The 121,896-nt window shown below is 38.3% G+C and overlaps 1 protein-coding gene and 1 non-coding gene across 3 annotated transcripts; both read right to left on the bottom strand.

Annotated features, from left to right (window-relative positions):
- Window positions 1–7,877: 7,877 nt before the first annotated feature.
- On the bottom strand, window positions 7,878–115,988 carry LNPEP (leucyl and cystinyl aminopeptidase). 2 transcript variants are annotated; one of them, XM_047731278.1, is made up of 18 exons: window positions 115,863–115,988; window positions 77,763–78,603; window positions 72,953–73,091; window positions 71,506–71,637; window positions 52,309–52,429; window positions 51,463–51,617; window positions 49,142–49,255; window positions 47,606–47,740; window positions 43,892–44,023; window positions 35,333–35,493; window positions 35,019–35,107; window positions 28,472–28,655; window positions 27,198–27,354; window positions 20,508–20,692; window positions 18,877–19,038; window positions 16,515–16,655; window positions 15,740–15,821; window positions 7,878–14,600 (listed from the first exon to the last, which is right to left on the bottom strand). In XM_047731278.1, exons 1-18 carry the CDS (start codon window positions 115,879–115,881, stop codon window positions 14,469–14,471), a joined length of 3,081 nt encoding a protein of 1,026 aa, XP_047587234.1. In that variant the 5' UTR covers window positions 115,882–115,988; the 3' UTR covers window positions 7,878–14,468. The 2 variants fall into 2 exon arrangements, with proteins under 2 accessions (XP_047587234.1, XP_047587235.1); XM_047731279.1 differs by lacking the exon at window positions 115,863–115,988 and adding an exon at window positions 114,993–115,112.
- LOC125101462 (small nucleolar RNA SNORA13) lies at window positions 89,714–89,847 on the bottom strand. Its single transcript, XR_007127860.1, has one exon. It is a non-coding gene; the product is annotated as a small nucleolar RNA SNORA13 (small nucleolar RNA).
- Window positions 115,989–121,896: the final 5,908 nt, after the last annotated feature.

Raw genomic sequence — 121,896 nt, 5'->3', positions numbered from 1 at the left:
GGAATAAATCCCACTTGGTCGTGGTGAATAATCCTTTTAACGTACTGTTGAATCCTATTGGCTAGTATTTTGGCGAGAATTTTTGCATCTGTGTTCATCAAGGATATTGGTCTGTAGTTCTCTTTTTTGTTGGGATCCTTGTCTGGTTTTGGGATCAAGGTGATGCTGGCCTCATAAAATGAGTTTGGAAGTTTTCCTTCTGTTGCTATTTTTTGGAACAGTTTCAGGAGAATAGGAATTAGTTCTTCTTTAAATGTTTGGTAGAATTCCCCCGGGAAGCCGTCTGGCCCTGGGCTTTTGTTTGTTTGGAGATTTTTGATGACTGTTTCAATCTCCTTACTGGTTATGGGTCTGTTCAGGCTTTCTATTTCTTCCTGGTTCAGTTGTGGTAGTTTATATGTCTCTAGGAATGCATCCATTTCTTCCAGATTGTCAAATTTGTTGCCGTAGAGTTGCTCATAGTATGTTCTTATAATTGTCTGTATTTCTTTGGTGTTCGTTGTGATCTCTCCTCTTTCATTCATGATTTTATTTATTTGGGTCCTCTCTCTTTTCTTTTTGATAAGTCTGGCCAGGGGTTTATCAATCTTATTAATTCTTTCAAAGAACCAGCTCCTAGTTTCGTTGATTTGTTCTATTGTTTTTTTGGTTTCTATTTCATTGATTTCTGCTCTGATCTTTATGATTTCTCTTCTCCTGCTGGGTTTAGGGTTTCTTTCTTGTTCTTTCTCCAGCTCCTTTAGGTGTAGGGTTAGGTTGTGTACCTGAGACCTTTCTTGTTTCTTGAGAAAGGCTTGTATCGCTATATATTTTCCTCTCAGGACTGCCTTTGTTGTGTCCCACAGATTCTGAACTGTTGTGTTTTCATTATCATTTGTTTCCATAAATTTTTTCAATTCTTCTTTGATTTCCTGGTTGACCCATTCATTCTTTAGAAGGATGCTGTTTAGTCTCCATGTATTTGGGTTCTTTCCAAATTTCCTCTTGTTATTGAGTTCTAGCTTTAGAGCATTGTGGTCTGAAAATATGCAGGGAATGATCCCAATCTTTTGATACCGGTTGAGACTTGATTTAGGACCAAGAATGTGATCTATTCTGGAGAACGTTCCATGTGCACTAGAGAAGAATGTGTATTCTGTTGCTTTGGGATGAAATGTTCTGAATATATCTGTGATGTCCATCTGGTCCAGTGTGTCATTTAAGGCCTTGATTTCCTTGTTGATCTTTTGCTTGGATGATCTGTCCATTTCAGTGAGGGGAGTGTTAAAATCCCCTACTATGATTGTATTCTTGTCGATGTGTTTCTTTGATTTTGTTATTAATTGGTTTATATAGTTGGCTGCTCCCACGTTAGGGGCATAGATATTTAAAATTGTTAGATCTTCTTGTTGGACAGTTCCTTTGAGTATAATATAGTGTCCTTCCTCATCTCTTATTATAATCTTTGGCTTAAAATCTAATTGATCTGATATAAGGATTGCCACTCCTGCTTTCTTCTGATGTCCATTAGCATGGTAAATTCTTTTCCACCCCCTCACTTTAAACCTGGAGGTGTCTTCGGGTGTAAGATGAGTTTCTTGTAGGCAACATATAGATGGTTTTTGTTTTTTTATCCATTCTGATACCCTGTGTCTTTTGATTGGGGCATTTAGCCCATTAACATTCAGGGTAAGTATTGAGAGATATGAATTTAGTGCCATTGTATTGCCTGTAAGGTGACTGTTATTGTATATTGTCTCTGTTTCTTTCTGATCTACTACTTTGAGGGTCTCTCTTTGCTTAGAGGACCCCTTTCAATATTTCCTGTAGAGCTGGTTTGGTATTTGCAAATTCTTTCAGTTTTTGTTTGTCCTGGAAGCTTTTAATCTCTCCGTCTATTTTCAATGATAGCCTAGCTGGATATAGTATTCTTGGCTGCATGTTTTTCTCATTTAGTACTCTGAATATATCATGCCAGCTCTTTCTGGCCTGCCAGGTCTCTGTGGATAAGTCTGCTGCCAATCTAATATTTTTACCATTGTACGTTACAGACTTCTTTTCCCGGGCTGCTTTCAGGATCTTTTCTTTGTCACTAAGACTTGTCAATTTTACTATTAGGTGACGGGGTGTAGACCTATTCTTATTGATTTTGAGGGGGGTTCTCTGAACCTCCTGGATTTTGATGCTTGTTCCCTTTGCCATATTGGGGAAATTCTCTCCAATAATTCTCTCCAATATACCTTCTGCTCCCCTCTCTATTTCCTCTTCTTCTGGAATCCCAATTATTCTAATGTTGTTTCGTCTTATGGTGTCACTTATCTCTCGAATTCTCCCCTCGTGGTCCAGTAGCTGTTTGTCCCTCTTTTGCTCAGCTTCTTTATTCTCTGTCATTTGGTCTTCTATATCGCTAATTCTTTCTTCTGCCTCATTTATCCTAGCAGTGAGAGCCTCCATTTTTGATTGCACCTCATTAATAGCTTTTTTGATTTCAACTTGGTTAGATTTTAGTTCTTTTATTTCTCCAGAAAGGGCTTTTATATCTCCCGAGAGGGTTGCTTTAATATCTTCCATGCCTTTTTCAAGCCCGGCTAGAACCTTGAGAATCATCATTCTGAACTCTATATCTGACATATTACCAATGTCTGTATTGATTAGGTCCCTAGCCTTTGGTATTGCCTCTTGTTCTTTTTTTTGTTGTGAATTTTTCCGCCTTGTCATTTTGTCCAGATAAGAGTTTATGAAGGAGCAAGTAAAATACTAAAAGGGTGGCAACAACCCCAGGAAAATATGCTTTAGCCAAATCAGAAGAGATCCTGAATTGTGAGGGGGGAGAAAGGGGATAAAAAGGGGTTCAGAAAGAAAGAAAAAAAAACTATTAAAAAAAAGAAAGCCGATAAAGAAAAAAATATAAAAAGAGGAAAAAAAATATATATATTAGATAAACTATTTAAAAAACGTTAAAAAAAAGAAAATGGTAAAAGTTAAAAAAAATTTAGCAGAAGAAGAGAAAAAGAAAAAAAAATTGAAAAAGAAAAAAAAAATTAAATTAACTGCAAGGCTAAAAAATCATGGGGAGAAAGCCATGAGTTCCGTGCTTTGCTTTCTTCTCCTCTGGAATTCCGCCGTTCTCCTTGGTAGGTGAACTTGGTCCTGGCTGGGTTTCCTGTAGATCTTCTGGGGGAGGGGCCCGTTGTAGTGATTCTCAAGCGTCTTTGCCCCAGGCGGAGTTGCACCGCCCTTACCCGGGGCCGCGCTGAGTCATCCGCTCGGGTTCGCTTTCGGGAGCTTTTGTTCCCTGAGCGCTTTCCGTAGAGTCCGGAGGACAGGAATAAAGATGGCGGCCTCCCGGTCTCCGGCCCGGAGGAGCCGAGAGCCCGGGGCCCCACTCCTCAGTGCGCCCTCAGAGAACAGCGCCAAATGACTCCCTTCACCCTGGCCTCCGGCCGCGCTCCGAGCTGACCGAGCCCGCGACCGGTTCCAGGCAACCCTGAGCTGAGAGTCACTCCTCGGCTCTGTCTCTGCAGCCGGCTTCCCCGTTCTAATACCGGTAAGCTCTGCGACATTGAGACACCCCCGATCCTTCTGCGACCCTGCGGGACCTGAGGCCGCGCTTACTCCGCCTGGGCTTCACCCCAGTTAAGCCTCTGGAGCGATGTCCCTCAGCGGAACAGACTTTTAAAAGTCCTGATTTTGCTCCGTTGCTCCGCCGCTCGCCGGGAGCCGGCCCCTCCCCCCGCGGTCTATCTTCCCATCGCTTTGGATTCACTTCTCCGCCAGTCCTACCTTGCAGAAAGTGGTTGATTTTCTGTTTCTGGAATTGCTGTTCTTCTTCTCTTCAATCTCCCATTGGATTTGTAGGTGTTTGCAATCTTTAGATAAGCTATTTAGCTGATCTCCCGCTACCCGAAGTAGTCTCAGCCTGCTACTTCTCCGCCATCTTGACTCCTAACCAGTAGCTTTTGATCAAAACCTCCCCAACTCCTAAGAACATTTCTCTAGCATATTATGATCATTAGTTGAAGTATAGTTGACAACACAATGCTACAGTAGTTTCAGATGTACAACATGACTCAACAGCTCTTCGTTAAGCTCCCCACAAGGACAGCTGCCATCCGCCTCCATACAACACTGTTACAATACCACTTACCATAATCCCTACACTGTGCCCTTCATCCCAATGACATACTCATTTCATAACTGGAAGCCTGTACCTCCCATGCCCTTTCGCCCGTTTCGCCCATCCCCGTACCCCTCACCACTCTGGCAATCATCAGTTTGTTCTCTGTATTCATGGGTTTCTTTCTGCTTTGTTTTTAGATTCCACATATGAGCAAAATCATATGGTATTTGGCAGTCTCATTTCGCTTAGCATATTAACCTCCAACTCATCATGTTGTCGCAAATGGCAAGATCTTATTCTTTTTTATGTCTGAATAATGTTCCATTATATATATATTTCATATATATATATATATATATATATGAAATCCATTCATCTACCGATGGGATACTTAGGTTCCTTCCATGTCTTGGCTATTGTAAATAATGCTCCAATAAACATAGGGGTGCATATAGCTTTTCAAATTAATGGGGTTATTTTTTTTCCTTTGGATAAATGACCAGTAGAAAAATTACTGGATCATATGGTAATTCTGTCTAATTTTGTGAGGATCCTCCATACCATTTTCCAAAGTGGCTGCATCAGTTTACATTCCCACCAACAGTGCTTGAGGGTTCCTTTTTCTCCATATCCTTGTTGACACTTGAAATCTCCTGTCTTCTTGACATTAGCCATCCTGACAGATGCAAGGTGACTTATCATCATGGTTTTCATTCGCATTTCTCTGACGATGAGCGCTGCTGATCATCTTTTCATGTGTCTGCTGGCCATCCATATTGTCTTCTTTTGAAAAATGTCTATTCAGGTCTTCTGCCCATAATAATCAGATTATTTGGTTTTCTAGTGTTGAGTGGTATAAGTCATTTATATATTTTGGATAGTTACCTCTTAACAGATCACTTGCAAATATCTTCCTCATTCAGTAGGTTGCCTTCACTTTGTTGATTCTCCAACATATATCATAAGAGATTCTTAAAAGGTATAGCTTCAAGATAGTTTTGTGCCCCAAGAAATAAGGTTTTGGGTAAGGGGATGATGAGACACTGTATTTGCCCTAAAATGCCCAACTTTAAGCCTTAACAATTACCTGTAAGATAATATTGTTTCTAGTTACCCCATCTGGAAGCCTAAGAAATTTTTAATTGTCCCTCAAGACCACTCATGGTGCGTTAGAATAAACTCTTAGTCGACCTTGACCAGGAATGTTTAATGAATGAATGAATGAATGAATAAATAAAATATATAGTTTTAACTTAAAAAAAAAAAAAAAAAAAAAAAAACACCTCACCATCTCCCTTGAAAGCTGTGTACCCCCGCTCCAATTATATGTGAATCACAGCAAGGGTGGGGGGATTCCTTGGTAACATTCAGTGTCCTTTCACTTTCAAATTCAGATCGTGAGTGATCTTTGGTTTCACTGGCATAAGTCATTACACGTCTCATACGGAGTAACGTACTTAACTATTACTGTATCAACTGGTACTGAGCATTCATAAGAAGCAGTTCAGTCTAAAAAGTAAATCATTGCCCTAGATAGAGCTCCTGTAACTGTTACTGAGCCCCCTGCTCCAAGCATCCACTGAAAGTTTTAATCCCCACTGCATCACAGGAAAAATTTGGCAATGTCTAGAGGCATTTTCATTGTCACACTGGAGTTGCCATTAACTTGTATATGCTATTTACATTAGAGGCTGAGGATGTTACGAGTCATCAGAGAAAGCACAGGACAGGCCCAAATATCAATAGTGTGAGTTTGAGAAACCTTGAGTTACAGTCAGTAGAGATACTGGGGTCCTAGTGGGGTAGAAACCAAATCATGCAACACAATGAGTATGGTCACTATCCTGGTGGAGCATGTAATCTGAGAAGATGCACCATTTTACATACCTAATTTTTTTTTTCATCCAAATAGGCCACACAACATTTATATTTAAATACTTTTATTTTCATTTCACAAAAAAAAAAAAAAAAAAAAAAAAAAAAAGCAACAGTGTTTGCAATTACACATGCCTTTCAGTCAGTGCTGGTCATATGCAAAACAAGTTATCAGAAATATAAAGAAAAATAAGCCTTTTCCCTTTACAAGTGACGCAACACAATTTGCATATATATTATACATACTGTTTTCAAAATTTTCCACAAAAGACAGATTATGATACAAATTTAGAATTCCACCCACAAGCTCAGATTCAAAGAACTGGAGATCCATTTAGGTGTTTAAATACAAAAATGTAATACTTTTACAAGTTTCCAAGTAATTACTTTTCAAAGTGTTTGAAAGAGACTACTCTTCATAGCAACATGGAACACTTGGCTTTAATCAAGACGGCTATAAGACTAAGTTTTGTCTCACTGTGAGTTTGCTGATTAATGCAAATGCTCCAATTATGCTATAATTCTATATATATATATATCTGTATGCACGCACACACACACACACACACATACACACACAAGTGTATTATGTACTGATGGTTTATACAGTGCAAATTCTGGAGCATTTCATTCAGCTAAGCCATGACCTTTACTTCTTTGAAGTATTTCAAATTAAGAACTGTTCAGAAATATCACTAATGACTACCATGACTAATTCCAAAAAGGTGCCCCTTTCTCACTTATTTATGATCAAAGTTACATGTGTCATGAACAAACTCTTATTTTTTTCTACAGCAGCAGGTATAAATAACAGCAAAGTATAGGCTAATTTTTGAACACTAGAACCTGAGAGTTTGATATGGTAAATGGTATCTTTTTGCAAATGTTCTAGGAGTCCTATCAACATTTCTAAAAATATATATATAATAAAATAATATGGCAAATCTTCAGCATTATATTCATTATAAACTGCAGAACAAACAAAGATTGCTCAGAAACTTGAAGAAAAAAAGCAAGGAAGGAAGGAAGAGAGGCAGAGAGGGAGTGAGGGACTTGACACATGCATTTTCTTTGATGCAGACAAACCTGGAGTCCTAACATTTACCATGTGGTGGGTGAAGAGTCAGTGCGACTCAAGAATGCTGAAAGTGAACACGCCAAGTCTGGATGTATGAAACGCATGCAAAACGTACAGCTGATGAGGCAACACGGGCTTATATTTTTAAGCGTACATGAGGGTAACATCTAATACTGCAGGCGCTGAAGGCAAAATGAAAAAACAAAACAGGAATGGTCCAGCTAACGGAGAACTGAGGAGAGAGAAGCAGCCACACAGAAGAGCTCTGGGTAGTAAAGGGCCAACTTGCCCTACCATAGATGGGCGCTGAGGGAGGGCCTGTCCCCCAATTAGTTCTGGAATTATTTATTTTGGGACGCATGCGGTTATTCACCAGAACTGTGGCAATAACTCAAAACATTCATTCCAAAGATCAAAATAAGTTCTATCGGTTACATAAGAACATGCTATCGATGGAACTACAGGAGACTTCTGTAGATAAGTCAGAATTCCAGGCCCCCAAAAGAAGCTACTCTCAAGGGACTTCACATAAGTTCTAGGCAGCACTGTTATTACTGAAGATTAATCAGCAAAGACCTTTAAACCTACTTTGTACTTAGTATTGTCTTCTTGGCTTTCTGAACTCTCCAAAGTACAGGTCCCTTCTCACCATTTCCTTCAGTTTGAATCAGCACAAGAAATGCTGAATCTGATTAGCTATCCTAAGTCAACCACAGCCAAGTGTCTTCTCCCAACTTATATGCTCTATACCTGTTGCCATGAGTTACACCACCCCATGCCTTTCAAGTCAGAGGTCAGGGATTCGGTGGGACTTGATTTTTTTTCTTAGATCCATGCACAACCCGGAAAGGGACTATATATTAATGAAAAATAATGAAAAAAAAAGATTAGATATGTGCTTATATACACTTACATTTTTAAAGGTATATATCCTAGAGAATAAAACAAAATAACCACAAAACAACAACTATAATTGGCACTGCTAAATGAAGAAATATGTGGGAAAGGAAGAAGCGATCTATCAATTTATGAAACTGAATTTTCATTAGGTCCCAATAGAGATAGCAATGCAAAGAACTAAATACAAAATGAAACAAAAAAAACCACCACTCATATTAAGAATATTCCCCTGCCAAAAATATAACCCCTCCCAAAAAACCAAGTAAATAAACAACACACAACTATTCTACTCACTATTGCCAACACAGGCAATAAGGGAAAGGGGAGAAGGGGAGATTTGTCATACACTGATCCTCAATTTTCATCTTGTACCTAGACATCACGCTAAGACTAGGTACAAAATCAGTAATAGGAAAACATTTATATACAGTTTTTAAAAGTTCATATATCCTGTCCTTTTCCCCTCCCCATAACCCACGCAAATCATTCTCTCCCTTAAAAAAATCACCCCAAATTATAAAACTATTGCCCATGCAGGCAGTGAGGGAAGGGACGCAGAGGAGATTTATCATACGTATGGACCTCCGTGTTTCATTATGTAACTACAAGTCCCACAAAGGACTGAGTACTAAGTGAATTAACACACAAAACGTAGCAAACATTTATATACATTAAAAAAATTTTTACACGCACACACGAGCGCGCGTGCGTGCGTGCACACACGCACACACACACTCTCTCTCTCTCTCACTCAGACTACACCCACCCCCCACCCCTCCAAAAAAAGAAACGAAACATCTATTCTTCTACCACTGCCGGCCAGGCAATGAGGGAAGGGGAGTAGGGGAGATTTTTCATAGAATCAATCTCAACTTTCAGTAAGTACCTAAATCGTCATGCAAAGGACTAGATTCAAAATGAAGTAAACACCAAAAAGAAGCAGAAACATTTATATACATTTAAAAAACCACCTATCTTACCTAATAAGCCCATTCCCCATTAAGAACTTCAAACACAAAAAACAAACACCAAGTCCTCCAGTATCCTCCTACAGTCGTGCACAGGCTGTAAGGGAAGAGAGAACAGGTTTATCACGCCTCTGGATCTGGGCCTCTGCACTACGCTGCGTATCTACAAATCCAAACCAAAAAAAAAAAATCAGTTCAAAGTAAAAGACCAAAACAACCACCACCACCACCACAGCAGACATATATATACATCTTTTAAAATGTAAACCCAGAAATGCCCCCACCACCCTGCCAAAAAAAACCCTCTAAACAACTATGCCGCTAGTCATTGCCCGGATAGGCAATAAGGGAAGGGGAAAAAAGGAGATTTTTTTCATAGAATGAACCTTAATTTTCATCATGTACCTAAATATCCATGGAAAGAGCTAGGTACAAGATGTAGTAACAGAAAAAAGGAACAAAAATATTTATATACATTTTAAAAAGTACATATTCCCGCCCTCTCTGAGGAGGGAGGGGTAGAGTAAAAAAACTAATCTAGAACTACTCTGAAACTATTGCCCACAGAGGCAATAATGGGAGGGGACAAGAGGACACCGTCACACATTCAGACCTCCACATCTCATTAGGTACCCCCACGTCCAAGGAAGGGACGGGGTACAAAATGGAATAACACAATGTAGTAACGAACACTGTACATACAGTTTTCAAAAGTCTATATCCCGCTCTTAGTCCCTTCCCACCCCCAAGATCTCAAAAAACCCAAACTACTCGAAAATTATTGCCTACATAGATAAAAAGGGAAAGGAAGAAGAGGAGATTGCTACACATCTAGAACTCCATGGTTCTTTAGGAACCTATGTGTCCAAGTGAAAGACTGGGTACACAGAGAAGCACTATATAATAAGGAAGTAAACACACACACACACACATTTAAAGTATTTACCCCCAAACCCACAAAAGAACCCCTGAAACTAATTAACTACTCTACCAGCTATTGCCCACTTGGGCAATAAGGGAAGGGGACAAGAGGAGATTGTTATACATCCGGACCTCCGTGGTTCATTGGGTGACTTCCAGTTGGGATACCCAATGAAATAATACAACTTGGTAGTAAAAACAGGTATATACAGCATGTACACATCCCTCCCCCACCCCCACCCCCCGCCAAACCCCACTCCAACAACTACTCTACCAGCTATTGCCCACTCAGGCAATAAGGGAAGGGGACAAGAGGAGAATGTCATACATCCGGACCTCCACGTCTCATTGCGTACTTTGACGTCCTCTCAGGAGGAGGCAGTACGAAATGAATAAGTAATGTCAAGTAGTAGGAAGTCTATTTACATATAAGTACATACCCTGCTTTCTCCCACCCCGCAAAACAAAACAAAACATCAGCTACCACCCAAGAAGGCAATAAGGAAAAGGGCAAACAGGAAATCTGTCATACTCTGAACCTCAATTTCACTAAATATGTATCACACATCCAAAAGAACATACATAAAATGAAACATAAAGAAAGGGGCATAACACAGATAGACATCTGGAAGGATGATACACAACCCCCACCCCACAAGACTAGATCCAAACAAGAGCAGCTATAACTAATCTGTAGTTACTGTCCATGCAAGCAACAAGGGAAGCGATACCTGGGCATCCATCAGACTTCTGGACTGCCACAGTTCATTAGGAAAATGAATCACGAGAAAGACGAACAAAGTGCAAAATGAAATAACACCCACAAAACAGCAGCAAAAACATTCTGCATGGATTTTAAAAAGAACATACTCTACTCTCCCCCCCACCCCCCCAGTATCACCATCAACTTCCAAAAAAGAAACATCAAGTAACTACTGGGCAGCTGTTGCTCACACAGGCAATATAGGAAGGGCAGAAGAGATTCTCACAGGACAGTATCTCACTCTTTATCAGAAGACAGTACACAGAATGAAGGAAAATAAAAGTAGATCAAAACCACATATGTACATTCAAAAAGTATATACCCCTTTCCCCGCCAAAAGCCACTCAAAGACATCAATCCACTGCTCTATGGGCTATTGCACATGCAGAGAAGGGAAAGGGAGGAGAGGAGATTTATCCCACGTGTGAACAGCCACTTCTCATTTAGGACCTACTGCCAGTGCAGAGAATGAAGCACAAAAGAAAAGAATGCAAAAATTAGCAAAAATACACACATTCTTTTTTTAAAGTACAAATGGACGTGTCAGAGTCGGGAGAGAAGAAGCTCTTTAGAAAGAGAATTCATTGCAGTAAAAACCACATGACAAAGGCAAAGGGGAGAAAAAGAGCTCTATCAGACCTATGGAATTCAGATCTCATTTTGCAAACTCCACCCAGGAAACGCTGTCCTCGGTGAGATACGTGTCCTGAACTCCTACGCCTTCTCTGCAGTCCCATGAAATGAAAGGGGGTGACATTAATACTCAGCAATCCGACCACACATTATGGGCCCAGGTGCTTTAGTTTGCATTGGCTTTTACAATACAACTCAGTAACAGGCTACCAGTAATCTGACAAATTCAACACTTAACTTTCATTTCTTACTTTCCAGTATTCAGAAAGGACTCTGTTCGGTCCCCAGGGAGACTGACGCTGCCCCAGAGCCTCTATATACCCAGAACTCCTCTGACAGCTCTTTTGTTCCTACAGAGGCTCAAGTAAAATAAAATGAAAACATGAATGGCAAAGAGAATTAAGCGGAACCTGGGTTGGAAAGAAAGTTCAGGAACACTCAAACAGTGTTCAACACAGTTTCACTTACAGGGATTTATAGAAAACGATGAGATGGGGGCCGGACGCTGGGGATGGGAGCTGACACTACCTGCAGTTTAATGTATCCAATCTCTTGTTGATAAAGAACTTGGATGCCTTAGATTTCTACTTCATCTCCAAAGCACAAGTTTTTCTTCTACAATTCCAAATTCCCAACTTTACCTTTCTTAATCATCCAGCATAATGGGCGTCTTCTACTACGTTCAAGCAGCTCATCCATCTGCAATGAACATGAACACCTGACCGTGTCACACTAGGCCTGGCGAGCCACAGGCGCACAGACGGGAGTTCTCAGAGACACCATGGCTAAGCCAAAGTGTGGGGGCATAAAACTTCAAAAGCTACAGTTATGCCTGTTATGCCACATGTTCTACCTATTTCATAGCCTTATATTCCTAAGGGTTGTTTTTGGAAGTGCCATAGAGATGGGTTAGCTTGACATTAAAAATTATGGAATTCTGTGGGAAACAGTGAGGTGAGGGCTACTCTAGGGGAGGCCTACAAATAGAACTATAGCCAGCAGGGATCCCGCATTATGGCAATGAACAGACTGAGTACAAAGAAAGCAATGGATTACAAGGCAGCTCTTCTTTTAGCCCATGTTTTGATAAAGATTTACTTAAACATTACCCTCTGCCCACACACACACATACACACACACTCAGGAAAAATGATATAATTCAAGATAAGATTTGCCATATGCAGAGTTAACACACATTACAGGAGCAATGTAAAGATGGGCAGGTATAACTGAAAAATCTTAACTGATGTTGAGAAGTAGCAAAATTTAAACTCTGTATCAAAGTGGAATTCAGTAATATAACATCGTAAAAAACCAGCAACCAAAAAACCCCTCAAAAGTTTAGTATTTTCCCCACTCTAAAAATATAAAAACACACTAACTTCCAATATCAACTAAACTGTTATTCGTCTGCTGAGCACAAGAGGAATAAAGACCTACGATCACCCCAGTTTCCATAAGACATCTTTAGAGGATTCTGCAATTCTCCGGATATAATATTTTGTACTCTGAACCAGAGGTAAATGTTTAGAAAAGACTAACTTGGGGGAAAACACACTAGGATTAAAGAAAGCTACCTTTTAGCTTGCCAGCATTTTAAATTTTGGTATATAAAAATATTTTCATAAAATAAAATATAATTTTATACACAATCCCACATATTTTCACTGTATACCTGCTAACTTAAAAAAAGGTGACCTTTCCCATTGATTCTCTGGAGTGTTTTAAGTGCTCACAAATGGGTATCTACCCTTTTTATGCACACAGAAGATGTTTTCAAACAAAATACTAAGTACTCAAAAATTATTAGGAAGAAAGCTTTTCCCCTAAGAATCAAAGAAACTCAACAATCTAGGTATTAAGTCTGCATAGCTCAAAAAATTCAAGTACAGTATTTCTCCTTTACAAGGAGTGAAAATGCCATACGATTTCGGAAATCTTCCCTTTCTTTCTTTCCTTGGCCGTTCCTTTTAATCAGTTAGTTTGGCCATGATAGAAACAAAATAAAACAAAACAAATACAACCCACTGATTTTTCAACTAAAGAAAAGTACTGTTTTGATAGTAGAAAAAATTCAAAGCCCACCATATTAAATCTGAATCAAGTTACTCCTATCCCATATTCTCTTTTTTCCTTTAAGGTACTATGGTGAACTTCAAATAAAAATGTTCAATTTCTCAAAGGCCCTATTTTAAAATATGCTTCTAATATATGCTACCATATAACATGAAAATCTACACAGGAGTATGACTGACAGAGCAAGTGTCTATGATCAGGTAACATCAAAGGCAACCTAAACTAATTTTATTTTTAGTAACAGTGATAAAGTCATGATAAAAGACAACAGTACTAACAAAATGCTTGCCACACATGTAGACATATTCTTCTATAACACAAGCTATATCTATGGCAGGGAGTGATAAAGGTGTACAGATTCGGAGAATATTGGAATTCATAAATAAAATAATTATAATTAAAGCTAGCTCAGTTTGAAACATTTTCCTAAAAGATGAAAAAATAAGTACTAGATATCTGGAAAATTTAATCTCTATCCTTGTTACTTAGCTTTTCAGAACAACAAAAATTTAAAAATTCTGTAGCACCTGGCTGTTCTGCAGAAAAAAAAAAAAAATAGAAGCTATAGATCTTATTTAAACTTTGTTTCAGAAAATAAAAGATTAATCAAAACCTCAAACCAAAGTAGATCTGCACACCTGAGATCAGTTTTCTAACAGTTGTAGGATTCGCAGACTGCGTTACCATAGTTTTTGAAGCTATGTTCTGTACCACACTCAAGGAGCATCTATCATCTATCACTAGGCAGCAACAAGGCTGGCAAAGCAGCGCCCGCAGAGGCCGGCTCCCACGGTAGATCTTCCTTTGTTTCGCTGGGTCGGTACTTTCCGGATACTGAGAAACAGAACAGAACCAAAACAGACGCCCCCCCCCCCCCCACTTGTGTATCTTCAAAGTAGAAAAATTACTCACTGTTTTTGTAGATGTTGGCATATAGGTGAATATAATTTTGTAATAAATAACTACGTACTGCCCAAAGACAACTCGAAAAAGACAGATGAAAAACACAGACAGGCCCTGAGCGAACTAGAACTCCTAAAGACTGCAAACGACTTGGAAGCAATTCTGACTTCACCTTGGCTTTTTGCAAAAGCAGCAGAGCCCCCGTTAACAAGCTCTCTGAACGGGCAACAAAATGGGGCACAGTTGTGCATGCTACAACCACCATGTCAGAGTTTTGAGGTTCTTCTCCATCCAACGGATATTCAACTGGATGACTTCCAGAGCCTCCTGGACACAGCGAAGCCGAAAGGTTGCCTCTGACTGATTTTCAAAGAACGCCTGGACCTGTAAAAGTTGCATGCAGAAGTATTTCAAAAGAACAGGAAATCATAGGTAACTCTGAATATCCTTTTCTGATAAGTTTAACTGAGTCATGACTACGCTGAGTTCTTGAAAGAAGTACAGAAAAGGACTTTATTTTTTATTTTATTTTAATTTTTAAAAGATTTTATTTATTTATTTGAGAGAGAGAGAGAGAGAGAGAAAGCAAGAGAGAGTACGAGCAAAGGGTGGGAGCAGGGAGAGGGAGAAGGAGACACCCCGCTGAGCAGGGAGTCCAATGCGGGACTCAATCCCAGGACCTCGGGACCATGACCTGAGTGGAAGGCAGACGCGTAACCAACTGAGCCACCCAGGTGTCTCCAAGAAGTACTTTAATATTTGAAGTATTTACATCAATTCCTGATCACGTATGGTGAAATCTGAGGTAATTTTAAAAATGAATTGCCCTTAGTTCCACAAGCATGAATTTTTCCAGTTTAGAATGGGAAAAAAGAAAAAAAGCCAAGTAACAGTAAATGAAGTAGTCTAAAATTAGAATTAGTGCCCAGTTCTATCTTTGGAATGGAATTCTTTAATATCATTTTATTACCACTTAAAAAGAGACTTGGCATATGCTGGTCTTAATTCAAAAAATGATCTGTATCAAGCAGATGCAGGAATACTGTTGAGAATGGAATCAGAAATCTTCCTCATCAACAAGGGGAGATGGAGAGGAGAAGGGAGTTGAGGGAAATTGGAAGGGGAGGTGAACCATGAGAGACTATGGACTCTGAAAAACGCTCTGAGAATTTTGAAGGGGTCGGGGGGGGGAGGTTGGGGGCACCAGGTGGTGGGTATTGTAGAGGGCACGGATTGCATGGAGCACTGGGTGTGGTGCAAAAATAATGAATACTGTTATGCTGAAAAAAAAAAAAAAAAAAAAAAAAAAAAAAAGGAAATCTTCCTCATCAGAATTTGTCCTCGTTGCTGAGCCCCCACCCCCAACTTTAAGAAGTAATCCCAGGGCAGAATTGCTGGCACTGACCAAGGCCAACAGAGAGAAGGGGCAGAAACTGGCATGACAAGGCACCATCTGACTTAGACTGAGCAGCCTAAGGGGAAAGGGTGACCCAATCTCCCTGCTAACATTTTATACAACCAACCTCAGACAAATGTGCCTTTGTTGAAAACAGGTGCGTCGACCCAGCAACAATACTTTGTATGGTATAGGACCCCAGATGAAACCTGAAGAAACACAAATACAAGAGCCAAAAGAGCAAAAACATGAGGCAGCTGCTAGGAAGCAAAGTTCCTAAGTGCAAAAGAATTATTTGACCATACATTATACAGGCCAAAGGCGGACTGGGAGTCCTGCTCCTGCTCCTGGGTAACGAAGCTCAGTAAATTGGAAGTAACCCTACACACATTCCCACTATCAGTGGCAAGGAAAGGTGGGCAGAAAAAGGCAGGAGTTATGGATACCCAGATAAATTATTAATTCATTTAATTGATTCAAAAATCACACCTTACCCCAGAAATGCCATTACTACTTTGAAAGAAAAAAAAAAATCCTCTGCATGCTGTCTGGGTGGCTGTTGAGTTCTTATTCAATCCCTTGGCAATGAAGAGGTATTTTTCAACACACAAAACTAAACAGCTCTTCTGAAATAGTCAATGGCCACATGAAGCGAAGTGACCTAAGTGTCAAGCATGGCTGGGCTTAATCAGTACCTGAATGGAGCACCACTGTCAAATGACTCACATTATGGGATTACATTTACAAGGGTGAAAATTTCTGGGTGTTTCAGTTAAACTGTCACTGAAGCATTTTTCCTCTCACAGCAGATCTTAAATCCTATGAATCAGTACAACATTGGGAAGAGTTTCAAATGAAGAACCGGAGGATATGAAAAATTAGTAGTTATCTGAGAAACTTACTTCTGGACAAGCTTGCTCCAGTTCTCTTTGACAAAATCCCATGCCAGCAAGTGTCCAGGGAAGTGTCGGCCAACTGTTCTAATGATGAAAGACAGCTTTTGTGTTCGGATGGTATCGCCACTGAGGCTATTTTTCATTAACCTGAAGAGCAAAGCAGATGTAGTTTCCAAAATAAGTATTCGTCATGAAGTGATCACTGAACTTAAAATCAGTGCCAGTCTCCTAATTAAGATTCTGAAGCAATTCAAAGGATGTAAGTTTTGGGTTGGTCTAAGATTGATCCACACACTGAAAACTTGTCATTTTTTTACATGAAGGCAGAACTCACCAATAAGATAAGGACTTAAATATACTGTCACACAATAATAAAATAGTTCTTAATGTAGTAAGGACATTTAGGAAATAAATTCAAGTAGAACTTATTATAACTCTGAAGACAGGATTTTGTTGTTGTTAAAAACCTTATTTGATATGAGTAGATAGGTACATTGGTACTCTTAAAAAACTGGGCTGTTTGATGTAAAAAAGCAAGAACATTTTAGAATATGCTTTTAATATTAATAGTTAACATTTATCGATACTTTATATGTACTAGATTATGTTCTAAATTCTTGACACAACAAGGCTTCAAATAGGGAATCATTACCTATCTCCACTTTACAGTTTAAGAAACTGAGGTTATTTAAATTGACACCAGGACACAGCTGATAAATACTAAAGCCTGATACTTAAATAAATGCAATTCTCATCTATCATGCTAGAATATCTGTTCCTAGCAGGAAAACACATAACCCCAAAAGAATGCAGAACAATTTTTTTTAAAGATTTTATTTATTTGACAGAGAGAGATCACAAGTAAGCAGAGAGGCAGGCAGAGAGAGAGAGAGGAGGAAGCAGGCCCCCTGCTGAGCAGAAAGCCTGAGCAGGACCCTGAGATCACGACCTGAGCTGAAGGCAGAGACTTTAACCCACTTAGCCACCCAGGCACCCCAAAACAGTTTTTAATGGGAGGAAACCCAAATGCCCACCAAGATGTGATGGATTAAATAACATGTGATAGAGCCATATTGTGGAATGGTGTGTAGCCATAAAAACAAATGAAATAAGCTTTATGAATGAACAAGGCAAATCTCAAAGACTGATCACTCACTACAAAGAATGTTACAGATCACCCGGTACAGTATAAACTATGCTCAGTATAAAAATACACACACCGGGACAGACGCTGTTAACAGAGAGAAGAGAGTAAGGATGGAAGTGAGGGGTCATATGAGAGGTACTTTCACATTTTATTCCGTTTCCTTAGGTACTGTTTAAATATTTATACTGGGAAATTCATCAGTGTACTACTAGTTCAAGACAAAATTATTACTGATTTAAAAACAAAAACTTTTTTTTATTTGCTTGGGTCAGAGGACGGCTACTACTTTAAAGAAAATGACTATAGTGCGTCCTCTGGAAAGTGGGTCTGGACAGGTGCTAAGAACACCTCTGGAACACTAGAAGGATTTACCTGAGCAAAAAGCAATGAGAGCCACATGCCTCTCCTTTCCTTCCCACTGCTGACTTTCAAGATACCTTCATATTTCTCCTGGTTACCTACAGCTCCTCCACCTGACACTGACTCTTCTTCCTGCCAGGAAACCTCACCTCTTTACTGCCCCTCTTACCCCATGTGAAACTACCACCTCTAGCCCTTCATCTGCTGGATACTAAAAAGGAGGAAAGGTCTGGGGCACCTGGGTGGCTCTACTGGTTAAGCGTCTGCCTTCGGCTCAGGTCATGATCCCAGAGTCCTGGGATTGAGTCCTGCATTAGGCTCCCTGCTTAGCGGGGAGTCTGCTGCTCCCACTGCTTATGTACGTTCTCTGTCAATTAAATAAATAAAATCTCTAAGAAAAAAAAAAGGAAAGGTCTGACAAATTCACATGAATGTATAACCCATGGTTTTTACATGTTTTACTGAAGTGTCTGCATTTTTAAAATGATAGCTTGGATAGAGCAATGCCTTGACCAAAAAAAAAAAAAAAAAAAAAAGGAAAGAAAAGAAAAAGCACTAACTAAAGATAACATTTCAAGCAGATCAAAAAGTTCTTAAGCACAAAGGAGAAGGGGACTGTGATTTTTGGCATCTCCCAATCTCTTTTAGGCAAAGCCCCTCCTGCCCATCTGTAGAGGTCCAGTCCCTGAGACGAAGCCCAACACATGTGGGCTCCTCCACACACTGTCCAAAGTCAAGGCTAGTCCACAAGTAAAGGCAGAAATAGGGAGATCCCAGAGAAAAGGAGCTCCCCAAATCCAGGAGCACCATGCTTTTATGCTTTTGGTTTTTATATATCATATTGCTTGGGTGGTTTCATACCAGTAAAGTTTCCGTACATCCTCTGAGCCGGCAAGAGCTTCAAGTATTTTATTCTTTTCTGCTTCGGAGTCTATAGAGACATACTTGCTTAACAGGAATGACCAGCCTTTCTCCGTTTTTGCTCCAACCTTGAACACAGTACTCATGACGTCAGTAGGTAGGCTGTAAGAAAGGTACAAATATGAGAAAAACAAGGAAAAGAAATCCTGGATACAAAGGCAAGGAATTGACTAGTAGTGGCTGTGGAGTCATAGCACATAACAGAAGAATCTTTACAACTCATTGTCAAGAAAATATTTAACTCACTGGGCAACTACTTCCCTGGTGGTGTGACCATAAAGACTATCAATTCAACTTAATGCAGTAATTATTCACTGAGCACCCACAAAGAACCAGGCAGACACCTGGCTGGAAGCTGGGAAAGAGAGGAAGGAGACCCCGTCTCTCCCTCTGGGAATTCAGAGGCTATCACAATGTACAGAATAAATCAATGCATTACCATGTATTGTGGTGAGTTCCATGGTGGAAATACAGTGGTGAGAAGAGGGGAAGAAGCAGTTTTCTGGCCTTATTAAGATCTCAGAGCTGGAAAGGATGTCAGTAGGTTATCCCAATCCTCCACCCCAACTCCCATCTGATGCTTGAATCTATTTTCATAATGCCCGCTAAGGAACACAGAGAGAACCAGTCATCATCAAAAACATGTCTACTAACTGCTAACTACACTTGCTATGGTATAGCGCTAAATTACAAGAGACTTGTTTGACAGCTCACACCCACACCTATGGCTGCTATAAAAAAGCAGAAAACAGCAAGTACTTGGTGAGGATGTGACAAAACTGGAACCCCTGTGCCCTACTGGTGGGATTATAAAATGGTGCAACCACTATGTAAAACAACATGGCGGTAGCCCCCCCTCCCAAATTAAAAATAGATCTACCATATGATAGAGCAATATCACTTCTAAGTACACATCTGAAAGAGTCAGAAGCAGTCTTGAAGAGGTATTTGTATACCTACGTTCACAGCAGCATTATCTGCAAAAGCCAAAAGGTGGAAGCAACTCAAATGTCTATCAATGGGTGAATCAAGAAACAAAATTTGGTGTGTATATACCATTTATACCGTATACACACAATGAATATATTCAGCCTTAAAAAGGAACAATATTCTAACACATGCTACAACACAGATGAACCTTGAGGACAAGTGAAACAAGTCAGTCAGAAAAAGACAAATACTGTACATTTCACTCACATAGGGTACTTAGAGCAGAAAATAGAACCGTGGCTGCCAGAGGCTGGGGACTGGAGAAAATGGAGAGTTGTCTGGGTAAGGAGTTCAAGTTTTGCAAGATAAAAAGTTTCTGGAGATTCATTGCTCAACAGTGTGAATATACTTACACTACTGAACCATACACTTAAAACATGTTAAGATAATAAATTTTATGCTTCATGTATTTTACTACGGTTTAAAAAAACAGTCTTATTTGACAATACAAGTATACAGAATTCACCTATGCTAACAGTCTTATAACATTTTTGAGCCAGGATGAAAAGATCCGGGTTTCAGTACATGATACCAAGGTAAGGAAGAGGAAGAGAGATCATTTGAGTAGAAGGACATGTCACCTTTGAGTTCCGTTGGATGCCACCCAATCGTCAAACAGCTTCATTGCCACAGTGCTGTAGTTCTCGAGGCTGTGGGCGCACGCGAACTCGAGCAAGACTGACCGAAGCTCCCGGGCAGACGGGGGGCCTTCGTCAGTCCAAGTCTGCTGTTCGATTTGGCTTCGAAGTAATTTAAATACCCTGGCCTACAGAGACAAATTGTTAACAATCATTAGGACAATCAGAAAAATCAAGATGGCTAGATCTTTCTTCCCCAATGTTCACTCAGGGAGGTAAAAGAGGGCCTAGGTATTACTTCATAAATATCAACTGACATACAAAGCCCACGTGCAACTGGACAAAACCATTCAATAACAAAGACTATACATCAGCTTCTAGAGCCAGGGGGAGAGGGTCTCTTAATTACATAACACAGAAAGAACAGATGACTTCACTGCAGTCGAAAGCCTGTCTTCTGTGTGTACTCAGTGAGAAGATATTTTCCTGCCAGCAAGTATCACTTATAGCCACTGCCAGAAGCGAGCTGGAACTTTCTAACCTCATGACTTTAGACTCCATAAACCCATAAAACAATGAGAAAAATATACTTCTTTACCAACAGGCAGATGTTTAAATGTCTCTAAATGCAATATTAAAGGAATACTTAAAATATCAGTTAGCTTGATGATGTAACAAATTAATCTAATTGAATTAGCAAGAAAAGGAGGCATGCAGGCAAGAGTTGTTTATAGTTATCTCCCCACCCTCAACTTTTTATGTAAAGTATTTTCCTGTAGTAAAACAACAAGAGTAACACAGTGAATACCCATATGCTAGATTCATTGGTTTGTAACACTCATACGCCCCCAGAAAATCAGCTCAAATTCTTCATCTTTTTCTTGCAGAGTACCACGGTCAATACCTAAAATGAGTCCTAGTTGGAGCTTTTTAAACTGCTGACGCCATTTTCTCAGCAGACCTTCTCTAAGGAAGTCTCCCGTGGAGCTACGAGAAAGAAAAAACGGAATCTGGGCAAGGAGAAGGACTCCAAGTTTGTGATAACGTGTCAACTCGCTTTTGTTTGCTTCAAAAGCAATGAAATAGAGAACAGACACCTTGTGGAATGTGTGAATAACAAAGCCTGCGAGTCATTGAGAAGACATGAAGTGGAAAAATACTTGCCACGCTGATGGATAATCCAAGAGACATGAAAGCAAGGCAGGAGGTCCTACTGATACACACGGCTGCACGGAGCATGCCTCCTGCCACTGGCCTGACGTTCTCAATGGCATGACGGCAAAACATCCCAAATGAATAAAGAATAAAAGAAAATTCAGAGCTACTCAGAACTGTCGAGCAGAAACAAGCGAAGAATGAGAAGAAAAAAGTTACATGCTTGAGATACTACTAAAAAAAATTCAGCGGAGAAAAATGTCAGTGAGAGTTTACTAAAACATATAGAAATGAGTAGGGGAAAAAAATGGCACGTTAAAATACTGGAAGCAAGGGACGCCCAACACTTGAAGAAGCTCAGGCTAATTCCCGAGCAGTTATTCCACTGGAGTGACTCGGTGCAATCTTACTAGTTATTTCTGGTACCAAAGAGTTAAGATGAAATCCCCAAAGAGTTGATTTTATATATGTTTCAAACGATAACATAATAGAGCAAAAGATTTTATTATAAAAATAATTCTGTTTTTAGAAAATTCCTCTTTTATCATTTTTATAAGTAATCCAGGTTATATTTTTAATATTAATAAATCATAGAGCACGTGCTTCTTTGTTGAAGCCAGTGGTTCAAAGAAAGAACCTGTTTTTCCATGATTCTAAATTATGTTTTGTAAAATTTAAACCCATTAAACCATAGAATCCAATCCTCTGATTTTATAAAATGAAAATGGCAAGTGGGGAGAGAAAATAAACGGATGGGTTATACAAGCTAAAAACATTGGGTATGCAATAAAATGCAAGAACAGTTACACAAAATGATTTTTAAAATAAAACAGACAGGAAAGATGGTGGCATTTATATTATGTACTACATTTTGATTTACTGCTTTAATTTTACACTGATATGACCACGGAGTTCTTTCTTGGGTCAACTCAGCTTCTTAAAAGTGATGTGTCAGCTTTTATTGCAAAAGGTTTATCCCACCAATCCCTCATATGTAAAAGAATGACAGACGTGTAAGTGATGAAACAGGAATATGGCTGGGATCAGACAATAACATCAGATGTGAACCATTTGACACAATTCAAAAGTGCCTGCAGACCCTATCCACCCTAACACCACAGCATACATCACAAAATGTGATAGAGATGTATGTATTGTGTAGGTATGTGCAGCCTAGATAACAAAATGACCAACATATGTTCAAAATGCTCTGGTGACAACAACACAGAAAACTAGACACCAGTCTTAATCACAAATACTATTTGAAGATTGGATCCAAGGACTCAGAAATGTCTACCATTCCTATCTCTAACTACAGTATCAGATTTTATATTTGAGCGCTTTGATGGTAGCAGAATGCCCTCTGAATTTAAGAGACAATTTCTCACTCTTGGTTACCTGACTTTTAACTAATGATCAAGTGTACAAAATCTCCAGCAGTTATGGGCCCATAGGCTCACAAACACACATTAAGCTGCCCTTTTCCTCTAAGCATCCATCCCCTGGGCCCCGCCCTGACGTATGTTCTTCATAAACACATGCCTGCCCAGCACACTGGAAATCATCATCTGGGATGAGGACTCAGAGTTACTCGAGCGTCACGGAAAGAAAATACTCAAAAGATCTAACTCCTTAGATTGAATTTAGCATCTGTGTTCACAGCATAGAGACAGCCTGAGGTAAGTATCAAGAGCTTTCTGACACTAGGCCCCCAACAGAGTTACTGGAGAGAGGCAGGGGGAAGAATGGCTTCTGTCACCATGAAATTTAACTAGCTGGGCAGCTTCAAGCTAACATTTTTTTTTTTTTTTAAAGAATAATTCTTTATACATTTTTAAAAAAGATTTTATTTATTTATTTGACAGAAAGAGATCACAAGTAGGCAGAGAGGCAGGCAGAGAGACAGCGTCAGGCTGTCTGCTCAGCAGGGAGCCTGCTTCCCCGGCCCTCTCTGCCTACTTGTGATCTCTTTCTGTCAAATAAATAAATAAAATCTTTTTTAAAAATGTATAAAGAATTATTCTTTAAAAAAAAAAAAAAGTTAGCTGAATGTTCTTGAAGCTGCCCAGCTAGTTAAATTTCATGGTGACAGAAGCCTGAACCCTGGGATTATGACCTGAGCTGAAGGCAGAGGCATTAACCTACTGAGCCACACAGGCGCCCCCATTCTGCTAACTTCTTAAAGTATATTCACTACCAACATGATCCTTCAATAGTAAAAAAAAAAAAAAAAATGAGTGATACATACTCAAGTTATTTATTGTATCCCCCCAACATTCATGTCTGCTTAGAATCTGTGAGTGTAAAGTTATTTGGGAATAGGTATTTGCAGATGTAATTGATTTAAGATAAAGTCATACTGAATTGGATGGGCCCAAATCTACTGACTGGTGCCTATATAAAAAACAGGGAAATTTGGACACAGAAACAAAGAGAGAAAGTCAGGTCAAGACAGAGGCAGAAATTGTAGTGATGCATCTACAAGCTAAGGAATGCTAAGTACCGCTGGCAACTGCTCAAAGCTGGCAGAGATGCATGAATACAGTCTCCCTCAGAAGGAATCCATCTGCCCTGCCAACACCTTAATTTTGGCCTTCTAGCTTCCAGAACTGTGAGGGAACATGTTTCTGTTGTTTTAAGACAACAAGTTTGTACTAGTTTATTACGGCAGCTAAAGGAAACTAAATTACTACCGCAAGTGGTGTTGATTTGATATGGCACTAATAACCCCCAAAGTAATCATAAAAATTCAATAATAAAAAAATCTATGTATACAATGAAGCACACTGGTGACGGATCAACTGGATGGCCATATCAAAAAAAGAATCTTTGTGTCTAACTCATACCATACACAAAAATCAATTCCAGATGGGTCATCGTTCTAAATGCGTAAGGTAAAATCATAAAGTTTTCAGAAGGGAACAAGGGAGAAAATCTGTGGGTTGGCAGATTTCATACACAAAAATTAAGAATTTACGCTAATCAAAAAACATCATAAAGAGACTGAAAAAGTAAGCCTGAGGGGGAGAAGATACTTGGAAATATACATGAGCAACAAAGGACTCCTATCTTGAATATATAAAGAGCTCTACAAATCAATTAGAAAAAGGCAGAAAATCCAATAGAAGAAACATTAATCACCTGGGCACTTAACCAAAGTGTACCTCTAATGGTCAATAAACAAATCCAAAGGAATTCATCTTCACTAGTCATTAGGGAAATACAAATAATTTTTTTAAAAGATTTTACTTATTTATCTGAGAGAGAGAAAGAGCACGAGAGTGGGGTGAGGGACAGGAGGAGAAGCAGGGTCCCCACTGAGCAGGGAGCCAATGCGGGACTTGATCCTCGAACTCTGGGATCATGACCTGAGCAGAAGGCAGATGCTTAACCAACTGACTCACCCAGGCACCGCACCCGGGAAATACAAATTAAAGCCAAAATTGCAATACCACTATGCATCCAACTGAATGGCTAAAAGGAAAAAGATCTCTATTAATACAAAGTGTTGACAAGGATACAGAGCCAGAATAGTACTTAAATTCTCATACCCTCCTGATGGAGCACAAACTGATACAACATTGGACAACGATTTGATGGTACAGTATTAACTATAAATATGTTATGACTCAGCAATTCCACTTCCAGACACATACCCCATGGAAATACATACATATATTCAACAAAGCTATATATATAAGAATATTCGTAGCAATGCTATTCGTAATAGCTCCAAATTGCAAACAACTCAAACATTCACCTACGGTAGCTGAAGTGGCTACCACAAAGCCAATCTCTTCCATATACTAACAGTACAAAGTCAGTGTTGGATTCTAAATTTGCCCTAAAGAGACCAATAAGTTATTTGCATACTCCTCGAAGTGCACACAGAGACTATAAATTTTATTAACATTTTAAATATAAAAGAAATCTCAAATATTAAGTTGACAACTTTATTTTCAAGGGCACTAAGTGTAAGTCTGTCATCTTAAACCTTAAACACACGGTCTACAAATTTTTCAAATGGTTTTAATTTATAACCTCCATCTAAAAAAAATGATAGCAGCAAACAAAGTCTTGATTTTTCCAACCAAAAGGTATCCTTTGAAAGATGACATTGCTAGAAAACAAATTAAGTTAAAATACAGCAACATAACACAAAACAACTGGGCTTCAGAGTGGAACTAATCTGAGTTTGAAGCTCAGCTTTTTAATTTACTAGTAAGTGATGGGAGAGAGGTTATTGATTCTACCTATCTATCCAAGGAAGGTAGAGATATCTGTCTGGCATTGTGTGATGATTAAATGAGGTAATCTACATTAAACACTTAAGCGTGGTGTATAGAACATAACAAGCACTGAAATGAACCAGTTTCTGGTATGTTTCACTCATTCGTTTGCTCAGTATTTACTATGGGTTGAGTCACATTTTGAAGATATTGGTTTTTATTAAGGATGGTAAGTAAGAGCCTCATGATACAGAAGAAAGTTGAAAATCTTAACAATGAGAAAAGCCCTCAGAAATCATCTGACTTAAGCATCACACTTAAGGGAAGGGATAGGCATGGCTCTTTTGGGGTCAGATCAGAGACCTGGGGGGAAGGGTGCTTCTCAAGCTCCATATGGCCCACCAGCTGGCCTTGCCTCCTCACACTGAGAATAGTGTGTGATGGGAGAACTCATCACAGAAGATGTGCAGTAGCCTAGCAAGAGGCAGAAAGGGGGTTGTTTAAAAAAAAAAACAAAAACAAAAAGATGTACTCCAACCTCTTGGCTTCCCCAGTGAAGACACCAAAACCCTAAAAGACATTCTAATTTCTGGTTCAATACTTCCTTTTTCTGAAAGCTGACTTTTGCCTAGTCCCTGGAAAATCTGACTGGTCTCTAAAGCAAAACCTGTGGTCAGAATGTGATGATTCAGAGTCAGATGAAACAAAGAATTAATCTCTTCCTCCCAAGCTTTTACTCTGTCAACAGTTTAATACTGAGAGATCAGTATTAAATCTAATTTAATACTAATTAGGCAACTGGTTTTAAAAAAGGGAAAGCAGTCCCCAATACCGAGACTCCTTTAGTACTTTGCAGAGAAATATATCCACCAGTATCATCCTCCGTAAGAGAGGTATCAGTAAGAACTCCTAAAACAGGATATTCTCAATACAAACATCACCGTCATTTCATAATGACCAATTAGGAAATCAGTGGAGAACACCCAAAAGGACCTACTTCAAGCATTTATTATGTAAAAATAGACTGGGATTTGAATAGAGGTTTTCTTTTCATGTGACCTCATTTTGACAGCCGTGTCAGAATTCTTTATTTTGATATTCAAACAAGACCATGTTATGCAAGCCTTTTATCAACACTTCCTGCTCAGCAATGTCATTATGATTCAAAGTAAAGATTTCATAACTAGGAAAATGAAGAAAAGGGAACGTGGCTGGTTGCTTTTTCAGTCAATTACTCTGCTGAACAGAACTGTGAATCACAACATTAAAGGCAAGCAACAAAGACATACTGGCTATAAGGGAAACTTACCACTACTCTTGAGGCCAGATCCATGTATCCTAGCTTTTCAAGGAGGTTATAGATGAGGCCGGTCTGGAACAGGGCTTCAGTGATGGGTGCAGTATAGTTCTCGTTTCCAAGGTAATCAATCAAATCAAAGGCCCTCTGAATAGATACCTTGCCTAAGCTAAAAGGTTATGGAACAGAAAAGTCAATATGCTGAGGGAGATGAACTCTATAGACATGCAGAGAAATGTTATGAACAGATGGTGAGTCTTGAAGAACTAAAATTTTAAGCTTAGAGTGTATTCTGTAAAGTCAGACTAAATATTATCCTTGATTAAGTTCATGTGTATGACCCAAGGTTAAAGATAGATTTCATGAGAAAGATAAACAAGAGCTCAAGTTTATTCCCCAAGTCACCTGTAAATTGCTACAGACTCATGGAAAGTATTATAACGTCCCGTTTCATGGGAAACGATGAAGAGTACTACCTTTATTTATTTATTTATTACTTATATTTACCAGGTGAGGACAAGTAGCATAAAGAGGATTTGAATCAAAAAGAAAATATTTTGTTATTTGTATGGGAATTTGTCAAACTTGTTACAGGTCCACTGTGAATTTATGGTGAGCATATTTTAAGAATTAACCATTTAGGAGAAGTCAAAACAATGATGGCTCAGATGATGTAAGGTCACTTCATACAAAATGAACCAAAATAAGAAGGTCAACAAAGGTCAGAAAGAACACTTTTGAATATTCCCTGTGTCTCTAGACCCAATAACAACCCAAGTTGGTACTCTCACTTTTCAGAGGATAGCTACACACATCACTGCCATACATGGTTTTGGGATTCCGTAATGCACAGAGTAGTTAGGAGGCAAGCTGTACACAAGTAAGAAGGCCCCACTTCTCAGACACATCGCTTAAACCAGTGGGTAGGCACTAAGCTTCACGCCTAAACTAAATGCTGCTTGAAAAGAATTCTCTCATGAAATAAAGCCTGGATGCCTACTTTACTCAGCAAACAGGTGTCCTACTTGTTGGTATGGGCAAGTCTTAAGATATTATTTAAATCTTGTTATTTAACTGTTCACGGTGTTTGTAGTGGATGTTTCTATATAGATTATAACACCCCAGAAGGCAAGGATTAGAACTTACATCTTCCCAATCATCCAAAACGAGTATACCTAACAGACAATACATGCGCTAGTTCTCTTGAATTGTTTTTCTAAAGTGTTTTTTTCTGCAGAACACTTGTTTAAAAACCAACCAGCCAACACAAACCAAGCTCATGTTACCCTGCAAGCTCAAAGATGTTGTTGATGAGGTTGGCTCGGTCTTTGTCACTCAGGACGTAAGGATTTGTTTTCAGCTGTTTGATTAGTGCTTCCCAGTCGTCATCCTCATAGTGTACTACATAATAGCCGTTCATGTTCGTATTGACTTTGACCCACTGCACTTCTTCTGTAAGATTGATGACACCTAATACAGACCAAAAAATGAGAGAAAGAGAGGAGAGATAATAGGAGAAGAAAAAGTACTGAATGGGCATTTTGTTTGTTTCAAAGTTAATATAGTATATTGTTACATTTAATTATTCTACTAAGGAACTAAATGTCTGCCTCCTAGTGCAGTTATTTTAAAGTCAGCAAAGATCACCACTCATTTGTTTCAAAAATTTTTTTACTTTTTTTTTTAACTTAAGATCAATTAGCCAACATATAGTATGTCATTAGTGTTTGATGTAGTGTTCAACGATTCATTAATTGCATATAACACCCAGTGCTCACCACATCATGTGCCTTCCTTAATGGATAAAGAAGATGTGGTTCATATATATAACGGATTATTACTCAGCCATCAGAAAGGATGAATACCTACCATTTACCACGCATTCATTTAACAATTTTTTATTTAATGGTGAACAAGAGAGAAATGCCCCTTCTTCCCCAGATCTTACAGCCCAATGTAGTCAGGCAAACAGAGTATCATATAAATGTTATCGACGGAAAAAGAAAATTTGGCATTCTATGGAAGAACATAGAAGAAATGCTCCACCACCAAGTGGAGGTTAGGAGAGGTTTCTGGGAAGAAATGACATCCAAGTTGAGAGTTCAAGATATACAGGTGTTTTAAGAAGGTGATGAGAGTGTGTAGGGTGAGGAAGCAGGGAAGATAGTGACAAAATATGTAAAAAGTGTTCCATCTCAGTCTTTGTCTTTAATTACATTGGAGGAAGAATAAATGAAGCTATTTAGAAAAGTCACATAATTCAAAGCTAGCAAAAATAGACATTAGGGGAGGATGAAGATCTCATTAGGCACAAATAAGTCAGTTATAATAACAGGAAAGTGATATGCATTTTTGGGTCCCTACTATTAAATATAGGAATGCTAAAAGAATTGTTGGAAATTTATATAAAATGATTTCAATTAATAAGGAGTCATAAAATATATGACTACCAAAATATATTACTACAAAATCTGACTACAAAATATATGTAGGAATTTTTCAAATCCTTTAAATTGCGAATTGAGAAATGTCCTTTATGTAAGTTGGCAACAAAGACTTGGATTTAATTTAATAGTTAAGCGTATGCTTCTGAGCATCTCCAGATTTACTTTTTACTAGAATCTAGTTCCATGAGCTTACTATTTTGTTTACTGCTAATCCCTCAGTGCCCAGAACAATGTTCCTAGCAGATACTAAAAAAAATAAAAATCCTTGGTGAATTAATAAATGAATGAACAAAATAACCATGTCACAGTAAAGGTTTTCAAACCAAATCTAAATATGGTTTATAGATACTTACGAACTAAGTTTTCTTTTTTTTTTTTCTTTTTTTATTTATTTGACAGAGATCACAAGTAGGCAGAGAGGCAGGCAGAGAGAGAGGAGGAAGCAGGCTCCCCGCCGAGCAGAGAGCCCGATGCAGGGCTCGATCCCAGGACCCTGCGACCATGACCCAAGCCGAAGGCAGAGGCCTTAACCCACTGAGCCACCCAGGCACCCCACGAAGTAAGTTTTCTTTCCAACTTTAAGGAGTACTAATTTTTAAAAATTATCAAAGAAGAACAGAGACAAGGAAAATAATCTAAACTCAGACAATGATAGCTTTGTGGGGTGTATTCTGTGCCAAGACTTTTCCCATACACATTTTAATTAATGTAATATTTCACACAGTGGATAGATATGCATTAATATTTGTATTGCTTTTTTACCTATCAGTTTCTACCTCAGCCATTTTTCCACTGTCTTCATATGCAGTATGAAGCTTATCCACTGTATTCAATTACCTTCATAAATTCCATTTGAAAAGCTACCATAGTTTAACCCATCTTCTATTTGGAAATACTTACACTGTTTTAAAATTTTCACTACCATAATAACTCTGTATGACGGCTTTTGCACATTTAAACACATTTAATTTTGGTACCTAAAATCTCAGGGTCTATCAACTTCAAAAGCATGAGTTATTAAAATTTATCAGATTCTCTTAATACCTGAGTTACTCCAATTCTACTGAAACTACAAAGGATGTTTAATATAGAAAAGACTTACATTCTGATCATGTCCTAACATGACATACCAAATAATCAGTTTTTTCCATTAAAAAATCCTATATTAATTTCTGTTCTACGGCTGATAGAGCAGAAGATGGGAAAAATAAACTACATTAATAGGATTTATTCCTTTTCGTAGAGCAGAATGCAGTTCTAAGGAATAATAGGGAGATATTTAAAAAAACAATGACTGATGAAATTAACTTTATCAGTAACTACGGAAAAAATATCGACCTTCTCCAGGTCACCCAACACAATTTCCTGCAGAGCTTTTATCAAGAAAGAACCTTGGGAATCAAGACTAAAGAGCTCCAAATCTCCCTTTGCCAAAAAAAGAGGCAAGAAATGATAAGTATGGCAATTCTTCCACTGGATGGATACAGGAAAATACTGAAATACAGTGTATTTTGACTGATAAGCAATTCGCCGTGTTGTAAACTTGGCCAAGTCCAGACAGTAGAAAGGAGGAAGGCAGCTGGGAGTGTACTCGAAATTATTACTGTCATCTCGATGACAGAATACAAAGCAGTGTAGCCAAGAGCAGAGAGAGGAGAGTTATCATTTAAAGAATCAACATATTAGTCTCCCTCAGGTCTTCTGAATGATCCAGAATGAAGGACCTTAAAACCACAGGTATCAAAAAATAATAGCTTTGCACACAAGGGAGGTAACTACATCCTACAGCTCAAATGTGGATGAGGCTACCCTCATATGTTTTTAATTTATCGTAATCATTAACAGATTAAGAGTTCAATTTTCACAGTCCATTGAGTATTAAAAAAGACTCACTCCAATCTTATATGGCAGAAGCCCAGATGAAGCAATTTAGTAGTGATTTTAAAAACCATTTGTCAATGAGCTACGAAAATCAACTACTGTTTTATACAGAAACGCTAAAACACCGAAACAAAAAACAAGTTCTTACACAAAGTTGAGAAGTTGCCTGTGCAGCTTGCTCCAGAAGGCTAGCACGATATGCGCAGTTAAACTACATCCCCTCTTGTTCAAAAGCATTCCTTTCCCCAGTACCCTTTATTCTCCTTTATTTTATTGGGGGGGGGGGCAAGAGCAAAGGATGGCACATAATAAATACCTTAATTATATGCCCTTCCTTATTCTTTTCTTCCAAATGCCCTTTATTCAAAGACAACGCCAGGTCTTTTAGTTTGAGATACATACTTCTGGCACAGTGGTATCATCAATGTTTCAAATTAGATTTAATATAAAGATTTCCTACAGTTAAAGAGCTTAGGTCTGAGTAAGATGTAGATGAGAGAGGGAGTGGGGAGGGAAAAGAGGAGAGAAGGGAGAGGGAGACACTCATTATTTTAGTGAAATTTCCTCAAAATGTAGCTTGACAAAATGGCCCCTTTCACACCTTCTTAAGCCCAACTATTAATCACTCAAAATTCACGTATGTGGGAAAAAGTGACAAAGATATTGATCAAACATAACTCCTATAGTTGACTGAACAAACGGACTAACCCAGCAGCCCTGGCATTAGAACACATGGAAATATACTAGAGACTTAACAAATCACACACCGTACTAAAGTCATATGGCAAAAAGTAAGCCTCTGTAGCCCCCGTCTCTGCTACACTTCTTTTGAGAATAGAAAAAAATTAAAATGCAAATAAAATAAGAGGGCTTCTCACCAGAGCATTAGGAACCAAGACCCAACCACCCTCAGGTTCAATAATTTTTAGTGAGGACAGAACATTTTCAGTGTGGACTCTCAAAACCTGAACTGCCAGGAATTGAAACAGCGGGGGCAGCAGTGGCAGCAATGGCGGCAGCAGCAGCAAGGGGAAGGACATTTGAGAAGAGGAAGTAACAGACACTGCTTTCATCATCTGTTGGCTCCGTTCCAGCTCCAGATTAAACCAATTATATTATGGCACATTTTGCATATTCCCCATTATTAAGAATACTTGCAGAGGAAGGAAAATAGAAGTTATCATTTCATCAGGCTTTGAATGCTCTTTTCCTAAAACTTTTCACAGTGAGACCTGAAATTGAGTCACCTCGTTACATACTAAAGTTTATTCATTTAAAAAATGTGTGCGGGCTGGGTGCTAAGGTTGCAAAAGTGATTCACCTAGCCAGGAACTCTACCTTAAATAGGGAACACATCTAATGTGGGGACAGACCTAAGGGAAACAGTATTTACAGTATATCAAAAGAAGAAAAGTAGAGCATATTATTAGAGCACACAAGCAGACATCTAACCTGTCTTGAGGTTAGGGAAGGCTGCCTGGAGCAAGCAGTGAGCACGCTGAGATCTGAAGAATGAATAGAGTAAATCAAGGGAGTGGAAAGGTAAGAGTGTTCTTCCGGGAGAGCAAACAGCACGTGCAAGGGCAGGAGAGCACAACTGAGGTATGAAACAGTTTCTGTAGAGCAGAAGCACAGAGTGCCAGGGAAGGGCGGAGGGAGAAAAGGCTACGGCAGGAAAACAGGAGCTAGACTTTGGGATACGAGACTCAAAGACAGTTTTCAAAGCTCACATTCAGACTGAGCTTTAAAAGTTAAGGGTCTTTTATAAAAGCAGGTTTCTCATTGCCCAATTTTTTCTAATACCACCAAAAATTTACATACTATTGGGAGGTCTGGAAAATTTCCTTATTGGTCCAAAAAGGGAGATGGGATTAAGTGTTCTTTCTTTAGTCAGGGACCGTCCTTCCAAGGCCACTTAAAAGTAACGAGTTTTGTTTTCATCAAAGGCAGCCCTTCCTTGAACCCCTGGTTATGTTATATTAATCAAAGATATAATACTATCAAGTGTTCTTAATGTTTTAAATGAGATTGTTTTAACACTCCACTCTAGTTAAATGGCAATGCAACTGGCATGCTCACATATTTCACCTGGCATTATAAATTATTACATCACAGAAAGGCAACTTAGAAATGTGTATTAAATCACAAAAGATAACAGTCTTCATTTCTGAGAAGCATTCCTATGAAGAAGTTCATATAATGGCAAAACATTTAAGATCACAAATTTTTACCAAGACCTTTTTTTTAAAATAGAGACAAATGGTGAATCAAGTGTCCAACAGTAAGGAAAAATCAAATCAATATTGTATGTGTTTTTTAAAAAGGCAAGATAAAAATCACTTGTTCACAATGGTATCAACTAAGTAAAAAAACATTTAAAAATTATTAGAAAGAAATAATCACGAGAATAGTTGTGAGGGGGTGATCTGTTCTCCATTTTCTAGATTTTATATAATGTGGATATACTATGTTTAAAGATTTATTTTTCAATAATAACATGAATAACAACAGGTAACTTGTATATACCACGTAACACAGGCCAGACATCACTGTAGGTGCTTCACATAAATGAACTCAATCTAGAACACTATAAAATAGGGTCATGATGTCCACTCCGTAGCTGAGGGAATGAGGCGCAGAGAATCACAGAGCAACATGCAGGCATACAAGTGAACCAGACACTCTGGTTCCAAAGTCCATTCCATTAGCCACTAGACTCTACTCCCCTCTCAAAAATATAGGTGTGAAAACCAGATACAAATTCAAACAGGAAATGTTCCCTTTTCATAAATCTAGAGTATCACTAATGGTTCCTGCAGGACCCAAGACCTTCATGTTCTTTCAGGATGTAAATTAAGAGGGTGCATGGTGTGGCATTTACAGTGGTATTTAACAAATGGTCAGAAACTACATTTCAATTTTGTTTTTTATAGACTCCTACAGGTCAAACAACATATACAATCTTTACATTTTCTTATCCCCCTCTTCGGAATCATAATTTCTTACCCCATTTTCTTATTAACAAAAAATGTATACTATGTTCATAGGACATTTTGTAATGATTATTTGCTCTAAATCTAGATCATGAATCAACCTTTATAATGCATGAGTATCACCTGAAATGCAGTTGCCCAAACTCACCGCTAAAACGTAGAGAGCAGAGTATATTTTAAGAGACTGCTCTGCTTCTACTACTTTATACTTGGTAACATAAAATATTTATCTAGGATATAAAAAAAGACAGCATTTGCTGTTTTCTCCCAAGACTGCTAGCACATTCAAGGAAATTTTCTATACTTTACTTCCCATGAACAAGAAAGACTAACTTCATACATGATATAGGGACCAAACTCACTTTAGTCCTATCTTGTGTAGGTGATTCGTAAAACTAGCTCCAACAGTGTGCACTTTGGAAACCATAATCTCCTTCCTGCTGCTAGGTCAGAGTTTTAAAAAACATGCTGTTACATATTTCTTATCAGAAAAGAATTAATTAGAGTCAAACCTGACTTTTTGTCCAGTAAATATACCAATGGGTATTTTGAGAAATTTCTTCCCTCGGTGACATAGGATAGTGGAATATGCCAGAGATAGCTGTAAAAAAAAAAAAATTTGGAAGATTATTACTCTCTCCAGTATTTCAGTCAGTTACACATAATTTGTTGGGTCTTTTTTTTTTTTTTTCCTTTTGGTAGGAAGAAATTTTCAAGCTATTCCCAGAAAAAGATAATCTTGTTAGGTTTCAGAGAAACCTGTGACTGCAAATACTCTAATCCAAGGGTGTAAGAGAGAGAGCTGGAGGAGAAAGCTGGAATGTACCTTGCATCTGAAGGTTGAATTTCAGGCTTTGTATTTAAAAAGTATCTTTCTTGTTGCACATGAAGCTCCCTTCCTTTTCTCTGAACAGTCACTAAAGGAAATCCTTTTTGCAGGGTCCAGGTTTTCATCATTTTTTTTACATCTAGTGTTTTGTTTGTGATCTACCAAAAAAAAAAAAAAAAGAATAAATTATTTTTGCTTAAAAGTGAACAGCTTAGTTTCTACCTTTCCCTCTCTGCCTACCATATTCTATGAAGACTACACATTCTGTTAATAGAAAACCAGAAGCACAAATACAGAGTTAAATTTACACTTCTGATCTAAGTGAATGAGCAGCTGCCAAAAGGAAAGTCACCTGGAACAGAACTAAGTGGTAACTAGAGAAAGTGAGAGAAACCCTGTGTTGAAAAAGAAGTACAGGGCGCCTGGGTGGCTCAGTGGGTTAAGCCTCTGCTTTCAGCTCAGGTCATGATCCCAGAATCCTGGGATCGAGCCCCGCATCGGGCTCTCTGCTCAGCAGGAGGCCTGCTTCTCTTCCTCTCTCTCTGCCTGCTTGTGATCTTTGTCAAATAAATAAATAAAATCTTAAAAAAAAAAAAAGAAAGAAAGAAAAAGAAGTACACCCAGTGTTTGTCCAAATCTCTACGTCAGGACAAGCACTCTTTCAGCTCACAATACCACCCTTTAGAAGGTATGAATCATGACAAATACTCTAAGTAAGAAGCACAGCTACTTTCTCCTGTGAGTCAGCCTGCATCCAGACCCTCTGCTTTCCGTACATGTGAGCATCCACCTTGGAAAGAACTAATACCGTGAGGAGCATCAGAAAGCAGCGACAGAGTAAGATGTCAATGGGCCCAGTGCTCTCTCCCAGAAACTGCATCAGTGTATCTACGAAATCTAGAATCCAGCGTCGGAGATTCACAGACCCTCTAAAGTCCACTATCTCTATGACACTGGGATCATTGATTAAGAAGAAATTCTGGAACTATCTCTTTAAAGCAGGTGAGTTGGAGGAGGAGTCAAGATGGCGGAGAGGTAGCAGGCTGAGACTACTTCGGGTAGCGGGAGATCAGCTAAATAGCTTATCTAAAGATTGCAAACACCTATAAATCCAACGGGAGATCGAAGAGAAGAAGAACAGCAATTCTAGAAACAGAAAATCAACCACTATCTGAAAGTTTATATATATATTTTTTCCTCTTTTTATATTTTTTCTTTATCGGCTTTCTTTTTTTAAATAGTTTCTTTTTTTTTTTTTTCTTTTTTCTTTTTGAACCCCTTTTTATCCCCTTTCTCCCCCCTCACGATTTGGGATCTCTTCTAATTTGGCTAAAGCATATTTTCCTGGGGTTGTTGCCACCCTTTTAGTATTTTACTTGCTCCTTCATATACTCTTATCTGGACAAAATGACAAGGCTGAAAAATTCACAACAAAAAAAAGAACAAGAGGCAGTTACAAAGGCTAGGGACCTAATCAATACAGACATTGGTAATATGTCAGATATAGAGTTCAGAATGATGATTCTCAAGGTTCTAGCCGGGCTTGATAAAGGCATGGAAGATATTAAAGCAACCCTCTCGGGAGATATAAAAGCCCTTTCTGGAGAAATAAAAGAACTAAAATCTAACCAAGTTGAAATCAAAAAAGCTATTAATGAGGTGCAATCAAAAATGGAGGCTCTCACTGCTAGGATAAATGAGGCAGAAGAGAGAATTAGCGATATAGAAGACCAAATGACAGAGAATAAAGAAGCTGAGCAAAAGAGGGACAAACAGCTCCTGGACCACGAGGGGAGAATTCGAGAGATAAGTGACACCATAAGACGAAACAACATTAGAATAATTGGGATTCCAGAAGAAGAGGAAACAGAGAGGGGAGCAGAAGGTATATTGGAGAGAATTATTGGAGAGAATTTCCCCAATATGGCAAAGGGAACAAGCATCAAAATTCAGGAGGTTCAGAGAACCCCCCTCAAAATCAATAAGAATAGGTCCACACCCCGTCACCTAATAGTAAAATTTACAAGTCTTAGTGACAAAGAAAAGATCCTGAAAGCAGCCCGGGAAAAGAAGTCTGTAACATACAATGGTAAAAATATTAGATTGGCAGCAGACTTATCCACAGAGACCTGGCAGGCCAGAAAGAGCTGGCATGATATATTCAGAGTACTAAACGAGAAAAACATGCAGCCAAGAATACTATATCCAGCTAGGCTATCATTGAAAATAGAAGGAGAGATTAAAAGCTTCCAGGACAAACAAAAACTGAAAGAATTTGCAAATACCAAACCTGCTCTACAGGAAATATTGAAAGGGGTCCTCTAAGCAAAGAGAAACCCTAAAAGTAGTAGATCAGAAAGAAACAGAGACAATATACAATAACAGTCACCTTACAGGCAATACAATGGCACTAAATTCATATCTCTCAATACTTACCCTGAATGTTAATGGGCTAAATGCCCCAATCAAAAGACACAGGGTATCAGAATGGATAAAAAAACAAAACCCATCTATATGTTGCCTACAAGAAACTCATCTTACACCCGAAGACACCTCCAGGTTTAAAGTGAGGGGGTGGAAAAGAATTTACCATGCTAATGGACATCAGAAGAAAGCAGGAGTGGCAATCCTTATATCAGATCAATTAGATTTTAAGCCAAAGACTACAATAAGAGATGAGGAAGGACACTATATCATACTCAAAGGAACTGTCCAACAAGAAGATCTAACAATTTTAAATATCTATGCCCCTAACGTGGGAGCAGCCAACTATATAAACCAATTAATAACAAAATCAAAGAAACATATCGACAATAATACAATAATAGTAGGGGATTTTAACACTCCCCTCACTGAAATGGACAGATCATCCAAGAAAAAGATCAACAAGGAAATCAAGGCCTTAAATGACACACTGGACCAGATGGACATCACAGATCTATTCAGAACATTTCATCCCAAAGCAACAGAATACACATTCTTCTCTAGTGCACATGGAACATTCTCCAGAATAGATCACATTCTTGGTCCTAAATCAAGTCTCAACCGGTATCAAAAGACTGGGATCATTCCCTGCATATTTTCAGACCACAATGCTCTAAAGCTAGAACTCAATCACAAGAGGAAATTTGGAAAGAACCCAAATACATGGAGACTAAACAGCATCCTTCTAAAGAATGAATGGGTCAACCAGGAAATTAAAGAAGAATTGAAAAAATTTATGGAAACAAATGATAATGAAAACACAATGGTTCAGAATCTGTGGGACACAGCAAAGGCAGTCCTGAGAGGAAAATATATAGCGGTACAAGCCTTTCTCAAGAAACAAGAAAGGTCTCAGGTACACAACCTAACCCTACACCTAAAGGAGTTGGAGAAAGAACAAGAAAGAAACCCTAAACCCAGCAGGAGAAGAGAAATCATAAAGATTAGAGCAGAAATCAATGAAATAGAAACCAAAAAAACAATAGAACAAATCAACGAAACTAGGAGCTGGTTCTTTGAAAGAATTAATAAGATTGATAAACCCCTGACCAGACTTATCAAAAAGAAAAGAGAAAGGACCCAAATAAATAAAATCATGAATGAAAGAGGAGAGATCACAACGAACACCAAAGAAATACAGACAATTATAAGAACATACTATGAGCAACTCTACGCCAACAAATTTGACAATCTGGAAGAAATGGATGCATTCCTAGAGACATATAAACTACCACAACTGAACCAGGAAGAAATAGAAAGCCTGAACAGACCCATAACCAGTAAGGAGATTGAAACAGTCATCAAAAATCTCCAAACAAACAAAAGCCCAGGGCCAGACGGCTTCCCTGGGGAATTCTACCAAACATTTAAAGAAGAACTAATTCCTATTCTCCTGAAACTGTTCCAAATAATAGAAATAGAAGGAAAACTTCCCAACTCATTTTATGAGGCCAGCATCACCTTGATCCCAAAACCAGACAAGGATCCCAATAAAAAAGAGAACTACAGACCAATATCCTTGATGAACACAGATGCAAAAATTCTCGCCAAAATACTAGCCAATAGGATTCAACAGTACATTAAAAGGATTATTCACCACGACCAAGTGGGATTTATTCCAGGGCTGCAAGGTTGGTTCAACATCCGCAAATCAATCAATGTGATACAACACATTGATAAAAGAAAGAACAAGAACCGTATGATACTCTCCATAGATGCTGAAAAAGCATTTGACAAAGTACAGCATCCTTTCCTGATCAAAACTCTTCAAAGTGTAGGGATAGACGGCACATACCTCAATATTATCAAAGCCATCTATGAAAAACCCACCGCAAATATCATTCTCAATGGAGAAAAACTGAAAGCTTTTCCGCTAAGGTCAGGAACACGGCAGGGATGTCCGTTATCACCACTGCTATTCAACATAGTACTAGAAGTCCTAGCCTCAGCAATCAGACAACAAAAGGAAATTAAAGGCATCCAAATCGGCAAAGAAGAATTCAAACTATCACTCTTTGCAGATGATATGATACTATATGTGGAAAAACCCAAAAGACTCCACTCCAAAACTGCTAGAACTTGTACAGGAATTCAGTAAAGTGTCAGGATATAAAATCAATGCACAGAAATCAGTTGCATTTCTCTACACCAACAACAAGACAGAAGAAAGAGAAATTAAGGAGTCCATCCCATTTACAATTGCACCCAAAACTATAAGATACCTAGGAATAAACCTAACCAAAGAGACTAAGAATCTATACTCAGAAAACTATAAAGTACTCATGAAAGAAATTGAGGAAGACACAAAGAAATGGAAAAATGTTCCATGCTCCTGGATTGGAAGAATAAATATTGTGAAAATGTCTATGCTACCTAAAGCAATCTACACATTTAATGCAATTCCTATCAAAGTACCATCCATTTTTTTCAAAGAAATGGAACAAAGAATCCTAAAATTTATATGGAACCAGAAAAGACCTCGAATAGCCAAAGGAATATTGAAAAAGAAAGCCAAAGTTGGTGGCATCACAATTCCGGACTTCAAGCTCTATTACAAAGCTGTCATCATCAAGACAGCATGGTACTGGCACAAAAACAGACACATAGATCAATGGAACAGAATAGAGAGCCCAGAAATGGACCCTCAACTCTATGGTCAACTCATCTTCGACAAAGCAGGAAAGAATGTCCAATGGAAAAAAGACAGCCTCTTCAATAAATGGTGTTGGGAAAATTGGACAGCCACATGCAGAAAAATGAAATTGGATCATTTCCTTACACCACACACAAAAATAGACTCAAAATGGATGAAGGATCTCAATGTGAGAAAGGAATCCATCAAAATCCTCGAGGAGAACACAGGCAGCAACCTCTTCGACCTCAGCCGCAGCAACATCTTCCTAGGAACATCACCAAAGGCAAGGGAAGCAAGGGCAAAAATGAACTTTTGGGATTTTATCAAGATCAAAAGCTTTTGCACAGCAAAGGAAACAGTCAACAAAACCAAAAGACAACTGACAGAATGGGAGAAGATATTTGCAAATGACATATCACATAAAGGGCTAGTGTCCAAAATCTATAAAGAACTTAGCAAACTCAACACCCAAAGAACAAATAATCCAATCAAGAAATGGGCAGAGGACATGAACAGACATTTCTGCAAAGAAGACATCCAGATGGCCAACAGACACATGAAAAAGTGCTCCACATCACTCGGCATCAGGGAAATACAAATCAAAACCACCATGAGATATCACCTCACACCAGTCAGAATGGCTAAAATGAACAAGTCAGGAAATGACAGATGCTGGCGAGGATGCGGAGAAAGGGGAACCCTCCTACACTGTTGGTGGGAATGCAAGCTGGTGCAACCACTCTGGAAAACAGCATGGAGGTTCCTCAAAATGTTGAAAATAGAACTACCCTATGACCCAGCAATTGCACTGCTGGGTATTTACCCTAAAGATACAAACGTAGTTATCCGAAGGGGCACGTGCACCCGAATGTTTATAGCAGCAATGTCTACAATAGCCAAACTATGGAAAGAACCTAGATGTCCATCTATAGACGAATGGATAAAGAAGAAGTGGTATATATACACAATGGAATACTATGCAGCCATCAAAAGAAATGAAATCTTGCCATTTGCGACGACGTGGATGGAACTAGAGGGTATCATGCTTAGCGAAATCAGTCAATCAGAGAAAGACAACTATCATATGATCTCCCTGATATGAGGGAGAGGAGATGCAACATGGGGGGTTGAGGGGGTAGGAGGAGAGTAAATGAAACAAGATGGGATTGGGAGGGAGACAAACCATAAGTGACTCTTAATCTCACAAAACAAACTGAGGGTTGATGGGGGGAGGGGGTTGGGAGAGGGGGGTGGGGTTATGGATATTGGGGAGGGTATGTGCTATGGTGAGTGCTGTGAAGTGTGTAAACCTGGCGATTCGCAGACCTGTACCCCGGGGAATAAAAATATATGTTTATAAAGCTTGAAAAAAAAAAAAGAAAAAGAAAAAAGAAAGGATGAATACCCAAGTTTTGTAGCAACATGGACGGGACTGGAAGAGATTATGCTGAGTGAAATAAGTCAAGCAGAGAGAGTCAACTATCATATGGTTTCACTTATTTGTGGAGCATAACAAATAGCATGGAAGACAAGGGGAGATGGAGAGGAGAAGGGAGTTGAGGGAAATTGGAAAGGGAGGTGAACCATGAGAGACTATGGACTCTGAAAAACGATCTGAGAATTTTGGAGGGGTGGGGGGGGGTTGGGGGCACCATGTGGTGGGTATTGTAGAGGGCACGGATTGCATGGAGCACTGGGTGTGGTGCAAAAATAATGAATACTCTTATGCTGAAAAAATAAAAAATTAATTAAAAAAAAAATAAAGCAGGTGAGTTAACCTTCTGATTCCAACCATTTTCTAGGTTGCATATGGATTTGAACGGCAAGCACCTAAAATCATTAAGCACTTTAAGTGTTTGCTAACAGTATCGTTCCATGACGACAGGCCTCACCTCTACATCCATATGCCCATTTATTTAAAGCAGAAAGGATGGATGAAATCCACCCAAATTCATTGCAATATTAATATCACATTTCTCATGGCTCTGATCTATTCATCTCTATAGATAAGGAATTGGGAAGAAAACAAACTTTGCCAAAGGCACTTTTGGGCCTCGGAAACAGAATGGAAATGAAAAGCCCAGTGCATTATTTGATGTAGGTGCTGAAAGACCTGGGGATAGTGTTAGGGACGAGATTGGGATAGGAAAACATCATGATGCAAAAACTGAAGACAGGCAGAAAGGCAGAAATATATTCTAAAGGTCAGGAGATAATGCAATGAGTATAGAATAAATAATGTGGCTTTCAATTGAAATGTTACCATATAATGAGAGAAAAAACAGTGATTTGGAAGCAACTCTTAAGTAATAGGGACTAATTCATCTTCGCAAAGAGAACTCAGAGAGAAGGGAAGGTCTATCTTCTGGGCGCAGGGTTAACAGCTAGAAAATGCAAGGTTTCAGATAAGATAAGGAAGCAAAGAGAGTATATGGGAAAGATTCAGAGTAGAAGGTGTTTTTGTTGTTGTTGTTGTTTAAGATTTATTCACTTATTTGAGAGACAGAGAGAGCAAGTGTGCCCAGAGGGGAGGGGCAGAAGAAGAGAGTCTTAAGCGGACTCTGCGCTGAGTGTGGAGCCTGACATGGGCCGAATTTCACGATCCTGAGATCCACAACCCTGAGCCGAAACCAAGAGTCAGACAATTAACCAACTGTACCACCCAGGTGCCCCCAGAATAGGAATTCTTAATCCAGGGCCCTAAAACTTTGAAACTTTGTGTATATATGTGTTTTTTCTGCGGAACATGTCCAGAATATTCTTCAAAGTTTCAAATACGTCTGTGATCTTCCAAAACATTAAGAACCATTGATCTGGATCAGGGTGACATACCAAAATGCTCATAAGGGTTATGCAATTAGCAGAAATGTACAATGCAGGCTGGGTTCACGCACTGCTCTGAAGCCTAACTCGAACTTAACTGCACTGCTTGTTAGGACACCTGCAGGAACAACAAAATCCAAACAGCAAAATGATCCAAGAGCAATACGCAGCCCATGGCGGCAGCTTATGATCTATCCTCTATAAAGATGGCCTTGTAGGAACATGGCCACAAAAGACAGGAGGATTTATAGAGCAGAGTGTAGGAAAAAATTATGAATCAGAGATAGATAAAGATGCAAAAGCATAAGAAAAGGAAAACAGATTTTTGAAAAAATCAAATAATGAAAATATAGTAATATATATTAATTCAGGAAGGACAACTTTCCTACAAAGTAGGAATTGAGATTAAGGTATAGAACAAAAATAGTTACACAGGGCCATACACAATAATCTCAATACTTAAGATGAGTACTTCCATTTCTTGACATTTAATCCAGTCATCCCCTCTCTCTCAAATAACTATTCTTGGTCCCATAGCTTAGTTATATACTTGATAAAAATATAAATAGAAGAACTCTTCTCTCAGAACTAAATGAAATATTCGGGTCACTTACCTCATTAAAACTATCCCACAGATCATCACTTTGAATGGATGCATAGCTATGATTATGCAGGTAAAAAACAACAGCATGTTGAAATACATCTTCACTGAGGTAAGTTTTCAGCATCAACAAGAGGGAAGCTCCCTATTTTTAAAAAAAGTGAGAAAAAGGGGAAATAATGGGAAATGAAATAAAAGGTTATAGAATTGAGAACCTAAAATTCAAAATATAATTATTCTAAGTATATTCTTATAGAGAACCAGTTATAATACACAGTTATTTACTGTCATATAATCAGATGTGAATTGTGCTCAGATTGTCTGAAAAATTATTTTAAGGGATTTGACAGAAGAATAATGGGAGCAGATTCCCACGTGTACTAATTCTACTATAAGCTACTTTATGTGGTCTGTCAGTTCCTGTCTCAGTGCTATGATAAGTGTTTATGAATACATCTTTAATAGAAAAGCATGCCACATTTTTCTGTGGAATCCCCATCCCAATCCCAGAGCTCAAAATACCAAAAGTTGAATTCATGAGTTCACTGCCAGAGATAGTCAACAAGCAGAGCTCCAGAGGCCTCTCAGCTTGGGAGTACATTAATTTCCAGTTTTAGTATATCATGTTGCTAACGTAACGAAGATCTCTCTTCTTCCTGCAGAGTCACTTCAAATATGCTGGAAACTAGTGAATGCATAGGGCAGAAAGCATACACTAATAATTCCGAACCCGGCATGCAACTGTTAAGGCTCTTCAGTGACACTAGACCGTCACGGAAGCCCAGGTCGTCATTTCCAAACAACATCTTTGGGAGGCCTTCCCTGATTCAAGATAGAAATAGTTCTCCAACTTCAAAAACAATTTATATCACTCCCTGCATCTGCTACAGATATGTATTTAATATATATATTTAGATAGATATTTAGGTAGATATACATTTAAGTATGTATTTATAGATGTAGATATATACTTATTTCCTCTTCTAGACTGTATGCTAGCTGAGGGAAAATCCAAAAAGCTCAAATCCAGTGACTAAAACAGCACTTAGTAACGAAGGTACTCAAATAATCTTTGAATTTCACTTCTGGTAAAAATGTAGCAGTATTAAGCCATCAAGATGATCAGATATAGACAACTCAACTTAATACCTACTACTCCCTTTTTTCTATATCGTGCTTCATGTTGTTACTTTTTCTATCAACTTAAGCACTCATTCCTGTTCCCAACAGATCCCTTTCACCCCTGCATCACCAACTTTCCCTCACTGTTACATTCCCATTAACAAAACTATGCAACATTCCTCATTTAAAGCAAATAAAAAATGTCCTTCCTTTCTTTAACCCCATGCCTCTTCCAGTTATCACCCTATTTCTTATACTCCCTTTGTAGTAAACTCCTTAAAAGAGCTGTCCACATCTGCCATCTCCATTTGCTCTCTTACCGCTTTCTCTAGACCCATCATCCAACCATCACTAAAAATGTTTTTATCAAGGTCACTGGAGAACTTCATGGTGTCAAACCAATGGTAATTCCCACACTCAACTTATCAACCTGCTAGCAGCATTTGATATGACTGATTACTCACTCCCCCTTTAGAGCCTTTCTGCACTTGGCCTTGGGACATCCTCTTGATTCTCCCCCTAATCACTGCCCATCGTTCTCAGTCTCTTGCTTGATCTTCATCTCCATGGAAGCACCTCATTTTGGTGGCTCTTGGCATTTAAATTTTAGAACTTTTTCCTTTTATTTCAAAATTTACTTCCTAGTTGATCTCAACAGACATCCTATATCTGAATTAGGCTTAGAGATTTAAAAACCCAGAAAGAATATGTCTGTCAAACACATTTCCCTAATCATGCTTATTTGTTCTTACATACAATATTGGTAAATTACTCAGTGTCCTACTTTTCCCAATTATGTGGGATATTTGCCCAAATATTCGAAAATCCTGATTCCAAAATCCTGAAATAAGTAGTTACCATACTGACAGGAGTTAGTTATGCTGTAGAAACCAAATGATCAGAAGACACTGAATTCAGGGTTTAGGGGGTGGGGGTCAGAGGATGATGGAGCTCAGTCAAAACAAATCTTGAAGTAACAGCTCTGTACAAGAACAGAACCACGAGTTTAAACATTTTTGTCAACAGATCCAATACAGGCTTTAAAAATCACAGCAGCAGCTCTGATTGGAATATATTTAATATAGCTAACTAAATTCCTGATTCCTTATTTGTTAACAGTATAACCATTTTCCATGCCAGTCAGGTGTTCGCCTGGAAAACATGGCTACCTCTTTGTTTACCTGCCTTACCCTGTCACTAAATCCTTCCAGAACTTCCCTCCACCCAGTGCTTTTACAGTCATCATTTTCCTTCCACTTTCAGTACCACTCCTAATTTCACACTTTGACCACATCGTGTTAGGACTTCCTTTTTTTTTTTTTTTTAAAGCGCATGAGTGGGGGTGGAGGGAAGTTGTAGCAGTAAAGGAAGAAGCAAACTCCCCACTGAGCAGGAAGCCCAACACAGGGCTCGATCCCAGGACTCAGAGATCATGATCTGAGCCAAAAGCAGACACTCAGCCATCTGAGCCACCAAGGTGCCCCTGATCTATGGTGATCCTAATCAGGTTTCTAGTTTTCTGTTTTTGCTTTACTTCCAAACCTGGAGTCTATGTTTCTGATCCTGCAATCTACTTTTCAGTTCTTTTTTTTTTTTTTTTTAAAGATTTTATTTATTTATTTGACAGAGAGAGATCACAGGCAGACGGAGAGGCAGGCAGAGAGAGAGAGAGAGGGAAGCAGGCTCCCTGCTGAGCAGAGAGCCCGACGCGGGACTCGATCCCAGGACCCCGAGATCATGACCTGAGCCGAAAGCAGCGGCTTAACCCACTGAGCCACCCAGGCACCCTACTTTTCAGTTCTTACAACCTCTTTTTATTTATGTGTTTTGGCAATTGTGACTTTGGAACATGCCTCAATTGTCAATAACCCAGCCAAGGGCTTGCTTAGAACATCCGCTGGATATATTCTACCTGTAGATCTGTAGACTGAACCAACTTTAAGAGATATATGGCTGTATGGCTGTATGATCTGATTAACTACCCAGAATACCAGTTACAGAACTTAAATGAGAACAGAGATATGGAGAAAAACCCAGAAAAGTTAAAACCAAGATTTAAATAGAAGCAAACATGAAAATAATCTTAAAATATAATCTTTAAAGTAATCTAAATCATGCAGCTAGGGGCACCTGGGTGGCTCAGTGGGTTAAGCCTCTACCTTCAGCTCAGGTCATGATCTCAGGGTCCTGGGATCGAGCCCCGCATCGGGCTCTCTGTTCAGCAGGGAGTCTGCTTCCTCCTCTCTCTCTGCCTGCCTCTCTGCCTACTTGTGATGTCTCTCTCTGTCAAATAAATAAATAAAATCTTAAAAAAAAAATAAATAAATCATGCAGCTTGCTCACATACGAAATTAATTTGAGGGGCGCCTGGGTGGATCAGTGGGTTCAGCCTCTGCCTTCGGCTCAGGTCATGATCTCAGGGTCCTGGGATCGAGCCCTGCATTGGGCTCTCTGCTCAGCGGGGAGCCTGCTTCCCCTTCCCTCTCTGCCTACTTGTGATCTCTCTCTACCTCTCTGTCAAATAAATAAATAAAATCTTAAAAAAAAAAAAAAGAAAGAAATTAATTTGAAACCCATTCCAGGTACTTGGTGTACCGAATAGTACCTTAAAATAGGAAAGAGAATCAAACATTTCTTCAATCTGTTCTGAAGACTCAACAGATGATGATGATATTGGATGAGATGAATTCAAGGAATCTTTCTTCATGGTTTTAAATCGAGCATCTAAGAAATCTTCATACTAGCAAAAACATCAAACAGATTAGGAAACCACAAAAAGTATCAAAGGCAAAGGCAAGTATAGTAATTATTTATATGAGTTAGACTAATAACTGTTTAAGTTCATTATTAAAAAAAATCTTCACTAGACTTTAGAAAATAAGCTTTTATAATGTAGGAATACAGCAACTTTCATTTGTATTCCTTAAATTAAAAAAAAAAAATTATAACTTCCTAGCCACATGAAAAGCATTGTTTCTTAAACCATGCCGTAAGAATAAATTAAGAATCTATTACTAAAGCAACCAAATGTGTCAAGTCCAGAGAGAAAATCAACGTAAATATTCTAAAATGGTTAGTGTACATTTTTAAAATAGCATCTGAAATTAAAAAACAAAAATAAAAATTGGTCCTTAAGCCAACTTTTCATACATGGTTTCTATTAAGATAATAGACATTTCCCTTAACTGAGATTCATTCAAAATAAAATATGACCCTTAAATAGAATTCATTGATAGCTCAGTAGACAAGCTGCCCTAGAATATCCATTAGAAGGTTTTAAACATTCTGGGCACCACCAAGTGGTGAAACTGTATATCTCATTGCTCAATTAAGTAACACACATAGATTTAGAATATTTTGCTTAGTATTCTAGTTCCTTCTACCCACCTGAAGTTTTTGAACAGGACTTACATAAAAAATTCAGACTAAAAGCTCTTAAGAGTATCCGTATTTTGAAACAGTCTTGGATCATATACCCAGGAAGTTTAATATAAAGTCAGAGAATTTTAGGGCTGAATGGGATCTTTATTTACACACTCCACCTATTGCTTGGATTATTTGGCAATACCTATTGTACTACGGCCTGGTGTGTTCAAATATCTCTAATGATAGGAAACATCTCCAGAGTCTAATAATAGAGTATCATTATTATGACCTCTATGACAGAATGATATCTCAATGATATCCCTTTAGAAAGGGTACAAAATATGGTTTGTATCTTAACAGGGCAAATTACTTGTCTGTATTGGTCTATGTACCATGTTACAAGAAGGATCACAGTAACAACAGAGAGATAACATTGTCTTAATTTCTTTCTCTCTTTATACAAACGATAAAGTTTTGTTGTCCAAAAAAGGTTTTTCAACTTTATCTAAATTCCTTCAAGGAGAAGGGCCACATCTCTTAAAAATAAAAATGTAACAAAGTGATTTAAAATGTTCATCTTAACAAAGTATAAAATAATTTCACATAACTTCAGCTTTCAATGAAACATTTCAATAAATAAAAGCTTAGTTTTCATTGCCAAATGTCAAGAAGTTGAAGATTTATCAGCAACAAGGATCAATTTTATCTTTCTAGAAACACTTTCATTTCTCCAAATGGCAAATATGAGAGTATGTATAACAAACGGTGTACTTACACTGAAGAGCTCTTTAAATATTTTTTCCAAAGAGAAATACTCCATGAATGTAGCAAACCCTTCATTTAGCCACAGATCATTCCACCACTCCATTGTGACCAGATTACCAAACCACTGTGGGGAAAAAACAAACTACTAACCAACACAGTATTTACATTCTTAAAAATGTCCTAATAATTGAATTGTCAGATTAATCACCTATATCCAGATTATAACTACTTAAAATAGTTATTAGTTAAAGAAACCACGTTCAAATTAAACACTTATGAGAAAATTTGTAGATATTTACTCTAAAATGAAAACAAAAATTTTAATATTTTACTCTGTTGAATGGGAAAACAAGAAACCCAATTAGCATATTTATCAAATTAACACACACATTGTTTGCTAGGTAAAAACAGTTTTTAGCCACTTCATTAAAAGTATTATTTCCTAGATAATGAAATTCTTTTACCTTCTAATATTAAGTTATTAAGATTATTTCCATTCTATCTACAGCCATCCATGACAACTAAGAAATAAATTTGTATGTGACAGATTTTCCTACATAAGCCCAGGCTTCATGTTTCTCCTCAGGCACATGAGAGGAGGTATTTACAGGATTCGAAACAGAATTCAAGTAACGTTCCTTAAGATAGTTGGCATGCATATAAATAAAGGGCATCAGAAAGTTCTTTAAATGTCTTCTTCTCTGATATAACCATAAGAAGGATAACAATGATAGGAGACTCTCCTAAAAAAAAAAGTATCTCAAAAATCCCCAGAATGGAGAGTGGTGGGTATGCAATTTAGTGTGGCCTACGGCTCATCTCAAACCAGCAGCAAAATAATATTACTAGGTATTGAAACAGAACAGTTTTGAGAATTATAATAACATGCTTTTCAAAGATATTATCTTTAAACCTGTTTCAGAGGAATATGGTTTCTAAGACTTAAAGCAGAAGTAACAGAGAAGCGGTGATGATGGGTGGCTCCACGCATAAAAGACCAAGAGGATATCCTCTAAAGGACAACGTGGCTACATATCCAAAACCATGACTGTCAATAAAAATGTGCTTCAGATGTCAGCCTGTTATGAAGTGTTCACAAGGGCTCCAGAGTTGCACATATATGGTGTTTGAAACAGGAAGCAAACTGACCAGAGCATGTGCTACTCTTCTTCCACGTCCCCCTTCCATCGTGACACCCCCAAACCATACCCAACACTGTTTTGTTTTTTTTTTAGATTTTATTTATTTATTTGACAGAGAGAAAAATCACAAGTAGGCAGAGAGGCAGGCAGAGAGAGAGAGGGAAGCAGTCTTCCTTCTGAGGAGAAAGCTCAATGCGGGGTTCGATCCCAGGACCCTGATATCATGACCTGAGCTGAAGGCAGAGGCTTTAACCCAGAGAGCCACCCAGGCACTCCCATACCCAACACTGTTAAGCCCCTCAGCAAGGGACAAAAGAAAGACGAGGTGTTGGGGAAGAAAACAGGATGTTCACATACCCACATAATTTTCTTTCTTTATCTCCTTATCATACAAAGAGTACCCTCCCTCTCTCAAATTAACAAAGAACACAGTTTGAGCAGGAGAAGAAAACATAAATCTAGTCCTGACAACTACAGTCCAAGAGTTTTGAGAACAGAGTGAAATTTAGGGGAGGGGTTTGTCCACCACAAAGCTATACTGAGCAGCTGGCAACTGTCAGAGTGAAATAGATCTCTATCATTACAGGGCAAGAAAGGAGAGGCAGATCTTGAGTAGACAGTGGTCTTCAAGCCCAGTGCTGCCAATTATTAATTGTATGACTTTGGGTAAGTCATTTATTTAAACTGAGTCTCAGTTTCCATATCTGTAAATTGGGATTATCACCTACCTCAGAGCAGTTATGAAAAGTAAGTGAGATAATGGATGTGCAAGTGCTTTATAAACTGTAAAATCCTACACAAACATGAGAAGGCATTTTCATTTGAAATCAAGTTTGTGTTAGAAAACACCCAGGGGCACCTGGGTGGCTCAGTCATTAAGCATCTGCCTTCAACTCAGGTCATGATCCCAGGGTCCTGGGATTGAGACCCACATCAGGCTCCCTGTTTGTCGGGAAGCCTGCTTCTCCTTCTCCCACTCCCCCTGCTTGTGTTCCTGCTCTCACTATTTCCCTGTCAAATAAATAAATAAATCTAAAAAAAAAAACAAAAACAAAAAGAAAACCCCACTTTATTATGAAAGAAGGTGATACTACAATAAAACGCTGAATTTCTTATTAGCATCTAATTCTACTCTAAAACTCTAGGATATAAAAGAGAAATGAAATACAATATTCTTGGCTACTAATACCTGATGGGATAGCTCATGAGCAATAATTTTAGTAACCAGTTTTCTGTCCGCCACTGAAGAAGTATTGTTGTCATACAGAAGTGTTTCTTCTCGGAAGGTGAGTAAACCCCAATTTTCCATTGCTCCTGCTTCAAAGTCAGGAATAGCCACCAAATCTGGATATGAGAAGAAAGAAGTGATCAACTTTCCTTCATCTAGGGCACTCCCTAAATAAAAATATTTTACCCATTGGTTTATCACTGTGAATCAAGAGACAGTGAGGTCATTTTATACTCAGCAAATGGAAACCTACACCTGTTTTGTACGTTCCCCACCTGACAGTCAGTTGAGAAAGACCTGAACCATCCCTTTAGAGTCACTGCTCCCCTGTCACTTAGCGAAGGAAGAGAAACCTAATTCCTTCACAATGAATCAACTTTTTAGAGCAGGGAGGATAAGGTGCAGATCCGACATTCCTCTATCTAGCTCCTGGTTAAACAGCTCTGACATGCTCTTGCTTTCCTGAGCTCCCAATACTCAATTCTTGTTATTTGAATCAGGAATTTCTTAGGAGGTGAGAATTAGTCAAACTCCAGACTAAGCCCTAAGCAAATTTCCACGTACACAGCTTATACACTGGGTAAGCCCTTTTAACACCTCCATAAACTTCTAAATGTTTTAAGCTCCACATTTAGATGTTTTTATGGGATCTGAATAATCTCAACAAATAGAGACAATTTTTAAAGATTTAAGTGTTTCTTAGTTTTCTTTTAAAATAACTTTGGCAAAAGTTTTCTAAAAAAACATTTGCAAAATGAATCTAGGTTGTAAAAGTAATGAAAATCAGAGGCATTGTTTGATTCTTACCCAATTTCTTAAGCGGGTATTGAATTTCAAAGTAGTTTTGATAGAATTCAAGAAGCTTCACAGTTGTTTCCAAGGCATGGTGAACTTGACCAATCTTTTCTGGTACAGCATATATAGAAACCTAAAAGAAAACATATACATATATGTATATATGATAAAGACAGGTACAACCAAAATGGCATGATAGTCATGTGAATAGTGTGAAGCATATGTGAGAACTGAAAAAAGAGTTTTATGAGATTTTATAGGACAGAAACTCTTGCTTCCAAATCAATAAGCCCCTGGAGAATTTAGCAAGTCACTTCCACACATACCACCGTGTTCAAAAACTTACTGATTTTTTTTAAGTTAACAGAACATCCCAAATAAACTATTTGGGTCATATCATAGCAACATATAAGCCGTTGCCTATTAATTTCATGATACTTGTCTTCTGCATTACCTAAAGTTGCCCTTCCTAACCTATGAGCTATCAAGACTGAAAAATTTGAAGGACAAAACAAATTTTCCTCTTTTTAGCACTTTTACAGTACCTGGCATCAAACAGGCACTCAACACAGAGGAGTCACATAAGGGAGTTAGCTCTAAAGCAAACATACAAGGCAGAAATTACACATTTGTTGAAATTACCCTGGGAAAATCTGTTACAGACCAATGCATGCTTTGTCAGTAAGTATGGCAAGCCTGTTTTTCTTCCAGCCTTGGGATAGCTTACTTTTTTCCAGTTGTTGGCGTGTTTTCATGGGTCATGTTGTATAAGAAATAATCATACCAAACAGAATCCAATGCTCAGTGAGTGGCACACAGTAACTAAAACCAACGAAGGGGATAATAAATCCATATTCCAATTGCCCATTCCCTTCAGGATACATGCTCACAAAGAGGGGAAGCAGGCATATCTGATTGCCCACATCATTTAAATTGCTATTTTTTCTCTCTTTTTCTAAGTGCATAAGTTAAACACATAAGCTATAACTAACTATAAACATCTTATTCAATAAGTATCAAAAGACAAGTTTTAAGCAATTTTATGTTAAAAGCAATGGGTTCTTAAAAAGCATTATTTATTGTTTTTCAGTTGATTGAAAAAAACAGAAGCCCTCTATACTCACCTGGGAATGTGAGATATGGCCAAGACATTGTAGAAAATAAAAACTTTAAAAAAAAAATCTCAACTGATGGGAAATGGAGACTTACTGAATAATTCACCACTTGCAAAAAAATGCACTGAACTCTAATTCAATTCTCTCATTAAAGGGCTAAAAAACTGTCGACAATTTCTAAAAGGTCAAATAGTTTTCAGTCAGAGTTGTCCTTATGTGGGGCTTTAGTCTATAGTTAATCACAAAAACATAGAGGTAACACAGAATAAAAATTAAATGTAAGGAAAAAAAATTAAGTAAACAAAAATAAATCTCTGCTAGTTGTATGACCTTGAGCAGTTTGGTTAACTCTCCTTGTTGGGTGAGAAAAGTAACTCCTACCTTCACTGGGTTGCTGGGAAGATTAAATGGGCTAATACATATATAGAACTTAGACTAGTTCATGACACATGTAAGTGTTCAATAAATGGTAGTTAGTAGTATCATTATTATTATTAAAAAATACAGAAATGGGGTAAAATATGTGTGAGTGGAGCATTTGTGCCAACATATAGGAAAAATAACCTATCTAGGACTAGAGTTAATCAGTTAAAACTATATTGTTAAGGGAACTATGAAAGAAATTTAACCTCTCGCCTCATGTGGCCAAGAGTACTTCACCAGCCCAGCACTCTGCCATCTGTAGTCCTTCGTGACCAGTTTATTGAATGCAGTCACCACTTGCCAAAGGAACTATAAGCTCATTCCATTGATGTGTGTACTTCCTGCATCCTTCCCCTCTGCAGTCAATGTTAGTGGGGGGAGGGGAGGAAGACTGACATATTCTGTTACAATCTCTAACTTCCATTGTAAATGACTATACCAAGATCACTAGGAATTTGAGACAAATCTTCATTATCTCTGCCTATTCTTTCCAGAAACACATATTTTATATTATAGTCAACACATTAACCTCCAAGATGCTATCCCAATGAAAATACCACCCATGTCCCCCAGATTCCTCCTCCAACATCCCTCTGCCACACATACCATTTGGCCACGCCTCTCTCTATGTGTGAAAGCACCTTTCTTTGGAGGAAAAATAAAGAAGGAAGAAGAAATTCACATGAAACTAAAATCTGACCAAGGGATCCATTTAGTTCCACTTCTGGAATACAGTGATTAGGAAAAAAGATAGTTTATTATTTTCTCTCCCCCGCCTTTTTCTTCCCTTAAAGAATGATGTGCTATGAGTTCTCACTAGATAAATCATCTGGTAATTATCATTATTAGCAAGCTTGTTTTAAGAGCAAAAGAAGCAGTAAGAAACAGAACAACCTAATTCAACAATAACAAAGAAGTCTTGACCAGTATTCTGGGCTTGATAAGAGCACTCTAAACACTGTCAAATGGAAGTCAACTAGCATTCAGACCTTAAGACTTACAGCTTAAAACATGGTGTGTACATCTGACTAACCAGCACTGCACTCTATGATTCTATAAATTAGACCTGTCTACGATAAAAACAAAATCAGGCAATGGCAAAAATAAAACAAAAACCTCAAGACAAAGCGGTGTATTTCAAAACTGGTGTAGAATTTTCTACGTAATTCTGGCATTTCTGAAAACAGAAAGAGGTGTAAAGAACACTGAAGACCAGACAGAAATGATAAAGACAAATGTTCCTCTTTCTTTAAAATGTTGACAATGTAGTGATCTTTATCACTAAAGAGGGCATGTTTAATAACTTTGACATTTCTAGCTCTTTGGTAAGACTGACATTAGTAAATAAAGCCCCACTGCCTTATTCCTGAATCTTGTGAAATAGGCCTAATATCAACTACTACACAAAATAGAATCCATCCTAAAGATTTTAGTGTAAGAAAAATCCTTTGTTAGACTTCAAGTTGAGATTTATGGTCACCATACATACAGAAGTTATTTCTGTCACTGGGTGTAAGCAGCAGCACATTGTGGTGGACAGTATAATCCTGACTCTCACTTACTATGTAATCTTGGGTCACTTAACGCAACCTCTCTGAGACACTGTTTCTTCCTCAGCAATACGGGATTAATGTTTCCTTCCCGTGTGGTTTATGAACCAAGAAGGTATTTATAAATGAGTGCCTAAGACAGAGGCCAGCACAGAGTATAGCTCTATGAGTATTAGAGTCTTCCCTCATCCTAATAAAAAGAGAGAAAATTAATGAAACAACTGTTTATTTGTATAACATTTTTTTTTTTTTTAGAACACGTTTTGAAATATGCAGATGCTGGGTAGCATTAAAAGTTAAGACTTTACGGGGCGCCTGGGTGGCTCAGCGGGTTAAAGCCTCTGCCTTCGGCTCAGGTCATGATCCCAGGGTTCTGGGATCGAGCCCCGCATCGGGCTCTCTGCTCAGCGGGGAGCCTGCTTCCTCTTCTCTCTGCCTGCCTCTCTGCCTACTTGTGATCTCCGTCTGTCAAATAAATAAAATCTTAAAAAAAAAAAAGTTAAGACTTTACAATCAGAAAAAGACCATTATCATATGATCTCTCTGACATGAGGAGTTTGAGATGCAGGGCAGGGGGTTGTGGGGGCTAGGGAAGGAAAAAATGAAACAAGATGGGATCGGGAGGGAGACTAACCATAGGAGACTCTTAATCTCATGAAACAAACTGAGGGTTGCTGGGGGGTGGGGGTAGGGAGATCGTGGCTGTGGGGTGATGGACACTGGGGAGGGTATGGGCTATGGTGAGTGCTGTAAAATGTGTAAGCCTGATGATTCATAGACCTGTACCCCTGGGGCAAATAATACATCATATGTTAATAAAAATAATTTTTAATAGTTATGACTTTATATTCACATACAAGGAAGTTCATGTATGTTTGCAAATGGATAAAAAAAGAGTACCCTTTGTGTGTGTGTGCATGTGTATTACTATCTCCCAGGCAGTAAGTATTTTACAAAAAAAATTACCATTTAATCCTTGAGAGAGCAGGCTAATATAGGCAATACAGCACTAGATTTGTAGAAGGTGAGTTTAGGCAGGATTACAGAGGAATCTGCTCAAGAGCACATCCTAGGAAGCTACAGAGGAGGGACTCCAGAGCTCATGTTTAACCATGTTGCTTCATAACACGCAGAAATTAAAAGGAAAGAAAAAGCCACCCCAAATTCCTATCTCAGTCTCAATCACTTTCCTGCTCTCTCCATTTCCCCTGCCCGCTCTCTATATATGAGAATAAGTATATATCTGAGCAGTGGATAGTTCAGCTTGGCCAAATCCATACTAGAGCAATGAGAAACAAAGACAGATTTCTAAGAGAGCCCTGAAGATCTGAATGATGAGTTTAAATGTAATCCTAGAGGCAGTAAGAAGGAAGGAGGAAGGGAGCAAGGGACAGAGGGGAAAGAAAAAGCCAAGACTGCATATATTTTGGGACACAATAAAAAGTGCTGGGGGTTTTATATCAAAGAGTGTGATAATTACAACAGAGATGTAACTAAAGTGCTATGAAAGATCACAGAGGGAATGATTAATCCCAGCTGGGGAAAGAATGAACTGCTTCAAGGAGAGGATGGTATTCAGCTGGGTTTTGAAGAAGCAAACCTGACTCTCCTAGGTTGAGCCTTTTGGATTTTATCCAGGCTGCAACATCTGAATCAACAGCCCAGTCTGTGGTGTGATGCTTGAAGAAAAATTAATTGAATTTTATCAGATTTAAACCAATCTCACTATCCTTTTCAAAGGATTCTGAAAAATTCTTTGGTTTAGACTTGACAAAAACTCTTTCAGGCCAAAAATTTGTAAATCATTTAAGCACTTGGCCATTATATAGTCTACACTTAACCTTGAACGCTGAAACTTCGTGAGTCGTTCCATCTTTTACTGCTGAGCATAATGGCATAGGGTATCACTGCTGATGAAAAGCCATAATCCTCATCTCTGCCCTTACCTCTAAGAGTTATGCGGTAGCCATGATAAGTTTTTCTAACAGAATGAGTATATGCTTTTTGATTAGCAAAATCTAAATATAATGTGATTAAAATAAAGCTTTAAATCTAAAAAGGAAAGCCAGCTCCAACTGAATGTTCAATGAGTAAAAATATTCCCTGAGGTGATCAAAATATGAAAAAAATCTAAAAATTATATTTCTATCATGAAGAATAATCATTTTTAGTTTGAAAAAGACCCTTTCTCCTATAGTGTTAGTGTATGAAAATATTAACTAGGTCTCTATGGTGAAATTAAAGAGTAAAATCTAAACAATCGTTTATTGACAGGGACTAATGACAAAGAAAAGCAGAGAAGCCTAATTAGAACAAATAATTTTTACAAATTATAGATATATAAGACCTTTAAACAGTCTTACTCACTATTCTAAGGAAACTCAATCTGAACTTCCTTTTTTAAAAAGGAAGATTAAATTAACTGTTATAACCTGGAGTTTATCTCCTAACTACATTTGTACACTATCTCTTAAATCTGCATGTTTTAGATACAGTGCTGTCCAATAAAATTTTCTGCACTGATGGAAACGTTCAATATTCATGATATGCAACATAGTAACCACTAGCCACAAGAACACTAAAAATGTGACTACTGAGACTTGAGGAAGTGAGTTTTTTAAATTTAAATTAATTTTTTGCAACTTTACATATTGATATAATTAACACATAACACTGTGAAAGTTTAAGGTGTGCAATGTGTTGCTTTGATACACTGTTATATTGTGAAATGATTACCACAGTAGTATTACTTAGGACACCTCCATCACCTCACATAATTACCGATTCTTTTCTGTGATGAGAACTTTTAAGATCTAGTCTCTCAGCAACTTTCAAGCATATAATGCAGCATTCTTAATTACAGTCACTGTGCTATATATTAGATCTCAAACTTATAAATGGAAGTTTATACCGCTGGACCAACATTTTCCTATTTTCCCCCTCACCACTCAGACCCTGACAACCACCATTCTAGTCTCTAAAAGTTCAGCTTTCTTAGATTCTTCATGTGAGATAATATATAAAGTCTTTGTCTATTAACGTTATTTATGTCATTTAACATAATGCCCTCCAGGTCCATGGAAGGATCTCCTTCTTTCTCATGGCTAAATAATAATCCATAATACGTTTACCACACCTTCTCTATCCATTCATCTGCAGAAAGACCTTTAGGTTGGTTCCATATCTTGGCTCTTGTGAATAATCCGACAACAGACATGGGGGAGTAGATATCTTTTTGAGAGCCTCGTTACATTTCCTTTGGATGTATACCTAGAAGTAGGATTGCTGGATCAAATGGTAGTTCTATTTTTAATTTTTTGAGGTACATCCACATTGCTTTCCATAGGGGCTTTATCAGTTTACATTCTACCAACAGTGCACAAGCGTTCCCCTTTCCACCACATCTTCACCAAACACTTACTAACTCTCACCTTTTTAATGGCAGTCATTCTAACATTTGTGAGGTGATATCTCCTTGAAGTTTGGTTTGCATTTCCCTTGTGATTGGTGATGTTGAGCACCTTTTCATGTACTTGCTGGCCACTTCTATGTCTTCTTTGGGAAAATATCAGTTCAGTTCCTCTATTTTTTTTTTCTTAAGATTTTATTTTTTTTTATTTTTTTATTTTTTTTAAGATTTTATTTATTTGACAGAGAGAGATCACAGTAGACAGAGGCAGGCAGAGAGAGACAGAGGGAAGCAGGCTCCCCGCTGAGCAGAGAGCCCGATGCGGGACTCGATCCCAGGACACTGAGATCATGACCTGAGCCGAAGGCAGTGGCTTAACCCACTGAGCCACCCAGGCGCCCCTTAAGATTTTATTTTTAAGTACTCTCTATACCCAATGTAGGGCAAACTCACAACTTCAAGATCAAGAGCTGCATGCTCTGCGGACTGAGAGAGACAGGCACCTCTCCTCTACCTACTTCTAAATCAGATTGTTTATATATATTTTTGCTAGTGAGTTGTAGGAGTTCCTTATATATCTTGGATATTAATCCATATCATATCATATACATGATTTGCAAATACTTGCTCCCATTCTTTCGGTTGCCTTTTCATTTTGTTGATGTTTCTTTTTGCTGTGCATAAGCTCTTTTTTAAAAGATTTATTTATTTGACAGAGAGAGAGAGATCACAAGCAGGGGGGCTGCAGAGGAAGAAGGAGAAGCAGGCTCCCTAGTGAGCAGAGAGCCCATGCAGAGCTCAATCCCAGGACCCTGGGATCATGACCTGAGCCAAAGGCAAATGCTTAACTGACTGAGCCACCCAGGTGTCCTGTGCAGAAGCTCTTTAGTTCGATGGAGTCCCACTTACTGATTTTTGCTTTTGTTGCTTGGTTTTGGTGTCGTATACAAGAAATCATTACCAAGACCAATGTCAAGGAGGTTTTTTTTCCTCCTAGAAAGAAGTCTTATGGTTTCAGACCTTATGTTTAAGTCTTTAATATGTTTAATTTTTATGAGTGATGTAAGACGAGAGTCCAACTTCATTCTTATACACGTGATTGTCCAGTTTTCCCAGCACCATTTATTAAAGAGCCTATCCTTTCCCCACTGAGTATTCTTGGCTTCCTTGTTATATATGAGTTGAGCAGTTATGCATTTTTTTTCTGGGTTCTTAATTCCGTTTCTTGGTCAATGTGTCTATTTTTATGCCAGCGGCATACTCTCTTGATTAGTATACATATGTACACATATACATATATTAGTATACATACATAGTTTTGATTACCATAGTTTTGTAGTATAGATTGAAATTTGGAAGTGTGATATCTCCAGCTTTGTTCTTTCTCAAGATTTTTCTAGATATTCAAGGTCTGTGGTTCCACACACACTTTAGAATTGTTGCCCTTTTTTTTTTCTGTGAAAAATGCCATTGAAATTTTTATAGGAGGGGCGCCTGGGTGGCTCAGTGGGTTAAGCCTCTGCCTTCGGCTCAGGTCATGATCTCGGAGTCCTGGGATCGAGCCCCGCATCGGGCTCTCTGCTCAGCAGGGAGCCTGCTTCCTCCTCTCTCTCTGCCTGCCTCTCTGCCTGCTTGTGATCTCTCTCTGTCAAATAAATAAAATAAAATCTTTAAAAAAAAAAAAAGAAATTTTTATAGGAACTGCACTGAATCTATAGATGGCTTTGCATAGTATGGACATTTTAACAATATTAATATTTATGATTCATGAACATGGTATATGTTCCCATTTATTTTGTCTTCTTTAATTTCTTTCAACAAAATCTTACAGTTTTCAGTGTAAAGATCTTTCACCTCCTTTGCTAAATTTATTCCTAAGTATTTTATTGGTTTTGAATGCTATCATGAATGGGATTTTCTTTATTTATTTTTCAGATATTTCATTGTTAGTATACAGGAATTCAACTGACTTCTGTATGCTGGTTTGAATCCTGCAACTTAACCAAATTCATTGATTAGTTCTAACAGTTTTTTGGTAGAGTCTTTAGGATTTTCTATACATAATATCGTATCATTTGCAAATAAAGACAATTTCACTTCTTTCTTTCCAATATGAATGCCTTGCATTTCTTTTTTCTTTTCTTTTCTTTTTTTTTAAAGATTTTATTTATTTATTTGACAGACAGAGATCACAAGTAGGCAAAGAGTCAGGCAGAGAGAGAGGAGGAAGCAGGCTCCCCGCAGAGCAGAGAGTCCTACGAGGGGCTCAATCCCAGGACCCTGAGAACATGACCCAAGCCGAAGGCAGAGGCTTTAACCCACTGAGCCACTCAGGCACCCCTTGCATTTCTTTCTTTTTTTTTTAATGAACTTTTTTTTTTAAAATAAACATATAATGTATTTTTAGCCCCAGGGGTACAGGTCTGTGAATTGCCAGGTTTACACACTTCACAGCACTCACCACAGCACACACTCCCCCCCAATGTCCATAACCCCACCACCCGCTCCCGACTCCCCTCCCCACAGCAACCCTCAGTTTGTTCTGCGAGATTAAGAGTCATTTATGGTTTGTCTCCCTCCTGATCCCATCTTGTTTCATTTAATCTTTTCATACCCCCCCAAACCACCCACTTGCATCTCTACTTCCTCATTTCAGGGAGATCATATGATAGTTGTCTTTCTCTGATTGAATTATTTCACTAAGCATAAGACCCTCTAGTTCCATCCACGTCGTCGCAAATAGCAAGATTTCATTTCTTTTGATGGCTGCATAGTGTTCCATTGTATATATATACCACATCTTCTTTATCCATTCATCTATTGGTGGACATCTAGGTTCTTTCCATAGTTTGGCTATTGTGGACATTGCTGCTATAAACATTTGGGTGCACATGCCCCTTTGGATCACTGTGTTTGTATTTTTAGGGTAAATACCCAGTAGTGCAATTGCTGGGTCATAGGGTAGCTCTATTTTCAACTTTTTGAGGAACCTCCATACAGTTTTCCAGAGTGGTTGCACCAGCTTGCATTCCCACCAACAGTGTAGGAGGGTTCCTCTTTCTCCATATCCTTGCCAGCATCTGTCATTTCCTGACTTGTTCATTTTAGCCATTCTGACTGGTGTGAGGTGGTATCTCACTGTGGTTTTGATTTGTATTTCCCTGATGCCGAGTGATGTGGAGCATTTTTTCATGTGTCTGTTTGCCATTTGGATGCCTTCTTTGCAGAAAAGTCTGTTCATGTCCTCTGACCATTTCTTGATTGGATTATTTGTTCTTTGGGTGTTGAGTTTGCTAAGTTCTTTATAGATTTTGGATACTAGCCCTTTATCCGATATGTTGTTTGCAAATATCTTCTCCCATTCTGAGAGTTGTCTTTTGGTTTTGTTAACTGTTTCCTTTGCTATGCAAAAGCTTTTGATCTTGATGAAATCCCAATAGTTCATTTTTGCCCTTGCTTCCCTTGCCTTTGGCGATGTTCCTAGGAAGAAGTTGCTGCGGCTGAGGTCGAAGAGGTTGCTGCCTGTGTTCTCCTCAAGGATTTGGATGGATTCCTTTCTCACACTGAGGTCCTTCATCCATTTTGAGTCTATTTTTGTGTGTGGTGTAAGGAAATGGTCCAATTTCATTTTTCTGCATGTGGCTGTCCAATTTTCCCAACACCATTTGCTCAAGAGGCTGTCTTTTTTCCATTGGTCATTCTTTCCTCCTTTATCAAAGATTAGTTGACATAGAGTTGAGGGTCTATTTCTGGGCTCTCTATTCTGTTCCACTGATCTATGTGTCTTTTTGTGACAGTACCATACTGTCTTGGTGACGACAGCTTTGTAATAGAGCTTGAAGTCCGGAATTGTGATGCCACCACCTTTGGCTTTCTTTTTCAATATTCCTTTGGCTATTCAAGGTCTTTTCTGGTTCCATATAAACTTTAGGATTATTTGTTCCATTTCTTTGAAAAAAATGGATGGGATTTTGATAGGGATTGAATTAAATGTGTAGATTGCTTTAGGTAGCATAGACATTTTCATAATATTTGTTCTTCCAATCCAGGAGCATGGAACATTTTTCCATTTCTTTGTGTCTTCCTCAATTTCTTTCATGAGTACTTTATAGTTTTCTGAGTATAGATTCTTTGCCTCTTTGGTTAGGTTTATTCCCAGGTACTTATGGTTTGGGGTCCAATTGTAAATGGGATTGACTCCTTAATTTCTCTTTCTTCTGTCTTCTTGTTGGTGTAAAGAAATGCAACTGATTTCTGTGCATTGACTTTATATCCTGACACTTTACTGAATTCCTGTACAAGTTCTAGCAGTTCTGCAGTGGAGTCTTTTGGGTTTTCCACATATAGTATCATATCATCTGCAAAGACTGATAGTTTGATTTCTTCTTTACCGATTTGGATGCTTCTAATTTCTTTTTGTTGTCTGATTGCTGAGGCTAGGACTTCTAGTACTATGTTGAATAGCAGTGGTGATAAAGGACATCCCTGCCGTATTCCTGATCTTAGTGGAAAAGCTTTCAGTTTTTCTCCATTGAGAATGATATTTGCGGTGGGTTTTTCATAGATGGCTTTGATAATATTGAGGTATGTGCCCTCTGTCCCTACACTTTGAAGAGTTTTGATCAGGAAGGGATGCTATACTTTGTCAAATGTTTTTTCAGCATCTATTGAGAGTATCATATGGTTCTCATTCTTTTCTTTTATTAATGTATTGTATCACACTGATTGATTTGCGGATGTTAAACCAAACTTGCAGCCCTAGAATAAATCCCACTTGGTCGTGGTGAATAATCCTTTTAATGTACTGTTGGATCCTACTGGCTAGTATTTTGGTGAGAATTTTCGCATCTATGTTCATCAAGGATATTGGTCTGTAATTCTCTTTTTTGATAGGATCCTGGTCTGGTTTTGGGATCAAGGTGATGCTGGCCTCATAAAATGAGTTTGGAAGTTTTCCTTCCATTTCTATTTTTTGGAACAGTTACAGGAGAATAGGAACTAATTCTTCTTTAAATGTTTGGTAGAATTCCCCTGGGAAGCCATCTAGCCCTGGGCTTTTGTTTGTTCGGAGATTTTTGATGACTGTTTCAATCTCCTTACTGGTTATGGGTCTGATCAGGTTTTCTATTTCTTCCTGGTTCAGTTGTGGTAGTTTATATGTCTCTAGTTATATGTCTCTAGGAATGCATCCATATCTTCCAGATTATCAAATTTGTTGGTGTAGAGTTGCTCATAGTATGTTCTTATAATTGTTTGTATTTCTTTGCTGTTGGTTGTGATCTCTCCTCTTTCATTCATGATTTCATTTATTTGGGTCCTTTCTCTCTCTCTCTCTCTCTTTTTTTTTCATTTTTTGGATAAGTCTGGCCAGGGGGTTATCAATCTTATTAATTCTTTCAAAGAACCAGCTCCTAATTTCATGGTTTTTTTTTTTTTTTTTTGGTTTCTATTTCATTGATTTCTACTCTGACCTTTATTATTTCTCTTTTCCTGCTGGGTTTAGGCTTTCTTTGTTGTTCTTTCTCCAGCTCCTTTAGGTGTAGGGTTAGGTTGTGTATTTGAGACTTTTCTTGTTTCTTGAGAAAGGCTTGTATTGCTAATTATTTTCCTCCCAGGACTGCCTTTGCTGTGTCCCACAGATTTTGAACAGTTGTGTTTTCATTATCATTTGTATCCATGAATTTTTTCAATTCTTCTTTAATTTCCTGGTTGACCCATTCATTCTTTAGAAGGATGCTGTTTAGTCTCCATGTATTTGGGTTCTTTCCAAATTTCCTCTTGTGATTGAGTTCTAGCTTCAGAGCATTGTGGTCTGAAAATGATCAGGGAATGATCCCAATCTTTTGATACTGGTTGAGACCTGCATTATGACTCAGGATGTGGTCTATTCTGGAGAATGTTCCACATGCACTAGAGAAGAATGTGTATTCTGTTGCTTTGGGATGAAATGTTCTGAATATATCTGTGATGTCCATCTGTTCCAGTGTGTCATTTAAGGCCTTTATTTCCTTGTTGATCTTTTGCTTGGATGATCTGTCCATTTTAGTGAGGGGAGTGTTAAAGTCCCCTACTATTATTGTATTATTGTCGATGTGTTTCTTTGATTTTGTTATTAATTGGTTTATATAGTTGGCTACTCCCATGTTAGGGGCATAGATATTTAAAATTGTTAGAGCTTCTTGTTGGACAGACCCTTCAAATATGATATAGTGTCCTTCCTCATTTCTTATTAGAGTCTTTGGCTTAAAATCTAATTGATCTGATATAAGGATTGCCACCCCAGCTTTCTTTTGATGTCCATTAGCATGGTAAATTGTTTTCCACCCCCTCACTTTACATCTGAAGGTGTCTTCGGGTCTAAAATGAGTTTCTTGTAGGCAACATATTGATGGGTTTTGTTTTTTTATCCATTCTGATACCCTGTGTCTTTTGATTGGGGCATTTAGCCCATTTACATTCAAGGTAACTATTGAGAGATATGAATTTAGTGTCCTCATATTGCCCGGAAGGTGACTGTTACTGTATATTGTCTCTGTTCCTTTTTGATCTACTACTTTTAGGCTCTCTCTTTGCTTAGAGGACCCCTTTCAGTATTTCCTGTAGAGCTGGTTTGGTGTTTGCACATTCTTTCAGTTTTTGTTTGTCCTGGAAGCTTTTTATCTCTCCTTCTATTTTCAATGATAGCCTAGCTAGATATAGTACTCTTGGCTGCATGTTTTTCTCGTTTAGTGCTCTGAATATATCATGCCAGCTCTTTCTGGCCTGCCAGGTCTCTGTGGATATGTCTACTGCCAATCTAATATTTTTACCATCGTAAGTTACAGACTTCTTTTCCTCGGCTGCTTTCAGGATTTTCTCTTTGTTGCTAAGACTTGTAAATTTTAGTATTAGGTGACGGGGTGTGGACCTATTCTTATTGATTTTGAGGGGGGTTCTGCACCTCCTGGATTTTGATGCTTGTTCCCTTTGCCATATTGGGGAAATTCTCTCCAATAATTCTCTCCAATATACCTTCTGCTCCCCTCTCTCTTTCTTCTTCTTCTGGAATCCCAATTATTCTAATGTTGTTTCATCTTATGGTGTCACTTATCTCTCGATTTCTCCCTTCATGGTCCAGTATTTGTTTGTCTCTCTTTTGCTCAGCTTCTTTATTCTCTGTCATTTAGTCTTTTATATCACTAATTCTTCTGCCTCGTTTATCCTAGCAGTAAGAGCCTCCGTTTTTTATTGCACCTCATTAATAGCTTTTTTAATTTCAACTTGGTTAGATTTTCATTCTTTTATTTCTCCAGAAAGGGCTTTTATCTCTCCAGGGAGGGTTTCTCCAATATCTTCCATGCCTTTTTCGAGCCCAGCTAGAACCTTGAGAATCGTCATTCTGAACTCTAGATCTGACATATTACCAATGTCCGTATTGATTAGGTCCCTAGCCTTCAGTACTGCCTCTTGTTCTTTTTTTTTGTGGTGAGTTTTTCCTCCTTGTCATTTTGTCCAGATAAGAATATATGAAGGAGCAAATAAAATACTAAAAGGGTGGCAAACACCCCAGGAAAATGGCTTTAACCAAATCAAAAGAGACCCCAAATCATGGGGGGGGGGGGAGAAAGGGGATAAAAAGAAGTTCAGAAAAAAAAACCTAGAAAAAGAAAACAAAGAAAAAATATAGAAAAGAAAAAAATATATATATATATATTAGACTGGTGACTAGAACAGGGTCACCCACTTAATTTTGGGAGTATTTTGGTCTCTTAGAAGTAACTACCTCCCAAAATTTTAAAGAATGAAAAACATATGTAAGGGTAAACACAATGAAGGGATGGAATATGCCTATAAAGATGAAAAAAAAATTTTTTTTTTAAATTTCTAAAAAAGGAGTTGATAAAGTAAGTTGGTTGGGAGAATAAAGAAAAAGAAAGTGGAGAGAATTTGCTTGGGCTGGAGACTAGAAGAAGCCCGGAACTAGATTTAGGGTATATTTTGATCTATTAGAAGAAGTTGTACCCCAAATTTTTTTAGAAGAAAAAACCCTATGTGTATACAAAAAATAGTTAGATACAATGAAGGATAAAATATGACTATAATAATGAAGGTTCAAAAAAGATTATTATTATTTTTTAATGAAGGTATTGTTAAGATAATTTAGTTTAAAACGTTAAGAGGAAAGGGTAAAAGTTAAAAAAATTTAGAAGAAAAAAAAATAAAATTGAAAAAATTAACTGCAAGACTAAAGAATCATGGGGAGAAAACCATGAATTCCATGCTTTTCTTTCTCCTCCTCTGGAATTCCACTGTTCTCCTTGATAAGTGAACTTGGTCTTGGCTGGGTTTCTTGTTGATCTTCTGGGGGAGGGGCCTGTTGTAGTGATTCTCAAGTGTCTTTGCTCGAGGCGGAGTTGCACTGCCCTTAAGGGGCCAGGCTAAGTAATCCGCTCGGGTTCGCTTTCGGGAGCTTTTGATCCCTGAATGCTTTCCGTACAGTTCCAGAGGACGGGAATGAATATGGCGGCCTCCTAGTCTGCGGCCCAGAGGAGCCAAGAGCTCGGGGTCCCACTCCTCAGTGCGCCCTCAGAGAAAAGCGCCCAATCACTCCCATCTCCCTGGCTCCGGCTGCGCTCTGAGCTCACCCAGCCTGTGACCAAGTGTCTCTGTCTCTGGCACACAGCTCCGCCTGGAGTATCCGAACCCGGCAGATCCCTGAGCTCCCCCAGGGGATGCCTGCCCGGATCTTGTGGGGACCTCACTAACAGAGCAGTGGCCTGTGCCACAGATTACTGTTCAAGGTAAGCCCAAGTTGAGAGCTCACTCCTCAGCTCCGTCTCTGTAGCCGGCTTCCCTGCTCTAATACCTGCGAGCTCTGTGACACTCAGACACCCCCGATCTTCCTGTGACCCCACAGGACCTGGGGCCACGCTGACCCCGCGTGGGCTTCACCCCGGTTTAGCCTCTGGAGCGTTGTCCCTCGGTGGGGCAGACTTTTAAAAGTCCTGATTTTGTCCTCCATTCTTCCACCACTTGCCGGGAGCCGGCCCCCCTCCCCCTGCGGTCTATCTTCCTGTGGCTTTGGATTCATTTTGCCGGTCCTACCTTTTCGAAAGTGGTCGATTTTCTGTTTCTAGAATTGTTGCTCTTCTTCTCTTCAATCTCCTGTCGGATTTGTAGGTATTCACAATGGTTTGATAAGCTATCTAGCTGATCTCCTGTTACCTGATGTAGTCTCAGCCTGCTACTTCTATGCCATCTTGACCCCTCCGCGTTTCTTTTTTCTTGTCTAAGTTCTCCAGCTAAGATTTCAAGTACTATTTTAAATAAGAGTAGTGAGAGTGGGCACCCTTTTCTTGTTCCTGATCTTCAGCCTTTCACTGTTGAGTATAATGTTATCTGTGGGCTTGTCATATATGGCTTTTTATTATGTTGAGTTATACTCTTCTATACCTAATTTGTTTAGAGTTTTTTAATCAGGAAAGGAAGCTGTACCTTGTCAAATACTTTTTCTGTAGCTATTGAGATGATCATGTGCTATTTATCTCTCATTCTATTAATGTGATGTAACATATTTATGATTTGCATATGATGAAACATCTTGTATCCCAGAGATAAATCCCCTTTGATCGTGGTCTATGATCCTTTTAATGTGCTACTGAATTCAATTTGCTAACATTTTCTTAAGAACTTTTTGCAGAGACATCTACTGCATGTATATTCATCAGGGACATTGGCCTATAGTTTTCTTGTGATGTCCTTATCTGGCTTTGATATGACGGTAATGCTAGCCTCGTAAAGTAAGTCAGGAAGTATTTCCTCCTTTCCAATTTTTTAGAGAGTTTGAGAAGAATTGACATTAATTTTTCTTTAATGTTTGATAGAATTCACCAGAGAGACCACCTGATCCTGGACTTTCTTTGCTGGGAGGTTTTTGATTACTGATTCAATCTCTTTACTCATTTCTGATCCATTCAGATGTTTTATGTCTTCATGACTCAGTCTTGTTAGGTTGTATGTTTCTAGGAATTTATCCATTTTCTCTAGATTATCCATTTTATTGGCCTATAATTGTTCATAGTAGTCTCTTATGTTCCTTTGTATTTCTGTGTTATCAATGGTAATGCCTCTTTCATTTCCAATTTTGAATCTTATGTCTCCTTAGTCCAAGTAAAGGTCTGTCATTTTTATTTTTCAAAACAAACAAACAAACAAACAAACAAAAAACCTGGCTCCAGTTTCACTGATCTTTTCTCATGTTTCTCTGTTACCTCTTTCACTTATTTGTATTCTGATCTTTGTTATTTCCTTTCTTCTGTTAACTTTGAATTTAGTTTGTTCTTTTTCTGGTTCCTTGAGGTATAAAGTCAGGTTGTTTATTTGGGATCTTTCTTGTTTCTTAACATAGGCATTTATCACTCAAAACATCCTTCTCAGAACTGCTTTTTATACATTCTGTTGGATGCATACACCACCATATGATACTATAAAAGAGTATTCTAAATTTGGCTATATACTTACCTTTACCAGTGTGTTGTGTATTTTCATATATTTTCATTTTACTAATTAGTGTCCTTTTATTTCAACTGGAAGCACTCCTTTCAGTACTTTTTAAGGGAGAGCTACTGGTGAAGGACTCCTTCAGCTTTTGTCTGGGAAAGTCTATCTCTCATTTCTATAGGAAAACTTTGTCAGACAAGAGTATTTTGACTGGCAGTTCTTTCTTTCAGCACCTTGAATCATCTGACTCTCTTACAGTTGCTAAGTTCTCTGCAGAGAAACCCACTGATAGACATATTCCTTGAAAGATACAAGCTTCTCTTCTTTTGATCCTTTTAAGATTCTCTTTGATTTTTTTGACAGTTTTATTATCATGTCTCTCTTCAAGCTGTTTGCTTGATAACCTGTCAATTTCATAAACTTGATTATCCAAATTTCTCACCATATTTGGATAGCTGTCAGCCATTACTTCTTTTGAATAAGCTTTCTGCCCCCCTCCTCCATCTCTTCCTTTTGGAACTCCAGTAATTCACAAATTGTTTCTTGGATGGTGTCCTATAAATCAGGCTTTCTTCAGTCTTTTCTCCATTTTTATTTGTTCTCTTGCCGGATAATATCAACTTTCCTGCTTGTCTTTTTTTCTTTTAAAGATTTGGGGGTGGGGGGGCAGTGCATGTGCCAGGCTGGGGGATAAGGGGAGAGGAGGAATCCTTGAGCATGCTCCCTGTTCATGGGGAGCTCATCATGGGGCTCCATCCCAGGACTCTGAGCTCATGACCTTAAATGAAATCAAGAGTTGGATGCTTAACCAAATGAGCCATCCAAGTGCCCCTCAACTTTCCTGTCCTCTAACTCACAGATTCTTTCTTTTGCTTGATCCATTCTACTACAGATGTTCTCTACTTCCCCTTTTTTAATTTCACTCATTATATTTTTCAGCCCCAGAATAAATTCTTTTTTATGATTTCTCTATCTGTTACAACTCTCATTTTGTTCATGTTTTGTTTCTAGATTCCACTGAATTATCTTTTTGTGTTTTCTTATACCTCATTAAGTTTCCTTAAAAAAGCTATTTTCAATTCTTTGTTGGGTAAATCAGATCTCCATGTTTTTGGGATCTGTTACTGGAAGACTATTGTGATTCTCTGGTGTTGTCATGTTTTCTTGATTTTTCATGTTCCTTGAAGTTTTACATTGTCTTCACATCTGAAGTAGCAGTCACCTCCTCCACTCTTTAGTAACTGCTCTTGCCAATGCATCCAAACTTGCATTTCTTTCCTCCAAAAGTGCTGAACTTTTTGGCTAGAAATGTGGACTTCCACAAAGGCTATTTTGTCCAGGTGTTACTATCTAAGACAGTATTTCTCAGGTTTCCCACACCATGGCCAAGAGGGCTAGGGCTGTTTCACATGCCATTACAGGGTCCACAGCCAGGACCATGGTCTGTATGCCTAGTACCTGATGCATCGGTGGGCAAGATTCCTCCCAGGTCCTTTGGCATATGGTGCTGGATCCCACAGCTTCCATTTTTGTCCATGAACAGATGTCAATTATTGTTGGGGTGAGAGGACATGACTGAGGGACACCTTATTCAGCCATGATGCTATCATCTAATTTTGGTTAATTTAAATGTAAAAACCACATAAAGCCCCTGACTACCATATTGTGCAGCCCGGTTATAGAAGCTTTGTTATACATATACTGTCTTACTGGAATTCTCTTGTAGAAGTAAAATTAAAGGAAACTTGAAAATTATTGACTTGGGTATTTAATTAATGAAAGAAAATAAAACTAAGCAAAAAGTAACATTTCTAGCATAAGTTGTCAGAATTGTGATCCAAAAGCTTATTTTCCTATGTGGAACTTAGGAAACAAGAAGAGAGGAAGAAATGAAACAAGACAAAACTAGAGAGGGAGACAAACCATAAGATCTCTAAATCATAGGAAACAAACAGAGGGTTGCTGGAGGGGAGGGTGGGGTAGGGATGGGGTAACTGGGTGATGGACACTGGGGAGGGTATGCGTTGTAAGGAGCACTGAGTATTATATAAGACTGATGAATCATGGACTTGTACCCTGAAACAAATAATATATTTTATGTTAATTGAATTTAAATTTAAAAATTTTTTAAAAAGCTTATTTTCCTTCATAAAGCAGCTGTCAGAAATTATTAAAGAATCTCTCTTAACCTCTTATGAAATAGGCTTTCAAGACAATTACTACAACAACATACCAGGGTTCCATTTACATCCTGACTCAGGTTCTTCATCTCCCCAACAATGAATGCAACAAGGTAAGTGCTCATTTTCACACTCTCAGAAAACTCATCTTGAACGAGTCCATCTTCCATGATGACTGATGAATTCTACAAGCAAAGGGGAAAAGATATCTAGGTAACTATGGGAATAAATCACAATAACAAACTAAGAAATTGAAAATCCAAATAGGACACAAGTAGGGAAGATGTTGGCATATTTTAGTCTCTCAGCACAAGAGAGCATGACTCTTACTCTAAACAGAGCATGGCCTTTACTCTCCACCTGCTCCATTGTGCCTCATCATGCAAATATACCGAGTACAGTGAAAATCTTTAAGGAATTTTAATTTCAAAAGATCCACTTTAAATAAATGTAACTTAGAAATAGTGAATATCAGTGGTTCTGTCTTTCCCCTTTAAAATACCACCAAAACCAAATCCTTCCTTATGATGTAGGAGTGCTCCATTCTACTGCTACAAATTCAGAAGAAGGAGCTACAAATGGGATATCCCTCTGAAAGATCTGAAACAGCTTTTTTAAAGTGCCATGTTGATGACCTTAAGAAGGCTTAGCAGAATCAAATGTGATAAGTCACTAGAGAAGTATGCAGTAGATACAAGATGAGAGAATGCACACAACGTTGCAAGATTTTCTGACCATGAATTAAGATACGTTTTGGGATATTAGGCAAGTAGGTATCTCCCCTCTTTTAAAGGAAGATTAAGGTGAAGAGTATGGCTAGGAGTGGAGCTGCTGAAGTGATGTCCCTATTGAAGGACGGATCACATCCTCTCTTATCTACAAAGGTTGACTCCATAGTCTGTTAGATGTGGCTGTTCCTCTCTACTAAGCACATGGGTTCCACATGGCCACTCATGTGTCAGGAAAAAAACCAAAACCCTAGCTTCTGTTTAGCATAAAAGAAATTCTGCTTTGTTTCATCCCCACTGCCTCCCACACAGAATTTACATCTAAGAAAGAGGTACACGCTCTTGTTAAACCTCCACATTACCATAGAGATTTTTCAAATAACCAATAAAACACCAAGGTCAGTCATGACTCAACACTATCATGTATCACTTTTTAGAATAGCAAATACACATCTCAGAAAATACCACTGTGATCTTTAGTACTAGTTCATATAATATTATTATTTGTACAGCTTTAGTATATGGCACACACTTCCATTTCCTGCCCACACATTCCACATCCAGCAGGTCTTCCTCTTCCTTCAACTGCTCCTTGGGCTGACTTCTTAATTAATTCCAATGTATATTTTAACTTTTACTTAAGTATTTTAAGAAAGAATAAGAATGTATATGATTTTAATCATTCTCAACATTATCACAAAGAGGAAATCAAGTATTAATTACAAAGAAAGAGATCCACTCAAAGGTTTTACATTAAGGAACAGAACAGTACCTTAGGCATATTTGATAAAGCAGTATATTGCTCATCCCTTATGATCCTGATGATAAATGTGGCTTTAAATCCTGGTTCATCAAAACAAGGAAAAGCAGATCTTGCTGCCAGGGGTTCAAACTGAGTTGCTGCAAAGTACCTAAAACAAATGTAAATTCATCCACAGTTATTGAGCACCTACTATTGAAGGCATCTTGCCAAGTACTAGGGACACTAAGATAAACCTGGTAAATCCCAGTCATTAAAGGATCTGCAATCAGCTTGGAGAGGCACAGGTTATATGATGAATAGACACCTGTCAGGCTGTAAACCATGTCATTAATAATGAAAATAAAGCAGTGGAAACAAAGGATAGGAAACAAATTCTGAGTAGTAGTTGAGATACCGTATGGAAACTGGTGACAAAATTTGAACAGTCTTAAAAAATGAGGAATATTTGAAAAGGTGGAGAAGGGAAAAAAGGACACTGCAGAAAGAGTGGGAAGCACAAGATAGAGTGATGGATACTCAGACACTGGAGGTGGCTGTCCAGGATGGCTGGAGATAAAGCCATAAAGGTAGCCTACAGTGGGCCACTGAGGTCTTAAAAAGGTTTCAGATGGACATCAGCATGAAAGGTGGTCATTAATTGCCATCAATCATCTACCCAGACTCTGGCTTCACAACACTAAACCTTAAACTTACCACTTACACTTTCATGAAGACTAAAAAAACAAACAAACAAAAAAAACAAACCCTAGGTGCTCTGTAGTATGATGGTCTCCTTCACAATCTTCAGAAGTGAATAAAAAAATTTCCTCCCTTTCCTACAGCACAGCAAAAACACATGAGACTTAAAATCATACGAAAGTCCTCAGTTAAAAGCTGGGAGAAAAGCATAAAAAGAAAAAGAAGAAAAAATCAGATTTTCAATTAAAACGGAGGAGTAAAAGAGATCTGCATTTGGGAAATCATCCCAACACCGCCATAATCAGGGCAAGTATGGCCCTGTTGCATGTATTTTAGGTACTAGTCAATATGGCACATGTACAATCACCCCTCTGGACATGATGGCCTCACTTGCTTATGGCTTAGTTTCCACTTTGAAAAGACATACAGAAAAGAGTGTGGGATTTAGAGTAAGAAGACCCAAACCCTGCACTTTTCCAGCCATGTGACTTCAGGCAAATCAGTAACATACTCCTCGGTTTCCTTATTCATTAACTTAGGACTGAGGTAGGATCCTCTGCCAAACAGTTAGGGGTTTTGTTAGAATCTACTAAGTCTATTCAAAATAAAAACTACTTGTCTGGCACAAAGTCCAACATAGATGTTTATTACCAATGCTAGATAGTCATAACTCTTCATTCACACTTAAAATTATCGTGCTTTTGTTCCCATAAGGATTTGTCCAAATAATTGTTTCCATTGAGTAAACTGCACAAAAGATAGCAATCAACATACAAGAAACAATTTAAACATATTATGTTGCTAATACTCAATTTCTTCACTTCACTCCCAAATTCTTACCTACTTAACAGAAAATTATGGAACAGGGCCACAAGGGACCGGGGATAAAGTTTAATGATATCCGTAACATGCATATAGTCTACTTAGACCACTGCTTTATTTGATAAAAACTGGATTATAGGGACGCCTGGGTGGCTCAGTTGGTTAAGCAGCTGCCTTCGGCTCAGGTCATGATCCCAGCGTTCTGGGATCGAGTCCCGCATCGGGCTCCTTGCTCAGCAGGAGCCTGCTTCTCCCTCTGCCTCTGCCTGCCATTCTGTCTGCCTGTGCTCGCTCTCTCTCCCTCTCTCTCTGACAAATTAAAAAAAAAAAAAAAAATTAAAAAAAAAAACTGGATTATAATGTTCTGAGACAAAGAAAATTTTAAAGTACTGTTCAAAGGGATGCAATAATAACTCTTACATAAAAGTCGCTTTGAGAAGGCTGCTGCTTGAGGATACTTATAATCTATCCTATCTATGTTGAATACTCTGAAGCTTATGTTTTCATTAGTGATTTCCTTTGCTTTCAGAAATACTAGCTGCACTTTGAGCATTACCTGAAGTGCTGAAGACAATTATGAATTAGCTGGGGGTCATGCAACAGATTCTAACCACTGGGAGTAACAATGGGTAAATGAAAAGGTGGTGTGAACTAGGGAGCTAGTACATCATAGTGGTTAAGAACAGGGCTTCTAGTGAAAATGACAGAGTTCCCCCTCTGCTACCTGCTAGCCATAAGATGTTAGATGAGTTGCTTTATGTGCCTCTGCCTCATTACCTGTAAAATGAATGAAATATTAATATCCACCTCTTAGTGGGTTTGAAAAGATCAAAGACTAAACACAGAAAGTGCTTGGAAAAGTTTCTAGCACTTCGGTTCTCAGTAAATATTATTATTATCACTGGAATTCAGGAGAGTCACATGAAGTTCGTTATGGCAGGTGAGGGATAGGAGATAAAACAAGGGCCAGATCTGTTAAAATCTTGAACTGAATCCTATTAGAAAAGAGGAAGTGCTAAAGGATCTTAAACCAAAGATCAACATGGTTAAACATGTATTTCTAGAAATATGAGCCTGGAAACTGTGTGTAAGAATGTGGCAAGAGAAGAGTAGGGGAAAGTGGCAAGTTTGGAGGCCAGGAAACCAGTTAAGAGGATGCTTGAAGAGTTCAAGAAAAAGGACTGAAAAACTGAAGGACAAAGAAATAAAACACATCCCCATCCTAAATTTGTTTAGTAGTTCTTTTAGTATCAGTTTATTATCTGGAACCTTAAGTATATCATCAACACCTTCTAGACTGAACTCCAAGTTCAATGACCCTACATCTTAGGGTCACTGATGTCTACATCTTAGATGACATCGGTAAAGTTTCCTGACCACAAATATATGTTTGACATTTACATATAATCTGATTTTCCCATCAATAAGGAACATATCCCTTAATTATTTTATCTAGTTGTTTAAGTAATTATTCTTACTACACTTTGGAGGGGGCATGCAAAAAATTTCTCTAATAGAATCATGCAAAATTAAAAGTTGGAGAGAGACCAAAAATATTGCTTTGAATTACAGTTCTCAGATACCTTGAAAGGTAAATAATCTTCGCAACTCTTACCTTCCATCAAGATAGACAACCATGTGGGGCATTCATTTTACTGAAGCAGGCAGGTTAACAGATTTATATACTTTTTTAACAGCAGTATTTCACATACTAACTTGTTTTAATATATTTAAAAACACTTTTTAAATAATATTCTATTTCTTATTTTTAAGGAATTGTCTTCTCTATTTTTCTAGCATTTTCCACAACTTGATCTAGCCCATGGCAAGAATCAACAAGTGACCATACCCCAAATCACCTTTCTCTGCCATACATTTATTCCTTCCATTAGATAGTAGTTGGCCCAAGGGACTCCAAGGGCAATAATGTGATTAGAAGAGATGACTACAGGATTTATCTCCCAGGTTTGTCTGCATTGTTTTTATGTATATCCTGTAGTTCCTAGAGATGATGATTATAAAGGGAGAAATGAAGGCAAGAAGCCATGAGCTGCCATAATTATAAATTTGCCCTTTTGGGGGGGAATCCTGTTTACTATATTACAGTTCAGTTTTCTTTGTTAATAGAGACATTTGAACAGGTAAAGTTCTAGTTTTAGATCAGAGTGAAAGTAAAAAGGAAAGAAACATTGACCCACAAAGGAAATGGGTGTGAACCTATCGTGGGTCACATTCACCAGTGGCAGTACCCATCCCCACATCGCACAATCATAAATTTATTTTTAACATCAGATTTCACGCAAGCTCCAGAATGCCCTTTTTTTTTTTTTTAAGATAAAGGCAAAGGAAAAAAATTACTTTTCTGCATAGGTATATAGATCTTGCTTTGTCTTTCATCATTTAAGAAGGTTCAAACCATTTCCTTAAGACAGATTTTAAATGTTCATTACTATTCTATTTTTCTCAATACACCAACATACATTTGCCAAATGGCTAGCATCTGAGTAATTCAAAAACTGGCTTACAAAGTAATATGAGAGAATGTGCCAATCAAATTAAATAGCTCTAATAAGATTTCATGTACATTAAGAGAAATGACATTATTGCTACTTAAGAATAACCTGTATGCAGCATACACTGTATCTTTCCAGAAACTGGAACTATATACTGTGAATACTAAGATTCAAGTGAAAAATAACAGTCTAAATAGGGGGCTGAATACTTTTATGTTTTGAATCACCTTTTTTAAAAACCAAATTAAGTCTCTCCTAGACTTTTTTTTTTAATTCCATCAGAAATCCAAAACAAGTGACTTTTTTAAGGAACAGCAAATATTAAGGACACTAAAAATGATATATGTAAGCATACAACAGTTCTTCCTGCCCTCTTTCTCCATCTCACTAAGCACCTCCTAAAAGCTCTGGACGTTAGGAAAATAAGTCTTAAAAAAAAAAAAAAATCAATATTTTTTTTTGCATCCACCGAGATCCCGTGAGGTGACTGAAAACTAGATTCACCAGCATTAAAAGCTCAAAATAACTTAAGATTTTGTGCTAGAGACTATAATTGATATAATCTTCATCTATTTCTTCCCACCCACCTGCCTAAGTCCCTCCATGACATAGTTGCTAACGGCTTTGACTAAGACAGAAATAGTATATTCTTCCAAATCACCATTCTACTATTTTGCACATAACCTCCTAAAAAAAAAAAAAAAAAAAAAAATTCCAGTTAATGTCTCTTGGTGTGGGCAAAGGAATCCATATTATGTAAGTCATCACAGAGCAAAGAAGTAGAATCATTTAGGAAGGCTACATACTTTTTCTCATTACTTTCATCTGTGTAGGAGATTCCATAAAACCCATAGTAAGAACTAGATATATTCGCTGAATACTCTATCTTCAAGGTATAATTGTGTCCTTCGAGAAGGGTTTCAGGGGCAACAATGGCAATTTGTTCATGAAATGGGTATTCCAAGACCTCAACTTGTTTTTCTTGGCTTGAAACTGCTGACATAAAGGTCACTCTCGAAATATTATGGCCTGTGCTGTGAAGAATGATATTCCACGTGGCCTGAAGAGCCTGAAGTGAAATTGACACAGAACCCTTGAATGTCATCGAGGTGAGGTTTGGGTGTAGGTTAAGTTCATAGCGTAGTGGCATAATGGTGGTGGGAAGCCTGACTTGTGCCCATGGAAACACCTTTCCATTTGTCGCAAGTGGCTGAATTAGTCTCATTGATTGGTTTTTTTTATGGCAGCCTTCTTTGGTAAAGGTACATCTGGGCAGTAGATAAATCACCATGATTATAGAAACAGCAACCACAATAAGAAAAACACAGACCGCCATGGTCCTTGCAGACAGTACGGAACAAGTCCCATCTGGGCTCGGCCTATAGCCGGCTGCACTGTTCCGAAGGCCTGAGCTTCTGTTCATGAAGGACATGCCCAGCAGTTTCGCAGATGACTCATAATCCTCTTCATCCTCATCCATCTCATGCTCACCAAGACCCCGCACCAGCAGTCGTGAACCCCGGGGCTCATATTCCACCTCATCAGGCTCTAGAGGATGCAAACAGGGCTCTTTGGCTAAATCTACCACATCTGGTTCTTCCTCAAACATGCTGTTTTCAATCATATTCCTGGGGAGCTGAAGCAGATCTAAACAACCAAAACATAAGGACAAGGCACAGAATTAGAAAAAAAAATTTTTTAATAAAATGCCTACTATCAAAACCACATTTAATCTAAGAACTTTTTTATCACTAAGACTTATTTCCATCTCAGAGCTAGTGAATTAAATAAGGTGCTTATAATTTCCTTGTGTCATCCATTAAAAACTCAAGCATAAATAAAAGTATACCATAATCATGAAACAAGAAAGCTAAATAAATGAGCTAGTATCAAAAAAAGGCAGTGGAGACTAAATACTAATTTCCTTAATACACTCCTGCCTAACAACCTGGGCCCTTGTCTTGAGCTTTAAAGGCCCTTCGAGGCCCTGGCTTTAGAACTGCTGTGCCTGTCCTCACAGATCAGAGATGTGCCCACCCACATTCTATGTCCCCCTTCTGGAGGACTGAGGTTTGGTCACCAGAACCACCAGAATTCCTGCCTAACAGGCCTCAATCCTACTTCTAAGGCACTTGTGGGTCTCTTCGCTGAATCTTCACTAAGATTCTCCCTACAGAGGAGCACAAACTGATGTATCTATTTATAGGCTCGAATGATAGTTAAGCAAGAGGCTGGGCTATTTTTTGTCTCCATAAGGGGGATGTTCCTATTTCACAACAAACCAAAAGTGGCAAATTATATACAAAATTTCCATAATCAAGAAATCATTTAAAAATAAGACGAAAGAACTCTAAAAACCAGATACAACCATAATCCAACCTATTATTTCATGCTTCCAAAGCATTTAGAAATATAACATATTCCCCTCTGTAACAACCATATTATATACCATGAGAATAAGTGGATCTTGAGTTAGGGAGAGCTCTTTATAAACTACAAAGAACATTACTTGGCAAAAATGAGAAAACAAGACACAAAAGTAAAAAGGGTAAATAAATCACACACAGATCAATCATTCCTAAGATAAGATCACCCAATATTCTTTATTTAAGAATAGTAGAAATTTAGCTTCAAGGGATCTCAAAAGTTTGTGATTGAAACCTCCATTAACCTTTCTCTGCTAGGTACTTCATACATTATCATTTCTAACCCTTACAACAATTCTATAAAATGGCAAGTATAACTATTTCAGACATGAGAAAACAAAAAAGAGAAATGGGTTAATTCAGCTTCATTAAGTCACAGGTGTTTCAACACACAACTGATACTGAAGTCCAGGTCTAAAAATCTAATTCCAAATTTTAGATTATTCCTATTATTATACTGCATCATCTTATTCAGCTAATTCAATAAAAATAAGAGTTTATACCTAAATTATTTATTTTGCCCTTGGCGATAAAGTTGCTAAGAGTATTATTTTACCATCATCAGAACAAAACATATAAAATTATTTAATATCTAAATATCTACCTTAACAGAAATGCCATGTATTTTGCATTATCCAACAAACACTGAACAGTGGGAACTCATAATCCATGAAACAAAATATCAGTAAATATTAGGACAAAATTGAGTCTTGAACCAAGTGTGGTCTGTGGACCAGGCCATCAGCAACACCTTGCAACTTTAGGGAAGAGCAGACTCTCAAGTCCCTTTCCTGAGACAGAATTTTAGCAAATCCTCAAGTGATTCATGTGCACATCCACTTGAGAAGCACCGGTTTCAGCCTTCTCTATGGTCACATCCCAGCCGGCAACAGACACTTCATTCCTGGCTGGACTCGCCGCTTCAAACTGCTTCCTCTTCTGAGAACAACACATTGCTGTTTCAAACTATCCTCCACGTGCCTGTTCTCCCTGTTCCCCTTGCCAGCAATATCATCATTTCTCCCTTCCATCCCAGGCTACCAGGTGAACATGTTATTCCATAACTCAGATTCAGTTGCTACGATATAAATTAAGAAAAGTTATTTTCTTTTTGTTTCTCCTTTTTAAAAAATTACATTTAAAAAAGAAACTTTCTTTCCCCTACACGTCACCCCTTTCTGCTTTGGGGAGCACAGAGAACCCAACGAGGTTACATTTTCCTACCTCCTCTCTATCCTGAACTTCCATACAAGCCATGCTACTACTTTATAAGTTTTCTTTGAATAAAACGTTTGGTCACATTCTAGGGGTGGGTTTAGCAAGCTGCCACTTTCCCACCTCCTGTGAATCACCTACAAATGGAAGAAGAGTGACTATAAAATCCTGCTTTAGGCATTTCATCTCCTACACATCAGATAGTACTTCTACTTCTCATGACAAAGTGTTGGGGTTTTTTTTGTTTTGTTTTGTTTTGTTTTGTTTTGTTTTTTGATGGTTAACTGTGTTTGGAGGTCATTTACTTCTTTAACAGAGCAAATATTGCTATAACTGAACTTAAAAAGAACTTTTTTAACTCTTAATGAACTCCTAATGGTTAGAAATTTTCTGTGTAGTTTTTAGTCCTGGCACAGTGCTGAAGCTTAATTGCTTAATTTGCTTTTTTAAAATATCTGAAAGGCTTTTTCTGACTTTTTTTTAAACCTCATATAGGAAAATTATGTTCTCTTAGCATTTGCCCATATTGTTTTGTTCTGTGTCAGACCTGATATAGACAAAAAGGAGGTCGGCACAGTTTGGCTTTTTTTATTTAATCAATTTCTAAACTAACTCTAGGCATAACTTCAGTTAACTTAGAGCACACCCACTCTTGAATTCACATCCCCTTGGAACTTTGGTTTTGTGTGTTTTGATTCCTCAGCAGTGCCTTTTTTTAAAGGCAGGTAGTGTTCTGACCATTTAAGCATCACCTGTCTGTATTTCATTTACTACAAATCTTGTGATAAGGGTTTAGTCAGAGGTCTAACAAATCCAAATACCCTACTTTTGTTATTTATCACCTATTTAGATTAATAGCTATGTAGAATTTTAATCTTTCAGAAGTAGAATATATTGACTCATCTGCTATAATTTATTGCACATTAAAGGGAAATTTTTGTATATATGTACAATATCAAATTAAATATATGAAACCAGGGGAAATCATTCTTGTTATAGGTAACCCATGAAGACTATACTTCCAACTTATTTAAGAAAATTTTGCTTTGGGGGCACCTGGGTGGCTCGGTGGGTTAAGCATCTGCCTTCGGCTCAGGTCATGATCGCAGGGTCCTGAGACGGAGCCCTGCGTCGGGCTCCCTGCATCGGGCTCCTTGCTCTGCAGGAAGCCTGCCTCTCCCTCTCCCATTCCACCTGCTTGTGTTCCCTCTCTTGCTGTGTCTCTCTCTGTCAAATAAATAAATAAAACCTTAAAAAAATTTATTTTGCTTTGGACTCCTAAATCGATACGCTTTGATCTTAGCATTAAACTGTAATGGAACATGATTACCCCTTGCTCTAATGGATTTAGTTATATTAAAAGAAGGGACCCGACAGAAACAGGAAATTTTCTAAAACCTCTTAATCCATATATACATGCTATCTATAAGCCAGAAGCAAAGAACATCCTAACTGACATGTTTCCATTTTAAATAAATGAGCCCATCTGGTAATCTGAGATAACTGAAGACATTTCTCTTCCTCAGATACCATGAACCAGTGCTCCTCAATGTTGTCTGTGGATCAGTGTCAATCCACAAACTGTTATCTCTCTGTGACAGGATATATGTGGATGATTAGTATTTAAAAACTTTCATAGCAGTTTGTCAATTATTTTATGGCTATCAAATTTAATTATTTAAAAAATGGAGCTCATAGTTCACTTGTGTTTTTCACTTCAGCTTTCCAATAATTCGTATTTTTAAATGCTATAAAACTTCTGCAACAGATTAAAAATTTTAAAAAATTAAAAACCTCTATTATTCAGCTCAGGTAATATGGGAAGCAATGAGTTAGATTGTCACTATAATGGCAATCCAGGTCAATATGAAGTTCTCAACTATGACAGCAGAAAAAGTGGAGGGAATGATTATAAGTCCTGTTAAAAAGGGAAAATACCCAGGAACTGAGGCTTCCTTGGGCCAGACAGGTCTGTAAGATGGAGCGACAGAGAGAAGTCTACGTCAATTCCTGATACACATTCTGGCTTGGATAACTGGAAGAATGCCATTCATTGAGATTGAGTTTATAGTTTTCAAATTCTCTCTCTTGGCTTTTTTGTTTGTTTTGTTTTGTTGCAGGGGAGAGTGTAAGAGGAGGAATAATGAGAACGGAGTTAGGGATGGCATTTGTTATGGGGCATGACATATTTAATACATCTCTCAGATAGCCAGGTGCTGTTTAATTAACAGCATATTACAGAGTTAAAGACCTCACTTTAGAAAGAAGTTCAAATTCTGCCTCTTCTACTGACTGCTTGACCTCAAAGAGATAACCAAACATCCCTTCACTTCAGTTTCCTCACCTATAAATGTGGAAAGCAGAACTATTTTAGGACTGTTATGAGGATCAGGTCATTTTGAATACCTGGATTCAAAACAGGGATCTGCGTGGAATATTCAGATTTCAGAATCACCTGGGTATACAAAACGAAAACCATGCAGATGAGTGACACTACTGAAAGGGAGGTAAAAGAGAGCATCAGCGCTGAAGACATGGGCAGAGGAAGAGGTGCAGAAAAGGAGAGTAAGGAGGAGTGTGCCACAGGTAGGAAAATCAGGAAGTAGTATCCCAGAAAACAAAGAAGTTTTCATGAAGGAAGTGGTCAGCATTAAACGTCTTAGAAAGGTCACAGAAAATGAGGCCTAGAGAGGTCACCAGATTTGGCAACCAGGGAACCAGTGACTTTTTGTAGAGCACCTTCAGGGGGCATAGTGGGAATGAAAGCCTAACTTCAACAGTCCAAAGAATGGGAAATTAACATGGGAAGGCAAGAGCTGAGGACCATTCCTTCAAGGTACATAGTGACGAGTCAAGGAAAAAAAAAAAAGAAACACAGGGTCAAACTCAAAGAAAAGATGGCACAGGGCGCCTGGGTGGCTCAGTGGGTTAAGCCTCTGCCTTTGGCTCAGGTCATGGTCTCAGGGTCCTGGGATCGAGTGCTGCATCGGGCTCTCTGCTAAATGGACAGTCTGCTTCCTCCTCTCTCTCTGCCTGCCTCTCTGCCTACTTGTGATCTCTCTGTCAAATAAATAAATAAAATCTTAAGAAGAAGAAAAGATGGTGCAGAGAAGAGTTAAGTTCTTTTGTTTTGTTTTTTGCTTATTTGTCCGTCTTTAAGATGGAAACAACTTAAGCATGAAGGAAAAGTAATGAATGACAAAATGTGGAGGTAAAGGAGTGGACAAGAGGAAATGCTGGAATAACATCCCAGAGGAGTAGGAAGACGTCACAAAAACTCCAGTAGACAGATTAACCTTGATGGGAATGAGGCACTTCTCCTCTGAGCCTGGGAGACAGAAAGTAAAGACAGAGAAGAAAAATGTTTAAGCGCATGAAAAGGTTGGATGTGAACACAGAGCGCCTCCATGTTCTCTGTGATGGAAGAATCAAGGCCATCTGCTCCAAGGCAGTTGTGCAGAAGGCATAGGTGGCTTAAGGACAAAAATAAAGTACAGAAGCCATACCAGAGGACCAGGGAAGGATGATGCAAGGACAGAGTATGGCTGAGAAGTTCAGTATGCCCAGCAGAATTTGTTGTACTACCAGTCTCCATAAATGCCTTTGGCAGTACTTACCAGCCCAAGTCTACAAGAAGAAAAAGTGTGTTATGTGTATTTTACCACAATTACAAAAAGGAAAATATAAATGCCAAAAAAATTTTAAAGAGTAGAGAAAGCAGATGGGTTAATTCGGTATTCAATGTATAGAGAGAATATGGTGAAAAGTTAAGAGGAAAATGCACAAGAGGTGCTGGCAAGAGAGAAAGTGATTAACAGAGGGATTCAATTTAGAAAACACAACAAAAAGGAAAGCTATGGCAAACAATGTGGTGAGCAACTCGAATTAAAACAAGAAAACTTCCCACAACTTTAATCCCTTGAAGCTACCATTACATTTTCTGAGAAAATGAAATGAAATGGAGTGTATTTTCAAACCAACAAGGCAAAACAACTTGAAAAGAATAGGCCTGATTTCAACAAGGCTTTTTGGGCAGATGCAAGATTGCTATATTCAATTAGGTAATAAAACAACTTGCTATATTCAAATTGGGCCTTAACAATAAAGAATTATGCTTCTTCAGAGGCCTTCCAGACATACTTAAACAGAGCTAAAAGCTTCAAGCATGAGATAGCTTTTATATCTTCTAGATCACTGCCAAATGGAAACTTCATAAAATTTCTGAGTGATGGCTAGTTATCAAATTCAGTAATTATTTCCCCAATAAGCAATCCTCTGCCATCAAAAAGAGACTTTATTTTTTAAAAGTTTAACCTTAAAAAGGAAAGAAAACAACTAGAATTTAGAACAAAAACAGTGATTTTTCTGTACAGTTCTGATCTGACAAAACATTATCCCACTCCTCCTCAACAGATACACTCAAAGAAAATCTTTCCTATTTATCACAATGCTTCTGCTAAGTTACATGCTTAGATACAGCATTTTCTCACCAGAATCTGAAGAGTAGTCACTAACAGAGGACAACTTTTCAAGACGTTCTCAGCAGCCCCTTTCCCCGATACACCATGTTTGCTTACCCTTCAATGTATGAGCAGTGTAATAAAATACTAACACAGAAAGTCCTATATGTGTTCCTACTTCTGTGTAGTGCTGTTTCAAAAACCACATTTAATTTTCCAATTGATAGGTCCAAGATCACAACCTATGATGCATGACCCAAGTAAGGTCTTTCTTTCTTCTGTTCCCCCTTCCCACCTTGTCTCTCTTGTGAATAGACAAGACCACAGTGAATGGAAGACTAGAGGTGGGAGGCAGGAAGATCAGAGAGAAATGGTCAGTTCATAAGTACCATATGCTCACTATTTAGATGTAGAAGAGACTAAAATGTAATTTTCCCTTTCAAGTTACCTCTAAAGTTCACTTCAACACATAAAAATGCTGTGAGAGACTTCTACTTCCAATATGACACAGTTACTGATACCAAACTTCTTTTATTCTCATAAGCAACTATTACCTAGACAAAATGATGCAATTATTTTTAGTTACTGGATAAATGAGCAATAACATGAGCTTACATTTGCCTGCTTCTCTGCTTTGGGAATACTTTCTAATTTTATTATGATTAGATAGAGTCCAAGTCGAACAGGGCTGGTGGCAGAGACAAGACACTGGAGAGGACAGAACTGTGCAGAGTGGGGACCACATAAGTTTGTATAGGGTTACCTGAGAGTCCTTAACCAAAGCTGGGCATAACTACATAAGGCTTACCTAAGAGTGGCTGTAATAAGGTTAATATGGAGTGGAACTACTAGAGGTCAAGCAGGATAGGAAAACATTGCCAGTCTAACCCAACCTGAAGAAAGAGAACTATGAAACTCTGCACATCAATTTAAAAAGCTAGAAAGACTTCACTTTAAGGGGAAAAGCACACCCTAGAATAAGACCAATACATTAACAAAATTTAAAACCAAGCCCTAACAAAACCCATGGAGCAAAAAGAATCTGGGGGCAGAATTGTGCTAAGTTAGAGGAGCCTGAGAAAAACTTGAGCTTTCCACAGATAGTCCCCAGCAAACCTATACAGGGCCATCAGCCAGTAATTAAACTATTAAAACAAACACCACTCTACAAAGAATTTTTTTTTAAATCAGCATCTCTACAATGTATCAACACTATTCAATAATAAAAACATTACTAGACATTCAACAAAACAAGAAATGTGACCCATAAGAAAAAATAAGTCATTAGAAACTGACTTTAACTTGGTCCAGATACTGCACTTCATAAAAACTTCAGAGCTACTATTTGAAATATGTCTTAAATAAACGAAAATGTTTTCAAACAACAAAGGAGAATACATGAACAGATGAGACTCTCAACAGAGAAACTGAAACTACAAAAAAAGGGAATCAAATGGGGGGTGGGGGAATGGAAATTCTAGGACTGAAAGGTTCAATAATTAAAATAAAAAACTCATGGAATGGACTTAATAATAGATCAGAGATGGCAGAGGAAAACAGTCCATGAACTTGACAGATCACTAGCAATTACCAATTTGAGAAACTGGGGGAAAAAAAAAAAGACTGAAGAAAAATGAATACAGCATCAGAATTTTACAGAACAGTATCAGAATGTCTAACACATATGTCATAGGAGCCCCAAAAGACTCTGAAAAAAAAAAAGACTCTGAAAATAAAGCAGAAAAAATATTTGAAGACACAAAAGTTAAAATTTTATTAAGTTTGGTGAAAACACTATTTACCAGATCCAAAAAGGTCATCAAACTCCAAAAACAATAAATACAAAGAAAATCATATCTAGCTACATCACAGTCGAACTGCTGAACACCAAAGACAAAGTCTTCCGAAAGCCTAAAAACAGGACAAAAATAATACAAAGAACACTAACTTTTTATCACGACAATGGGGGCCAGAAGATGGCAGAAGAACATTTTTAAGGCACTGCAAGAAAAAAAATTACCAACTCAGAATTCTATATCCGATGAAAATATCCCTCAAAAATGAGATAAAGATCTTCTCAAATATATAAAAGCTGAGAGAACTAATTTCAAGCAGATGTGCACTTCAAGATACTACTAGGAGGTTCTTTAGCCTGGAGGGAAATTATACCAGATAGAAACTCAGATCCGTGGGAAGGAAAGAATACTAGAAATAATGAGTAAGTCATTAAAAATAAGTTTATTCTCTTAATTCTGCTTAAAATTTCCTTAAAACACTGTATATTAAAGCTATTTAAAAGTAAGATAATATGTGTTTTTAACATATATAAAAATAAAAAAATACAAGAGCACAAAGAATAGAGGGTGGATAAGAGGAATTAAATTATACCTGTGAACTGAGAAGGGGAAATGGTAAGTGTCCAGTGAGAAGGAGGTGGTATAAAGTAAGAAGGCAGAAGGGTCAGGTACAAAATGTTAAATGGCATAATATTCACAATAAAAAGACTTTAATAAGTTAAGGATACATATTATTAACCCTAGAGTAATCAATAAAAATGTAATTTAAAAGACAGCTAAAAAACTAGTAAAGAAAATAAAATGAAATACTTAAAAAATACCCAATTAACCCCAAAGCCAGCATTAGAAAAGAAACAGAAACAAAAACAAAATGGACAAATAAAAAGGATAGCAAAATGGCAGATTTAAACACAACCACATGAATAATTTCATCAACTGTAAATGGATTAAGAGTTCCAACTAAAGGACAGGGATTATTGCACTGGATTTAAAAAAAGCAAGACTCGGGGCGCCTGGGTGGCTCAGTGGGTTAAGCCTCTGCCTTCGGCTCAGGTCATGATCCCAGAGTCGTGGGATTGAGCCCCACATCAGGCTCTCTGCTCCACAGGGAGCCTGCTTCCCCTGCCCTCTCTCTGCCTGCCTCTCTGCCTGCTTGTGACCTCTCTCTCTCTGTCAAATAAATAAATCTTAAAAAAAAAAAAAAGCAAGACTCAACTTATATACTGTCTAATATGAGATACCTTTTAAATTTAAGGACACAAATAGATTAACAAATCAGAATAAAATTTTGATTAAAGAAATTCATCAGGATAAGATACCAAGCTTAAATATGGATGTACCTAATAAGAGAGCTTTCAAATTCAAAATAGAAAATGGCAAAACTCAAGAAACAGAAACATCTCCAACCATAATTGGAGATTCTATTATCTTTCTCTTCATAATTAATCAAACAAGTAGACAACTTGTAGGCAAGTAGGCAACAAGTAGGCAAGCCACAGAATATCTAAACAATACTATCAACTAATTTGGCCTAAAAGACATTTATAGAACATTACACCAAACAACTGCAGAATATCTATGTAACAGTCACCAAGGTGGGCCATATACTGGGCTATAAAATAAATCTCAATAACCTCTAAAAGACTGAAAGAGGGATGCCTAGGTGGCTCAGTGGGTTGAGCATCTGCCTTCAGCTTAGGTCATAATCCCAGGGTCCTGGTATCAAGTTCCTCATCAGGCTCCCTGCTCAGTGGGGAGCCTGCTTCTCCCTCTGCCTGCAGCAGCCCCTGCTTTTTTTTGCTCTCTCTCTCTTTCTCTGACAAATAAATGAAATCTTTAAAAAAATAATAAAATACTTAAAGAGTTTTTTTAGACTATGAACTCTGATCATAATAGAAATAATTTTTAAAAACCAATAGTAATAAATCATCTAGACGATCTCTAGATATTTGGAAAACAGAAAACAAACTTCTAAATTATTCACAAGTCAAAGAATAAACCACTAAGAATTTAGAAACTATGAAATAAATAATAAAAAATTTTAATTTTAAAAATTGAGAGAAATCTACTGCTTTAAATACCTTTACTAGAAAGAGGTTTAAAATCAATGATACAAGTTTCCACCCTAAGAAAGTAAAAAGAATAGAAATAATAAAGAACAAAGCAGAAATCAATGAAATAGAAAACAGATACAACAGAAAATTAATAAAGCAAAAAATGCTAGAGAGCAGGAAAGTAATATTACTGGTTCTTAATCATATTCTCCCAGAAACAGCTTCAGTAAACATTATGTCAGGTCCTCATGGATCTCCAAGACCAATTTTTCATTTCTCAAAAGTCTAGTTAGGTTCATGTAAAAGACAAATCAGAAATGGGTCTTGGGCTAGAGACATAAATTCTCTTTCACAAGCCCCACAGCCTTCTGTCTGTACCTCTTCTGAGAGTATCTGATAAACACAAAATAATTTAGCGAGTGATAATGCTAGCAACATCCATATGTTTTCGAATATTAAAATTTCAGACAATTAAAAGATCCATATGTATTCCCCCACCTCTTAAAATAAAAAGCTAGGGTTTTGGGCGGGGGTGTTGTTGTTGTTTGTTTTTTGTAAATCCAAGTACTTAAAAGAAATTGGAGAGCTATTTAAAGGAAACCTCTTATAATCTCTTCAACAGTAAAAAAAAAAAAAAAAGCATTCTTATGCAAAAAAACTGTACTTAACTCATCTATTTCTAAATTTAGATTTTTGTATATTGTTTTCTTAAAAAGAGAAATCTTTCTGAAAACCCTTTAAAAGAAACTATACATTTAACAGAAAACCCAAGAGTACATGTGTAAACAAATTAATGTAAAAGCATCAACTGTTACTTATGCAGCTCCTACACCAACAGTATCCAATTCAAGGACAGGAAAAGGCTGCAAAGCATTTAGTTTCCACCTTTTTTGACACCACGTTCAGTAGTTTCCAAAAGTGAATGGACAACACAAAGGCTGCAAAAAATATCTTTTTAAGTGTCCATTTAAAATTTTAATGAGTACTTCTCAATAAGAAAAAGGAAAAGGAAAAAAAAAAAGGGCCTCGTTTTTTAAGCATTTGATTTAAAGTGTTCAATTTATTTGGGGGTAAATCACAACTCTGAGGTTCATTCTGCAGAAATAAAACCATCCTGCAGTAGTTCAGGTTACAGTTTTGTGAAACCAAACTCCACAGCCAACAAACACCTTTGTTCTAAATCTCAGGGAGTCAATGACCAAACCTATATTTAAACTAACTAGACCATTCCTCATGCATCAACAAATCCTTAGACACATACAACCACGGCAGAGTGCCTGCGCTGCCTCTGACCAGTATGTGAGACCATATATGTGTAATATACGTCTCAGTTTCTCTCAAGCATGCATGGCTGTTGCAGCCACTTCACAGTTTACTCCTAGCCCACCCTCTTCACTCTCCTCAGCCCAAAAGACTCTCTTTCCTCCCTCTTTATTACACTAGTCCAATGTAGTCTTTTCAAATCCCTAGTTTCTTTCACCTTTTTAAAATCAATTCAACTATTAAAGGGAACAAATATCCTACTGTGACCCATTACCCTACTCTCCTTAAAATAGCACACCATAAAAATTAAGATGTCAACTGTTCTCTCAGGATGAAAAGGTTAGAAGGATTGCAATAAAGAAATGCTTAAATGGGCCCTTAAAAAAATAAGCGAGTGAGACTTTCACAGATAATACCTTTGTCCCCTGTTGTAACTCATGAGACAATGTAGGGAAAAGCAACTTGATTTATGTAAACTTGACATTATCTAGTCATCATTTGCAAGGAATCCTGCCAACGTGATTATTTATCCAGTACAGGCTTTCTTCTTTGGTCACCACTGTCCACAGAGTTGTGTTTATAATTAGACTGTGCAGTGTTAATTACTCTGGCTGCCCTGCCAATGTTCTATAGGGCCTACAGGGAGAGATCAAAACAATCATTCCCAAATCATGACTCACCTCACTCTTTCCACACTACAAACCCCTGGCAGCCTCTCAAAACTGAAAAATGATAGTTGTGCACACAACATACTTATACAGTCTTTCACATTTAGGATGAAATACGAAGTTCCAAAAAACCAGCTCCATTTATTTTTCTAGAATTTTTCTACATTTTAATTCTGTAACTTTTTGCTTATTACAGAATTATAGTTTGAAGGCGAGAAGGTTTTAAAAAATTCCAAGGCCTGGTTTAACCTATAAAGAAGGGAAGTTCTGCATAGGTGAACTGTAATTATAGATTTTGCTTCACATTTAAACAATTCCTCCAGGGAGGGGCTCTCTCTCATTCATCTTGGTATCCCTGGCGCCCTGCAGGGAAAACAGCTGTAATAAATGCTGAAACGAAAGCAGCAACAGCCAACACATTACAAGTAAATATTAATTAGTGAGAATTACCTCCATGTCCATTCATAGATTCTCCAAGGACTAAACCCAGGTCTACTGAAGCTTGGAATAAGATAGAATTAATATGCCAGCCATGAGGTAAGAAGGCCCTTCTAACACCTGCTGTGGGGCTTTGAGTCACACTGTGTTTCATTTCTTCCAGACACTGATTCTTCGGACTTCTTATTACATTTCCTCCTCTTTCCTCAAAGCCTGTATATAATTTAAATTGATTATGGTTCAGGGGGCACAGAGTTTAGTGCTGAGGAACTTGTGGCTTCTGATTCTGGCTCCACCACTTAAGTATGCTGTTAGGGTCTCAGTTTTCTTACAGGTAAAATGGAGATAATGGCTGCCCCATCTGCTTAGATGATCACAGGTCAAATCAGATAAATGGGTCACGACACTCTGCAAACTGTGAGGTGCTACATTAATAGTTTATTGCTCATATATTAAATAATTACAGTAGGAGCTTCAAAATCATAAGCAAATAAATACATCTTCTACTTTTCAGTCAAGTACACTAGCATTTCTCTTTAAGATTCACCAGTACAATCTCCCGCCTCACACCTTTTACTATAAAAGGTGATGCTTCTATGTCACCCACAGCAAACATCAGTAAATAAATTCATAAAATAAGTCAAGTCCAGAAACCCCATTTTGTCTTCTGTGCCACAAATACCAAAGGATAGTATAATCAACAATTCTGGCCTCCTGATGTCTTTTAAGCTCCGCATCAGCATGGTCCATAGAGGATTTCAGCCAGTATGGAACAGGGTAACTTGAGATAATTCTATCTGTTTCACAGAGATTTTAATACACGGGTTTTATATCTTAAGTCCTCTGACTGCTGAGATATTTGCCAAATGGCTGCCTTGATTGTAAAGATACTACAACCCTTCCCAAAATATCTCTAGGGATCAAGTGTATCTTAAGGCCATGCTCATTTACTATGATTGCATTTACACAATAAAACTCAGATAACTAATGACAGCTACAATTTATAAGAAGGCAATTTAAATTTACATAATGCTCACACTTTCTGATTAAAACAACCTAAAGGGCAGCATTACATAGCCATCCATTTCACTTTACCAAACTAAAACACTCAGTCAATACATTTTTCACCATCTTCAAATTCTACACCACACTGTATGCTCTGAGTCTCATCATGGGGTTTTTTTTTCTGTGCAGTTTTGTGTCCTATAAGCAAAAGCCAACATTTTAGTTCAGAAGGGAAGAAGCAAATAAGATGAACTGGCTAGCTTTATGTTGCAGCTATGAAGCACATTATTTTAAATATCAAGAACATTTAAGATGAAAAGGAGGCATTCATTCTATTAAAGAAAGCTAATGACCAAAGAGTATCAAACACAAACAAGGGCCACAGCACCTAAAGAAGCCTGAAATGCTTCAGATAAAGAACTGAATATAAAGGATCAAGGAGAGGGATACATAAATATCTGTAGTTTAATACAAACCTTAATTGTAAAACAAGAATAAAAAAAAGAGAGAAATTTCCTTTAATGAAAGAAAAATTTTTACCTCAACAAAGTAGGTGTCCTCTTAACTTATGTCCAGTTACACCTCCAAATTATCCAACGTTCTCCATTGCCCTCCAAAGACATTTTCTGATGCCAGGTGCCCACTGAGTGCCAGAAGGGCTACTCCGTAGAAGGTCCAAGCACTATGTCCCCACAAGAGCAGCTGTATTCTTGCCAAGGATTAGTTGTTCTCCAATCAATATATGCTAGCTAAAATTATAACTGCAGTTATGTAATAATTATTGCATTAAATGAAAAAAAGAAAGAAAATAGTTCCTGTTCAGTTCTGAAAACTGAACATGCAGCCGAAAAACCCCACAAAAGTGAGTCCCCCAAATAGAACGGCTGCCAAATTAAGTCCTAGCAAGTAAAACAAAAAGATTGAGGAAGGAGGACCCTACAGAAGAATTTCTGCCCCTGGGTTTCAAAGGATCTAAGTTCTCAAACCACTTGAATAAAAAATAAAGACCTGAAGTTACAGATGCATCATGGGTAGCACAGAAGAAATGCGAAGAACTCTTCTTAGTGGACCCACATGCAAAATAAAAGCTTTAGTCAATAAGACAACATTAGTAATGAAGTTTACACATTTTGACTTGAAATATTACAGAAATGTAATTTTCTTTACAGTTTCCATTCTTAACTAGGTTTTTAAAGATATTCATTATATTTGAGATCATGTTAAAGGAAAAGTGATCTAGATCTAAGGTTCACCCTAATAGTTCATCCCAAGAGCACAAATACAAGTTCTTCCAAACACAAATCATTATATATACACCTACTTGTGAATGTCTAAAGAATAATTTTACTGTAACACTTAAGAACTTTGCTCTGCAGTTACACATACTGGTGTGTTTAAACCACAGAATGTTTAAAACAATTTCTCATCAACTCTTAATCTCACAAAACAAACTGAGGGTTGCCAGGGGGAGGGGCGGGGAGGGAGAGGGTGGTGGGGTTATGGACATTGGGGAGGGTATGTAGTATGGTGAGTGCTGTGAAGTGTGTAAACCTGGTGATTCACAGGTCTGTACCCCTGGGGCCAATAATACATTATATGTTAATAAAAAAATAATAATTTCTCATCAATATATGTCAAAACTTAAAATATATTCTTTGACCAAGTTACTCCACAAGAGAAATGCATCCCATGAATAACTGAAAGATGTATGCGTAAGAATGTTTACAGCAGTCTTGTTTACAAAGCAAGAAAAAAGGAAACAACCTAAGTATGGAACGATAGGGGATAGGTATATTCATAGCTAATAAAATACTAGGCAGGCATAAAAATTATTTACATCAATTTATTTCTATTTTAAACATGGAAAGGAATTAAAAATATAGTATTAAGAGGCAGGTTACAAAATTTAAAATAAATATTCATCCAATTGGATACACTGTAAATAAAAATGTTAATACTAGTTATTTCTGGGAGGTTATTTCTGGGTATGCTGGGTGTTTTTATTATCTATATTTTCCACTTTTTATATGTATAAATAAAGGAAAACATCCTCAAACAGATCATACTTTAATTTCTCAAGATCTAAAGTTAATGAACTGATGAAAAATTACCAACACTGTTGGGGTGTTTTAGAAATGGTCCTGGACCGTGAAATCAAGTAATCTGGATACCAGGACAGTACTTGCAACTAACATCCCACTGGCCCTCTTATTAAGAAGTGGAGTTCTGGGGCACCTGGGTGGCTCAGTGGGTTAAGGCCTCTGCCTTCAGCTCAGGTCATGGTCTCAGAGTCCTGGGATCAAGCCCCGCATCGGGCTCTCTCCTGAGCAGAGAGCCTGTTTCCCCCTCTCTCTCTGCCTGCCTCTCTTTCTACTTGTGATCTCTCTGTCAAATAAATAAATAAATAAAATCTTTAAAAAAAAAAAAAAAAAAAAAAGAAGAAGTGGAGTCTCTATCTCCACCCCTTGAATCTAATGGTTTTAAACCTTGCTGCCATCAATGGAACGTAGAAGTGACACTGCAAAATTTCCAATCCTAGCTTTAGAAGCCCTTGTCGCTTTCATTAATTCTCTTCTACTGACCTGCAACCCCCATGAGCATAAATTTGAGCTAGCCTCCCTAGCTAGTGGATGAGGATCTACGTTGGAAAGACAACAGGCAGCACCAACTGCCAGATATGCCAGTTAAGCTATTTTAAATCTTCCAGCTCCAAATTAAGCTGCTAAATGATGGCTGCTACAAGTGACCTCAGGCAAGACCAGTGGAAGAAACATCCAACTGAGCCCAGTACAAACTGTTGAATACAAAATTGTGAGCAAATAAAATGGTTATTATTTTAAGCCATTAAGTTTTGTCATTTGTTACACACCAATAGATGAATGATTTATCCACCACTCACAGAGTAAACTTTTAATATTGTAGTGTATAATTCTTACAGACTAATCTATCCCCTAAGAAAAAATTGAGATTACACTGTACATATAAGTTCTATGACTCTATGGCATCTTGACAATGGGAACATAAGCAGGGCCTCATGGTCAGACTTCTACTCTGACCCATTAGAGTAGAACACCTGGTATTCAGAACACACAGCATTCTTTATACAAAAACTGTGTGCAACTGTGGGCTTTTCCTCCAAAGCCCAAGGGCCTTGAAGTATATGACTTCATAGTTTCTTACTCCCCCTCATCGATAGATGGGAGGGTGCTCTGCCTTGGCTCTTAGTATAGGACCACATCAGACAATGAAAAAAGTAAGACCAAGTTCATTATCACAACCAGTATCTTAATGCCATCACCAACAATGATGATGATAAAAACCAACATTCACTAAGGGCTTTAGCATGTGCTAACAGTGAGCTGGGCTAAGCAGAGTAGTTAAGAATGTCTCTGAAACTAGAGTGTTCTGTCACTGTCACTGTATAACCCTGAGCAAGTTATTTCATCTTTCCAAATTCAGTTTGCTCATTTGTAAAATGAGGTAACGGTACCTATCTCACTGAGTTGTGAGAATTAAATGAGATATGTGTAAAGCATTTAGAACAGAGCCTAGCACATAGTAAAGTGCTAAATAATTATTAGCTTTCAGTATTATTAGTCAGCATTTTACATATGTCATTTCATTTAATTTAATCCTCACAACATTTTATAGATAAAGAAGCGAGAATCAGAGAGGTTAAGTAACTTGCTGGTAAATGGCATGGCCAAATTTCAAACCCACATTTTTCTGACTGTAGTAGCTAAATCCTTCTAGGCCATGTGCCAGGACTTGAAATAGCCCAGGGAATGTCAAACCAGGTCCAATGTGCCAGAGAAAAGTCCCATGTCTTTGCAGTCTCTGGATCCAGGGTGGTCACAGAGCTGCCTCTATGTCAGGCTGAAAGGCTACAGAGAAGGTCAGGATGGTGCCAGAGATTGATGACACTACTACCGTGTGTCAGACACTGACACTACGGTTTACACAACTCTCTCACCCAGACGTTTAGTAAGTTTTCAAAAAGTGCTATTTGATTTTGCCCAATTATATTCCCTGTTATGACTTCATCATGGTCTGTAAATTGAACGTTCTCCCACTCATTAGGATTATGAAATTATCCAAATATAATACCCATTTTACTGAAACTTTACTTTTTTGCTACTGTAGAGAACTAAAAGGTCTCTTTTTTTTTAAGATTTTATTTATTTATTTGACAAAGAGAGAGAGATCATAAGTAGGCAGAGGCAGGCAGAGAGAGAGGAGGAAGCAGACTCCCCAATACGGGGCTTGATACCAGGACCCTGGGATCATGACCTGAGCCAAAGGCAGAGGCTTAACCCACTGAGCCACCCAGGCGCTCCGAGAACTAAAAGTTTTTATGAGACCCTCTAAACCTATTGTATTTTATGGATAATTAATTATTGTTCAAAGTTACTCAGCTGGCTAGTAAAACTGAATGAAATCAAAACTTTTTAAAAATTTTTAAATTTTAAGTTTTCTATAAGAAAGTTGGAAGTGAAACAATGAACAAATTTAACCCACAGAACTGCTCAGCTAAGTTTAGTTCTACCCAAATTCAGCTCAATGATTTTGAAAACAACCACTTTCTCAGACTTACAGGAAATGGTTAAGCAACCTCAGAGAAGTCATTTCTTCTTCTGCCATAGTAGAGAAGCTAGGTTTTTTTTTTTTTTTTTTTTAATGAGTCCCTTCCAGATAATAGAACTTTGGAACATTGTACAAGTGCTCATCAACCTAAGTAGCAAGTCTAAAAGATGCTACAGTTATTACTTTATTCTATTCTTTTTCCTTCGAAAAGAGCAAAGAACTCTGATTTTTTTTTTTTAAATGAGCTTTTACATTTCATAATAAAATGAATTCTCAAGACTTTAAGTCCAAACTGGAAGAAGAAAAAATGAACATATTAAAATTAACAGACAGGCTGATAGCTCAAGACCGAGCAACATGATTCCATCCTGATCTCAGACAAAACAGAGACTAAATACAATTGAAAAAGTTATATTTTTTAGGGAAATTCCACATGTTATACTATAGCTGATTTTTTCAGAAAATCTATTTCCTGTCTCCTTCTCCCCTGAAGCACTATTTGAATCCTGGTATTGGAAAACATAATACTTGGGATGACAGACTCTGCATAATCATCAATATGGTTTTCTGGCTAAGAGATGACACTTTACCAAATTCTACAATTTGTTTTTAATGCAGTATTTCTAACACATTTTATCACATTCCCATCTTCTTGCAAAGACTGGTCTCAACATAGTCATCATTGAGAAAAAATAACTGCACGGCTCTTTGTTGGGACACAGAACTCACTACCGTAACTGATAGACTACTGATACAGAAAATGACACCTCCATACCCCAAGCACCAAACTGGCCAATTTGCTTAAAAATACATTTCAGTTAGCAACTTAAAAGTTTACAGCAAATCATATTGTGTGGGGTTTTTTTCAAGTTTCACTCTAGATTTCTTCACCGAACCAAGTTTCACTGCAGTTCATTACTCCAGCTATTTTTCAGGGGGTTTACAAGCTCAACTAAAGGCCAATTTTGATTATGATTTACATATCAGACAATAAATATTTCTTTTAAACAAATTATTCTATTTGAAGAACCCAGGGAAAAGAAAGATTGAGAAAAAAAAAATGAACAGTACCACAAGGACCTGTAAGAAAGTAGCAAAAGGATTAACATATATGTAATTGGGAGTTCCAGAATGACATGAAAAAAAAAAAAAAACAAAACACTGAGGCAGAAAAATTATCAAGAAACAAGGGCCGGAAAAAAGAACTACTGGACTTCACCAAGATAAAAAGCTTTTGCACAGCGAAGGAAACAGTCATCAAAACCAAAAGACAACCCACAGAATGGGAGAAGATATTTGCAAACAACATATCAGATAAAGGGCTAGTATCCAAAATCTATAAAGAACTTATCAAACTCAACACCCAAAGAACAAATAATCCAATCAAGAAATGGGCAGAAGACATGAACGACATTTCTGCAAAGACAACATCCAAATGGCCAACAGACACATCAAAAAGTGCTTCACATCACTCAGCATCAGGGAAATACAAATCAAAACCACAGAGAGATACCACCTCACACCAGTCAGAATGGCCAAAATTAACCAGTCAGGAAACAACAGGTGTTGGCGAGGATGCGGAGAAAGGGGAACCCTCCTACACTGTTGGTTCAAATGCAAGCTGGTGCAGCCACTCTGGAAAACAGTATGGAGGTTCCTCAAAAAGTTGAAAATAGAGCTACCCTATGACCCAGCAATCACACTACTGGGTATTTACCCTAAAGATATAAATGTAGTGATCCAAAGGGGGCACGTGCACCCGAATGTTTATAGCAGCAATGCCCACAATAGCCAAACTATGGAAAAAGCTTAGATGTCCATCAACAGATGAATAGATAAAGAAGATGTGGTATATATGTGTGTGTGTGTGTGTGTGTGTGTGTGTGTGTGTGTGTGTGTAATGGAATACTATGCAGCCATCAAAAAATGAAATCTTGCCATTTGCAATGACATGGATGGAACTAGAGGGTATTATGCTAAGCGAAATAAGTCAATCAAAGAAAGACAATTATATAGGATCTCACTGATTTAAGGAATCTGAGAAACAAGACAGAGGATCATAGGGAAAGGGAGGGAAAAATGAAACAAGATGAAACCAGAGAAGGAGACAAAACATAAGAGACTCTTAATCTCAAGAAACAAACTGAGTGTTGCTGGAGGGGAGGGGAGTGAGAGGGAAAGGCTGGCTGGGTAATGGACATGGAGGAGGGTACGTGCTATGGTGAGTGCGGTGAATTGTGTAAGACTGATGAATCCCAGACGTATACCCCTGAAACAAATAATATAACTTGGAACACTGAAAAATAAATTCAAGAAATTTAATGGAAAAGAAAAAAAAAAAAAAATCCAAAGACAACCAAACCAAGACCCAAATAAACAAACTGCTAACAAACAAAAGTAAAGAAAAACTTGAAACCAGCTAGGAAAAAAAAGTGATATATTACAAATAAGGTAATACCAGTTCAAATTACGAAATTTGTTTTGTTTTGTTTTTGCTTTTGTTTTAAAGTAAATTCTATGCCCCCATGGCTCAAACTCATGACCCAGAGATCAAGAGTCACATGTTCTATGAACTGAGCCAGACAGCCATCCCACCATAGCTTTCTTAACAGAAAACTATGGAAGTCAAAATATGAAAGAGTAACATCTTTATTGTTTTTATATATATGGAAATATTATATATGTATGTGTAATACATATAATACATGTGTTATATATATTATACATTTGTGTAACTTGTTTAATACCTTTGTGTAAACACATACCCAAAATACATAAGCAGCCCTTGTAACTCAATTAACTGGGCAAAAATATTTGAACAGCCATTTCACACCAAAAAAAGATGAACTAATGCAAAAAAAAAATATGAAAACATTTACAACGTCATTAGTCATCAGAAAAATGAAATTAAAACCACACTGAGATACCACTATGCACACACTAGACTGGCTAAAATTAAAAAAAAATAATCACACCATATTTTGGCAAGGATGTAAAGAATAAGCACTCTCATATACACTGACAGAAATGTGAAATGGTAAAACTAGTTTTGGAGGGTTCTGTAAAGATTTTATTTGTTGGGCGCCTGGGTGGCTCAGTGGGTTAAAGCCTCTGTCTTCGGCTCAGGTCATGATTCCAGGGTCCTGGGATCAAGTCCCGCGTGGGGCTCTCTGCTCAGCGGGGAGCCTGCTTCTCAGTCTCTCTCTGCCTGCCTCTCTGCCTACTTGTGATATCCGTCTGTCAAATAAATAAATAAAATCTTAAAAAAAAAAAAAGATTTCATTTGTTTACTTGACAGAGAGAGTGCAAGAGAGTACAAGGGGGGGGCGCAGCAGAGGGAGAGGGAGAAGCAGGCTCCCCACTAAGCAAGGAAGCCCACGTGGGGCTTAATCCCAGGACTCTGAGATATGACCTGAGCAGAAGGCAGACGCTTAACCAACTGAGCCATCCAAGTGCCCCAGGTAAAACCAGTTTGGAAAACAGCTGGCAGTTTCTTAAAAAGTTAAAACATATAGCTACCAGATGACCCTACCAATCATCTCCTAGATACTTAAATAAGAGAAACAAAAACAAATTGTCTACACAAAGACTTGTATTTGAGTTTCCCAGCGGCTTTACGATAACTCAAAACTGGAAACAAACATCCAGTAAGAGGTGAATGGACAAAAAATGATAATATATCAACAAAATAGAATACTATACAGCAATTTAAAAAGAAAAAAGAACCATACTAATACATGGATGAGTTTCAAAATAAATTATACTGAGTGAAAAAAACAGGACAAAAAAGATAGTACATGATTCCATCTATACAAAATCTATATAATTCTATTTATATAAAATTCTATAAAAGTAAGGGCACCCAAGTAGCTCAGTCAGTTAAGAATTTGCCTCCCTCTCTCTCTGCTACTCCCCCTGCTTGCACACACGCGCAAATGCTCTCTCACTCTGTGTCAAATAAATAAATAAAATCTTTTTAAAATTCTATGAAAGTAGAAAATAAACTAATCTGTAGTAACACAAAGTGGGTTAGTGACCGCTTAGGAATCAGGATGGAGGGAGGCATAAACTATAAAGCTTTTTTGTTTTGCTTTGACTTTAAGCTGAAAAAATGTAACACCAAGAATCAGGAATATGCAATACTTTGGTACTCTGATTTTAATTATAAAAAGGCCAGTTTGAGAGGTTTATTTGAACAATAATTACAAATTCACCCACCAGACTTCAGGACTTCATTACAAAATTACTTTTTGTCCACTCACACAAAGAAAGCATAAAAGGTCTCCTGTTTATAAGTATTCCTGACACTTATTATAAACACCTAGAGAGTAAAAGGCTTTCTCTTAATATTAATAACTATTTCAAAGTACTTAAAATGGATGTGTTAGCATGGGTGGTCTATTACCTATTTTTCTAGAACTCTAGCTCAAGTTATCTGAACTTATGTGTGCATGCCAAGGTTTCCATGTTTACATGCGATCACAGTTTACCATATGCCCTATCTTGGGGGCAAGGCAGTTTAACTAGATCAGTCCTAGTTACTCATGGCCCCAAAGAGCCAGAGGAAAAAAGAGGGTTGACTTCAGTTCTTTTAAAGGTCTAGATCATTTTATGATGGGGCAAGTATGGGAAGAAGGGTTTTGTTTCATTCTGGACTCCACAGATCAAGACAAGCAGAAAAAAATAATTGAACTTTGTAGGCCTTTTTTTTTTTTGGTAAGATTTTTATTTATTTATTTGACAGACAGAGACCACAAGTAGGCAGAGAGGCAGGCAGAGAGAGAGGAGGAAGCAGGGCTGAATAGAGAGCCTGACGTGGGGCTCGATCCCAGGACCCTGAGATCATGAACTGAGCTGAAGGCAGAGGCTTTAACCCACTGAGCCACCCAGGCGCCCCCTTTGTAGGCCTTTAATTCATTATAGTTAAGATAAGTCTAAGTCCCCATTCAAAGGCTGAGAAGTTAAATAACGTATCCATGTTAAGTGTATGTTGGAGGGAGGGGGTACTGAGGAAGAGGGGCAGCTTGTTGAAAAACCCTGCAGGTATAAACAGAAAATAGATAAAAATCAATTTTTTAAGAGATAATTTAATCATTTTTTAAAAATTTGTGTCCTCCCTAAAACCATCCAGGACTGAAATAAAATGACCTTAGAGTCAGCAAATAACCGAGGCATCTGAGGTGTGGCTCGTCAGATATGCCTGGCTAGAACATTTCCTTCTCCTATGACCTAGATCTATCTTAAGACACTTGCTGCCCAGTTCCATCAGCTCCACTTTCTACCTGCTATAAAAGGCATGTGAAGGTATTCCTCTCCAGGCCTTATGAAAGGCAGGTTTAATGTTTAAAGTAATAGTTTTCAAGGTGCAGTACGGGTACCCCTGGGGATCCCCGATACTCTTTTAGTGGCCCTCAAGGTCAAAAATTGTTTTCATACTGAGATGTTATTTGCCCTTTTCACTCCCATTCTCTCGTAAGTATACAGTGGAGTTTTCCACAGGTTACGCAACGCGTGATACAACAGACTGAACACAAGCAAATTTGAAAACCCAGTTGTCTTCTATTAAGCCAGACATTAAAGAGATTTGCAATGACATAATTGCTCTCACTAATTTGTTTTGGAGGATAGCTATTTTTCATTTAAAAATGTCATTTGTGTTAACATGTAAAAGGCTTCTTATTGTATGAAATCTCTTAATTTATTAATTTTCATTTTTTTAAAATTTCAGTGTTAATTTCTCATGCAACAATATCTAGAGATACAGCCCATATAAACAAAATCACTTAGGGGTTCACAATCATTTCTAAAAGTATACAAAAGGGGTCCTGATACCAAAAGATTTGAGAAGTATAACTCTTACTTTCAAAAATAAAGAAAAAAATTCCCGGCTCTGCAGATATCATAATTCAAGCATTCCAGTTTCATTATATCGTTTGGAAAAGCGTATAGAGGGGGCACCTGGGTGGCTCAGTGGGTTAAAGCCTCTACCTTCGGCTCAGGTCATGATCCCAGGGTCCTGGGATCGAGCCCCACATCGGGCTCTCTGCTTGGCAGGGAGTCTGCTTCCCTTCCTCTCTCTCTGCCTGCCTCTCTGCTTACTTGTGATCTCTGTCTGTCAAATAATTAAATAAAATCTTAAAAAAAAAAAAAAAGAAAAGGCGTATAGAGTAAATATATTAGGTAAGAAAAATAAATATATAGCCGGTCTGTATAACTTTATAGCAGGCCAGGAAAGGACAAGGGGTTCTGAATCATTTTGGAGTCCTAGGTCCAGAAAAAAAGAACTGAACTGTTTATGTTCCTTTTAGCATCCTCAGGCAGTAGGAATGTAGACTTCAGTAATTTGTTCCTACGGAAAAACACAAGCTTCTTTACCTTGAGATAAACTATGGAAAAGGACGGCTCCCTATTCCCCCCAAAATTCACACATTGAGGTGTTAACCCCTAATATGACTATACTTGGAGATAAGGCTTTTAAAGAGATAACTAAGGTTAAATGAGGTCATCAGGGTGGAGCTGCTAAGACTGGTGTTCTTATAAGAGAAAGAGACACTGAGCTCTGCGCACAGAAGAAAAGCCATGTGAGGACACAGCAAGAAGGCCATCTGCAAGCCAAGAGGGGGCTCTCACCAGAAACCTACCATGCTGGTACCTTGATCTTGGACTCCTAACCACAACTGTAAGAAAATAAAATTTCTTTGGTTTAAGCTACCCAGTCATATAGTTTTTTATTATGGCAGGCTGAGTTAATACACTGCCTATAGGGGCGCCTGGGTGGCTCAGTGGGTTAAGCCGCTGCCTTCGGCTCAGGTCATGATCTCAGGGTCCTGGGATCGAGTCCCGCATCGGGCTCTCTGCTCAGCAGGGAGCCTCCTTCCCTCTCTCTCTCTCTCTCTGCCTGCCTCTCCATCTACTTGTGATCTCTCTCTGTCAAATAAATAAATAAAATCTTTAAAAAAAAAAAATACACTGCCTATACTATATCTATATAATAACTCCATAGACCTACGGAATAAGGGAAAGAGGGGAATGCAGGTTCCTTTGAAGGGGGAAGGAGATGTTGAATACATGTCTTCACTGTTTACATATCATAATTTCTGTTACTTGGTCGCTAAGGAGTTAAGGTTTTGTTCTTCTCAAAATGTCATTTAACTTTTTTCCTTTAACATCAGGACAGAAACATCCATTTTTTCCTCCTGGTTGGTGTCATGTCTGAAATTCATGCTATCATATCTCAGCTCATACTGCACTACAGTAACTCAGACCATTAGTTATGCTGTCCTGTCAACTAACAGAGAACCCTGCCTTTCAATGGCATAGCTTCCCCTACATTATCCACAAGGCCACTTGAATTCTTATGCAGACCAATTCATGCCTTTTTACCAATTCTGGGATAGTAGGAAATTCCTTTTTAAAAGTCCCTTCTAATTGGCTTGGTATCTGTTTCTGTGGCTCTCTAATGAAAGACAAAGTACCCCAAGAACAGGTCAGCCAGAAGGCCCGCAGCAGGGCAGGAAGAGAAATTGATTTAACTGCATTACTCTAGTCTCAAATGCAAAGCAGCTCTCTAGCGATGGAATAAGAACACAAGATGAAAGAAGAGGAAACTACTGGGTTATTCTTTAATTATGATTCTGAAAATGCTTCAGAGTAAGAGATTCCCTCCCGCTAACCTTCATCTTCCTTCCCCTCAAACACTAAGACCATTTCTCATTTAGCACTATCTTCCCTGCACAAAGCACAGGGTCTGAAACACAGCAAGTACCCAAAAGGCATTTCAGTGAAAAGGAAAGCTGAATGAATACTGATAAGAATATTCAGGAAAAGAGATTTGGAATTACTCTATTTGCTAGAGAGAAATATATAGAAAAAGGAAAAGAGCATTCACATTTAACTTTACTTGGGAAAAAAAAAACCAACCAAAATTAAAGGAGTAAAAACAAAAACACAATTGTTACTTAAAAGTTTGTTTTGGAGTTGCTTAAAGTAGTATTAGTCTCAGGTAACATTTAAAGAACATCTGACATATGGGGTACTATTTTGGGTGCCAACTCTAGTAAGAACCAAATATAAGACAACTGTGTTTTTTCTGTCAGATGTAATTGATGGTTCTTGGCTGAAGAAGCATGTACATACATATAGAACTGGAAATGTGGTTTTCACCATTCAGAAAATGGAGTCCTAAACAAGTGGTACCTCTGCTTTCATAACATACCATTTATGCCTCTCTGGACATTCTTGGGCAGAAATGTGAACTCCAGTAACTTATTCCTGTGGGAAAACACTATCTTCTTCATGCTGAGGTTTCCCAAGAACAACTGTGACTCAAGGAAAGCAATGCCTCTACTCTGTTCCCATGCAATACACCCATATAGCCACCAAATACTTAAAGGATTATTTCTAACCTCCCTCGCCTTGCTCTTTAGTCAAAATCACTACCTTATATGATTGGGAAGTTCAGAATATTATCTTTGTGAGAAAAACAAACAAACAAATAACAGACCCAGAGACTTCTGGCAGGGTGGAGGTAGGGAGGTAAATTACCGAAATGAATAATAGATTCTCAGAGCCAAAAAGGTGCCGCCAAGTAACCTTCACTTAGCCAAAACAGTAATAAAATAAGGGTGTCACTGTACAACAGAAATTGAAATTCACTAGTAAAACTAGTTTCTTATTAAGCTTCTGTGAGAATACAAAACAGGTATGAATTGAAACACATGACATTATAGACATGTTTGTCTGCATTCCTGATGCCTATGAAATACAGGCAATGTTACCAGTTAAAGAAGTACCTTTATTCCATACCTTCATGTTAACACTGCCTCTTTTGGTCTTAAATTCCGAACTATTTCAACCCCATTTAAGAGACAAATATATTTAATACCTGATTTAGCACTGAAACAAAATCTACCTGTATAAACAGCAAAGTGTAGCATATTACATTTGCTGGACAGAACCAGAAAAACACATGTAAGCCAGAATTAAGTTGAATGTAGAAATGAATAGTTCTACTCTTAGGCAACACTTTCCTGGAAGTGTTACAAATGCATAATTGTTAATAAAAAGATTGAAATAAAAAGAACCCTTCTATACTGGCCTTGAGCCTTTAGTAAATGAAATATCATTTGTTTCCCAATTTTCAAAATCTCATTATGGCAAGAATATGCCCAAACCACCACGTCTCCTAGATCTCAATTGTTACCAGAAAAGGTTTTGAGTTTCTTTGCACATTTTAGTTTTTTAACATAACTTATTAAAACATCTTGGTAATATCTTTAAATAAGAGTCACAGAGCTAGTGAGTGAGGAGCCAGGATTTGAATGCTGGCTGACTGAATTACTCTTCACCATTACACTATACTATGTAGTAGTCTTACAAAAGGAGGTAGATTCATGGGTAGATCTCTAAAATGAAAAAAATAAGTAAATAAAAGTATAAAACCAAATATATTTAAGGAAAGCAGTATGGGACTGGACCTGTACTCCTCCAAGCCTGACCATTTTCAAAGACAGTGTACCAATCTGTGTGTTCATATACATTTGTTTTAAATTTATCCTGCTGGAAGTACGTTTTCCAAATGCAGAGCTCATACTGCATATTCTTACTTGTACACCAGCTTTAAGAACAAAGCCTGGAACAAGTCAGCACAGAGTGAAGGTACATTTTAATGTCTTTATTTGAGAGGAGTATATTTTTTAAAAGCTATTCTTTTTAAAAAGAGATAATTGAGGTCTGTCAAAAACAAATTTAAAAAATACTTGCTAATTGACACAGTGTAAAATGGTATGCAAGAAGGATTTGTATTAATATATCCCCTCTGTGCTGCTTCTCTGACCCCCAACTGCTGACTACCCAAAAGAAGAATGGAGCAAGGAGACATGCAACACTAATTTTGGTTTCCAATATTTTTAGTCTTGATAAAAATAAGAAACAAAGAAAAACTATTAGCAAGATGTAAAAAGAAATTCACAATGAAATAACAACAAAAAAGAAAATAATTTAAGTATATTTGAATCCCAATATTGCCTGGTTTTAATAAAACAGACTTAAGTCCAAAGCATTCATCTTCTAAAAAATGTTTTGAACAATAAATTCTGTGTGTGTGTGTGTATATATATATATATATATATTCTTGTATTTATTTTCTCTGGTTGTTAGTTAGAATGAAATTAATAAAGAACCAAGAGAAAATATAAAATTTACAATAAAATACAAAGTCCTAACAAAAATCATTTAATTCTACCACCATTCAAAAACATTGTCGATTCCACAGAGGAAATACTCTAGTTAAAATTCTGGCTAGAGGACACCTAAAACACATCAATTAACAAGTGCAACATGATATCCCATGGACTAAAGAATACAAACAGTGCAGAATACTGTCCTAATGAACAGAATTTACATAAAGATATGCCATCTCATGCCCTTAAAAGTTAACTAATTTATCCTTCAGGTAAAAATAAAATTATTGAGCTTAATTTTCAATTTCATTTTCCTTTTCTAAGCTAAATCACTTACTATAATGTTTATATTTATATCAACTTGTACTCCAATCAAATTTATAATCTTTATCAGATTTGGTTGTTTTGTTTTGTTTTGTTTTGTTTTCATTTCCTTGTAACACAGGCCCCCCAGCCCTTGACAATCCTCAGGGGACCTCTGAGAAAGACTTAGCTGTACAAATAACTGAAACTGTTAATGATGCCTAAATACATGAGCTCATTAATCTCTCATGCAAATCTACATAACTGCAAATACTTTCTGAAGAGCAAAAGCTAAAAGTTTATTTTTAATTCCATCAATTATTTGTAGTTTCAAAAGAATGTTAACCTATCATAATCCTTTATTTGAAATGAAAAACGGATTTAGGCCTAAAGAATATCTGTGAGTGATCTAAAGAGAATGCATAACACTGATGGAGATCCACAAAGAAAATGTATGAGATCTCTTCAATGTATGCTTCAATGTATGCAGAAAGCTTATGGGTTAGAAAAGACCTCAACTGGTGAATAAATTTGCTAGAGCTGATGTCAGATGGATTTGAAAAGATTATTTTGCTGATAATTTTGAAACACTTTTCCATCTGACTCACCAGACTGATAAAAGGCAAGGGAGATGATAATCTTGAATCTTCATAGCAAAAATGTTGACATCAATTTACAACTTGCTGAGGGTCACTTTGACTATCATTAACTCATTTAAAAATATGTGATGATTACCCAAAAGTCTGGGATTATAACCACTTTTGTCTACTAATAGTCATTGTCATCTCATTATCTGCCAAGAAAAGCTTCTATGCATGAATTCTTCAAGTCTTTATAACAGTGTTTCCTAAATTGACAATTAATTAGAATAGAGCTATGTGCCCAACTGCAATGAACTGCACTGAAGCAAAGTGAGCCACATTTTAGTGAACATTTGCTTATTTCTACCTAATTCAAAACACTATTATCTAATCCCCAAATCAGGCTGGACCCTCCTTCGACACTCAATTATTCTTCTGTGTACTTCCCCCCGAATAACAACTTACCAAGCCTCTCAGTAGCCTGTACTGATAGAGATGGACGCAAGGCCCCTATTCTAAAGAGCAAACATCCCTTAGTCCCACTAACACTCAAATACTCTACACTCACTGAGTTGTTTTTTTAAACTAGCCACCCAGTCTAGATACTAAAAGGATAATGTCAGTGGCCCAAAGGGCTTATGTACTTAGCATTTAATTTAAAGGCCAGAGAAAATAGTGCTAACAAGTATAAAGTGGAATCAGCCTAAATTCATGGATATTGTTTTGATAAATGTTGAACATACTAGTTCCTTCCACCAAGCTCCATGGTCCATAGCAGCCCCCTTTACTTAACCATTGAGGACATTTTGACAATTATGGAATGAGAAGAAACTAGACAAGGATTACACTACTTCTGTCTTCAAATCATACTACCAATAACAAGTTAAAGAAAAATCTTTAAAACATTTAGCTGTCCTCAATTACTCCCACTAATCACTATGCATTTTTCCTCTAAAAAGAACCTAGGAATGGTGTAATGCTGCTGAGATGATGACTGTTCTAACAACTTTTTTAAATTTTATGAAATAACAGTGTCAGCTGTGAGAAATACCATGGCCCAAAATCTCCTTGCCCAGTGAATGAGACCAGAGGCAGCTGGTCTAAGAAACACTACCACGGGGGCACCTGGGTGGCTCAGTGGGTTAAGCCTCTGCCTTCGGCTCAGGTCATGATCTCAGGGTCCTGGGATCGAGTCCCACATCGGGCTCGCTGCTCCACAGGGAGCCTGCTTCCTCCTCTCTCTCTCTCTGCTTGCCTCTCTGCCTACTTGTGATCTCTCTCTGTCAAATTAAAAAAAAAAAAAAAAAAAAAAAAAAAAAATCTTTAAGAAACACTACCACGCAGCCCTGGTCAGTATTTGCTGCAAGGGCCAGGAAGGAAAGGAGCACACCCAATCCACAAACGTACCCATTCTTTCACTGCACTTCCCATTCTCCTGTTAGCCCAGCTTTGAAATTCTCCCCATAGATCATTAGGAAGCCTTTACCTCCCTTCATCCCAGATCACTGGCTTGGCTTCCGTGGACAGCACCAGGGGTCTAGAGAAAACTCTGGACCATCCAAACCCTCAATTTACAAAAAGGCCAAACAATTAGCTTAAGTTTTATTTTGGTGGCTGCATTCTTGAAATTTGTGAAAGGAATGCTCAGGAGACCCTCATTAAGCAATACGCACGAAAGGAAAAGAACTTCAAAGGGTCTTTTACTATTGAACTTGCTTCTGTCACCATTGTTTTTTCAAACTCCCTTAGAAGCCTGAACTTTCTTTATTTGGTAAGTGAACTGGTTTCTTCCCAGTTTAGATGCTAAGGCTGAAATTTTTAAAAACTAATTGGTTCATTGTTCAATCATAAGCATTAGCAGAAAAGGGAAGCAAAACCAGGCACTAAAAAATAGTAACTGCGATCACGATGCTCCTACAAAGTCAATGGCTCTACATTCCTCTTAGAAACGTTTTTCTTGAAATCTAAAACATTCAGGAAAGTGAACAGACCTTTTTTTTTTTTTTTTTAAGTGGTCTCCATGCCCAATGTGGGGCTTGAACTCACAATCCTGAGATCAAGAGTTGCATGCTTGTACTAACTGAGCCAGCCAGATACCCCCAGGAAAATGAACGGTCCTAACTTAAAAGAGACAATGGATTTTTTTACTATCAGAGAAAAAAGTACACTGTATGATTTAACTTGTGGCAAATGTTTTCTATCTCCTGCCAGGGCTTCCAAACGCCAGTTTTAACTCACTCATCCCCTCAACCCTCAATTGCTTTTCTCTAACCAGTCCCACCTGCTTGCCCCTTCCAAACCCAATTCCTCCATCATTCGACCTCATACGTCAGTGTCCTGATCCCCAAAGTAAACTCATTTCTCAGCCAAACATGTGTAAGGCTCAAGATATGACCATTTTGGAAATCTCTGCCTATCAGCCTCCTGCTTTACCTTTAATCTCTACATTTCTTTCATCTTCATTACTAACTCTTAAGTCCCAGTTTTCTCTAAAGATCTTTGGGGTTTTTTTTTTGTTGTTGTTCTGTTTTTCCTAAAGATCTTTGGATTCAAAGTCCTACAGGTGCTCCCAGGACAATCACAAATGGATTACAATGAATCAGGTTACAAGGAAATCCTTACCATCCTTCCATAGACTAAGGAACAAAAACTATTTTGTTTCTGTCATATTTGCTGAATAGAAAGACCAGGGCAATGAGCAGCTGTCTTTACAAAGTCCACTAGATACGCAAGTTGCTGAACCACCACAAAGGGGCTCCAAAATTTCCCTTCATGCCCAATCCTGGTTTCTTTTAAAGATTTTATTTATTTATTTGACAGAAAGAGATCACAAGTAGGCAAAGAGGCAGGTGGAGGGGGGGCGGGGGAAGCAGGCTCCCTGCTGAGCAGAGCGCCTGATGCGGGCTCTATCCCAGGACCCTGAGATCACAACTGGAGTTGAGGGCAAAGGCTTAACCCACTGAGCCACCCACGTGCCCCCCTGGTTTCTTGTGAACACTCAGAAAATGTATATATCTAGGGATTCAAATTAAAAAAAAAAAAAAAAAAAGACTTTCTCTGGTTGCTCCAATAATATTATGGAAAGATCTACTAGTATTATTAGCTTTAGTTCTAACCTCCCACAGTCTTCAAGACATGAGGTAACTGACAGAACACAGTGACACCGTCCTAACCTCAACTGCCAAGAACCATGGGCCTAATCCAGCTCCATCATAACTTCAGGAGTAACCCTGGCTGAATTCCTCCATATCGCAATTTCCTAATACTTCCATAGAGAAGGTTCAGAATGCTGTTGGTTCCTAACAGGAGTACTACACTGAATCATCACAAATGTGAACTTACTGATGACATATGTTACAGGAACAGGTTATAAAGACAATCTGGTACATCTATTTCATAATTAGAAAACTATCTTAAAGTTTTATTGCTTTCTTGTTTCTTCTGTATTTCCTAGTTTTATATTAGCATGAAAGCAAAACTAGATTTTTCCATTTCATTTCTCTTATTGAGGTCAGCATTATCTGCTGACAGGTTTGTGGGTTTCCTGCAAGTGTGTCCAGCAGAAAATCTACTTGTAAGTGGGCATTCAAAAGACAGTGTTCACATGAATTACTGAAGAGGAAATCACCCCTGGCTTATTTCTGTATGATAATTTCCTTATAACCAATCTTTCTGGTTATGTATTTTTCAGCTCTCAAGGATCCTCTATAGATAAGTGATAATCACTGATTTTAGGCATGCCTGAGTGGCTCAGTTGGTTAAGTGACTGCATTCGGACCCCAGAGTTCTGGGACCCAGTTCTGCATCAGACTCCTTGTTGAGTAGATAACCCGGTTCTCCCTCTGCCTGCTGCTCCTCTTGCTTGTGCTCTCTGTCTCTCTCCCTCTGTCAAATAAATCTTTTTTTTAAAAAATCACTGGTTTTAATCATTCCTAAAATACGCTGTTTGTCTCAAGACACACTTTTTTGGAAATTGTTATGCAAATCAAAGGACTTTCCCCCCCACTGCTTTCCTTAAAAACTGAATAGTTTCTAATTATATCCTCAACCTTATAATATTAAAAGATGTTAACACTTGATCTAAGTCATATTTCACTTAATTAAAATAGAAAAATCAAGACAGAAGGATAAAAACATATTTTTACTTATATTCCATTCATTACAAAGAACAACAATGATCTTCCATTTTAAGGATTTTCTTTCAACGTGGCCATTTATCATAGAAAAGAAATACACACACACACACACACAAAATGTGGTAAGCTCATATTTTTGACTGATCATGCTATTTTTTTTTTTAAAGAAACGCACAGCTATAGGACAACTGTTATTTGTAAGATCAAAAGATGAAATCACAATTTGATACTGCCTTACAACCCATGAATATCGAATTTGTTCTCCAGACCTCCCATTTTGGAAGCTGGGTGATACTTCCAATTGGATGCCAATCCGAAAGCAAAACAAAGATAGTTTGCAAGACAGGTAAATCCCCCTTGTTTGATTATATACCAGGTGGTACTACCAAAGTGATTCCTGGCAATTTTGTTCATAAGAAAAAAATGATAAATATATATCAGGGAAAAAAAAAAAGTTCTTCTCCATATAAGTATGCTTCCAAATCCTGAATTTGCTGACCTAATAAAGTTCTCAAAAGCTCCCTTCTGGTGAATACTTCTAGTATCCTCAAAATGAAGTCGCACATTTCTAGCCCAAACCTCAGAACTCCTTGATCAGATCCTAAGACTGAGCCTTGGCATTTACAGTCCTTAACATGAATTTAAATTATTCTCAAATACCATAATCTTGCATGTAAAGGAGAAGAAATAAAGAGAAATAAAATCATCAAATAACTACTTGCCCCAATCTAGTACATCTATCAAAACATCTAGAGAGTTGCCATCAATTTTTTTTTGTTTTTTTTAGTAATATATAAACCACTACTTCCTAAGAGTTTCACCTCTAATTGCCTAATAGGACATAATAGTTACTGCCAAACCAATCTTGAGTACTAGTCCAGTACATCTTTCTCCCCATAAAAAAAGTCACCAAGAATCCAAAGCCAGACTGGATATAGTCTGCAGTGTAATAGTCAGCAGTCCCCTCCCAAGGGCAAGATCAAAAATATCTCCTGAGCCAAATGGGAATTGCTGGCACTAAGGTCCCTTCTTATAAACCCTTTCTGGAGAGAAGCATTTTAATAGGTTGTAGCAGTATGTTACCTGGACAGGTTAACATAGGATATTCATCAAATGAACCCAGTATCAGCAGGCAGAGAGCAGGGCCCAAGACAAATGAGACATATGAGCAGCAAGTTTTGATGGAAAACAGGGAAAGCACAGAAAGCCCTACTGAAATAGATGAGTACTGAAAGTTAAAAACGACAAAAGAGAAACTATATCTGCCTCTTTTACAAATTTCTAGGTCAGAGGGTGAAACCATTGACAATGTTTTAATTGAAAGACAAGTGGTTCTGAATTGCTGAAATGGTTTTGCTAAGCTTTCACACCTCTCTCTATAAGCAAGGCTATATGAAAAAGTGTAAGTGGAGAATAGTTTATTAGAAGAAGGTGAATGTGCAACAAAAGCCAATATCAAGCTTGATAAATCCTGTCATTATAAATTCTAGGGATAATTAAATACTCTGCACCAAAAAACCCAGACCTAGGGAAGAATTAGCTGTACATATCGTTTGTACTAAATAGGATTAAGTAAAAAGATAAACCTACTTAAGCAAGTCCTGTTTAAAGACACTAGAAAAATTCTACAGCTATCCTTCAAAAGTTCTGAAATAAAAAACAGTCTACCTTAAACCTGAAAAGCATCTCAAGTTGCTAGAAGCTAATTTTTGGTTGGCTTTAGATGTTGTGGTTTCTATTTCCTTGTTAAAGGACACTTAAGATAAGCCCTCAACAAGTGATTAACACATTAACTAAACTGATGCACTGTCAAACTGTTTCCAGCAGATTCTGAAAATCTGGAAGACAGATAGGAAAAGGATTAAAAATTCAACTTCCTACATCGATATTGAAGCATTCCTCCCTCTTTGTTCACCTCTCTGGGACTTTTCCATTGCCCTCTCAAATGTGACAATCTGCAACTATTAACATGTAGAGGAATAGATTTTAAAAGGGGACTCTCTGCTCGGCAGGGAGCCTGCTTCCTCCTCTCTCTCTCTCTCTCTCTCTCTCTCTGCTTGCCTCTCTGCCTACTTGTGATCTCTGCCTGTCAAATAAATAAATAAAATCTTAAAAAAAAAAAAAAGTGTTTAAAAGGGGAGAAAAGACCCCAGTTGGAGGATTTGCGAATGTACTTTAATTCTGTAGGCACAGGGCCACAAAATCAGCTAGCACTAGTCTTGACCAAATCGGTGACTCAGCCTTGCGGGGAATTTTTTTTAAGTGAAAGTTCACATTTAAAATCCTACAAACATAGAAGCTCTAAGTATTCCACCTAGGACAAAGCAAAAACCTTGGAATATTCATTTGAAATGATTTAACGATTTGTATTAAACATATTTTACACTTAAAATACTAGAAGGTCTCTAAGTTTACCTTCAGCTGTATTCCTTAATTCTCTTAGTAACTTTACCCAACTATTCTTAGAGCCTTAGAAATTACAAATAGAACCTGAATGAGAAAGAAAATTCAGAATTAAAGTTACTATCACTAAGCCTAATTAGACAGTACAGACAGGAAGATGGCAGTAGAATAAAGCATTCTGAATTAGGGGCAGGGAGAATATAATGAGTAATTTGCAGTCCCATGAATGAAACAGCATACAACAAAGTCTGGCTAGGGTTTGGGTTATAGTGGAGACATATATATATATGTCTCTATCTTTTGAGGGGCAAGTGGCACACCTAAACGAGAGCAGAGGTTGGCTTCTACTCATGCGACAAACTGTCTACCTGAAGTCACCAACCTCCCACAAGAAAACACAGGTCAACGACAGAGTGAATCCTCTAATTATAAAGTGAATTCTCCCTTACTGGCATTCCTCCTACTTTCTGTCCCAAAAAGGGAATCCGTATACTCAAGGCCACAAAATGGTAAGACATCTCACCCCTATGTTGTGACTCTGGCACTTCTGGTCCAAACAAAAGCCATCGGTTTTAACTAGGGTGGGATTTATTCTGTCCATTCAGTGAAGAGCTGTGGCTGTTTTGCAGGGCGTCTGCAGGCTCCTGCTTTGACTCTCGCCTCAAGTCACATTGTGATATCACCATGACGGACCCCTGATATTTAATGAGTCTTCGACTGAAAAAACTGGTATTATCGGAAGCCCGTGAAAGGAAGCTTGAACGACCTGCAGAGTGCCTCACCAACAGACAGGAGGGTGACAGTGCGGGCAGGCACCTCCTCGCAGTGCAGGACCAAGCAAGCCTTTATGCAAGTTTCCCTTCCTTCCACTAAATTAACCTGCCAAGCCCCCCACCCCCACCCCGCCCTATTAGGAAAAGTCACGCAGGCAACTCGCGCGGAAGGACAGGGGGGACAGCTCCCTGCGCACAAGAGAAGTTTGGTTTGGCCAAGGCTTAACCCTATCTGCCAAAAGAGCCGCGGCAGACACCACCTTCTCCAGGGGCAAACCCAGAAGGCCAACTTTCCCCTCCTCTGCGCAAAGCAGCCCAAACTTTGGTGTTCACCCACCTGGCCACGCAGCGCAGCTTGGGGTCTGGAGGCACCCGACGCCCCCAGGCCCTCGGCAGATGGTGGCACTGACCTTCACGCCAGCCCCCGGTCCCGCGCCGGCCTCTGACCACCCCCGCCCCAGCCTTCAGCTGCCTCCCTCAGTCCGTTTCCACCGCCCCCAAACCCTCGTGGGAAACCCACGGTGGGGGCGGCTGCAGTCCGACTCCGCGTGTCTCGACGGCCAACGTCCCTCTGCACCCCAAAAGAGTCCCAAACCCGACGCCTCTGGCTGCCTACTCACCGTTAGTAAAGGGATCCATTTTCCCCCCGCCGCGGCTCCTTACAGCCGAAGCGCCCAAGCTTCCTACTCCAAGAACTGAAGCGGCCCTGTCGACTGAGCATGCCCAGCGCGGCCGCCAAGGGCTGTCGGGGAGGTGCCGCGAGAGACGGCGCCGCTCCGCCGCTCTGAGGTTCCGCTGCTCCGGGTTTTTGCAACAGCTGCAGCAAGAGCTAGGGAGGCCAAAGGGAAAAACACCACAAGGCCCCGAGGCCAACTCCTCGGAGAGGAAGGGGAGGAGCGGGTTAGAGGTGGGAGCAGCCTCCTAGGCGGGGCCTGAAAAAGCCGCGCCCCTCCAGGAAGACCAGCCGCTCAGGTTCTTCAATACAAGGGGAAAGTGTTCAATCATTCAGCCAAGAAGACGGTCTACTGCATCCCGGCCCGGCCGGGTCCTAGGTGCCGGGAACCCCATACTGCGCCCCAAAACATCGACCACTGCCCCCTGTAGTGGACATTCCAGAGACAGACAATAAACACAGAAGGCACACAAGACTGAAAGAAATGTCCCGCTGAGCATTAAATTAGGGTGATGTGATGGGAGAGTGAGTGGATAGCTAGTGCGGACAGCTTGGTGAAGAGAGGCTTCGCCGAGAGGTGCGACTGAGGCCGCGATCTGGAGGTACAGCTGCCGCCGGCGGGCGAAGGTCGCTTTCCGGAATTCGAAGCTTCGGTTTCCCTGCGGAGACTCGGCTCGGGATTGCTCACTTCGCCAAGACCAGAGGGAGCAGGTGCTATGGGTCATCCCGGAACCGCTGCCGGCCCACACCAGAGTAGTCCCTACGGGCCTGAGGCCAGGAGACCGAAGGGAGGGCGGGGACTCCCGCTGGGCCCCAGACGCTAGGGTTCCAGTCCCGTCGCGGGCAGCCCTGGGCGCGGCCTCTACATGCAAGCGGATCACAAAACCTGGAGCTGGATTAGCCGGGGGTGCGGGCGCCGCAGTATGCGAGCAGAAGGCCTGCTGGAGCTGAGCTTTAAATCAACACCTGCGGCTCCAGTGGGTACAGCCGCATGGGGCCAGCGGACAGGACAGACATTGCTACCCAGTTGAAGCGGAAACTCTAAGTTGCTTCTGCCTCCTCTACTCTCGCCGTTGCCTCCAACCGCGAGCCTGCATTGTTTTCAATGTCAAATCCAGGCATTACCCGGAGAACCTTCGGGATGGAACAACCAGGGCCCCAGGGACCCCGGGTTCGTAGGGGCCCGCTTCCTTATCCCTTATTCGAAGTGTGCGCCGCCGCCACGCTCGCAGTGAAAGCCTCTGCCTTCCCAGCGCGCAGCCACAGCCTCCTTCCCTCCCCCTCCCGCCCCCCCCCGTACCCCCGCAGCCCTGGCCCCTGCGGCGACTTGGCTCTGGCTGTGCCTCACTGCGCCTGCCAACTGTCACACACTCCTCTGAGGCTGTTAAAAGCAGGACGTCGGGTGCAAACAAGCCGGCGGCGACCGCAAACAGCCTGGGCAAACAGGGACGGCTGGGGTGTCGTTTGACCCGTACGGAATTAGAAATTAGGTTTTAAAGAAGTGAAATCGGATTGCAATCGTTTATTTTTAAATGTCAACTGTATTAAATCACACTCTTAACATCCCATCTTTAAAACCTCCAATGGATACCCATCAGTTAAAATAAAAGTGAAACTCCTGGTCTAACTCTGGATCCTCCTCTACACGCGCTAAGGATGCTTTGGCCACAGAGGCCTTCTTGCGGTTCCTGGAAGTCCGCAAGTTCCATACAGCATTGTTAAACCCATTCCTCTAGCATGTTCCTTGCGCAAGAATGATTCCTTCTGCCTGGTACTTTGCCTGCTGGTATCTTCTTGTCCTTTAGGTGTCAGCTCAAATGTCACCTCTGCAGAGAGCCTTTCCCTGACCACACAACGGAAAATAGCCACAAACACAGTCTCCTCTCTAAAGACCCGGCCCTGCTTTTCTTCACAGCACACCTCACTCTCTGAAACAATGCTTCTGTTTGCTGTTTCATCATTATCAATCTCCCTCTCAAGAATGCAAGCTTCATGAAGGCAGAGTTACTACCTTTTTAAGGGCAGTATCCTAACCCAAGGTAAGTATGCAATAAATAATTTATGAATGCATATGGGAATATATGAAATGGTAGTTAGGGTTCTAGTTCATTTGCAATGTTGACTTCTGCCAGAAACAACAGTGTGTTTGTGATCCTTCCGGAGAAGATGTCTGTATCCTATGATACCTCAAAGTTACTCTCTCCCCACCACGTTAAGCATAGCCAGAGCCCTTAGCACCCTCCCTCCCCCAGGGCACTTCAGAATCCCAAACAGGAAGTGAACCACAGGGTTGGTGCCAACGGTGTTCAGAGGTTATATAGTATATGCAGGGCTGGATTTTGTTAAAAGGACTCCATACCTTATATTGCTCAGATAAGAGACTCATCCTTATACTTTAGGTCAGGTCATGTTCCTTTGGAGTTATTTTTGCAGCCAAAGCACTAAGTATCAGAGATATTTAAAACAACACAGAGTGTTAAGTCTCCTCACCTCACCTTACCTGTAAACCAGAGTCTATCATGCTTTTTAAGTGTGAAACATGTTATCTTGTGTTTTGTCTTAAATACCTAAATTCTGCAGGCTTGTGGTAAAAATGCTTCACCACTGCAGTAACAAATATAGGTGGGGCATCATGTCTTCCTGAGATTTGAGAAAGAGATAAATAACTTCTTTACCTCTTTGCCAACCTCTTGCCTTCCATCCCTCCCATTCCTACACACACACATTAAGGACATTTGCGGACCTGTGGTTTTGTAATGGAGGTAAAAAAACTAAGCAACCAAAATGTTTCATAATCCTACCTAATCTCAAAAGAATAATAATAAATTTTGTTTTGCTTTATTCTGGGATTTCCTTGTGGTATTGTTTTTGTTTGTTTGGATACCATTTTACGTTTGACTTCATGAAGACTTTCTGAGAAAACACAATTTCATAAATTTGCTGCTGATTCTGTTTCAATCATTAACCTCCTCTTATCCTCCTACAGAGTGGCTTCTTTAGTTTAAGGATCCAATACTTCAAATTATTATGAAGTTACTATTCATTATCAGAGGAGATAGTGTGACATTATCTGCTGTACCCATCTACTAGTTTCAAAATCCTTACCATTTAACATTTGAAAACAAAATATTTGGAGGGCAATTATAGAATAAATAACACAAGAGGAAAAAATGTAAGCTCCCTGAGTAACAAACAGCATTTATTTATAAAGAAGCAGCAAATTTGCTAAACAATGAATATAGAAACTTTCATCAAAATAAAAACTGGGTCTGCCATGGATCAACTCATCCAAGTCTCAATTTAATAGATGAGATGAATTCTGGAAAGGTTAGAGTCACTCACAGTTCGATGGTAGATGCAGACTGGAACTCAGGTGGTCTACGTTCTAAACCAGTGCTCTTGAGTTTATTGCTTCCCTATTCCCACAGGGAATTTAGGGCCAATGACAATAATACACAAGCAATAAAGGGTAAAGAGAATTATAGCTAAATTCAGGCTACTGGAAGACTCTTCCATTAATTATTTAATTGATGTTCCAGTTTAATTTACTGATATTCCATGTGAACTTTTAAGTTTAGCGTTATTAAATATGTTTTCTAATTATTTTGAAATAAACTAAACAATACATTAATTCAGTGTATACCTCAGGAAATGCTATTTATTCAGCACTCTTGAATAAATAGAGGATGCTGCTTGCTTTCAGGACAAAGATGACCACCATGAGGTTTCCAGCTATCCCAGACTTCTACCCAGTCACCCTAAGGATGAGAGGAGTCAATATCTAATTACACCTGTCACCTATTTTCAACACACATGCTCTGCCTCAATTAGTGATGTTTGAAGCTATCACAAATCTAGAAATGCTTAGAGCACTAAGGAAAGCAATATAATTATCCAACAGAGTTTTTGTAGAGCTTAGACATTAGCAAAAAGATTCAGCTAAATAAACGGAAAGGTTATTAGGAAGGAACAGTTATATAGTAGTTCAGATGCTTTGGGCTACAAAAACCAAAATGTTGAATCAAATTAGCATTTATGCTAATTTATCATCTCACATAAATGCAGAGATAAGACAGCCTCTAGTTACAGCTCCCAACCTTACCAAGAACCCCACTTCTCACTCTGTCTGCTCTGGGAGCAATTTTCCATAAGACTGAGTGTCTCGTGGACAGATAGGGGACTGCATCAGAGAAGGGAGAAGGAACATTTTTTTGGTCTCTTTATCCCCCATTAGAACCCTTCTTAGGTTTCAATTGCCAAAACTGAATTTTGTACATTTCTAAACCAATCACTGGAAATAAAAACAGGGTTACTATGAGTAATTCTTAAACAAAGCAGAGTTTAGGAATGCTGAGTTTAGGATCACTTCCTTGTTTCATAGAGGGAAATGGGGGGAACTTGGATAAAATCATTTTTATTATTTAAAAGAGAAAAGGGAGAGTCAAGCAACCAAAATGTCAAGTAGGCAACCTAGTCCACTGAAGGTTATAAATGCTGATATATTTTAAAAATAATTTGATAATAATTTCTTTAAACCCTAAGGTACTTGTCACAGGAAAAGTAAAGACAGAGCCCAATGCAATGTAACTTTTGATGTAATTGATCAATGAGATTAAGATTCCAAACCAAGAAATGATATATTATTAAACTTCAAATGCTGATCTGGAAGTAACTATTAAAATGGAAAAATAAATTAGGCATTTATATTAGTTTGCAAATGCTGCTACAAAAAAGTATCACAATCTAGGTAGAAGATTTATTGCCTCGGAATGTATTGCCAACAGAAGTTTATTGCCTCATAGTTCTGGAGGCTAGAAGCCCAAGATCAAGGAATCAGCAGGGCCATCTTCCCTTTGAAGGGACCAGGGAAGAGTATGTTCCAGGCCTCTATCCTAGCTTCCTTGGCTGGTGGCAGAATAACTCTAGTCCTCAGATGGCATTCTCCCTGTGTGCACACCTGTGTCTATATTTTCCCTTTTAATAAGGGAACTAGTCATGTTGGATCAGGAGCCCACTCTTCTCCAGTATGACCTCATCTTAACTAATTACATCTGCAATGGCTTTATTTCCAGTGAAGTTACATTCTGAGGTAATGATGGTTATGACTTCAACATGTGAATTTTGGTTGGGGAGGGATGCACTATTCAACTCATTATAACAGCATCTTTCTAACAGAAATAAAGTTGAAGATAAGTATTAAGAAAGATGTAACTTCAAAGGATAGCAGTAAGAAGTAAAAAGACAACCTACAGAATGGGAGGAAATATCTGCAAGTCATATACCTCACAGGGACTTACATCTAGAATATATAAAGAACTCTTACAACTCAATAATAAAAGACAAATAAATCAATTAAAAATGAACAAAAGATCTGAATAGACATTTCTCCAAAGAAGACATACACATGACCAATAAACCCATGAAAAGATGGTTCATATCATTAGTCATAAAACAAATGCAAATCAAAACCACAATGAGGAGCCACTTCACAGCATGGCAAGGTTCTGGCATAGGAAGGCTAGAATCAAAAAGGCAGACATAATAAATGTTAGTGAAGATCTAGAGAAATTAGAGACTTAATATACTGTGGTGGGAAGATAAAATGATACAGTTGTGTTGGAAAATAGTCTGGGGCAGTTCGTCAAAAAGCTAAACATAGAGTTAACAAGTGATCCAGGATTTCACTCTTAGCTATACAGCCAAAATAATTGAAAATCTATGTCTATACAAAAACTTGTATGTGAATGTTCATAGCAGCATTATTCATAATAGCCAAAAAGTGTAAACAACACAAATGACCATCAAAGAAGCCAGTTACAGGGGCACCTGGGTGGCTCAGTGGGTTAAAGCCTCTGCCTTCGGCTCAGGTCATGATCCCAGGGTCCTGGGATCGAGCCCCGCATCGGGCTCCCTGCTCAGCGGGGAGCCTGCTTCCTCCTCTCTCTCTCTCTGCCTGCCTCTCTGCCTACTTGTGATCTCTG

This window comes from Lutra lutra, chromosome 5 (genome assembly GCF_902655055.1).
Source record: "Lutra lutra chromosome 5, mLutLut1.2, whole genome shotgun sequence".
Taxonomy (NCBI): domain Eukaryota; kingdom Metazoa; phylum Chordata; class Mammalia; order Carnivora; family Mustelidae; genus Lutra; species Lutra lutra.
Note: the sequence above shows the minus strand (reverse complement) of the source record. Positions and strands in the feature narration are given on the sequence as shown.

What these genes read in the sequence shown, in the direction of transcription:
- LNPEP (XM_047731278.1), bottom strand. An exon ending in TGTGGGATAGTTTTAATGAG is followed by an intron (nt 35,494 to 43,891) that starts GTAAGTGACCCG and finishes TTTTTTTGGTAG; the next exon opens with ATCACAAACAAAACACTAGA. An exon ending in GATGTACGGAAACTTTACTG is followed by an intron (nt 16,656 to 18,876) that starts GTATGAAACCAC and finishes TTTGCTCTTCAG; the next exon opens with GTTAATGAAAAATAGCCTCA.